The sequence below is a fragment of the Gambusia affinis genome, linkage group LG11, assembly GCF_019740435.1.
Source record: "Gambusia affinis linkage group LG11, SWU_Gaff_1.0, whole genome shotgun sequence".
Classification (NCBI taxonomy): domain Eukaryota; kingdom Metazoa; phylum Chordata; class Actinopteri; order Cyprinodontiformes; family Poeciliidae; genus Gambusia; species Gambusia affinis.
In genome coordinates this window covers 20,915,790-21,056,006 of record NC_057878.1, presented here as the reverse complement: position 1 = coordinate 21,056,006, position 140,217 = coordinate 20,915,790, and the positions used below count along the sequence as shown (strand labels likewise).

Genomic DNA, 140,217 nt, shown 5'->3' with positions numbered 1-140,217 from the left:
CTTTTCACTCTATCATTTTGAAAATTAAAATGGTCTCAGAACTGCAAATCAAGACTTACCTGTCCACCTAATCTGACAGGCTAGGCAAAAAAAAAGCATGTTTTAAGGATGCAGCAAAGAGAATTTGCAGAAATCCATAACTATGATGGGAAAGAGTGCCAACTTGACAACTACGAGTTTTCAATTCCACTAATCTGCCCTTTATGGAAAAGTGACAATAAGAAAGCTGCTTTAAAAAGTATTTGTGGTTTACCATTTGTAGCTTGCCAAAAATCATTTAAGGAACACAGCAAACATTTTGTTTAATTGTTTAAAGGGAAAAAACTGAACTATGTGTGAAGGAAAACTAAAACGCCACCATGGTGGTAAAAGCGTTTATGATCTGGGTGTGCTTTTCTTCAGCAATAACAGGGAATCTGGTCAGATATGATGAGAAGCTGAATGAAGTTAAATACAACCATTGAAGTAAACTTGTTCTAGGGCTGCAGAAGACATGAGACTGAGGGAAGTTTCATCTTCAAACAGGACAACAACTTGAAACATACAGTACAATCAGAGGTATAATGAATGGTTTAGATCAAAACAAAATGATAACTGACAATCTCTGCCAAGACTAGTAAATAGATGTTTCCAGAAAAAAATGAAGAGAAAAAACCTTTTCTATTTTTTGTGGTTGTAGTCTAAAACGTTAAAGGGATATGGATACTTTTGCAAGGATGTGTATTACTTTTTGAATGTTTCAAAGCAGTAGGATCAGGGGCTGTGTTTATGGGAACATCCATCCCCTTCTCTCTCTGTCGGATCAGTGAGTAAGGCATCCATCTAAAGCCTGAGACAGAGATAAAAAAAAGAGAAAATATATGTGTTATTCTTGGACTATGATGTCTCAGACAGAAAGGAAGTTTGGCTTTTCAGCACCGACTGTCCCCTCTTTAAAACTGTTACCAAACTTTCTCTCTTACACAGTCAAGCCTCCATCATTTACCACTTCATACCTGCTCAGAATGGATAGCTGGTAAAAAAAGGAGTACTCATCCTCACCTGTACTCTATGCATGTCTTAACTTTTTAATCACCAAATGAACTTGATTTCCTACACTGTTAACTGTGCACGTTCACACAACCACTAAAACACTAATTCCCAGATACACCTGAATATAAGCCACAACTGCTAACAAATAAACAATAAGATAAATTACATTTATAGGTTGAATTTGTCTCTGGGTTGCAGGTCTCTAAGTTTCCTTTGAGTTAAAAACAATTCTTCATTATAGCTATTTGACTTTGCCCTTAGTTATTAAAAAAATGTGGGAAAAAAAATATAAATGGTCATCTAAGTCAAAATATTCTGTACTCACATGTGTATCTGACTGTGAGGGTGGACCCACATACATCTGAAACAAAAATGTGTTTTAGTTAGTTTATTATTGTTTATTTGTCAGTCAACGCTTTTTTCATAAGCCAAATGCGACTATGTGGTAAGGCCAGCTAAAAGTGAGTAATCAGACTTTTAATAAATAGTTAATCTTGTCAAAATGTTTTCCCAAAAAGGCTAAACATTAAGAAGATGTTTTCCTGTTGTCCTGGATGTCACAGACACAAGACCTAACCTGCCGGAGGAAAGTTCACTTCAGACAGGTGGGTTTTGTTTTCCTTTTGGTTATTTACTGTAATTTGCAACAAATAGACTATGTAGGCATTTGTATGTGTCTGGTTGCATTGTTTTGTCCATGTTCTGTGGGTCAGAAGGACTGTTTTTGTGTGCATCACATTCATTTAGCACACTTATACATATGATGCATGTTGGGGATGTGGTTGTTTGTGTGAGTCAAATGCAGTGATGTTTTTTTTTGTGCCTGCCCTCCAATAATATCCTGCAGGCGTCCCTGGTCTCACACACAATTCCTCAGTCTGTCTTTTGTTGTCGCTCTCAATAACACTTTTGCCTTGGTCTTGAGCTTGAGCTGTCCTCTTCATCACGCAGCAGTCTAGTTGGTATAACTTGTTGGCAAAAAGCAATATATTAGCCACATTGCAGGGTTCAAAGCATGTAAAAGAAAAGAAATAGTAGCAGCTTATGGAATGGAAATTACGGTACATAACTCTTATTATGTGTGTACAAACTCTTTCTGATTATGTATAAATAAAATCTGGTCATCCTCAACCCCACAATAGCTGCAGGAGGAAAAGTGGAAGTAATTTCTTTTCACTTCCATGCTCCTTGCCAGATCTCATGCATTATGCCACCATGTCCCTTCCAAAAGCACAAAAAGCAGGCTAATTGGTGACCCTCTGTAGCACACTGAAGCCCACTGTGCTCAAAGTTTATCTGGCTTGTGTTTTTATAAGCTGTAGTGCTCCTCTGCATCCTGACTGTGCCTCATTTATTAATTTTCTGATATGTCTGCAGCATTACAACGAGCTGGGTAGCTGAGTGTAGCAAATGAATGCTGGAAACATCTCATTACCATTGGTGATGTTATTACAGGTTGGGCTTTTTTATTGGTTCAATTATGCAATATGAGATTGACTTCGTTCCAGTTTCCTGCCATTTTCCTTGACTATTTAATCTAAGTTCTCTTTGATATTAACAAAGTTGCAGACAAAAGTTAAAGGATCAAACAAAACGTGGCACCAAAATGTAAAAAAGACAAAAAATAATTCAAATAAACCGTGATCGTTATTGCATCCAGATTGTGGTCCTTATGACACATTACATTGTAAGAATCAGATGTTCCCCCAATTTATAATAATGGGCCATTAACTGTCTTTGGGACTTTATGGCCATCTGTAAATAATTCCTTCTAATTAGGTCTATTGAATCACAGCCTTGGCTAATTAAGGCATATAAGACACCACTTTTCAAAACACTGCAGAGGGGATCTTGGTTGGCCTCAAAGTTAGCTTTTGTTTCATTAGTTTCAGAAGACCTTCTGTCATGACACAAAAATGACTGCCTTCAGTCCTCCATAATAAATCAAAACTAGTATGTTGAAAAACAATTTTTTTGCATTTTCTTGGATTGTCTTTGTCTAATATAAGCATGTTCTAAAGGTAATTTCAGAGTGAAAAGAAGCGAAACCAGGAGAAATCTATATGGAGTTGAATACTTTTTCACTGTGCAGTATTCCAGCCTTTTTAAGCAATATTCTTCTAATATCACTTAAAAAAAGTTGATGTCCTTTACCTATCTCTATCCGAAATAAAACCGAATTAGATAACTCTAAAACATGATCAAAGCAAAGGATCCATAACCCTCAGTAATCAGATAAATGTGTCTGTTTTAGAAGAGCTTTGTTTCTAAGATGCCATGTTCCTTGTATGTACTACTTTTCTCAGATCCTGAAGTCTTTGAGGTTTTTTTTTAACATATTTTTGATAGATTTTTCAGATAGAATTACAGATTTATTTCAATTTTTGGCCAGTACCACACAATGAGATCTAGGAGCATGAAAACCTGGATAACTGTTTTTGACAGAGTTCAAAATATAACGAAGTGAAATTTCTGAGGAGATTTTTCTTTATATCATATATTTTTAGTAACTTATTAATTTTTTTTTTTAATTTGTATCAAAACCCAACCAGTCAACAGCATTTCAGTTAGTCAATATGTACTGTATATTCTAGACGCTGTAAAACACATATCCGTTTTTCTTTTTTATCTTGTTACTATTTTTTTTATTTACTTTTTACAAATTTAACAAGCTCCTCTACCCACCTCTGTTCTAATTGCTTGTAGTCTTTGGTCTGAAATAATTGTTATAATTGACACTTAACTGTTTTGAAAAAATGCCAAGAAGTACAGCTGGCAAGCCTCGCCCAAACCATAGTACCACAGCCTCCATGTTTTATAGCTGTTAGGTTGATGTTGGAATTCAGTGGTTTGCTTCCTCCAGGCATACGGTTACCTTAATCTCATCTCTTCCAAATAGCATCCATTCTGACAGCCGGTGTTCTGTGATTTCCAGTAGTCTGTAGGCAAACAGCAAGGTTCTGTTTTCAAGTGCAGAAACTATCTCCCTGCAGTCACACTATGAATGCAATTGCTGTCCAGTGTTTGTCTGATGGCTTACTCATTAACATTTCTCCTAAGGAAGGTAATAATAGTCTTGAATTTCCTCTAATTGTACACAATCAGTCTGACTCTGGATGGACTACTACCCTTTTAGAGAAAACATTGTAACTCCGAATGACTTGACAATAACAAGAAAGCAATGGTATGACAATAAGCTGTGTGAGTAATAACTTCCATTTGGAAATTTTAAATGTTTTACTAGTGGTTTCATATTTACCAATAATGTTATTCTTCCAAAGTTGAATTTCCTGTCATCTTTAATTCAATTCACTGTTTTTCTTTCTTGCAATACCTTTGCTCACCCTTCACCCTTTATCACCCACAGCCTTCAGTCATTATGCAGCCAGGATGTGCAGCCACTCTGGCCTCTGTGCTTTAAGTGGCACGGCTCTCCCAGACAAATGGTTCTGCTTACCCAGTCTGGTCATGTAGAGATAGATGAGGCAAACAGAATCACTTGGCCAGCTCTCCAGGTACTGTGCCGTGTCCCTGCTCTGATTCAAATGACAGATGCACAGCCACAGTCTGCTGAGACCAAGCTATTTCCAAATTTAACAGACCTGCTTCATGCCTGAACACAGCAACTTACACAGCTATGTGTACTAAATACATAAGAGATTTGTCCACGTGAGTCGTTGCATGTTGTTGCTTTTGATGTGTGCGCACTTAAAATATTCCCAGGTGTGAGTTTTGTTGTGATGTAAGTTGTGGGCTCACAGCTGCAAGGCACAGATAACCACTTAAACATGTTAGTATTTGTGCAATATATTTTAATATTCTTTGTACTCTGGGTGTACTCTTAAGCAGTTGAGCTGATTATAATGGAGCAAAGATCCCACTCGAGCTTGTGATGTTGCTATGTTTCCTTAGTGAATCTGACCAAATAGCCTCAAGCTGTTTGTTCTGCACGACATAATGAAACCTGACAGTGTTCACACCTTTGGCAGACCGAATACAGACCTCTAAAAGAAGGGATGGAAAACCAAGCAAATGTCAGGTCAGGTTTTAGTACAAACTGCATAAATCACATATTAATACTTAAGAAAGAAAATTCAAGAGCATGGAGCTTGTAACTTAATAACAAAAACTTAATTTTCCAAATGTGACTTAGAAAATGTAATGTTACAGTTAGAAGAAAACTTTCACTCAAGAATTCTTGTCAAATGATTGGACATACAAGAATTTGTTCAATGTAGCAAAGTGCATACCTTCGAAATGAAAGAAAAATTACGTAAAATTTAAAAAAATTATTGTAACAGTGAAAACTGGAAAAATTTGGGATGCTCTTGTATTCAGTCCACTTTTATCTGAGACACCTAGATAAAACCCAACGTCAGAAGGCGAAGGGCTTGACACAAATGCAACCTACCAGACCGTCAAACAAAAAGCCTGCAGGGACAGTATAACTCAGATAAACAGAGAAAGAAGAAAGAAGGTTACGGAAATTATGGAGCAGAGATCTATAGCTCAGGTGGGAAAATCAGTTGGATGGACTTTTAATCGTAAACTCCACAAATCTTGTGTTGCTGAAAGAGCGATAAGATGAAAGCCATTGTAAGAAAGCTATAACTGCTAAAGCCAGAGGGCCAACATGCAAAATCATTTATAATAATAATAATAATAATAATAATAATAATAATAATAATAATAATAATAATAATAATAATAATAATAATAATAATAATAATTGCAAAATTACAAACAGAACATTAAATACTTCAAACATAACTGCATAGCATGTAAAAAAGGGAAAAAAGTGTATAATTTATAATACATACTGTAAATGTATTAAATATATATGTTTTGTTGTAGAAGTGACAGGAAAGCTCAACAGAGTTTTACTCAACATGACTAGCAAAGTACAAAGAACTGTGGGATGTGTTTATTTATACAAAAATTTAAAAGCCGTGCCGCTGTTTCCTTCCACATCACAATATTCAGTTTTGAGTAGATTCATGAAATAAAGTACAATATGTTGTGTTGTTTTAAAAATGCTCAATGAGTAAATGGAGTAAATATTTTTGCAAGGCTCTGACTAAAGCAATTACAAGTCTGGATCTTTTGGTATTCCACGTTAGTAAGAAACCTGCATCCAAATCTGTCCATAATAGGCAAATTAACCAAACAAAGCAAACAAGCTTGTTAATAATGATAGTTTAAATCTGGAAGCTTTAAAAGACATTACATTGAAAAATAGGTAACCACTTCACCAAGCTGTTAACTCTAATATCTTCTTCTTAGTATCAGCAGAAAATGAGAAATTGCTTTTTTTTCTCTCCATCAGCTTCAGCTGTTAGTGCAACCGTGTTGACTCTAGTTGGAGAAATGTTGCTCTCTGCTGATCAGTTTTCATGGTAAAGCTGATGTGATTTGTAGTGGTGAGCAAATTCAGCACCAGAATGCTAACATGGAAAACCTTAAAGTAGTTTCCTGGTAAGTGGAAACATGCCCACGCATCTCTGATTTTGGGTGTGCTTCGGAGTGAAGGGATCTGTTAGTGGTACAAACTGAGATTAATAGGATAATGAATGTTAAACTGTCTTTTAAACTGGGATGTTTTATCTGGGAAACCAATCAAGGCTTCCTACTTTACTTAAGGGAACTCTAACTAAACCTCTACAATAAACCAGTACTTATCTCATCCTCATCTATTACACCACAAACATAAAAATAATAGACAAACAGAAAAATAACAAAATACTGAAATCCTGTTAAATATCTTCATTAAAAAGACAATGTGTTAAATGAACTATTTTCCTACTCTACAATTTCTGTAATTGTTGTTCGGTTTAGAAATATTTGCAGACCAGGAGTCTGTTAGCTGAAACATTCAGGTCCAACACATCTGAATCAAATGGATAAATTTCCTGCTCAATTTTCCGTCAGGTTTTCCAGAGTCATGCTAAGGACCTGATTATTTGACTCAGGTGTGTTGAAGCAGAGACACATCTATACGTTGCAGGACACCAGCTGTACACTCTCTGATTTTAAAAGGAATCTACTTTATTTTTAAAGGTTGTTTCACTCCTTCACCATTTTGTTATTTTGTACCCAGAGTACGAAAAGAACTATTTATCGCAGAACATTTGGTACAAACCATGCATCAATTTATAACCGGCTTGTAGATGTTTTGTTTATGCTTTGACAACCGCTGACTGAAAGCAATTTTTGATAATTTATTTGTAGTCTGCTTTAAGGAAACAATTATGACACTCCAATAAAGGTACCAGCAGGAGACCAGTAAGAATTATTTTTCAGAAGAACTGACTTAACCAAATAGAGATCTATACAATAGTCATTTGGAATATGGTGCTAATTTTGACAAAATTTGGCATTACTCTTAAAGTTCCGTAAAGGTATTTTTGGGCTTGAAAAATACATCCATAATAAAGGATCCCATAAACTCCTGCTAATTTTCAGAAATCCGGAAGTTTGTAAGAAATTAACCCACAATAACCTTCAGAGCAAGCAGCCTTTATATAAAAAAAAGTATTGGGGCTAATGTTCCATAGCAGACATATTTACAGAGAGAGGAGAAAGGCTTCTCCTTTCCAATATTTCTGTTTCTTATGCTAAGTCATGCAGTTGTATCCTTTGGACTGTTGGTCAGTAATCAAAACAGTTCATACCCAGAAGGAAAAATTAACATGCAACCTGAATCAACAAGCACTGAAGAAATGGTGCAGAAAATGATAAAAATGGTTTCATGTTTCAAACTGGATTTTTAAAAGGTCATACTTAAAAAAAATATCAAAAATATTAAATAGACCAATTCTAAATACACAATTAAGACCTTGTAGGTAAATATTATAAAGAATGTTTAATAGGATTTTCCTTCGATTAGAGAAACAACAACAACAAAAAGATGTATCCTTCATTGAATTTCATTATGGCCAGGGCTTAGATCTAAATCCCCTTCATGCATTTATTCATGCTTGCAGTTCAGTTTCTGCTATAAGGCAGAGCTTTCACTTTAAACAAAAATGTGCTTTGAGAGAAAAGTTGCAGAATCACACTTATGGATTGTCATGAGCAACAGATTTCTTTCAGCTTCCCAGTTTTGCCCTTTTGCCATGACAGTATAGCTTCTTAATTTACTGACCTATAGAACTGTCTTTGTGGTATCAGTAAATTATAGGTTAAACTCCCTTTTACTTTTAGTCACAGGGTTTCCCTTTCACTGTGAGTGTGAACAAGCCTTTGGAGAAAATTCTAAATTAAGGAAAATCATAATGTTAGTTCTGGTACTCCTCGTCTCTCAATTAAGGTTACATGTCTTGAAAAAAGGAGCTAAATGAAGGAACGTCTGACCATGCTGTAATTTTGCATAACAGAAAAGCTGTATGTATACTTCGGCACATTTATCATTAATTTGTGGCTTTTTCTTTTCAGTTGTTTCTAATTTGTTACTTATAATTGTTTCTATTTTTGTGTCTGAAATTGAAAAGGATAAGATGAGAGAAAAACAGAGGGCAAAGGAGCCAGAAGTTGCAGAAAAGTGATGCCATTACATTTGGACAGAAAATGCAGGTCTTCTGACCCAAGAAGGCAGAAGGAATGACATAGTCTCCAGCTTGGATTTCAGAAGGTGAATATATAGCTGGTGATTTAGCATTTGGAAGTCTGGAAAACTGCTGTCTGAAAAGGAGAATCTTGGACACTTAGCAAACGTTGTGGAGTGCCTCGTCGGTCTGTAATTCATCACAGTGATAATAAGTGCTTGTACAAAGCAGACAAACAAACAAAAAACACTATACAAAACAATCGGCTTCATATAACTGAAAGAAATGAATGAAAGAATAGGTTTACACTCATACAGCACACCATCTGGGGCAATGTGGAGTTCATTGCCTTGCCCAAGGACACTTCAAATATCCACAGGACCAGAAATAGGAGGGAAATCTCAATTGTACCAACATGCAGCTGGACTTATAAATCCCCTGTCTGTCTCAGCACAGGTCTGCTTTTCCTAAGATGAGCAGATTGTTTTATGATCGTACAGCAGAGTTAGCTTCCCCTTGGGGCAGCTGTTGCAAGAAGTGAAAAAATTATTTCATTCTGTATTTCCCAGTTTGTTACATAGTTTCTTCACCGTATTCATTTTTCAAAATCTTATTTATTTATTTATTTATTTATTTATTTATTTATTTGTTTGTTTTAACTTGCATGTACGCTCATTGACCAATACTGCCAAACTTTACAGATTTCCTCCCTAATTTCTGTCTGAACAGGAAGATATGGATGCAGGTCTGTAAAGACCAGCACAGGAAACACCTAAGATGACAAACAGGTGTATGCGTCTGACTGGGTGCCAGGGGGTGTGTTTGGAAGTGTGTGTATGCAGTTTTGTTTGTGTGCCTCACTTCAGGGGGGCAGATCTGACCAGAGGCTATGCTTTAGTCTTACCGCTAATGTTAGTGGCTCTGTAAGTGCAGCTCAAAGTACTCAAAGGACTGCATCTGTCCCGGAAAAAGCTTAAGTATGCCTCTTTATGTAGCTGCATGCATGTGACTCTTTGTGTAGACTTTTCTGTCTGTTTTAGCATGATTGGTATGCCCATATGCAACACTCTTTAGGTCACACGATAGAAAGCATATGTGGGTTTGCAATCACTTTGGCAATAAAGTAACATCCAGTCTGGGAATGCAGCTCTTTCCTCAGCCAAAGAACAAAATGTAGCTCTGGTATTTTACTTTTAAAGCAGAAACAGTTGTCTCCTCTTCAGTATGTTTCAGACTTATAGGTGGTTTGAGATCAAAGACTGGGAAAACACTTAGACAAACAAGCTCTTTCTGCAGGAAAAGCTTGTCTTCTATAATGAAATCTAGGATCTGCATAAAACATCCGTTTTTTTCAGACTCAGTGATCCAGAATTTAGAGCTGAGCTGGAATCTGTTTTGCCAAGTAAAATATAACTCCAATATTTTACCTTCCAAAGAGATAAATTGCTTCTAGAAACACACAAATAGGTCAGAATGACATCTTTCTTGTGTATCCCTGCATAGAGATATCTCATTGTTTTCCATAAGCTGCTTCATGCAAAACAAAGCATATATTTTAAGAGGTCTCCAAAATTTACAGCAATGTGTAAGCATGTAAACAACAGCTTACAGGAATTACTATCTAAAACTCTTTATAATGTAATCATTTCCAAACAGTTCATAATATTCACTATTTGTTTCCATTTTTCTAAAACTCAGACTCAGTTTTCACTTCACAACAAATTTCTGTAATTTATGGAAAGGTCATTTTATTCTTGGCACAGTTTACTGTAATCTACATCAGCTTCTCTCCACTCAGCTCCATTCTCTAGTGAAACCTCTTGTAGAATATCCACCAAGAAGAGACAATCTTCAGAGAAAGCAGATTTTAATTTTGATTAAATTTTAAATGGTGCAAAGCAAAAATAATCATGTAGTTTAAACCAACTTTGAATACAGCGATTAAAAAAAAAAAATCTCTCCCTCCCTATTTTGGCATCTAGGAAATACAAATTATAAACGTATGTCTAATTGACCAAAAAATAAAAAAAAAGTTTGCCACTGGCAGTGATGTGAATAAATGCATTGAACTGTACAATTCTTAACTAAGCAAAACTGTTTTTTCATGTCAAACTTGAAAGGGAACGTTATCCAGATGTCAAAAGACGGGCCTGTGTGTTTCTGAGGGGAAGGGAGTGTGTGGATGGAGGTTGGACAAAAGATGAACCCTGTGCTTTTCGGGTGCTGGCTTCAGCTATTTTATGCAAAAAAGAGCCACAATATTTTTTCATCCAAATTGAGAGCTTGGTGATTCATTTGGGTGTATGTACACAAGCACACAGGCGGCCAAGATATTCTGCAAGCACAGGCAGTCTCAATGAGGACCATACATTAATGATTTATTTCTATTTCCTCTATTTAAACCTATTTTTAATGCCTTCTGTTTTTGCTTTAAAATGTAAAAGTTGTATGCCCCAACTACTAAATTTAATAGATTAAACAGACTTTTTCTTTTGCACCATGATTGTGTTGTCACTTTACAGATTATAGCAGAGACATGCTGTCATTTATGGTTATGGTAGCAGTCAAAAACTGTCCAAGAACTGAAAAGTCTTTGACTTCTAATGTTGCTTTTCCCTACCTCTGTGTATGTGCTGTTTATTATGCACATAAATAAGTTTTTTCTCAGACAACTTCATTCAATTTTTTTTTGTTACGGTGAGCTAGTGATTAAGTTTTCTGCACTAGGTCACCCATATTTTAATACACTTTTCAGATAATTGAAAATATACTCTCCAGTGTGCTTTGGCTCTGAATTTGATTTGACAAGGAAGCGTGGATAAGATAAGATGTTGGCTTCAGACAGTAATCCCACATGAAAAGGTTTTCCCTTCATTAATTTTCCACAGACATCTCACTGGGACATAAACTGCATTAAACATTTAACCTCTTTCACAGCTTAAAAAGCAAGAGATGAAGAGATTGATTGGACATTTTCACTGAATTTCAATTTGGCATCTGTTCAGGGATCATCTCTGTGACTGATTGCTTATTTATCGATAGCGAAAGTATAGCTATCGCCAAACATCCAATTACAGGGCTATAGCATTTCTCTGGACAGCTTGTACTTGTTTTGCAAGAAATTGTACAACCAAACCCAACCATACAGGCCACATCAGAGGGAACTAAGTAGATGGGATTATGTGGAAAGGTCTGATTTGAGTGTTAAGCACTTTAAGTGTGGAACGATCGGAGTGTCTCACCCTCCAAAATCGCTTGCATGTGTATGTTTTACATGTATGCATCTAACAGTGTGGGTGTGACTGTGTGTGTGCACTGTAGTTGCCTCTTTAAGGCTCAAAGATTTTCCGTGTGTCGGTAATTATTAATCTGTAGGTGGTCACAGTAAGGCCAGAGGGAGAAGTTTAATATCCGTGCAGCCGTGTGTGACGGTGAGTTGATTAAGAGGTGAAGCGCAGTCAGTCAGTGACGGATGTGTACATTTGATAGTGTCTGTCATTTACTATGCTGTGGCCTACAATTTAGTTCATTTCTTGGTGTGGGAGCAATCTTGCTTGTGTGCTAGCTTATGTAACGCACTGGTATATGCATGCAGAATAGGGAGTAGTCTTATTGGTTCCAGGGGTTCAATGATGTTCAGTGTTATTGCTACCAGGAGGTTTGGACAAATAGCTAAACACTGGATCCATTCATTCTCAACAAAGGCTGGATACATAAGTGAGATGTGATTTCACATTCTAACAAATTAACTGCCCGAATGGGAAATACAAAGTAGGTTTTTATTAAACATTTCACTCACAGTTAATCTTGTTATTATTTGATCTTGCCTTCATTTCACAATTCTAATACTTATTTTTAAGAATTATGAAAATATATCAGAATGTAACTAATATCTTCTGTGTCAGTAAATATTCTTCTCGACATAGATCTTGACATGAAATTCAACAAGTTCAATCCAAATAATTTGTGCTTATGTAAGACATCGCAAAAATAAATAACACACATTTTCCCCTACATTATGTGCAATAAAATGAAATGAAAAGAGAATAAAATGTGAAGATTCTTGCTGAAATTTAAAAGTGAATAAATTTCTCTTTTGGCAACTAGTGGCATGCATGACTCGGGTGTGATTTTTTTTCTTTTTTTTTTTTTTGCATTCTCCCTCACAAAATGTATTGAGAATCTAGAAACCTTGTTTATGTAATGTATGGAGTGTTTTGCTTTTGTTATTTTTATTACTGGGGTTGCTACCGACATCTGGTGTAAAGTTTGTTAGCCCAATTAGAAGTATATTTACTGAGGAAAACATTGATGTTGACACATTTTTTGTGCTGTATTTCCTGTCATGCTCCATCATGTCTGCTGTAGGTCTTTCCTGACACTCATAGCATCTTTCAAGCCACATATTTAGATGACCAAAGGGATTTCAGTTTAAGAAAGCCTCAAAGATGATCTGATCTGTTTCTCGGCTTTGCTGTTGATCCTTTCAGGGTGCAAAATGAAAGCTGGGACAGAATTTAAGACTGGATGAGTTACATAACCCCAAACAGAAGCCAGAATTTTACACATCCTCTCCCTGGCGGTTGTCATAGCAGCAAGGATTTGGCGAAAGAGAGAGAGAAAGGGAAATACTTACATTTTCAACAGTACCAAGGTTTAAAACCCACATGGCAGGATGATCGATGTTCCTTCCGTTGTTTCTCAGACAACAGGTGGAAAGCAGTTTAATATTTCTCTACAGATGGAAGTCTGCCCAGTTCATGTTTTAAATAAAGGTTTCATGTGTATCGGATATTTGCAGAATTCAGAAGAGGCTGTTAATGTTTATTTTGATTTTCCTCTATTCAGATAGCTTTTCGAATACATTTACAAGTATTAACTGCTGATATTCATAGGTTTTATTGTTTGGAATTCAAATTCAGGTCACAAAATTCAGCACCAGTAGTTTAGAGGTAATACTCCCATGTCTGTGCTAGAAGTAATCCTGGGGATTACAGGTCCAAGGCTTGTTCATCAGCAGACATTTAGTAAGGGCTTTAGTGAATGCTGAATATGCTCTTGCTCCAGGGCGTTTTCTGCTACTTTCTCAAAGGTCACCCTTTGAGAACAGATTGAAGGGAAGTGTGCTCTTTATCCGAAGCGCAGGAGGCTCTGAGTCAGTGGATGCAGAGCTTGATGATCTCATAAAAAACGAGCCAAATTTCCCAGTTGCTCAGTTGTGTTTAGTTGAAATGTTCTATTTGGGTCATTTGCTTCCTGTGGGGTAAACTGTTTGGTGTGGTATTACTGGGGATTTGTGTCCAAACCCCAATAGTTACTCTTTGCGGATTGGTTAGATGTATGAAACATGTCCATTTCTAACTCTAAGACACATTTTGTCTCAATAAAATTCTGAAGAGTAATATTCAGATTTTTTATTTTGCTATTAAAATGATCCACTTTTCACAAAGAAATCTGTGCCTGTGTCCTTTACAAACTCTTGACATGATATTTACTTTATTTCAAACCTACTTCACTAGGTAGGTTTGACAGTAATATTGATGGTAATACCACTGATTATTACTGTCGATAGTGAGTGCCCGTTCTTCTTGAAATCATTTAAGGTTCTTTTTAAGTGTTCTACTAATGCCTTAAAACTTGTGTTTTATCTGGATCTATTTATCTTTTTAATGTTCAGAGTATTATCTTTCACTGTAGAACCTTCATTACGTTGGTTTTATAGAGAACTCAACGCAGTGCAATTTGCACAGCTGAGTCTTCTTTAATAATAACTAACAAGCCTTCAGCCGTAATGAAGAAATACAGGGTGTCAAGAGAGGAGGGGAAATGGGTCTAATGGGAGCCAGAGAAGGACAATGAAACCAGAGTTATTTGCATTAAGGAAAGAGTGGAAAATAACATTTGGTGCAGGTGAGAAAACCAGGTGATTGGGAAAAGCTAAGAGAAGGAATGAATGAATAAATTTGTTTTTGTCAAATTTATTATATTACACATTTAAAAACAATGTTGACCAAAGTGCTTCCCAACAGGTAAAAGCAACAACGTAAAAAACTACAATAAGATCAAAAAGAACAAAAAATAGAATAAGAAAAACCTTAACTACAAGACTCCAAAACCAAACAGATCTGATGGAACTCAAACTGAACTCAAATTAAAGGTCAGTTTGAAAAAATGACTTTTCAGGAGAGATTTTAAAGACTGTACATATTCTGAAGCACAAATATCAAGGCACAGCTTGTTCCAGAGTCATAGGACTGCAATGGTTATTGCACGAAACTGAAAGTGCAGAACTCAAAATGTATAGAACAAACAAGCAGGCTGGGGGAAAGTGAATGTTAAATACACAGAGAATGACCTAGGGCTTAAAGTAGTGACAAATAAATGTAGAAAAATAACACTGATCCAAAAGAATAGAGTCCAGAAGCACAGCAAACAAAAACTGAGAATAAGTGAAGAAACTAAATACAATGGAATGTATATATGTGGGAAGTTAATACTAAAAAGCTGGATTTAACTCAAATCTTAAGACTTGCTTTAGAAATTCTGCTATTTTATATCCTTGATCTAGCATTTGCCAAAAGCACTCGCATACAATGCTTCCGTGATTCCTCATCTAAGTAACAGTGACACAGCTCTCACAGTTCTTACAGTTCTTCCTTACTTTTTCTATCCTTTTACTCTAGAAAAAATGAACATACAAGATTATATCAGAGTAACTCTATGGTCTTTAAGCCGCTTCCTTAGTCAGACCGCCACGTACTCATCTGGGAAACTCAACTTTCTATTCTGAAGCTAACTACTAGTCCTGCACCACCTGTCCCCTCCCCTGCCAAAACTCAAGCAGCCCTTCATCAACACCAAAAGGAACCTTAGAGAAAATATAGATAATTTTCTTACCATCACTTACCTCCCCCACACAGTGATCAACAATAATTTTCCTGAGTTAATTTCAACCATGCAAAAAGTAAGTAGTTGATACATTTCTTCTCATCTTCACAATGCTCCCTAGACTACTGTATGAACCAACTTCTCTAAAGCATCTCATCATTCAGCCTCCGCAATAAAACTAGCTCTCGGCTTAAAACATATTTATGCAAACTACTCAACATGACAAGAACATTTAGTTTGAATGTGTGTATTATGTGTAGTTGTTTACAATTAATTTCTGTTGGAATGATTGTTTTGAAAGATTGAAAATGATCTTTACATTTGCTCTTCGCTTAAAAGGCTGACAGAATATATTTCTGGGAAATGTAACAGTAAATAATAGTTCTAGCTTTTTGAGTCTTTTTGGCATAAAAATCTGTGAGTGATTTATAGATGGTTGAAGTCCATATTACAAGTTGGACAAGTCCTGCAGAATTCAAACTGAAAATTAAGCTTTAGTTTTGAAAGCAAAGGGTTGCTAATCAACTTAACTCCATGTTCCAATATGGCTGCCTCATGCACAAAAAGTTTGAATGGCAGCAGTGATAAGCTGCTGTTTACTGGCATGCTTGCATTGCCAAGTTTACAACTTGCAACCCGAACTCAGCCAATATGGTCTGAATTTCAACTAGTAAGGAACAAGAAGTGCATACTTGTTAATTTCTATGTAAAAATAACATTAGACCCTGTAGTGGGGGGCAGGGGAAAGGGGTAAGGGATGTGGAATTATCCCATTGATGATTGAGTGTGGATATGGCAGAGCTCCACTATTTGTTGAGTTGGGAGAGAAAATATGTTAGAAAACTGAACAGAAGAGGAAAAACACCCCAGCAATCCTATGTGAAGTGGTTTGAAATTACTACCAAATTAAGTTTTCATTGTTTTGTGTTTAAAACAGGACTGTTTGAAGCCTTAACCAGTAGTTAGTGTTTTAATGCTGGTGGTTTGTGTGCTATCTTAGTTTTAGGAAACAAGCAGGACAAGCAAAACACACGGCACTTCAAACAGAGACAAAATGACAGGAACATTTTTACTATTTAAACTAGCTCATATTTGATCTAAAATTATTTGATTTGATGTAACATATCAACGACAATCTTACTTTCGTCTGTAGGGTGTAAATCAAAACAAGTCTGACATAGATCCCGTATTTGCCCAGTAAAACAGCTCGACTCTGTATTTACAACTTTGTGGCCAAAAGCAACCAGCTCTTCACCACATGAAGAGACAAATCTCTGGGAAACCTCACAGAATTTCCTGTTTGTGGCTTTTCATGTTGCACTACCAACCAGAAACAGCCTCTGTACATTCTTAGAGCCTAATATGGTGAATCTATATCCTATTTGTGTGCATAAATATGTGCTGCTTGTTTTTAATGGTTATTTCCAGTGTCCTGACTTTTAGTAAGCGTTTTTAGCCAATGTTAAAATACTTGAAATAAGTGGATACATATGTTAATGTGCCTCAGGGGAAGTGATTCCTAGCTTTGCTTCTTACAACTATTGATATCATTCTAAAAAAGGAAATTGGTAACAAGTGTTAAACGGGAATGGTCTTACCAAGTATCTGTGGGTAAGAAGTAATTGACCAGACAGAAAGAAAGAGACGGCAAACAAACTTGGCAGCCCAGAGCAAACTGACCTTGTCAGCTTAGCTAACAACACGAGGAACAGACCAGGTGACATTCTGCACTCTGCTGTATTGTGTATAACAAATCCAACAGATAACGTCAAGAATGCCAGCATTAATTGGAGAAAAATTAAATTAAAATTTGTTCTGTGGGTTTTCTGACTTTGCCAAAGAAATCAACAAAATGCCTCAGGTGATGTCAGTGGCTTAAGGAAAACTCACTGCAAAGCACATTAAATCCAGCAATGGTGATGTAAAGTCTTCCTTTATTACTTTTTGTCTATGAATTTTCCCATTCCCATTATTTTATAATTCAGAAAATCCCATTTGTCAATTTTCCAGCTGGAGAGGCTTACAGAAACAAACCGATTTTCGATATTAAATAGTACACAAAAAAAAAGTCATCTTGAGAACTAGTCCAGTGTAGAAAAATGTATTCTAGTTAAATCAATTAAATAGAAAGTATAGGAGAAAAAACAGGCACAGGCATCAGTCTAATAACAGCAACAATTTAGAATGTGTCTAGTTTTTACCCTGTGGATATAATTACATTTCATAAACCAAAGCTGTTGGGACAAAGCCAGGCATTATTAAGCATCTGACACCATTTAGGGTAAGATTCTGCATTTTCTCATTTCTTCTTTTAATGAGCAGCTTTTGATATATTCTTCTAATGATGAAACAAAACTACATCATATGTGGGAATTTATGTGCACAGTATGAAATAGTGTTCAAAGCCTTTATGTTTATTTTTATCTCCATTAGGCATTACGTGTACACTTTGTTAACCATTCTTCATTGCAGCTCATTGAGAGATGTCAGGATTTCTTTGTTCCTGATGCAGATGCAATTCATTCATTATTAGAAGTTTTCAGATGTAGAGTCTGATTTTGTTCCGTCATTAAAATCAAAGCCATTTGTATGCATGTAATGTCACATATTTTGCATACAAAGTGCACCTATTATTTCTTCCAAGAAAATGTCTTTTATGTTCTATCCTTAATTCTGATCCTACCATCTGATTGATGCAGATGAATTTCAAATTCAGAAGAGCAGGCAATGTTTATCCACTCTGTTCAGTTTTGTTGTGTCTGTTTGAACTGAAACTTCAGTTTTCTGTTCAAGGGGGATCCTCTGTGTGGCTATTGGCTATTTATTGGCTTTCAGGTATTGATGTTGTCCAAAACTTGGATATGTGAGCTTTTATCTTTCTGTCATCTCAAATCAGTGTGTACATTCTCTTCTGAAATCGGGCAAGAAGGAATTATCGCCCATATTACTGTTGCTCACTAGGTTTTCATGTATTTTGTTATCTTTTTACCATCCACTAAAAGTCCAATAAAGGATTGTTTAAAAATCCCAACATATCATAGTGGAATAAAAAAAACACTGTTTAAATGTTGATTTTAGATTGGCCAGCAAGGGAATTGAACCCATGACCCTGGCATTATTAGCACCACATTCTGACCAGCTGAGCTAACCAGCCATACAAAATCTTGAGTTTTCATCGATGTAAGAGAAACGTACATGATCTTGACAAAAGCAGTGAAAGTCTAATGATTTTCAAAATCAACATGCATCATGGGTTCAATTTAAAGCCACCTGCTATCTTGAAGTATTGATTTTCTGAAGAGTTTAGATTTCAATTGGCCAGTGAGGAGATTGAACCCATGACCTTGGCTTAATTTAAAGCCTCCTGCTGTTATGAATAGTTTATTTTCTGAAAGACTTTTTGTTTTAATGCCTGGGAACTTAACTCATGATCATGGCAGTTTTAGCACCACGTTCTGACCAGCTGAGCTAACCAGCCATACATAATGTTGAGTTTTCATAGAAAATAACCCCTACTACATGATCTTACCACAATGAAGATTTGAGAAAGGAGCTCATATTCCAATGTTTTTCAAAATCAACATGCATGACAGTTTAATTTAAAGTATTCTTTCAATTTTTAGTGGATAAACATAAAAGTTCTGCTTGGAAAAACAGCTGGGAATGAGATTATTTTGCCTGTACTCTTTATCTCTTCATCTCTTTATGTTTTAAATTTTTTCTGCATTTGCATCATTCCCTTTCTCTTCACTTATGAAGCATCAGATTTTTTTGATCTTTTGACGTTGCTCAAAGCATAGATTGTGAACAGACAACAAAGAGAAGATGTGTTGTTCTTTTAGGATGAGATGCATATGGACAGGCTGATAGACACACAAACAGTCAGTCTGTGTACATCCTGCCAGAAGTGATGAAGTGATGTCAGCCTCAGATGTGATGTGATTATGACAAGATCAGAATAAATCCATGTGAGTGTGCACATGCTCAGAGTGTAGGCCTATGTCTTCTATGGTGTGATTCGCTGAGCTGTGCGTTAATGACCAAAACTATGCGGTAGATAGCGCTAATCCCTATAAATAATTACACTGACCTTACATTGTTTCTTATGCTGACTTCATCCTTTCAGGTCTCTAGCACTTTTTCTGACTTAATGCATCCTTCAATGTCCTTCTGCTACAATTTGGCCTTTCAATTGCATGTCTTCCAAATCCACTTCCCTTTCAATGGGCTGTCACCATCAGATCACATGATTACTTTGAGCTATGTTTGCCAAATCCCCTGCCCAATCTCTGAACTCGAAACAGCATGTCACCCTGTTGGGGTTGACACAGACAAGTGGGAGTCATTTAGATGTTGTGTCAAGGCACTAGATCAAAAGTCTGACAATTGATCAATCAAGCAAAGACGAATAAAAATCAACAGAGTGACACATCATTTTGAAGTACAAAGAAAGAAAAGACCCCTTGTTTTTTTTTTTCCAAAATATATATATCAGAAAAGTGTGTTTTTGAAATCAGCTTCCACAAGTTAAGAGTGTTTTACTGCAAATTACTTTTTGTATTTGTCCACTAACTTTATACATATGGAGACACATTTTCAGCCATTCATTTTTACAGTCTGGTGTAAGCTCTGATTGGTTGAGTGGAGAGGTGTGCAGTCAGTTATGGTTTTACTGCAGAAACCACTCCATCTTAGATATACCATCTAAAGTGGCATAGCTATTTTAGCTGGCCATTCTTTTGTGCCAGCTTGTTCTGTGTTGTTGCCCTGGTGGAACTTTCACTCCAGACTGTTGCAGCTTCTTTCAGGTTTTATCCCAGGATTGTCCCATTGCTGGCTTCAAAATTGCTCTGGCAGCATGATGCCACCACCATGTTTCATAGTGTGGATGGTGTGTTGAAAGTGATGTGCAGAGTTAGTTTTAAGCCAAAGAGTTCCCATAGAGATCAATAAGCTAACTTTCTTCTATCTTACCAGAGCACATGTTCGTTGTTTCAATTACATGTTTTATGACAAAAAAATATGACAAAACACAGCAGTGGAAGTATTTCCAAATATTGCATAATTATTGTTCACTTGCTTGTTGTGGAAGCTCGAATGATGCTGACGTCAACAATATTTATTTGTTTTGAAATTGCTTTAGATTTCGATTTCTTACAACACATTTTCTCTAAATGTGTTAAATTAGCTAGTTTTTATTTAACTCAACATGACACATTTATCTAAGCTTTGTTCCACTGAATGTGCCTCTCGTGAGCACCATTGGTTCAGAGGGTTTGGTTTTATACAGGCTGAATTGCCATTTTTACACCTCAGCAGTTTCTGTATTTACTCTCTAGGTCTGTTTGTATCCAATTTTGGCAGTAGAGTCATTCAGAAACTGTGCACTGTGAAGGACTGCTGTGTGCATGAGCTCTGTGTATATGTGTGTTTGGGTGCTTGCATGTGGCACTAATCACCTCAGAGCAAACAATAAATTAGGTAAAAAATTGTCTTCACTCCAGATGGTCAAGGTTTACTGAGAGCATTTCCCCACGAGAACAACAAATACAGACATTGCACATATTGTGCCTATTTAACTATTTGGCTTTAAACGTGTCTTTCTTTAGTTAACTGTGGAAAGCTGGTATGCATGAGCAAAGTCAATGATGAACAGAAGCCATTCAACACCATTTAGTTAAGGCACGTGAAAACAGAAAATAAGCGTAATGCAAAAGAAGACAATTAATTGCAGTTGTGCCAATTACACCAACAAGATACAAGTTTATCACTGTTGAGGTGAATTTCGCTGGATTTTCTTTGTGTCCATAAACAATATCTGTTTGATTGACTTATGTAAGAGCTACTGTGGAATTTGTGTTGTGTGTTTGTGTTTTTTTTCTCTGAGTAAACCAGTTTAAAGCAGAGGTCCCCAACCCTGGACCTCAGGACCCACTTGCCTGAATGGTTTAGATCACAGGTGTCAAACTCCAGTCCTGAAGGGCGGGTGTCCTGCAGTTTTTAGATGTGCCACATGTACAAAACACTGGAATGAAATGGCTTAATTACCTTCTCCGTGTGTAGATACGTTCTCCAGAGCCTTGCTAATGACCTAATTTTTCTATTCAGGTGGTGCAGCAGAGGCACATTTAAAAGTTGTAGGACACCGACCCTTGAGGACTGGAGTTTGACACCCCTGCTTTAGGTATTCCCTGCTGCTGCACAACTTGCATAAATTTATGGGTGACTAACAGGCTTCTGCATCAATTGCAGGCATTCAAAATGGATAATGCACTTATTTGAGGCAGCTGTTCTTGAGTGGGGAAGCATCAAAAACATGCAGCATAGTGGGTATTGAAGACCAGGATTAATGTCCTCTAGCTTAAAGGATGCATCATTCCCTTGTCTAACAATCTTCATCTTTACCATTTGGCTTCGGAACACCGCTGCAATTCTATTTTTATTTAAAATAACGTTCACCTACTATTCTTCAATACATTCACTTATATTTGGACATCTTATATTTACTCAAAGCACACAAGTACAGGCAAGGAACACATTATCCTTCAATGGTCTTCTGGGCAAACATTCTGATTGGATGGATGGATGCATGGAAGAATAAACAAATGACGGAATGCATATATACTTAAATTACCTTGTAAGAGGAAAAGCATGTGTTGGCTTGTGAGTTTATGTGACTCAAGGAGGCAATTGTCTTGTGTTATTGGGTGTCTGATAAGCTAAATCACAGGTCAAATGCTTTTGCTGGGGTTTTACCATGCAGTTAAGGTGTCTGTGCACGTTTGCATGTACGTCTGCAGCCAACAAATGGTTCCCTGAGGCTGGCAATCTCTTCATTAACCTTCTTTTCATCTTTAAACTCCTAATTTCTTCTCCCTTTTCCTCTTTCTGCCCCATCTAGCATTCCTCACTCACTCCGCCTCTTCTTCCTCTGCAGGCGCCAACATCCACATCAAAGAATTCTCTGTGCAGGAATTGACTTATTAATGATGTATTGTAATATTTTTCTGGGCTTCAAGTCATAAAAGACATATCTCTTCAAAGACAGACCAGTTTTCTAGGACTTTTGCATTATTTCGCAATTTGTCAGCTAATTTGACTCAATTCTTGAATGAAAATATGTTTTAAATAGTTCAAAACAACATACTAAACAATAGAGCAAGAATTTGCATAGTGTGACCTCATCTTCAGGAACCATACATAGTCCTAACAGTTCGCATGCTACAGCATCAGTAGCACATATACTCATCTGATCTAAATGGATGTATGACAGGGAAGAGAAACATCTGGTTTGTTCAAATTAGTATCAAAGAACATTTAGAAAGACTTATAAAAGCCACCAATGGAATTGACACTTGGACTAGGTTGTGATGTGGCTATCTAGAGGTGAAATGACACATTTTGGTGACATTTAATGAGAAAATTATGAGTTTTCATGAGTGACTGAAATGTTTCAACAGTTTAAAGACATGTAATAGAGTTTGAATGGTGCACAAAACAGCTGTGACAGTTGTACTTCCAGTGAGGAGGATGGCAAGTCGGGTATAAAAAGCTAAAAAATAAAAAATAAAATAAATGCCACTCATAACACTGATAGATAGGTCTTCCCCTCAAGCAAATATATTGTGACAGGATAAGTCTTTTTCCTGTCTTTTTTTCTCTCTTCTTTATGTTATCTTTTTTTTCCCTTCTCTCCTTCTCTCTTTGCCTATCTCTTTCAGTCTTACTGTCCCTGTCACTGTCAGTGGGGAATGAAGAGCATCTGCAGCCCTTCTGCCCCCTGACATCTGGAGAGGGGTTCAGAGACCATAACATGCAGTCTCTTTACAGTAAACCATTAGAAAAGAAGGAAACAAGATGAGGAATGAGCTAGAGAATGGGACGAGTAGAAAAAATGGAGACCAAAGAGATGTTCATAGAAATGATATTATTGCTGTTCTTTTAGTCAGAAATGATTTAGCTCGCCATAAGTAAGCGACTGAGCTGGTTATGAAAACAAAGCAGAGGAACTACGGTACTTTACCGAGGACTCCATGGTCTGATTTTTAGGACATTTCTTGCAGCACCACCAAAGCCTCTTTTATTACTCATACATCTTTTTTTAGTTATGTCGTATATCTGTTGATTTTAGGGCATGATGGAAAAGAAAGGATGAGAGACGAGGCAAAATTAAAGCCATCAGCTAAAATATGTTAAAAGAAGGAAGAACAATAAAAAAGGTTCCGTTCTTTGTTTCTTTCTGTCTTTTTGTCTTTCTTACTTTGCATTCCTTAACACAAGTTGATAGCTCAGGAGTTTTGCAAAGAACCTTTCAAATAGCTATTTTCTAAATGATCATTTTCAGATTACAAGTGAATGGAAAGATGCCCATCACTGCATTCTTGCAAAAACAAAAAAAGATAAAAAAATATATTGTGTTCTTTCTTGTGATGTCATGTTTAATATACATAAACACTCCTTATTCACACATTGAAACCCTTCTGGACTGGAGAATTCATGTCCAGACATCAAGAGTTGCTCTGCTGACTCCCTTTATTCTAATATGTGATGTGTGTCATCAAATAAATATGTGTCCAGTTCTACATTAATTAAGCAGCAGCAACCATTCTGCTGAGCTTGAGTCTTGTTCCTTGCCTGCTTTAGGCTCAATCTTTCTAATTTGTTTTGATCAACATTAGTAGTTTTGTTTGTTTTAAGATTCTCAAGCAATTTAATAACCATTGCAGTATTAAAAATGAGTTTTAATATAGCAGTGGCCCTCTCCGCACTCCTGTTCCACAAGGATCATTCCTTAGCTATGTTTTACTGTCTTTGTACATGCTACAAGTAACCCATACATCTATTGTCTTCCATTTATCCAAAATCAGATACTGTGGGAAAATATAGAGATTCACCCTCTAAGATCCATCATCATGGATGTATAATCTCGCTGAGCGAAACCTGAGTCTGATGCTAACATTAAATTTAACATAACTCTTCTCCAGTAATAAATAAATAAATAGACAAATAAATAAATAAATAAATAAATCTGAAAGATCACCTATATTAAAAAAAAAAAAAAACATGTTCAGCAACTAAGCAGAAGAAAAACAACTTATCCACTAGTTGGTAATCGAAAAATAAAGAGAGGGAGGTCAAAAGAGTGTTTGACTTCACTCTCCATCTTGTCTGTCTGAAACTTTCTCTCCTCTAAGCTCCATCCACATCACATGACCAAAATGGACATATTAACAACCTCAAAGCAACAAAAGTCTACATAAAAAACAAACAGCTTCCATTATGCATACAAGCTTTACAAAATTTAGTTTATACTCGAACAATGGGAATCCCAAGGCTTTTCCAGACTGGAAGGAAACCATTTTCCCTCAAGGTTCTGCCTCTTATCATGAGTCTGAATGAAGTTGCTTGGTACAAGCATGTGATTTTAGGGTAGAATAAAATAAAATATGTTTTGCAACCACACAGATGGCACACAGCCCTGTTTTCTGCTACAACCTGGCATCCTGTGTGCACAGCAAAGCCTTTTTGAGAGTTATCAGTGAATAAAAGGCAGGGAAAGTGAAAACTTCTTGAATCTGAATGAAAAGAGGACAGGGATATTATTTGAATCTTCAAATGCTTTTGTTCATGTTGTTCTCCGTTGAGCAAGATTATTTTTCATTCATTTTGAGAACAAACAAATACAGCCATTAAATTTTCTTTTTATCACATTAGGGCGAAACCTATGGCCTGCATTTTATTTTAGAGATTTTCACAAGTTATTTTAGTTTCTTGAAACTTTTATTTATTGAATCACACCTAATGTCAGCTGCTGATCCGCTGACCAACAGTAGAAATCCTGTCACACCTAACCAAATTCAGCAACATCGAACAACTTGCTCAAAAAGGTCTATATTCCAAAAAATTTAGTTGTTTGGAATTGCATTTGCTGTTCATTATTACATAATTCACTTGACAACATCAAATTCTTTCTTTTGCCATACATTTCTCTTAATTTCCAAAACACTCATCCAATAATTTCTTAAACAGGTTTGATTCAAACCTGTCTGAAAATATTTTACAAGTTTGAGTGAAGAAGAAAGTAAAAAAGAGAATGACTAAGATTTATTTAATAAATGAGCGATTCATGGAGGTCTAAATCTTACCTTTTCTTTCTCTTTCTTTCTCTCATACTCATGCAGACTCTGTAAGCTTCTTCCCCAGGTGCTTCCGACTATCTCTATTACTGAACAACGAAGTAACCAATTTTATTATGGTTAGCTCATTAAAAGCAGTTGCTGGGAGCAAAGGAAGATAAAATGGAATTATGGGATTAAAGTTGGCACAGTCGTGACCAGTGCATCTTGCACAGAATTTCCAGATTGGTTCGGACTCAAGGCATTTATTAATGGACCCTTTTCTGTTCATACTTCGTGTCTTATGAGGTTCAATGGATGCAAACATTAAAAAAGCATTGACCCACACATAATTATTAGGTACTGAGTGGTGGTGACCTTGGGTTTGTATTTTTTATACTTCTGTTTTAAATAATTGACTTATTGTCTCTCTTGAAGGGAACAATTCTCAAAGTATTGCAGTGAAACACAGTTAATTTGAAATTAACCTTAACCTAGAAAACTGTCTTTTTGCAGGTGACCTCAAATGGCCTCATAGGACCACACATTTAATGAAAACAAACTGTCATCCATGCTGGTGGTGGCACAGCACTTTGAAGCACAAGGCAATTATGACCTTGCAAGGATGTTATTCTCCAGCTTGTTTATCTAAATCCTGGTAGAAACTGAATAAGAGTTTTATGAAGGCTAAAAAACCTCCAGAAAGTTTTTCTTAAATACCTTTTTATTCACAGTAAATTTACATATTGATTTTTAAAACTATCAGACTTTGAATATATTATATTTAATTAATTAAAATGATTATATTTTGGGTTAAAGGATGATAGTAGAAAATGGAAATATATATCCAGTAAAAAAAAATGGAAGTACTTTGGGAAGAAGACTGGATCGGCTCTTTAGAAGGATTGGTAATGCTACAAAAGAAAAATTTAAAAATCATAAAATCTCACAGGCAGAACCAAACTGACAGAGCAGGCATTAGAGTAAATCTTGATAGTAGTATCCACTGGTGGGAGAAGTATTAATTGCCTCTACAAATGAACGTACCAGAAAGAAATGGAAAACATTTAATAGCAAATCTTTCAGGAAAAATCTTACTTAAGTTACATAATGTATTTACTGTAAAATTACATACACAGTAGCTGAGCCATCTGGGCATGTAGTTTCTTAAGTTTTGGCTACTTGTGTATATTTTTATATTTGTACCTTTTCACTTCAAGTAGATCTACTTTTGGAAGACTTTAACCTTCTCTAAAGAAAAACATTGTAGGCATATTTATGTCAAATAATTAATACAACCTAAAAATACTTAAAATATACCACTGATTATTAGTTCAGAGCCAAGTTAAAGACAACAAGAAGAAAAATAACCACAGACTGGACAACTAATGATTTTATGTTAGTATAATGCTTCTCTTGATGAGCTTTAGATTCTAGAGTGTATTCTGAAACACTAAAACACTGAAGTAATGTACAGGTACTTCCAAGCTGAGTTTAAACCCAATGTTGTCTGTGTGTTTGGCTGCTTTGATTCCCAGGCTGAACTTGCAAAATTTTAAGGGTTTGTTGCTAACATGCTGGTGCCAGATACCATAGGAGGTCTTGCAAAGGTCATGACTTAGTCAGGGAGACCAAGAGAATATAGCTGAAATGAAATATTATCTAAATATGTTACCTATCTGAACTAAAAGACCTTTGCAAAATTGGGATATTTCTGTTGCAATAAATGTTTATAGGCAATAAATGTTTATTGCAACAAAAATATCCCAATCACAGTATAGGTCATTTTTTACTCTTTTGCTTACCTTAAGTGTTGCTCCTGCTTGAATGATAAATGGACAACCTTTAAGTCTGTAACTAGTTATGAACATAGGCACTTGAAGTAAATGAATGCTAGTATTTCCACCAAAGTGAGTTTAATCAGCTTGCTTCAACTCACTCATGCTAGACCTAATTCAAAGGAGAAACTCTTGTAAGAGATGAAGGGTCATATTTCTACTCAAACCTAAATATTCATCACCAGCAAAGGTAGAGTGACCCTATGAGAAGCATATAAAAGGAAAATATCATGACCTCTCAAAGATAGAAAAAAAATATTCAGGGAACACAGCAATACCTCATAGCAACAGTCTGGATGACGCCATCTGCTGCTGGTAAGCTTCTCACCTCACCTAAATTCCCTTCTGTCTGCACAGAGATGTTGGAGTTGGGGATATGTTCATTACCCATAATGATCAGTGGGAAAGATGATTTGAACTTCGTCCTTCTCTTTCTGCTTTTTGGTCCTACTCTGCATCTATAAAGTATTCCAAATTATCTGGGATTTGGGGTCTTATTTGAAGTATTGCTTAAGCTTCTTAGATGCTAATCACTTTACACGTTTATGAATCTTAAGTGTTCAAAAGAAAAAAATGTAAGAGCAAAAATCTTTCCAGCTGCACAGCATCCAAAACCATAGGAAATAATTGTCCAAACACACAGTGTCTTAACCAAATTATAAACAAAAATCTACAAAATAAGCAAAACAGAACAAATTTGCTTATTTTTCTGAACTACTCCAACATGCTGCCACCATGACTGAGGCAGTTCCAGAACATGACAACCTCAACTACAACCTCACTAAAACTTCTCTCGTTTTACAATTCTGGAAGCAGACTCACTCTCCTTATCATTTATTGTTATTCTGTATTTGGGTCAATTCTAGTTGTATAGTCAGAAAAAAATAAATGGATTTTAAAAGTTTTATGATTTTTAATGCAATTTCAAATGGTAGTGTTACGGGATTCCTTTCTCCTCCACATAGGAGCTAAATGTTCAGTTGTGCTAACAGTTACCTCCTTTATAACAGTGATTCAGCAAACCTTTTTATTTGCTTTCTTACTCTCTATAAAATGCACTTGTATTTACTGCTTGCTTGTGTTTTACTACTCATGTTCAAAAGTGCTCTTGTCCTTAAAAGTCAAAGAAATTAAAAAGTCTAACTAAACACTGTTGTAAAACTGACTACATAATTTTGCTAATCTAAAAATCATTTGGTACATGTTTACTCTAAGTACATTAAACTGTATTCTAGTAATTTACAGTGGGCTTTGTTTGTTCAACTTGTAACTTTAATTTTTTTCAACCCTTTTTTCTCCTGATTAAACAGAAAACCTTGCCTACTGGGAAAAGAAAGTTATGCTGAGTGTGCGAATACTTGCATTTGTTCCACCGTTTTGAAGATATGGGGTCTCTTAAGATTCCTTCTTAGTGAGCCAAAGATAGACACAATGAAATGCTCCCCATTTCAACAAATATCTATCCAGTGCTTATTATTCTGCACTGTACTCACCATTGGCAGTGCCAGAGGAATTGAGCAGCATAAATCAGTGTTTTTATTTAAGCATCAACAAAGTTCTAAATTTCTACTTCCAGAAACAATAAATGGGGCGAAAATAATTCTCTTTTGGACTGTAGACAAAAGGCTTTCAGCATAACCAATTGTTATTCTGTTTAACCAGATTTAGTCCCAGTTATGACACTGCTGGTTATCATAATCCCCACATGCCAGTTTTAATATTTTCTTAATAAAGTGCATTTAATGGTTTTGAGTTATACAAGAATGTTTTCACTTACTTTACTCAGAAATTTGACATTTGTTTTCTTTTTCCTCTGGTAATCACTAAAACAACACTAAGTGAGGAAGCTAAAAAGATTTCTAGAGACATGAAAATTGTAGTTTGCTCACATGAATGACTTCTAAAGACTAGTTGTAGGAATAAGTGACAACTAAAACACACCATCACACTGCATTAATGGAAAAATCTTACTTTTTTCCAAAAATTGGATCATTTGTGGAATCTGCTGTCAGGACTGGGATGAAGATGAACTGAAAGGTTCTGCTTTCCCTCTCTGAATGAGCATTTTTGAAGCAGAGAAAACAGACTACTGAGGAATTTGTAATCTTTAATGAAGAAACACTTCACAGTGATGCAAGTCCTGTGTTGCAGGGTTCATCTGAAAGGCTAGAGCAAACATATGTTCTCAGAATTAGCTTGGCACAAAGACTGAAACAGGAATTTAATTATTTGTTATTGTTTTCTGCTTTTGGACAGAGCCAAGCCAGATGTTTCTTCCTGTTTTCACTGCTTGAACTAATCTGACCATCCACTTGCTGTACCTCTGTATGTTATATGATATATGGAGCAATACAGCCCTTCCTATCACGCTCTGCAGTAAGGAAAATCCATTTAGTGCCTCTAAAAACAAAATTAACCCTTGAATGACAATAAAAATTTGATTTATGTCATTCTTGGGTTATTGGACAATTTCCAGCAAATCTATGAAAATGATAAAATGGTTATAAAACTCAGGGGAACTGATGACTTCAAAGCTAAGTAAGAACACACATTGTGAATTCTTAAAACATGTTGAAAATTCCTACTCATTTTATTTTACTATATTCCTCTCCTTTAGCAAAAAAGTAAAAAGTGAAAGGAGCCCCTCACAGCCTCTGACCTTTCATAAACAGAGATGTTAGCTTTTAATTCAGTGAAACCAGCAGCATGGAAGCACATGAGCAGCAGTGAAACTTAATACTGGTGACGTTGGGCATGGGCCTAGCAGAAGTTGTTCAGTTGTTTTAAATGATTTGTAATTTCCACCCAAACTGCTACAATCACACAATGTCAGCTGTTCTGTGACCAAGTTGCTTGAGGCAGAAAATATTTAAGCCAGATAAGAGTCTTTATGAATAAAAGTAAAAAATGTCGTCACATCACTAAATACAGCAAGGCAATAATGACTGAGGTAAAGAATATAACTACACATTGTACATGCTTACAAGAAGAACAAAGTCATTTTCTAAAATGATACTCTTAGCTGCTGAAACCTGGTCATTATGGTGTTAAAACTATCAATCAATCAATCAAATTTTATTTGTATAGCACATTTCAGCATCAAGGCAAGGCAAAGTGAAATTACAAACTACAATTTTTCACTATGGTAACATTGTGTTAAATTTTCAAGTAAATCCCATTGTACTGTAAAAGTAGTATTTTAATTCCAAGTTATGTCATGAAAATGTTGCATTGCTGCATGATTTGTTGATAGATAGAGCTGCATATAAATATTGTGTCAAACATTTCCTCTCAAGCACATAGTGGGCTATCTCTGGTAAGTAAAACAGAATAAAAATATTCTTCATTGTTCCACAGTGGGGGAATTCCAGTGCAACAGCAGCAAAGTGAAAGGGAATCAAAGCAAGTAGATTTCAAAATAATCTTCTTTGTGCACTTAGGAAGCAGCAGCTTGTGTTTTCACATATTGTGGGCAGCCAGTGAGGTAGTCCAGCATCCACTGAGACATGTGGTGATCCACTCCACAGCCAAGCTTGTCCCTCAGAAGTCCCAGTTGGATTGTACTGAAAGCAAAGAACATCATCCAGGCTTCAAAGCTCGGTACAAGAGGTAGGTAATGGTGTCATCTACTCCAATCCCAAGCAGGTAGGTGGACTGCAGTTGATTCAATAAAGACGTCAGCAGGAGGCGTAGATTGCTGAGGACCAACCCCTTCACGGTCTCTCAACTCCTCCTTGTTTTCTGCTCTAAAGGTTATCTTATTCTAATAACCACTCTGTAACTCCATGATGATCTGCCTTGTACTGGAATATTTTAGTACACATTGCAAACTTTGTGTCAGTGCTAAGAATAGTTATCAAAGTCAGAGTTTTTCCCTTGTTTCACTTATAGTTAGCTGGTCATACACACCATCTGTCATCTCTGCTCCATGTCCACTGGAAGCTAACCTGTTCATAAGCTGACCTTTAAAGAGCTGTCACTACATTGCTTGGAATGTCATAAGAGTAACAGTGACAAGTTTACTTCAACATGCCTTGCCACCTAACTTCCCTGTAAAACCTCACAGAAACACCCAGAAGGCATCTATGTTCTGGACTGAACTGTTGTGTTGGGCTGATGTATGATACTGCAACTGAGTTATCCTACTCGACAAGTGAGAGAAAAAAATAGAGTGGAGGAAGCAGACCTGATGTGTGAATGATAAGGAAATTCCCACGAGCTTCTTTATTTGCCATGTTTAGTGTGGCCATTTAGAACAAGCTTTCAGGCTGATTTAAAGGCCACTTATGAGGAAAATACAGAAACCGCAGGCTACCAGACTGTAAGCCTCCAGGAAGGTCAAACAGGAACCCCCACCCTACCTTTCTTGTGTCTGCAGTCCTTATCAGTTTTTTTTATTTTTCTCTTAACATCTATCAAAATTTAACCCTCACTCCAGCCCATGCCTTCAAGTTAGAGCTCTAAGGCCATTACCATCTTATAGTAAAATCTGATCCTTATGAGTAGATTAGTCAATAACACCAGTCATGCCTGTCCACTGAGCTCTCGATTCTCATGCTCTGGAAATGCCTTGACACCATGGGGTGCTGAAAGCCTCAAATCAATAACAGACCCCAGGATCCTGGACCCTGTGCCACAATTTGCCTTCAGGCAGTGCCTCAGCTTAGCTTCAAAGTTAGATTTCATCAAGGTAGACAGTTATGGAGGCTATGAATCTCATTGGCTGGCACAGAGGCAGGAAAAAAAAACATATGTTTGAATAAAATTTTTTTGGCAACATTAATCTGAAAAGCATTGTTTTATAGATAATAAGAGCACTATTTTAAACTTTGAATCATTTGTGCCATCTCCTTATTTAAATACTTCCAGGAGATGACAATTAAATGACCTTCCAACCAGTGAGTGTCCCCTGTGTGAAGCTGTCTGTCCAAACAGCACAAGTGTTAGACAACCTGTCTTGTCCTTCAACCAGTCCTTAATGATCCACAGTCCCAGAGCGCTGGAAGCCGTGAGGTCATCCAAAATGTAATTGAAGGTCTTGGTCTTTTTATGGATAGCCTGTGGCACTCTGCCCTTTCTGATACCTCTGTTCCTGTTTTCACTTTTTCTAAGTTACCTTGACAATGAGAGTAACTTTAAAACAAGCTCTTGTGAAACACATTTTTTTTTCACTCTATCACAGAGGGTTTCTTCTTGTCAATTGAGAACTTTAAATGTGATGCTTACATGTCATAATTCATAAAATCTCTCCTGGTTTCAGTCTGTATTGTTGATGCTCAATAAACATAATAAAAAAGGAATGATACTGAACTTTAAGTTATATTTGGAAGTCAAGGACCCATATTCTGGAGGAAAAGTAGTCAGGGACACAATTTCAGTTGCTGGATGTAATGTCATTTTCATAAAATATAAAAACAGAGCAGCTGTCTATCAGGAAATTTAAGCGCACTTCATTTCATTTCATTAATCCATCAGGATTTGGCACCTGCCAACACAGATTAAGGAATCAACACCTGATGTAATAACCATGACGTTACTGTGCCTGACTGGACAACAACCTGGCTAAACCTAAACCTCTGGGGTATTGTCGAGTGGAAGATGAGAGATCAGACCCAACCATGCACATGGAATAAAAGCTACTTATAAAGCAATCTGTGTTGTGCCACAAGCTGATCACTTCCACTCTATGCAAACTGATTCATGCAAAAGGAGCTTCAAATTAAGATTGAGTGTATTTACTCTATAGGACCTGAAAATACTGTGAAAATTGCTTATTAAATACCAGTATCTACAATAGAAATACCAACATTAAAATATTTCCAGTGGTGTTTTGCTGTATTCTAATTTTCCGGGAGAAAGAATTTGGAATTTTCATCAGTTATAAGTCATAATCTTCAAAATAAACTGTGCAAAAATGTTGGAAATTTATTCCTGAATCAAAACATTGTATCAGTTGCTCTATTTGAATTGAAATATTGAACCAAATTAATTATTTCATAACATTGCAGTTTATTGAGATTCACCTAAAGCAGTACGTAGAAGACCTGCCACAGTAGCTTCTATTATTAGTTTTTATTTTTTTTGTAACACCAACTGATAAAACATATGCTCTAATCTTGCTTCAAGAAAAGCATAAAGAAATAACACAATGTTGTAAGTTATTTCAGCATTCATTAAAGCAAAGTTTTTAGCAGATCAACACCAGATCAAACAGAATGTATGCATGATTTGAAATAATGTATCAGCAGGCTGGTCTCTTCTAGGCACAGAGTTGTTTACTTCCTGAATTCCTGAATCAGCGTTCTAGTCATTGACCTAGATTGCAACAAATCCTCAGAAGCAAAAAGGTGGAGTGCACTCATGACCAAGAGTGCTTTTTAAAATATCACAGGGATTATAGAGAAGAACTTTACACCCTTTACATTTTGTTGGTCAGCACACATCTGGCATGTTCTGACCTAACTTGTGTTTGTTTTTTTTCACCTAAAGTTCAGAGTGACAAACTGTGCACACATTATCTATATTAAAAATGATCATACATTTCTTTAATTAGTTGCAGAGTTGAATTGGCAGACTTGTAATGTAAAATTTGTTGGTCTATTTCACACATCACAGATGATTTAAGCTTAGATAACAACTGGACACCTTTATTATTTGGTGTATTGCAGGATCAACCTTTCAAAATGGGCCACCATAATACTCTGAAGCTTGATTGCAGCATCCTGATGAGCACTTCTTATATCTTATTTGACACAGTCCTTCAAATTCAGCCTACCAGTTCAGTTTTTGGCTCGTCAGATCAGAAAATCGTTTTCCTCAGGCACTGAGTTCTTCAAATCCATTTTGCCAAACGCCAAGTGGGCTGTCATTTGTCTTTTTACTCTGTGATTTCCACTGAACTGCTCTTCCATGAAAGGCTGACTGATGACTGCAGTGCTTTTGACAAGTCCTCCAGTCTCTGCTGAGTACTTTTAAAGATCTCTTAGAAAAACTTTCAGGGCACAGGGCATTTCCCTCAGTATAATCTACACTGACCCACTCTAATTACGGTCATGAAAAATCTTATTTATAATGCAACACAGTTGGAAGATACCAAAGATGTTTGAATTTTTATGATCAAGACAGGGCTCTAGTTCAATATTTAGTTTCCTGCTATAATAATATGATTGGTTACAGATGTTTCTCTCAGTAAGTGGTTCTGGTCTGCTCTGCATCCCCAGAACCAGAACCAAACGAGGAGAAGCAGCATTCAGCATCTATGCACCACAAATCTGGAACAAACTTCCCGAAAACTGTAAAACAGCTGAAACACTGACTTCCTTTAAATCTCAACTAAAAACCCACTTGTTTATAATTCTATTTGAAACGTAATCAATTGCAAATTTAATGACGGGACCTGACTTAATGTCATGTTTTGATTGTTGATTCTATGTTGCATTGTGTTTTTGTGTCTGATATGACATAAAGCACTTTGAAATGCTTTGCTGCTGAAATGTTCTATACAAATAAAATTTGATTGACTGATTGCTTGCTTGCTTGATTGATTAAGGATGCATTTCTCTAACACTTTGACTGTCAGCAGGTATGAAGAAATAGAATTATTATCCGGTGTTGTTTCAGTCATTTGGTTAACATACGGGCTCAGTATGAATTGCATGAGAGGTTGTTGCCACCAGGATCAAAATCACCAGACAGGCTAGAGGGGTGCATTGAACATCCATTTATCTCTCACTGAAGTCTGAGACTGCATCCAAACATGTAGCCTGTTAGAGAAAGCAATTTATCAGTTTTGAGCTGAAATGCCAGTGATTTCTCAGAGTACAGGTGGACTGAAAGACAAATCTCTTGAGTATCAGTTCATCCATTACTGTACAAAAAAAAGAAAAGAATGAATTTCTTTACACTAAAAAACAAGAATGGTAGTCAAGATTATTATCAGCAAAGAGTGCAAAAGCCACCTTTAAGACGTTATCATTATGGAAAAAATCCCTGTTTCAGGAACAAAACTCAGACATCAATTTTGCACACATACTATTGGGTGGCAGAAATAACAGGGATGATGGACAACAGAATTTTTCTTTCTCTGCAAAGTTGCGGGTCTGGCTTTGGTGAGCCTATTCAGAAGGCCCAATGTAGACCTTTCAAAGACCAGTTTTGATTTTGCTTTGGGTAATCTTTTGAAAAAATAAAATAAAATAAAATAAATAAATAAATGTTAGTGAGTGTTTATTTCTACAACAGAACCTGTATATAAAATTTTTATCTGTGTTGATAAGAGAAAATCTCAAATAAATTTCTACTTTTGCACCTAATTCTTATTTTATTCATTACTGAAATTGTGTCATTCCACCCTCAACACAGAAACATACAGATAAATACTGTACTTAAAAGTTTCAAAATCCACATTACATTCAAACCAGTAATGTGTGTAAATAAACTTCTGAACATCACTGTGTTCGTTTTTAGGTGTAACAGCGTCTCCAAATCTGTAGAACTAGTTTTAGCAAATTACAATTCAAAGTTTTGTTGCATGTTACAATTCCAGTTATTGCAGAATACAGATTTGCATTAATAAAAGAATTAAAAAGACAGTTCACAACTAAAAAAAACACAAATTAATTTGACAATAGATAAACAAGATGCATAAAAAACAAAGAAATTTGTTGAATTTTGTTGACTTATAAATGCTGAGAGTTATTCACTTCTGCACTGCACTAAATAATATGATTTGGAGTTTTTTTCATGCTAGATTTATGGTTTATTTTTATTAATTATATACTAAAAGTAACTTAAAATATTTGGCTTTAAATGTCTGTAAGCAAGAATGTAATTTATTCATTTATAGACTCTATAACATTTATATAAAGCTGTGTATTTTTCTTACAAGGGAAAGGTATCAATGTCAAAGTATGCCTTCTCATTTCATTCAGTCATTCATTCATCTTCCCCAATCAGCCATTGATACATGTCATCATTCCTTACTTGTTTCCAGTCAGACCAGCAGCAATTCATCTGTTACAGTCCACCATGTTTCGATAAAATTGAGCAGTGTAATGAAGTGAGCCCGAGCAGTAACACAGCTATAGGGGATGCGTTCAGCTCTGACAACTGTTCACAGAACAGTGCTGCCTGAAGAGACAAGGGTGATAAGGTGGCAAAGATTGGATCATGTACTGAAAAACATCAGAGAGAATGTTCCTGGTGACTGTAAAACGTCCAATCACATTTGCTAAGACGTCTGCAGATGTTCATTTGTCGATTGCCGAGCTGCAGGCTATTGACAGTCATACATGAATAATGTAGCCAATCATTACTGAGGCAACTGGTGAGAAAATTTTAATCTTTTCGTTTGGGTGACCTTATTCTCACGCCTAAGGCTGCAGTTCTTTGATGTAGCTGCTGCATAAGAATAGTTAAAGACCTTTGCTACTAAATATACAAAAGAAGAATGCTATGATCAGATGATGGAAATAAAGTGAACTGAAACATCTCACTATGGTGTCTTGAAAAGCTGCTCCTGTCTAGAATCAATCACACTCTGTCACAACCCTTCCAACACAGTGGGGGGGCCGAGGTGTAGGAGTGTCTGGGGTTGCTTACTGGAGACAACAGCTGAGGAGCATCTGTCTATTTCTGGTTTCCCCCCTAAGAAGTCCTGATTTGTATCTCTGAGAATGTTGCATCATTCTCAGACAGAGATGTTGGACCAGTTCTGTCCCAGATATTGTCAACAATATTGGCTCCTAATCCAGAAAATTCAGTTATCAAACATCAAAATTAAAAAAATAAATGTTAATTAGGCCAGCATATTTTTCAAGCCACCAAATTAATAGGCCGATGTACCCACATGGATCAAGTGTTCAAAGTAAATTAAAAAAAGGGGGGAAAAAAGGTCTGCACCACAGAACAGCTGGTAGCACTGCTGCCTTCCAGCTAGGATGTCCAGGATTTGAATCTAAGCTTAGTCTTTCTGCATCAAGTTTGCATGTTAAGCCCCATTTCATGTGGATTCTCTTCTGGCACTCCAGCTCCAACAGTCCATAAACCTGACTATGAGGTCATATTCAGAGAGACACATAGCCTCTCTTTTTCTCTCTGAAGGAGAAAATTGTGTGTTTCTGTGTTTCCTCATGAAAGGCTGGCAACTTGTCACCTCTAGAGGAACACCCTGGTGAACCCTGGTGGCTGCCCAAATTGCCTCTCTGCCACTATCTGCAGCAAAGAGGCAAGTGGGAGCTAAAACTTTCACTAAAATAAGAAATGATATCCCTTCTTTACTCAGAATAATAAGATATAATATTTGTATTTGATTATAAATTTTAAAAAGTTTATTTAAAAAATTTAATTTATGTACAGCAGAAGAAGCAGCTTGAAGCGCAGTGACTTATTACTTCATAGTTTCCGCCCCTCTTCGGATAGACCCCAGTGCCTGAGCGTCTTTCTCTTCCCTTGCTGTCCTGTCCCACTTTCCAAGATCAAATACCCACTCATTGTTCCCCACACAAACGCGTGCACGCAGGGACCAGACGCGATTGCTGTCCGCCTGCCGCGTGTGCAGCGCTCTTTTTCTCCTTCCGTGACTTACAAGAAGACCTGCTTGATTTTTAGGAGTGGTTTTGTGGGAATTTTCAAGTTTTAAAAACTGTTTATTTGCAGGACTTCCCCCGCATTCTTTGCGAAGACTGTGGTGACAAATGGATGAATGAAGGTGGAAAAGTGAGGAATAATTTGCCGAAGTACACAGATGGATTGAAATCATCATTTGATGTAGAAAATGAATAATTCCTTACAATAATTTATGCCTCCGGACCAGAAAAGTTTAAGGTATGTTTATTTTTTTTTATCACTTTGGATTCATAACATAGTCTAAAAAATGTGTTTGTACGATTTAAACAAGACGAAAAGTCTCAGTTATGTGTTCAGTTTACGTTGAAGTGGTGCACATTTCAGCGCTTGTGTGTGATTGGATAAGAAAGCGCAGCGAAGTTTCTGTGACTTCTTGTGTCTCATTCTCCGTCTGCAAGTAGCTGACATTCAAGTGAACTCTATCTAGCATCATGAATTAATTTGTCAAAGTCCGAAACTCCAACATATGATTAAAATAAAAATCTCAGATGACTTATTGCAGATTTATTACTGAGCTTGCTCGTGTACAGTTTGTGGCTTTAATCTGTCATTACTAATCCTAGACCTTATGAAGGGCCGTATTCAGGGGGATAAGCAGTTGTGGGCTGAAGCCAGTTTTAATGTCCCCCAGAAACACGTTTCTTTTCGGCATGCAAGATATATCTGAATTATTATTTATTTGCAGTATAAATAATAATTCAGCTAAGTAAACTTGAATTTCAATTTTCTTATTTTAAAAATATTCTCCCCATCCTCTAAGATAAACTGATATCAATAAAATCAAAAACAAACTTTTGATTTAATGAGACGTCTACAAATTATCTACATTTAAATCTGAGATATTGAAGCATTATCTCATTGGTCTTACAAGTTTCCTTTGTAAACTATGCTGTGAGTAAAATTCCATCCATCTATCTTTCTGTCCTTCCATCCGTCCGTCAGTCACGTCCCCTTTTCTGAGGTCAGGTCAGGTAGCTAAGCAGAATGGCCCAGACTATCCCCTCCGAGCCAATTAGGCCAAATCTTCCAGGGAAATCCCAAGCAACTGAGAAACATAGTCCCTCCAGATGTACTGAGTCTTCCTCTGGGGGTCCTCCTGGTGGGACGTGCCCAGAACATCTCACCAGTTAGACATCCAGGAGGCATCCTAACCAGATGCTCAGGCCACCTTAACTGGTTCCACTCGATGTGGTCTCATCCTGTCTCGAAAAGAGCACCCAGACACTCTTCAGACAAAACTCTTTTCAGTCACTTGTATCCGTGATCTTGTTTTATTTGGTCACCATTCAAAGCCCATGACCAGCATTAGGGCGTAAATGTATATTGACGGGTAAATTGAAATGATATGATATTTCATTTTTTAAAATAAATTTCATTATTACAAGTTTACCTTCCTGGTAACTTCCTACGTAAATTTCACCCAGACTCCAAATGTTAAAGGGGTACGGTGTAACAGGGGGAAGGTGAAAGATTAAAGGTTTTTTAGTACTCAAAAGTTTACATTTTTACTCATGGAATTTATTATGTTGTAAATGCACATCTGTAAATATTTTCCCAGTTATGTTTTAATTTTAATATAACAACCCCCATATTTTTGTGTTTGGAATTTTTCCACTTTTATTTTATCTTCATGATAATCGGTATAATGTATGATGCACAGGAATGAATATGTATTTGTTGTTGTAAAGTGTTGAACTTTTTAAATGTGCGTGTGTGTCTAGAGCACAATGATTCCCATCTGAACTGCAGGTTGTGGTGCAGTTGTCTGTCTACATTAAACTTGACATCCTATTTCATGTTGGCAGTGATAATCTCAGTTTAGCTTCTCTCCCTGTGGGTGAAGATGCATCAGACTGGGTCTGCACTACTGGCATTGCTGGCACTTCTGGTGCTCACACTTGAGATGTCCAGTGGCCAGTCCTGCCCCAGGAGCTGTAACTGTTACCAGGCAAATGAAGTTCACTGCACCTTCCGATCACTGCTCATCATCCCACCTGGCCTGCCTTCACATACAAGACGGATTAATTTAGGGTATGTGAATTCACAGTTTAGTTTTACATTATTAGAATCCATCGCCAACACAATGGTCTTATTCTGATGCAGTAAAATACAGTGTCGTTTTTTCCCAAGCTATAATGCAATATAAAATGTTTTAATAGTCGTAAGATATGCACAGCACATGCCAAGATAAGTAGTTTCTATTTAGGAGTGAATAGCAGTGAATGTTGCTAGTTAGTGACTCAATCTGCTGGGTTTCCTTAGATAAAAAACTTTTTGAACCAATTTGGATAATTGATTGAGTTCAGTTTACCATTTGATGTCTAAGATAAAGTGGCATGTATGTGTGATGGAACTTACTTTTTTGTAAAGTCTCTTGAGGTGACATTTGTTGCAAATTGGCACAATATACATGAACTGAACTGAACTGAATTTAGTTTGTACTGCAATAGAATTAGAAAAAGGTCTCATAATCAGAGGTAACTCATGAGACATTTCTTCACGTTGTGCTTGCAATGAGACTTTCCTGGACACAGGAATTCTTGAGCTAAAATTTTCTAATAATTTAAAAGGTATCTCAAAGGGCTTTTTTAGACTGAATAGCAGCAACATATTGTTGGCAAGCAGACTTTATGTGCCGGACGCAAGAAATAGTATAATTACAGGAAGATATTTTCACTTCAGCGTACCTTCAGTGTACTCTGGATCTGCCCTAAGGAATACTGACTCCTTTTAAAATGCAGAACCCTCCAGACAATTTCATTGTTAGAGGTTTGAATAACTCCACAAGCCTGCAGGCTATGCTGTTCAGTGATTTAGTTGTTTGTTGCATTTCCCTTGGCAAACTGACTTCAGGCGAGATGTAAGGATAAGAGTGATTCAAGACTTTCAAAAAAACAAGGGTACAGAAGCTGACTAAATTCAACTAGATTAGGGGGACCATGGCCGAGGGTTCGTTGCGATTGTTGAGAGTTGGATCAACTTGTTGCAAGGACGCAAGTTGCAAGGATCACAACTTGTTGATAGCAAGTTTGATATCATCTACTCAGATTGTGGGAATTTAAAGAATTTGTCTCAAGAAAGTTGTGGTGTGTCAATCAGGAATCTTGACTATGAAGTTGAGAGTCCATAGACAGTGTGAACAGAATCAGCAGACTACTCCTAAGGATGTGGGAGCATATATATATATATATATATATATATATATATATATATATATATATATATATATATAGTCAGTATTTCTATATATAGTCAGTATTTCAATGATGCATTTTTGTTTTTTTCAGATTTAATAGTATCAGCAGACTTCATGACAAATCTCTGGTTGGGTTAAAGAGAGTAGAGCTCCTGATGCTCCACAGCAATAACCTCCAACATCTTCCAGATGGAGTGTTTAAAGAGATGAAATCCCTCCAGGTAATGCAACAAGATACAGTACCAAATGGTACCCAAAGAAGCCGCTAATATAAAGTCCTTTCTGTTAATAGGATTTTTATTATTTTTTTTTTTTTACAATTTTTCAGTAAAATGGGCAGACAATTGGCAGCGTTGTAACCAATGTCTACAAAATAACTAACAGAATTAACATCTCAGCAGCTAGCACTGAAGATATTTCTTTCAGTAGCCATCTTAACAAGTTTCCTATTGCTTATTTTTATATCTGGTCAGTGGGGATTTGATACTCTTCTGTGCTGTATACTGTGTAGGTGCAATTTGGCTTTACACTGGCTGGATAATGACACTTAACTTAGGAGAAACAGAAGGAGGAGGTCAATCATTTATGAAAGAAGTCTGTTTTTATTTGCTGGAAGTTGAGGTCTCAAAACTCTATTTGCACTCTACTTTCAGGATAAAATCTTCATTGATCTCTGACTGTGACAGATGAACACAAACTCCTTGTCAGATAGGATTTTATCATTTTATAACTTGAGTTAGGAAGTGATTAACAATATTTGAGATATTTGTCAAAAGGCTGCAACAGTCCACAAGATTCCATTTTCCCATCTCCATTTATTTCTAATTTCCTTCAAACTAATGCATAATTTATGTATCATGATTCCTTGCCCTTTCAGTGACAAGAAACATGCTGGACACTTTAGCAGCACCCTTAGAGCAGCGTTTGGAGTCCTTGGGGGAACTGATATTACACAGGCAATTGTACCCTTCATCTTTGAGACAGATATATTTTCCTTACCGGGATAATAGGACCCATATTTCCATGTGCTGACAATGTCACGTGCTAAATCTGTCAGCAGCTGGAAGTGTTCCAGCTAAGTAGCTTCCCTGGAGGGCAGTGGAACAACAACAACAACAACAACAACAACAACAACAACAACAATAATAATAATAATAATAATAATAATAATAATAATAATAATAATAATAATAATAATAATAATAATAATAATAATAATAATAATGATAATAATGATAATAATAATAACTTTGTATGCATAAAGGTGGGGTAAATTCTTCGTATGTGTATTAAATCTTAATAGATTTCCTACAGTGTGATATTCTGGATCAAAAGCTTAACTGCAGTGGAGCAATGCACCCCACCAGAGCAAAAACTAATCCTTTTAGTTCTCCCTGCTTCTGTCCTATGTTCATAGCATATTGTGTGCTGTGGACTTCTTTTAAGATTTAAACTGGGAAATGGAGAGCTGTAAGGAATACCTTATGTTCTAAAATGTTCCTAAATTCCAAGAAGAGTCATTATTCAAATCCTTATGCTGTTTCCTAATTGTTCTAAATTCAGTTTCCAATTAAGTGGCGGCCACTGAAACACTTAGATCCCTCGTATAAGACTTGCTTTTTCAATCAGCCTTGATGTCTGTTTTTCTAATTTGTACTCCTCGCTTCAACCCTTTTTCCTTCCCCATTGCAGATACTCAAGTTGAGCTATAACAAGCTGAGAGAGATCTCTTCATCTCTGACCTTCTCTGGCCTGACATCACTGCTGCGGCTTTACTTGGATCACAACCTGCTCCAACACATCCACCCCCGGGCTCTGCTCCAGCTGCCTAGCCTCAGGCTGCTTCGTCTGCAAGGCAACAGGTTGCATCAGCTGCACCCTCACGCTCTGTGCACGCTGTCCATCCTGAATACATATTATTTTTCTACTTTGAGGTGAGATTTGACAACAAATATGTGTAACAGTTCACAGCCCTGGTGGTGCTTGAGACAATTCCTAGTCAATTATATGATAAAATGTGAACATTTGCATGCTTGGTTTTATTTGCACAAACAAATAAAAGAAGGAACAGAATTATGTATGCACAGAAAGTTAATGATTATGGAGACTTAACTAATTTGTTTTTTCACAATGTTTGAGCCAGTGTCTTTTGTTTTCAGACATCTAGACCTTTCCAACAACAGTCTAACTATCCTGCCTGAAAAGAGTGTGACAACGGCACCTCTGCTGGAGACTCTGGTCCTGCAGGCTAATCCTTGGAGCTGTGACTGTAGAATGAATTGGTTTCTCTCATGGAGTCTTGCTCACCCAGGTGACTGCTAAGTCTAGAAAAAAAATATTTTCTTTCTCTATGCTTATTTACAGTTTTATTGTATGCTATTTGTTGCTGTGTCTTTGAGAAGACAAGCTGTAGATTAGAAAATTGAATGGGGAAATCAAGAAGGCTTTTATAACTGGCTAGAAATTTGTGACCAATCCATTAAATGTTGGTAAACCTACTTTTTGACAGATCTAATTTACACAGATGCCCTTGATCATCGTTTTGTCACACATAACGATGGTATGGTCCTCGTTTGACTCTATCTTAGTTTTGTAGTCTGTCTTTTTGGCTTTATTAAAATGTGAAAGAAAGCTGAACCATAAAATGTGTGCCATTGATATGCCAGGCTTAACCTGCCATGACTAATACATGATGACAGTGCTGATGTGTCGCAGCTAATATATAGCGTAATGATTGTGCTGTGATTAAAAAGTGATGCATTGTGATTTGCGAGATGAAACAACCACAGTAAATTAGCAAGAAACAAAAAGGGGTAATGAATGCTTGAAATAAACTGGTGTGACTAATCAATGACTTAATTTTCAAACAAATATGTGCAAATTACTACAGCATCACATTTCATTATATTTAAATACAATGACAACAAAAAAATATATCTATTAATATAAGACATTTGCTTTGACAACATTCTCTCTCTCTCTCTTGCTCTCTTTCACTTTATCTCTCTGTCATTAGGCGTACTGAAATGTCCTGGTGGTCCTCAGTGTCCAGTTTGTGCCTCACCCTTGTCTCTCCAGGGTCAGAATTTGCTTGATCAGGCGACTCTACATTGCACGTCACCGATCATCAGCTTCCCTGGAAAAGAAACACCATTGGAATCAGACCATAGCAAAAACCAACCAAGTGAAAAGTTCAGAGAGCCTTTAGGCAATGTCACCCTGGGTCTTTCTGACCAACAAGGGTACAACGTTGATCTCAGTTGTGAAATTACTCACTCTACTGATTCCCCAGACATTACTCCTCCTCCAGATCTCTCCTGGAGTTCCTCTTCTCCTCTCCCACTCGCTTTGTCTCTCTCCCTTGATTGCCCTATTCTGGGACAAAGCTATGAGAAACTTTGGAGGATTTTGGCTTACTACAGTGAAACTGCAGCTCGTCTTGAGAGGGAGATTATGTTAAGTAAAGCTCCGACGTTGGCCTACCGCTACAGACAGGCACCAGAGACAGATGGATATTATCACACTGGGATCAAAGCCTCTGTCAAAGCCAGACCTGAATGGTTACTACAATCAGCAATTAGTATTCAGCTTGACAGAGCACAGTCTAACAGGCATAAAGTCCAACTTATCTACTCAACAAGAGTTTCTGCTCATCCTGATCCAGCTTTTAATCCCTCACTGTCTTCCCCTACTTCTCACCCATGGGTAATGATTTTAACTAATCACACTAACACAGCAGTTACAGCAGTAGGAGTAGCAGGCAGGAACATACAGCTATCTTGTCCCGTTCTTAGTTCTAGTAATCCCAGTGTGCAATGGATTCTTCCAGATGGATCTAAACTCGATACTCCTTTCAGCAGTTTAGATGGAAGGTTCCAGCTATCAGCCTCTGGCCTACTAATACAAAGAGTACAGCTCTCTGATGGAGGGCTTTACCATTGTGTTGCCAGAGCTGGAAGAGATTTCGATGTCCTTCAATTACATCTGGCAGTACAAGAGTCTGCCTTTCCATGTTCAGGTGAGCTAAGTGGACCCCCGGTCACTGGAACCATTAGAGATGCTGTCAATCTGCCCTGCAGGATATCTGGTTCACCAGAACCTTTGGCAAGTTGGATTTTGCCAGATGGAAATGTTGTGTGGCAAGGATTAGCTGTATCAGGTGGATTGAAAGTACATTCAAATGGAAGTTTGTCTTTACTTACATCAACTCTGAAGGATACAGGATATTACCGTTGCATTGCTGTCAATCAGTATGGTAGTGACACCATGCCAGTGCAGCTGATATTAAAAGCACAACATATTTCTGCCCTTGAGACTTCATTTCCCAGAGGGCCTCAATCAGCTGCTGGCAGGTCAACAAAGATACCAGTCACCATTTTTGGGCAGATTGATGAAGGATCAGGAGATGAAGGAAATGAAGAGGATGAGAAAACCTCCAGTGGTAAAAGGAGATATCCAACAACTCTCCAACAGCGCCTAAACAGACAATATCTAATTAAGAATCCACAAAGATATGGTCGTGTTAGAGAGGGACATCTAAAAAGGATTGGAGGACCTATTTCACCAACTAAGCAGAAGAAATACCGCTTTCAGAACAGACCCAGAGTTACCACAAAGAAACACAGGATAGACCCTCAGAAATGGGCAGATCTCTTGGCAAAGATTCGTCAAAAGACCACCAATAGCACCATTAGTCAAACAATTGCAGAAGAAAAAACCCCATCTCAACCTATATTTGAAAAAAAAGATGAAGAAATTAGACAAGGAGGAAAGGGTGACAATAAAGACAGAAGTATATCTTATGGTTCACAGGAGGAAACAGAATCTGAAGGTTCTTCAGTTGATGATGCTACTGTAAAAGAAGAACAACCACAACCCATTAAACCTCCTGATAAAGATGCACAGATAATACAAGCAACACAAACCATTCCAGAGATATGTAATGTGACTGAGAGGCCACATGTGAATCTAGAGATTGGCATAAAAACACAGACAGAGAAAGAAAGCAAACAAACAGTATCAACAGTAAACCCAGTGACAGAAACAGAGCGTTTCACACTTACTTCATTATCAGGGGCAAATGGAATAGCTCTACAATCAATTGTGTTGGATGAGAAAGTACCAAATCTAAGCCCTAATAGGACCAGGCCACAGAATCCTTTACAGGGACTTTTCCCAAATGCGATTCCAAACTCCCGACCTCGAAGACCCTGGGACACCCGCAGGAAGATTGGACAACGTAGGCGAATTAACAGGCCAAAGATTCAACCTGTATCCTCACAACATCCTCGCTCCGACCCGATAAACTCAATAAACCAAGCAATGACATTTAACTCAAGTCCAGATAAAATCACAAAGTTGTTGCCCTTATCAACTACCACATTTCCACCTATTATGCTGACACTGGGAAACAATGTTAGAACTATTATAAATGACGTGACTGTGACTCCTGTGTCGCCAACTGTTTCTAATTCTCATTTTATTACTATTTCAAATTTTGAATCACCTCCACTCAGTCCCTCCTCTACAACCCCACACACATACACAGACATGATGATTCATTCAGGCAAGAAACAAATAACTGAGGAGTCTACTTTTAACAGCACACCAGCCCCCACTCATGCTAACATTATCATTTCAGAGTCGCATGTGCCAGAACCCGATAATAGGGCATTTACACATGCTGCATGGGCTCATACAGCAACACAAACAACCTTAGGCAAACAGGCTGAGAGACCCCCGAGCAAACACAGCAAGGAGTTAGAGATGAATGTTTTGGGTGAGTCCCACTTTTCAGTCACTCATTTTCTCACTGCTTCCTCAGTCCCCAGTGCATCTTTAACCACCACCAGTGCAGCACAAATCATAACTACTTCTTCAGCTGCTCCCAAGAGAGCTAGTTATTTTAGCAGCACTAAAAGTACACCAGCCTCTGCAACTAATGAGGACACACTCCCCACAACAACCACGGCTGCTATAATAAGTCCCACCATGTTTCTTTCAACCCCCATTATCATTCCAATACCCAGCACTCCCAAACAGACTTCAGCTCTGTCCACCTCAATGACTTCTACAATCACTTTGCCAACTACTTCCTCTACTATCTCTTCAACTTTGACGTCCGACACTACGCTTAGGCCAATAATGACAAAGATAAGCACCACTTCTAATCCTTCTACCAGCAAAAGTAGTTCTCCAGTTTCAATAAATGCCATCCCTAAAGTGTCAGTTTCCTCTTTTTCTACCACATCTACTGATTCTAAAACCACACTTCCAGGTACAACAGAAAGTATTCTGACCACAACACCTTCATCTACCACAAAACAATCTACAGTTAAAACTCTTTTTTCCACTACCACCACAATGGAATTGACAAGTACCAAACCAATAACAAGAAACACTAAAGCAACTGGCCAGGTTGACGACGCTGCGAATGGTCAAAACAGGAGTCAATCACCTACTGACTGGAAGAACCATGGAGCTAACACTATTCCAGATTCACACAGAAGCAGTTTTCATCAGCCTTCCCCGTCACTTTCCGCTTCTCCAACGGTGAGTTTTCCTGCTTCCTTTGAAATGTCATGTTGCAACTATAAACTATTTTGCACTTGATCAGGATTTTATTTTATGGATAAAAAAAAATATGAATTGGAAGTAAATTATGCATTGAGAATACTGGTGAACATATGCCACTAGGAAGTAGAAAAACTAACCAGACAGTTCAGGGATAATGTGGAAACATTTAAAGCATTACAAACATATCACGGTCCCACTCTGACATGGGGAAAGTGTCACACACTTTCCATTGTCCAAAAATGGAAAGTGTGTGACAGATCTGCAAAGCTATCTAGCCAAGGCTATTCACCTATTCACAAAAGCCAAACAGTGAATAGATTTCAGAGAAGCAGCTCCAGAGTCTTTGTTATCCCCGTTGGAGCTGCATCATTCTGCAAGAATGGGCAAGAGTTTTTGAATTTAGATGTACAAACCAGTTAAAGATATTGACCGAGACTTGCCACTGGAATTTTGCTTAAAAATAGTCCCAGCACAGTCCCAGAGGGGCTGGAAATACAATTTATATCATTTTGTTTATATAAACAATTTGAAATACATTTATTCTTTTTTCCCCCACATTATTTTTCCTTGATCTGTTTCAGAAATTTTAACTAAATACACCAAAATGTATTATGTGTTACAAGACAAAATGTTAACTACGTTTGAGGCAAGTTCATGGTGCTTTTTCAAAATATTGTAATATCTTCCTTCTCCTTTTGTTTTATGGCTGTATCAGGCATGGCCATGAAGGATAAACACAAATTACATAATAGGACAAGAATACCATAAAATTTCCTAAACTCTATTTTTTTGTTCATTTGTGTAATTATTCCAAATCTTTCCACATTTCTTATTGCTGCATTATTGAGTTTGTCATTTGATTAGTAATTCTTTAAATGCATATTGTAATAAACTGTGCAGTCTGTAAAACGGGAACTAACAATCAGTTCTTTAAGAATGTTGACCCAGAAAAAAAAAACAAAAAACACATGCCCACACATGTGTTGCAAACACACGCATGCAAAATATCCAACTGTGAAAACCCCTGAGGGCAAAAACTTAGCTAGAGTGCACAACAAATCAAAAAAACAATCAAATTTGTCCCCACATGACCGTCTGATAAAATCCAAATGAGGTTCATCACTACTCACTTATTTGATGGATTTTTAAACCTCATACTGATGAAGAAAAAAAACAACACATGGCTAAAAAATCTGCAGTCAACAAACAATGTTTTTTAAAGCTCAGTCTTACGGGATTTCAGATAATAAATCCTTAATTAATAACCAGAAGTCTACTGTCTATCAAACTAAAACTAAATCTTTCAAAGACCACAAAGAAATTGAAATGAACTTACTAACTGTACAATTAGGTGTTTCCAGATATTGATTTTATATGTGATGTATTAAGGGAAGGTTTTGGAGTATATATTAATAATGTGTAATGTAAAATGTAAGACATTACTTGATAGTACTCATACAATTATGTTCATTAAATGCATGTGCTGTATAAAAGTTCAAAGCTGCAGCTCCTCTCTTCATCTTTGCTCCATCTTTGGCCCATAAATATTAACAAAAAGCAATCAGACAGTAAAAATATCCCTGTGTAACTCGATCACTTTAAAGGTTGTAGATTGAGCTTTCAATTAATATCCACCATAATCAAATTCAAAGCAAAGGTAAAAGCAAAGGCCTAAATTACCAACATAGGATTTTACAAAGCTGATCTACATCTCTACCACCTGTGCACACACTGACATTTAGCAGATACAAAGACACACCTTGAGAGGAAATGCTGCAGCTCTTTTTATTTTGGGGAAGTTGCCAATGTTTGCCTCTAAGTTTACCTACTTTTGCTTTTTGATTATGTAAAACCAGATGCTATCCTTTAATCTCTAACATCGACATGGCTTTTGATTTTTCCATTAGATGTGGTTATTTTTGTCATCTGTCTGTCTATAACAAATCCTTGTCTTTGTAACCCGTCAGTTGCATAGCAGCATTGTAACAGAACTGTATATTGTTTATTGACATACAAGACCCACAAAATTCTAATGAACTGATACTACATTTCCAGTGTTACAGTGTTATTTTGGTGCTTGAAAGTTTTATTTATTTGATTAACTTATCTTAATTATTCACTGCACAGGTTCCAGTTGTTAGATCTAGGCCAAGGATCGCAGACCCTCACATCCGCACCTTGTCAGTACCGGCAGGCAGCACTGTAAACCTGGTGTGTGAAGCTCAGGGAGAGCCAAAACCTTCAATCACATGGACTAAGGTTGCTACAGGTACACACCAAACAGAGGACATGTATTCAGACATCAATGTTCTCTGGAGAAGTTTTAAAACTAGAGACAAGGCTTATTATTTGATTCTGTTATACAGAAAGCCATAAAATATCACAATTCCACTCTTTTCTGATTGCTTAAGCCTGCAACAAGTTTTGGTATGGCAGAGCAAATAAGAACTTATTTTACTGTGATGTAAAAAAAATCCATTAACACCAAACATTATACACTAGCAAGCACATAATAGGCTTTTCTCTGGCTTGCCATGTGGGAAAAATACTGCAAGCAAGTAATGGAACATTTTCTGCACTGCATCACTGACTTCACTTCAAGCTGTGCCATTCATTGTGCCCATATTTCTCCTTTCTCGCTCTGGAACTTTTTCCCAAATTTGTCTCTGTTCTTCCCACCCCTGCCTTCTCATTACTGTTTTCTCTTTCTGCCTTGCTGCCTCACCCCTTTGCCTTTCTTTCAGGAGTGGTAATGTCAATCCACTACAGGGCTCAGCGTTTTGAGGTCTTGCCAAATGGCACCCTTGTTATCCAGAATGTACAGGTGCAGGACAGAGGGACATATATCTGCAGTGCGAGCAGCTTGCTGGGCCGTGACAGGTGGGAATGCTGATTTTAGAAATGAATACTGATGTGCTGGTCTGGATAGCATACCATTTAGAACACAACATACATTATAATCAGTTTTATTCACCAAGGCATATGGTAAGAGAAAAAAATTGCAACAGTCCCTCCAACACTGGTGAAGGGTTAACCCTTTTTTACATGTTGTCATGTTACAACTGCAGACATTTTATTGAGATTTTGCATAAAGAACAACAGAAAGTAGTAAATCATTTTGATGTGGAAGGGGAACTGCAGTTTTTAACATTCATTAAAAATAAAATCTAAAACCATGTTGTTTTGTACATTTATGTGTAATGTCCTTTACTGACACACCACAAAATAAACTCTACTGCTACCAATTACTTTCAGAAATCTCTTCATCAGTAAATAGAGCTAGACTATGCATTATTTATTCTTATTACAAATATATTTTTACTTTGTTACATGAATGAGCAAACAGTGTCATAAGGACTGAGGAATACACCAGAAATTCACACAAAAACAATGATTGTTCAAATTAATCCAAAAATAATTCATTATTCCAATTTACTTCGACCATATGCTAATAGAAAGCTCCACAGAAGCATATTCTGTTTGAGAATTTGTGGAATAACTTAAACATAGCTGTTCATGGAATTGTCTGTTGATCTTGAGCTATTTTGTGAAGAAGAATTGGGAAAATTTTTAAATGTGCAAAACCACATTTAACCCAGATGACTTGCAGTTGTGATTACAATGACTGGTCACTGTACAAAGTATTAACTCAGGTGGGCTGAAAACAAAAGCATGTCACACTTTTCAGACCATATTTTAAAATAGGTTTTGAAAACACGCAGCATTTCCCTTTGCTTCACAATTATACACTAATTTGTATTGGCATATTACACAAAAACCTAGTGCAATAAATCAAAATCTGTAGTGATAAGGTGGCAACGTATTTAGCAATTCACAGGAATGGGATGTTTTTGAAATAAACTATATTTATTATTTGTTACTGCGAACATGAGAAACTGATTTTTACTCATCCAGCAAACACAACTATATCTATGTGAGATCATGAATCAGCTTTTACTTTTTTCCTCACTGAGTCAAATAAACATTTATATCTTTAGATACTTACCAGAATCCAGTGCACATTTAGAGAGTGCAGAAGTGTAGAATGTGTATGTTAAAGTTTCTGTATTGTGTATGTGTTTCTTCTTCTTTCTTACAGGTTGCTCACCACACTGGAAATCTGGACTCGTCCACCTCATATGCAGCTGATGCCTTACAAGGAAGTTACCATTCATCAGGGTGGCCAGGTTCACCTGGAGTGCCAAGCAGATGGCGTTCCAGACCCTTTGCTTTCCTGGGTTCTGCCTAATCGTTCTACCTTAACCTCCTCTGGCACCTTTTCTAATCGAATCCATATGGACACAAATGGGACCCTTCACATCTCGATAATATTACCCACTGACCGAGGACTCTATCGCTGTGTGGCATCCAACTCAGCTGGTGCAGCCAGCGCCTCAGTGCGTCTCCATGTGTCCTTGTTGCCCCCGGTTATACAGCAACCCAGGAAGGAACACCTGTTTTTCTCTGTAGGCTGGCCTGTTTATGCTCACTGCTCTGCCCGAGGGTCCCCAACACCAATTCTGCATTGGCGAATTCCAGATGGGAAGCTTGTTCGACCATCCCAGTTTCTTAATGGAAATCTCTTTGTCCTGTCAAATGGGACACTCCATATTCGCAATGTGGGGTCAAAGGACACAGGAAATTATGAGTGTACTGCTAGTAATGCTGTAGGGATTACTAAGAGGACAGTGACAATAGCGCTTATAGATGGGGAAACAAAAGCCAAAAAACCATCCAATTCATCTTTTTTCAGTAAATTCAGAACATCGGTAATCCCAAGCCAAACCTCAGCTACATTCAGTCCAAGTAAATTCTCTCCTGTAAATCCCTTTGACAGATCTACAAATTTGTCGATCAGCTCAAGCTCTTTTAACTCTTCCTCTAGCTCATCTCTCAAAATCAATAAAACTGTAAAACCTTACCCTTCGCACTTTCCTGACATCAAAAAAGCAAATCCCTTCTCTGTTTTTTCACCTTCTACGGTGCCAACAAATAACACCAAAGTATCACCCAGAGGAAACAGCACAAGAGTTGCTTCGTCTTTCCATACTAGTGGAAAATTCTCGACTGTTTTGCAGCCTCAGCCTGTCTCCCCCTTCACTAAAGCCCACATTGTCTCTACATCACCCTCTGCTACTACTGTAAACTATGAGGGGACTTTGAATCTTTACTGCTCTGTAAGTGGAAACCCTACCCCAACCATTCTATGGAGGACCCCCACAAGAAAACTTGTGGACATGCACTACAGGTACATTTGTTAAGTGTGTGATAAAATCTTTGTCAATTCTGTCAATGTAGCTTGTATATAATACAACTTTCTGGCCTTTTGTTTGTGTTTGACTTCAAGTTTTGACCAACGTGTAAAGGTGCATCCTAATGGCACGCTGTCAGTGCGGGCAGTAACAGAGAAGGACAGTGGAGACTACCTGTGTATTGCACGCAACAAAGTTGCTGATGATTATCGAATTCTGCGTGTGTCTGTGGTCACTAAGTCTCCCAGGATTGACCCAAAACAGTCAATCAATCAGATGGTGTCACTTGGAAAACCTCTAAAGGTAAAACTAAAGCCATAGATCATTATATTTAATGTACAAAAAATAAGTATTATACTTTTATTTGTTTCAGTGGAACTTCTGTGTATTTTTTGGACTAAAGAACAAAAATGTGTCTCAGCATATTAGGTCATTGTGACAGATGACTGGTGATCATTTATAAAGTTCTAAAAAAATTATCTTATAGAGAACTGTACATCATGAGGTGAAAATAGGGCTGGATCTGAAGACTAAAGATTTTCTTATTTAAAGAAATGAAAACTGGACTTGTTATATAACTGGCTTCTGTGAATCACAAACAGCTGCCTTAAGGGAACAGTAATGCACACATAAACTTTCACAAGATTATTTTTCACTGTGGCCTTAAATATTTAACACAATAAATGAGATTTTATATAATTATGAAAATGTGGTGCCCTATATTTCAATGGAGGTAGTTATGAGCTCCTAGAAAGATCCTTTAAGATAAATTTAGTTGATAAGCGATTAGATAAACAGAAAACATCCAGTTATTTAACATACAGTGTTATTGCATCCAACAATGATGTGGAAAAATATACTTATGGATTCTATACAGGTAGACTGCCAGGCCTCTGGATTGCCTCATCCAGCTGTGCGTTGGAAGTTACCAAATGGAACCACTGTGAAGAGTGAGCTGTTTCAAGAGGACAATAGGGGTCAAAGAGGGCAACATGCTGTTTTTGACAATGGGACATTACTGATTCCAGCAGTTGGTGAAGGAGATGAAGGCGAGTATATCTGCTATGCAGAGAACCAGGCAGGCCGAGATACCATGAAGGTATGTAACACTATTTATTCTGCAGAAAAATGACTTCATCACCTGATTGTTATTACAAAGTTGTCTTTGTTGATATAAATGTGATTATAAGACCTAACTTTTTTCAGGTCATAGTAAAGGCCATGAAGACGACCCCACCAAAGTTCACTAATGGCAGAGCCCATGATTTCATCAAAGTGCAACAGGGAGAAACTGCTACAATTCCTTGCAGGACCATGGGAGATCCTGCCCCTACAGTTACCTGGTTTTCTCCATCATTCATTGTTATCCCACAGAACTTGGGATCAGGCGTCTCTTCTCAGCGAGTTGTGGTCATTTCCGATGGAACCCTGGAAGTGCGTTCCGCCCAAAAGATTGACTCAGGAAATTACACTTGTCGAGCAAGCAACTCGGCTGGGATAAGGAGCATGGTGGTGACCTTGGAAGTGGAGACTTCTAGCTCTGGAGTTATAGGACAGGTGGAAAAAGGTTGGAGTGAAAAGAAATCTGATGGCAATCACAGAGTCATTGCTGCAAGAAAAATCAGTCTTGGATCTAATGTCGTAACTGCAAGCAAAAACAGAAGCAATAACAACTATAGTAATAACCATAGTAGAAAAGTAAACATAGTTCCTAATACCAATCTCAACTCAGTATTCAGTGGCTCGAATCCTACTCTAAGAAGTTACAGCCAACATGAGTTTAAAAGTCCTGTTAGAGAATTTTCAACACGACGGGGTAATACTGGGATAATGGCTGGGGCAAATGAGGCACAGAGTACAGGCATTAAGATAGATAGTACTGGATTAAATAGAAACACACCTAGCATTCAGAGTAGAAGTGGTAATGTAGATCACAGCCAAAGCACAGGTAGAGGAGAAAGTACTGAAAGAAATCGTGAGATGAATAATAATGAAGTTATTGCAGGAAAGAAAAGTAATGATGCTAATACCAGCAGAGACAACAGCAGGTTAACTCGTATTTCAACAAATGGCCAAAGTATTAGTGGTAGTTTGTCAGGTAATGGAGCAGGTACAAGCACTCAAAGAGGACCTGTTTTCAACAGGAACAGTCATGCTGGGGGAGGTAATGATAACAGAAGAAATAGTGTTTCTTCAAGTAGTAATTCAGACACACATCGGGGTGGGGGAAAAATAACAAAGCACCAAGCAGTTAAAGGCCAGGCTGTCACTTTGCCATGCCCATACCAAGGTTATCCTCCGCTTCGTTTGGCCTGGCTTCTGCCTGGAAATGGCATGCTGCCAGCTCCTTACTATGGCAGTCGACTGACTGTGCATCGAAACGGCTCTTTGGAATTTCAAGATGTACGTGTGAGTGACGGTGGAAATTTGGTTTGTGTTGCAAAAACTGAAAGAGGTGACACTTTAATGCGGGTCCAGCTTGAAGTGTCAGAGCCAGTAGTGGATGTAAGATCCCAACAAGGCAGAGAAGTGGAAAATATACCGCAGAAGGAAAATTTAGATGCAACTCAGTCTTTACCCACAAAGACAGTATCACTTCCGCAGCCTTCACAGAGGGGCCTTGGTGTGCCAGACAGGTCTCACTCTGCAAACTCTTCAGCATCGTCTGGCTCAGTCTCCAAACCCACAATAAGCACCAGCACTGCCCCTCTAGTGAGCACCATTAATGGAGAGACTGTCCGACTGCATTGTCCGGCCTCTACAACCAGGGGCTCTGTTTCATGGACAATTCCTAGTGGCAAGATACTATCCAGAGGTGAAGGTGGTGATCTAGGACGTTATGTGGTGCAAGAAGATGGAACACTAATAATCAAACAGGTTTCTGTGTTTGATCGAGGCAGCTACATCTGCAGGTTTTCCAGTCATGACTCTTCCTCAGTCTCAGTCTCCACAGTTCCTGTCATTGTCATCGCCTACCCTCCACGCATCACAATCGGTCCCTCCTCTGTCACCTACACTAGAGGCGGTGTTGCTGTGGAGCTGCCCTGCATGGCCATAGCCACCCCGCGAGCAACAGTTAGTTGGGAAACACCAGACCTGACACAACTGAGTGTGATGGGTCAGCCTCGTATTTATGGCAACCTCTACCTGAGTCCTCAGGGTTCATTGGTGATACAAAACCCGACACACAGGGACACAGGATTTTACAGATGCAGCGCCAAAAATGTAATCGGAGTGGACAGCAAGGCAACCTACCTGCATGTTATGTAACAAGACAAAGCAACTATATAAACACTAACCCTTTCAAACTTGATGCAGAGAAACAGAGACTCAGCCTTTAATGAAATAAATATTTGTATTTCCCTGGTGCCCAAAGGAACTGCAAAGCACTGTCCCTGACATACTGCTGTAACTCAAAAACAGAAAATATCCATCATATTTACTTCAGGTGCATAGAGTTGGAAATCCCGGAATGTTTTATACTGGAACTTGACACATTTATTTCATGCAAAAAATAGTTAGAGTGAAATTCCAGTCATTAAAGGTAAACATTCTGTGTGTTTTTAATGTATCTCTACTCCAAAACATGGAACTCTAAAGGCTGAATCACCTCTTCAGTGAATCATCAAGTTCTACAAAGCTCTGGCACCAAACATTTCAGTCAATTTAGTTGTGTTAAACCAGAGAAACTTACTGAAGATCTGCCACCAATAATTAAAATTAAATATCAATGTAATTTTTAAAACTCAGTTTAATGTGGCAGTAATTTCAAAAATATCCAAAAATGTTTTATTGTTTTTGCGGGGTATGTCGGCCTTTATAAAAAGAGTTATTTCAATTAGAACATCAACTCCTGGTATTCCACTGAAGTAACACGTATGTGTTACTGTCAAATGTGTGTCTGTTAGAATGAATGGTGTAAAATTTAAAGTGTTCTACTGCATCAGGATAGGGTACATTGGTTCTTAAAAGTGATCACACCCTAATAGTGGGTTTTTGTTCTGTGAAAAACAAAAGCATAAAAAAAAAACACTTTTTAAAAATGTTTTACAATTGTAATGTGAGATGTCCAGATATTCTTTTGGGGAAAAATACAAGACAGGAAATATATAGGAAAAAACACTTGTCAGTGTCCATATCCTAAGTTTCACCTTTTGATTAAAAAACAATTTACTCTTATTTTGTTGGAGTTTGTCAGCATGCTATATGCTAAATAATATTTTTCCAATCTGTATTCAAACATTTCATAAATAATGAAGACATTTCTTATCCATGCCCCTCTTCAAAACATGATAAAATTCAGAAACATCTAAGAGTGTTCACATTTAGGAAATCTGAGTAATTGCAATTTTTTTATTTGTTGTTATTTCCCTCTAAAAATATTTGGTTTTTTTTTTATTGAACATGAATCATGTCACTTTCATAGATAGAAGTTTTGAAATGATTACTTTAACTTGGATTTCTATCAAAGTATGTGCACTTTTTCCATTCATTTTACTTCGCCTGTGAAGTCACTGATAATTTTTGTTTTCATACTTAGTGATTTTTAGATTAAAGGTGAAAGTCAGCTTTTGGTGTTTTCTCAATTATTTTCTTTAATGTTTCCATCATTACATTAAATTATTTGTTTTGTAAAGACTCACTTTATGTAACATATTTTTGTACTAAAAGGAGATAATGGTTTTATTATGTATGTTGGATGTCTTACTATCCAGCTATGAATTCTTGCTTTGTTTTTAACAGGATTCATTTTATTAAAAAAATAAAACAAAACAAGCTGTTTACCCTCTGTGGTTTTACAGTTTTGGTCACAGATATTGTGAAGTGTTTGTGTGACTGAGTGAGAAAAGAAAACACCTTGTATGAGGGCAAGTGGGAGGACTCAAACCTTTTGTGGAGAAATTATGAGAACATAAACTCCTGGTGCTTGGCTCAGCTGTCTGGCCAGGAAACAGGTTCTGTACAGTAGATGAGACACATGTTTATGACATCATGTTCTCCTCTTTAGGAAATGTAATAAAACTCTGCAGCCCTTGCTACACCCTTTCCACACTGTATGATTTCCCACCTGGTTTTTATCTTCCAATTACAGTAAATACCAACACTTTCAATTAATCATGCCTGATACAGTGTATGCTATATAAAGGAGCTGTATACAGAAATTGGATTTGTAGACCTTTCCATACTTTGTCACATTAGTGACTTTGTTAATAACCTGTTCTTGAACTTCTTTATATCAGACTACAGTGAGTTGCAGTTTTTAGATCCTTTAGCCTATTTCAAGATATCAAACAGGTTCTATTTAAGACTATCTCTATCTGAAATAGCTGTTAATTATTACAATCATTTACTTTTTGCAGTAATGACAGGTTTAACTCATCTAGGTTGTTTTTAAGGTTCAGCAATTTTTTTTATTGCATTTTTTTTTTAAACTCTGTTGGCAATTATGAAAGCAAACACACCATGCCTTGAGATTCTGTTGTCATTCATTCCAAAGGTGTTCCCTTGGATTCAGGCCAGTCAAGTATTTCCTCACTAAAGTGCTTATTCCACATTTTTATGGAAAATTTTTTTGTGTACTATCGCTCAATCATGTTGGGACAGAGAAAGGCCATACCCAAACTGTTCTCACAAAGTCAGAAAAATAAAATTGTCTTTGGATGCCGAAACAGTAAGAGTTATTTTCACTGGAAGTAAGGAGCAGAGCAAAACTTCTGATAAATACCATTCCCTTTACGTCAAACTTCACACTTGATGAAATGAAGTCAGAAGATTGCTGGTCTCCTTGCAAGAGCCTCACCCTGAATTGTACAACTGTGCATTGGACTCTAGAGTCACTCCAAGGCTCTAGAGTCCAGTTGCAGTGTGCTTCACATCACTGCTGCATTCAGTGGTTTGATCATTTATATATATATATTAAACCAAGTTTTACTGAATGTAAACAAATAAAGACTGCTTTGTGAAACATAAAACCTTGCTCCCCATAAGATGAACAAGTAGTGTACATAAGCACCAAGTTACTTTTGGTCTGATGTTATTTGTATCTTTCAATTGGTTTTCCAATTTCATCATCATAAGATAATTTGAGGATAAATGTTCCCATATGTCTGTGTTGGAGTAAAATAAACAATAGCTGAATTGGCCAAACTGTTCTCCTGGCAACTAACCAAATATTAGGTAACCTTAATATATCCGAGCATTGTTGAAAAGCCACAGTCTTCCTAAGTATTGTTGCCAACCATCTCAAATGTACCCATCTTCCAATGGATACTTTAAGCAGAATAATGGATCATATTTTGTTAATATGACAGTGTTTTTGCTTTACTCCACTGAGCTTAATAGTCATCATATCTCAATCCAATAGCAAACTTTTGGGATATGGTACTATGGAGGATTCACATTATGAGTGGAATGTGGGTGAGATGTGGCCATTAATGTCTAAATATCCTTAAAAATTTTCAGTATTGATGGACTAACCAGTTCTGATTTTTGATGCCCTTTTTATCACTAAATTTGACAGAATGTAAGGGCTAAAAATCCATTCATCCATAGACTCATAGCCCTAAAGGAAACAAGCACTGGCCCACCTCAGGAAGACTCAACAAGATTTCCTCAAAAAGCCCTGCCTTTTTCTATTACATTTAGTTGTGCTCTACAATCCAGCCTGATTGTTTCACATTGTCCTCCATCCCCCTCTAACAGCTAGATAAACATTCATGTTAGTTCAGCTATCAGCTCCAAATTGCCCCATGGTGCGAGTAGGTGTGTGTGGTTTGTGTCTCTCACTGTTAGCCTTGTGATGGACAGGCGACCTGTGCACAGTGTATGCTACCTCTTAAACATTTATGTCTGCACCAGGTCACACCAAACGACTGTCCTCCATGTCCCTGAATATGATTAAGGAGGAGGGGGTTGGAAGTGGCTGGGGGTGGGGGAGGGGTGGATTGATGCCAGCTGTCATTGAGTGATAGGCAGCACACAACCTGACAGGTCACTACCTATCACAGGGCAACAAAGAGATCCACAGGATGATCAACAATTCATCTACAAACTCACACCTAAAGTCAATTTAGAGCAATCAGTTAACACAGAAGCCATGTTTTTGAAGTATAAAAAGAAAAGAGAGCATGCAGATGACATGGTGCAATATGAAATGAAGAAACAAAGTCAGGTTATATTAAATTTTTTTGAGCTTCTAAAAGGGGGACTGGAATATTGTAGAGCTGATTTGGACTCATGAAGACTCACATCTTAGTAAATTATTAGGATGCATTTTACTAACAATCTTAAACTGATAATGGGTTTAAAGAGCAGCATAACCTGCTGTGTGAGATGATCTCACTGCATCAAATAAGTGAGATTTGTTTTTACTACTTATGACATTAAAATGCTTTACACTGACATTTCCTTGTTAGGCCTTCAAGTAGAAGAGGTAGTAGTGTGCTATTATTGTGATCTCTGTATGTTTCTGAGTACTAGTTGTGTGTGCTTACAATGTATCTCAGCTAAAACCTCATGATTTCATTTGCCATCTGTGTTCCCATCAAGGCACGGTTGAGAAATTCTTTTGACAACAGCTGACTAAAGTCAGAGCTACAAACTAAAGTCTTGCTCCAAACACATTCTCCTCCCACACATTCAAGCTTAATTTTCTGTCATCGTGTTGACTCATTATTTCAGAGGTGAATATCTAATACCATAAAGCCAAGAAAAATATTTTTTTGCTATCTGCAAAAAAGTGCAGGAAGAAACAAATCATACCCATGGGTAAAAGAATATATGACCGTAAAATGATGTGCAATGTACGCACGCAAAATTCTGGATAATAAGTGTGGTTACAGATGAGTGTTGCTGCAATGCTCTTTTGGCAATAAAGTGTTCAGAGCTTGTTTGCCTGAGATGATTTAAAACATTCTGGTAATGCATAAATTATGGATCTAAAGCCATGGGCTGAAGATATTTACAAAGCCTGTGAAAAAGTATCCACCTCCTAAATGAATCAATGACAATTACACAAGATGTAAAATAAGTGATCTATATGCACCCCTTATAAAGTATTTAATAGATGTTCAGGCAGTCGGGGTTGGTAGTCTCACAGTCAGTGGAATGGTGATCCCCTAAATGCAGTTAGACTAAACTCTTTAAACAGATAAAGGAACATTGACAAGGCTGATTTTGGAAATTACACAAATTTGAATAAGTCACTAAAGCAGGAGGTGCAGGAGGTGCAGGAGGTGCAGGAGGTCTCTCTTTCATTGTGATTGCCATTGGAAAGGGTACAAAACATTTCGCTTGTTAGGAAATATGTGAATAAATTTAGTAGACAAAAATGTGTAAATCCTACACTAAAATTATGCACAAGTTTTATGGCTAATTCTGTGTGTAGCAGATAAAATTGCAGCCATTACAACATCCTAAGGGATTTTCAGTTGAGTTTAATCATAAACTAGGGTGACCAGATTTGGGTTTCTGAAAAGGAGGACACTTCTTTTTTTGTTGGTGGGGGTGGGGGGAGGGGGGGATGGAGTAGTGGAACGGAGTGGCAATGTAATCACAATGCACTGTAAGCTATGTAATGTGTTTTGAGGCAGTTGACCAAAATCCCGGACGATTTTTAAATTCCCCCCGGACATTTTTTTAGGTCTGAAAAGTAGGACATGTCCGGGAAAAAGAGGACGTCTGGTCACCCTATCATAAACTCTATTAGTGATCATCTCAAACAAATTGATCTGAACTCTAAATCAATGCTTGGAATCCACTTAAAAGGTACTCAATTCTGAGGTACACAAGTTGATTTACAACTTGTGTACCTCTTTGTGTACCTTTTTCAGTGTATGTTGTTATAAATATGATAGAGCAGGAAAAGTCCAAGGAAAAATAAAGATGGAATAGGCATGTCTTTTGCTTTAAAAAAAAACAAACAAACATTAAAACTAATGATTTTGTTTAAAGGGACTGAGTGGGTGTTCAGATATCTTCTGAAGATAAATTACATCTCTGACAGTCAGTAATGCAACAGTTTCTTTAGTAATTAAACTTTATTTATGGATTATCACTCTTAAAAAGTACTGAAAGAAAATACTTTATCGTGAAGTGCTGATGGATGACTAGATTCTATCTTTTCTCTGTGACTCATTCATGAAAGTTGGGTGGACAGTGACATATGTCCTGTTGGTGTGCCAGACTTAGCAGACGCAAATAATGTCTGGCTGATGATGTGAAACAGATTAATCTGAGCAGATATAGCAGCAATGTCTGTTTTGTGCAAACTGCTATGTGTACTTTTACATTTTATTGACAGATACACTGACAATATAGTTTTGTAACATTAGTTGTTTTTTCAAGCTCTACATTAAAGGAGAGTACAGTAATGTTCTGAAGAGCTGAGCCTGGCTTTAAATTTACAAAATTGATGTCTCGTTACAGGGTGGTAGATCAAAAGAATAAATTAAAATCAAATAAATTCACTTACTTGCCCAGATTTGGAAGGTAGTTAGCGAACATTTGCAGATACTTCTAGTAATGCTGAAAGTGCTTTTACTGACAGATGGTTTGCTGCTGATGTGGAGTCAACATGACACATGTGACAGGAACTCAGAGCTTCTTGTGGCTGAAGTCATCCCTATTGGCACACATTTGCAGGCAAGTTGGTTCAGCCAGGATTGTACTCATTCCTTATCCTGTCATGTCAGAGGCTGAGGGGGAAGCAAATTGGATGCAAAAGCAAGAACTTTAACATTTGCAAAATGGAAAGAGCCATTATTGCACAACCAAACTGAATAAAAGACTGGATCAAAGAAATCAGCAATAAAGTCAGTTTACAAAATGAATTAGAACATTATGAGGAGATAATTAAAATCACATTGTCTCACTCAAACTAGGCCACAAAACAAGATTCTTGTGTTGCCTCCCTGATCTGCATCCCCTTCAACACCTCCTACATACACAATTCATATAAACTGTCTAATTTACTGGGTGGTGTGTTGCAATGATTCTAATTAGCGGTGTATTTTATCCGCATGTGAAAAACTTGACATCAATGAGCTTCATCTCGGGAGAGCGTATAATTGTTTTGCTTTTCAGCATTTCAGTTAATCAACAACACTCATTGTCTTGGCATCAGCAGGTTCAATGAAAGTACTTTAATTTGAGCTGATTGCAAGACACTTTGTCCAGAGATAGGGAGATGTGGAACTTATTAGAAACTTTGCATAAAGCACTTCTAGGTAGAGTTGCAAACGGACTGCCACTTATTCCCCTCAGTGCAATTAGAAAAGGAGCGGCAGAAGTACCTCACAACAACAAAACTCAGAAGGAACTTTCTCAGTTCACAGTTCAAATAATATCACAGCGTAATTATGTTTGGTGTTTGCAAAGTTATGCAAATTTGTGGAAATAATGAAAGCTCCACCTTCCTACACATCTGATTCTGTGAATCCAGCTTGGAAACACTAACAAAGAACTTTTAGACATATTAAAGCTCTGTAACATAAGCATTCCAGCTTAAAAATACAACATATTCTGCACATACCATATGCGCCACTTCTACAGAATTTACATCAATACTACTAAAAGGTGGCAGCAATGAAATACTAATAATGCTACCAAATGTTACACTACGCAGACGTTAGATCTGCACTGATGAAGTTTCACTTACTTTGGGCAGGGCAATGTGAATGATTTTTGTGGTTTTTACTTTTCAGTCACTTGTTCCTGCTTTTATACAGAAGGTAATGTTGCTATTTTTCTTTTCATCATAAACCTTGTCTCAAGAGGTTGACCTAGTCTTCATGTTTTGGTGTTTTTTACATGTTTTAGTAAAATTTTAATAAACTGTATTTAATCTGGATCATTTACCAAAATAAAGTGATAGATGATGATGATAAAAATTGCCCAGTCATTGAACAAAGACTTCATTTTAAATGTGATAAATATGTAAACCATGTAATGCTGAATGCATAGATTTAAAAAACACCAAAAAACACCCAATAATGCATTCATAGAGAGAACTAAGGAAGTATCACTGAGTTCAGCACAGTTCATGTCAGTTTCATTAAAACAATCTGAAATCAGTGACCTCACCGTCAGACAGGAAGATTACCAATACTGAGTTACAGTATCTGCATCACAACTGTGGATTAATTTCAGTCCTAAAGAAGAACGACTTTGGGTGTGTGCAGCATATACTGCAATGTGTCCATTTGAATGGTTTCATTATGTTTGTGTGATACTCAGTTTGATGTAAGGCTCGAGAGGGGCAGTGTGTGGATCAGCTGTTGATGATGCTGTCACATCAGGGAGTCTCCTTTCTCAAGGGACAGGCCTGACTCATGTACTAACTGGCTGACCTACTTTTACTGGAACTGGAAACTGGTTCACAACTCTCACAAACACATACAGTGCACACTCATATAGCATCCAAAGACCCTGTAGATTTGCAGAGCAATTATTTGCAGAACTATCTATCTAGGCAGGTCCCAGCGTTTATCTATCTGTAAATGATTACAAGTTACAATGTTTTGTCAGTTGCTTTGACTGAAATATATTGCCACATTTGAACATTTCCCTTTTGCTTCACATATAGCAATGTTTGAGTCTCTCCAATCACTCTTTTATTACAGCCCAGAACTGAAAATTCAAACTTAGTTCAGTGCGTCACATATTCTTTCAAACACTCATTGGTAATGCGGTTTCAACCAGACTCCCATCAGACAGATGGAAGATTACAATACTGAGTAAACAAAAATTCTGCATAATACAACTGTGGATTAATAACTATTTCAGTCCTAAAGAATAACTTTTATATAATCGTGAATTGAGGATTTCAGTAGCTGTGAAAATTAAATATATAGGATTAAATCTTGTTTTGTATTTTGCACATAATTACTGCTACATAAAGTGGTGTAGTAATTAGCTCTGTTGCCTCACAGAAAGAAAGTCATGGGTTCAAATTCTGTCTTTATGTATGTATGTAAAAGGTTTGTTGTAAGGCTGAGGTTTCCACCTACAGTCTGGAAACATTAGAACAATGGAAGATGAAAAAAATCTTTACTATGAGTTTGCCTAAAGAGTTGCTTGTCTCCTTTGTCATAAATGTTCTGTCCTCATACCCATTGTCTAAAAAATATAACAGGTCCAGATAGCAATACATTGTTGAACCAACACACTCAAGACACAGTCCTGAAGCCTAAGGAGTTTTTAATCTAGTACTTGCATAGTGAAACTGATAAAGTGGCATGTGGATGTATGATAAGTCTCATTTTATGTACATCTACATTATTATTACTAAACAGCTGCAAAAATAAAGTTTTATTCTGCCAACAGACTTCAGTTCTGGAACTATCCTACTTTGTCCCTTGACCAGATTTGCAAATATGCAAAACCCAATCAAGTTTGTATTACCAATGTTTCTAGTGGTTGTCAGCTGCAAAGCACACTCTAGTATCTATGCTCAAAATTGCCTGTTTACTGATTTTTGCATGTCTTTTTTCTTGAGTGGGTGTGTGTGTGTGTGTGAGTGAATCTAAAAGAGAAATAGTTGGATATGAAACTAGCATTCTCCTGTGCAGCAGGTGGGCTTGCCTCAGGTGATAAAGGATAAAGAGGATTCACCCTCCTACTTCAACTATAATGTGGAAAAAGGAGTCTAGTCAAACCTGTTTATCAAAATTATGAAGACAGATGTCAGTAAATTGGCGTGAATCAAACATCTATTGAACAATTAGACATGACAATGTGGATCTGGCAATTCCCAGTTGTAAGAAAGGCCTCAAGGAAATGTATTTGCAATAACCAATAAACTAGCTGAGGTGGACAGCAACTCCTGGATTTATAAATGCCTTATAAACTCACTGAAAAAGAGACACATAGACAGCATTGATTTATCTGTGTTTGTTAATGCAAGATGCCTCTCTGACAAAGAGAGTCAAGTAATATTTATCTCATGACTAAGTCCTCTGCAAATCATTATGTTATGCTTTGTAACGCCGAATTGCAAATGTAGTGTGAGACACAAACAAAATGAGACATTAGGCTACAAAACAAAAAGAAAAAACAGAAAAATAGGGGAGTTAAGAAAAATATAGTGTTAACCAGAGAAGAGGTGGTTCAAATTAGGCGCAAGAATGGAGAGGCAGAAGGGCAGGAAGAGATAGAGAAATTAAAGGAGGGAATGTAGAAACATCTGTTTTGTGTCAGAGGCAGGTTACAGGCTGATGGTGAGTCTCAGGAAAAGAAAAGGGAGCAAGAGGGGCTGAAGGAGACAATTAGAGAGGTGAAAACAGGACAGGGTGGCAAATATTACAGGGGAAGAAGTATCTAATTGGAAGAAGCAGACATTATCATAAAACTGCAGAACTCAGATGGTTCGTCCTCATTTGGCTTCTCTTTCTGGGAATGTGAGAATGTGTGCGTCTTTCTTAGGGTGTGTCAGTCCATCTGATGGAGTAGTGCTCAATACAACTTTTGAAAATGGAAACAGTATAGAACAACAACAAACCTACCAATACTTTGGCTGTCTATCTATTCTGACATGCAAGAGACATTAATCTGAGAACAGCTAAGAGGTTACTGTATGTCTGAAGGAGCAGAAGATATCTGCAGATCAGGTGAAAATCAGCAGGATGACTATTGGTTGAGGCTTCTATAAATCTAAACTTTATGAAAGAAAGAGAGGTGAGAAGAAAGCCATTGTTTAAAGAAAATTTAAGAAACCTTGTTTAAATTTCTCCATAAATATAGGAGGAACATAAAAAGGTATTCTGGTCAGAGGAAGCCCAAATGTAACTTTCTAGACAACATTTTGTGTGGCAGAAAAATATCAGTTTGCATCACCCTAATATATCATTTTCACTATAAAACACAGTGATGGCAGCATCATGCAGTGGGGATGGATGGAGCTAAGTACGGTACACGTAAATCATTGAGACGATGCAAAAGACTTGAGACTAGGAAAATGTTTAACTTAGAACAAGATCACAGCGATTCCAACAAATACAAAGTCAGCCATAAATACAAGCAAATGGTTCAAAACAACACATGTTCATTTGTTAGAATAAACAAGTTCAAGTTTAGTTTAGATTTCTTGTAAGACTTAGAAACTGACGTTCACATATTCTGTGTCCAAACTGACTAAACGTGGCCTATTTTATTAAAATGAAAACAACTCACATCTCACAATGTGAATTATAAAAAAAAACCTTCATGACAGAAAAGTGGTTAGTATCCAGTGATGTCAGTAACGCGTTAATTCAATTAGTAATATAACGCGTTGCTATTTCAAATCGAGTAGTCAGACTACAGTTACTTATCAAAATCACGGTGCGTTACTATCTTCTTTGTTATTTACCATAATCGATTTCCTCTACTGTCCTTGTCGAGTGACCGACGTCTCTATGCGACAGAAATGCAAACAATGGAGGAAGATTTTGTTGGTGGAAAAACTGGAACTATTTTCAGTTTCTGTCGCCAAGTCCGATTATTACAAGTGGCTTTGGGCTTCATTTTTTTTAAGTCGCTTGCAAATTTAATGAGCGGCGGGTTGCGCCTTTTTGGGCTCGTTTTTTAACGTGAAGTTGCTCATTTGGGCTTGGAAATAAGCAGAGACTCATAATAAATCCCAGAATTTGTTCGTCATTAAGGTAGTTTTACTCTGGCTCTCCCTGTCCATAATTTCCCCGATGATCCGTCCCGCTGTGTCTTTGTTAATGTCAAGTTAAAGTATTACCTCTGAATGACGTCGAGCTTCGCGTTGCGCTCCAGAAAACGGCAAACAACGAGACCAATTTGAACAGCGTAATAAACGTGAAAACAGCCAGGAATAAACGTGTCCGTAGTTGCCAATAATTATAATGGAAACTTAACGCCATTATAATTATTAATATTACGATAAGTGTCACAAATCTGTGCAGCCATCTGAGTTGTGGAGCTGCAGGAGGAGATCTGGGCGCTGAGCTTTGAGACCAAACGCACCGTAACGCAGAACCTGGAGGCTGGGGGGATTTAGGGGGGGGCTTTAAAATCCTTAGAGTTTTCCAGACAACAGTGGACCACACAAATTACTCACGTTTTTTATTTTTTTGTACAATCTCCTCTTCAGTTCAACCTTATCAGTGGAGACACATTGTTGATGTTACCATTATAAAATAACTTACAATTAAGTTTTGGCAAAGCTCAATGTGATTTTCACAAGAGGCAGAGCGTTGTTGTTTGCAGCTGCTGAAAGTAACTAAAAAGTTACTTTTAGTGTAACTTAGTTACTTTCCAAATCAAGTAGTCAGTAATATAACTAAGTTACTTTTTCAAGGAGTAATCAGTAGTCCGATTAAAGTTACTTTTTCAAAGTAACTATGCCAACACTGTTAGTATCAGAAAAACCATAAAAACTCTAAGTCTTAGGAAAGCAGAAGGGATGCATAAAACTGATTTTATTCCCCTATATCCCTAAAGCCTTGTTGAAAATTTTCATGTCTAGTACTGATTTATTTTACATTTTCCATGCATTGAAGGGACAAAAACCATCATTATGTGACGTTCCACTTTCAAATGTCAAGATCTAGAGGGTTAAAAGGTTAAAAAAATCAATTCTAAGCTTACCAAGCTTAGAATTTAAGCTTAGAAGATATCAAGTATCTTCATATCACAGTTAAATGTGTGAGATTTGTGTTCTACAATGTCATGTGAAAACTTTACTGTACCATTTTAATAATTTTTGCTCAATTTCATTGACTCAGCTGTGAAAATTAAGTGTCTTAAAACACATAGAGCACTGAGGAAGTCTGGCAGAGGCCTAGGCACAGTAATTATGCTGCTTTGCTCTGAGAAAAAAATTAAAGCAGCCCTTGCTAATGTAATCGCTTCTTCTGGGATGTGATTCAGGCTGAGAGACAGAATAAAGCGGAGCAATAAGGAAGAGAGAGTGTCAACTGGGGGAAACGAGAAGACAGGGAGCACCAAGTCACACTCTGAATAAAGACCGGATAATATCAATCCCCAGCCATGGTTATGTCCTTTTATTCCCTGTCACAGCCTACATATATCGAGATTCTCCCATAGTATAGTGACTTACAGAAAGAGCTTGAGATATACCTCTTTATCCTCTGTGTCTGTTTTAGCTTAAATGTGGTGATCCATCTATATCAGAGCCACTGAGTTGACAGATTCCTCTGAACTGACCTGCAGGAAAGTAGTTACTTATGTACCTTATGACATATACAGTACAACATTAAAGGGAGCTTGTAAATATTTCCAGATGAAGCTGTAGTACTTGGCTGGTGTGTTAACTTGAGCATGAGCACTGCAAGATTTGAGTAACAAGAACCTCAAGTAATCATATCCATTAATCTTTCTTTTGCTTTGACATTATTTTGTGTAATTTGCCAAATGTGTTGTGTGTGGATGTGATCCTTTACTGGTTTGGTTGCAGAGAAATCAGATACAAGAAATATGATTTATTAATCAAAGAAAACGTCTCAATTTGCGTTTACAAACTATATAAAGCCTCAGTTTTCTGCTCCTCTGACGAGATGGTTTCTTCAGAGATTTGTTCACAAATTCCGAAAAAGCTCTTGGCCTCTTCTGTTAATTAACAGACTGGTTCATAGACAAGGTTTTACAATGATTTGGCAGACGTACTATGTGTAAATATTTTTTACAATTTTTTATCATTGTTTTTATCTTCCTTTATATCATAACTTAGGGTTTTTTGTCCTTTAAAGCCTCTTTGTGAGATCTCCTATTAAGGATTTGAGTTTTTGTGGTGTATTCCCATCCAGCCATCGCTTTGAAAGCTCATGAAGCTTTTATGGACCATAGTTGTTGTGGATTTTTGCTGTAAACTTATTGAAAAAATAAAGCTTCCATAATTTACAAATGTGTTTGATTAACTGATTTTTAGAAGGTGTGACCACCTTTTATGTAAATTCATAATTACTAAAAGACGTGTATGAGCTGTATTTTCTTATTTATACTAGATATATTTTTTAGTACTTACTGCAGCACACTTTTTCCAACTGGATCATATTTGTATGGAGGAGGGCTGTTTGCTATAGCTAACTATTTTTTAAATATAAAAAATGATGATCTATCACCAAAGCAAAATATCTCAGAGAGAACTTTCAGTGGTGGATAATGTTTATCAGTAGGATGTGATCAAAACTGAAATTGTACAAAACGGTAGAGGGGAAAAGACAAGTACCAAGTGTTTTCAACAACAGCGAGTAGTCACAAGTCTGCTTCCCACGTCACTTCTTTTGTTTTCACTGTTTTTGCAGATGCTCACAGAAGCTCCATCTTTGCTGAGTAAGAGAACAGGCACAAGAGGAGGAGAGCAGTTTTCATGGCAAAACTCACATGACTGAGCAAAAGAAAATGTGGTAGCATAATGGATGTTATTTTCTGCTTTTCAATGCATTTGTGGTTAAAATAATATTCTGAGTGGCGTGTATACCACTCATGATCCTAATTTTCTGTAAATATTTTGAAGTGAAAACTTTTTATTGTATGTGCATGTTACCATATTATGTAACCTAGAATTATTTTTTTTTTTATTTTTATTTTTTTGGTGCCTGTGTGTAGTCATGTGCAAGGTAGGCAGTACAAATAGAAAGCAGGCAAAACCATCGGAGAAGTAAGAGGAGACGTTTCTGAGTCACAAAAACCGGAGGTGGTCTGACTCAACTCACGACCGGTGCATTGTGATCAGTCGCGTGTGTACAATCAGAGTGAGTGCATTTGAAAGTAAGCCATGTTTGTTTTTCACATAAAAAACTGTGAAAAAGCACAAAATGAGACTGGTGATTACAGAATGCAACTATGTCCTTCAAAATTAGGTGAGTTAACTCATTTTTTCTATTCAATCTGGAAAGGTTTAAATAAAAATTCAATTCCAGATCACAATGAACTTAAAGAATTGAGAACACTGCTGTTTTGACTCTGAAGAGGTTTGGATTTAGTACTTGGGAAGTTTACAAATCCTGTGAACTAGATTCAGACATGCCATTTTTCCTATGTGGTGATATATTTTTTTCTTTCTGCAAAAGTAAGACAAGCCAAGAGCCCTTTGCAGATCTTCATGAGATCATAAAAGGATGCTTTTTCTCAAAGTAAACTGTCTCTGGTGAAACAACACCCCCATAGTCCCGGGAGTAATTGAGGATTTATACGAAAAGCAGAAAACTGATAAATTATAGGACAAAGAGGAGACTAAAGAACAAATTGAGTAAAGAAACAGAAGAGAGAAAATGAGACTGTCAGTTAAACAGAGAAAGAGAGGTGGGCGACTCAGAAGTGAGACCCAAAATGTGAAAGTAAGAGGACTGGAGAGGAGAGAAAATATCCCCTTAAGCGCTCACCTTATATTTAGACCCAAACTCAGGAGTCATCCTGTCAGCTGAATTTAACCAGACTGACAGAGATTCTCTGGCTGCTGTTGCCTCAAATATGCAGCGTACGTTCAGTATTCCTGAGCATTTATAGCTAAAACATTCAAATGCTGCCTCTACCATCTGCTTTGATTATAGTCATGTTATGTGAGTCACAAGCAAAACACTTTGACCTTTGATTATTGAGTCGTAATAGCAGAAATATTTTTTATTAAAGACAGCACTGGCAAGTGACAGTTTTATTTTTTATTTGAAGCAGATCATTGTAATGCATATGTTGATGCAACTCTTGCAACACACAAATTCAGTCAGTAAGATGCAGGAGAAGCAGGGTGTCTTATTTCTACAATATGTTGCACCTCTTGGTCGCAACACAAGAACAAAGAGCTCTATTGTTCAAAATATTCCCTGGGCAATTTGTGCAATCTATTGCAATAGCTAAACAATATATAAGAAAGTGATCTTGTCCTGGTGGGAGCCATATAGGATATGTGCTTTCCAGGTAAAAATAAAAGATATTCTACCTAATAAGAAATGCATAAAGAGATGCTTACAGATGTGGACAATTTTATTGGCACCTGTAAAAGATGTGTTAAAAAACACTACATGAATTAATCTTTGGTTGTAACTGCATAATGTTCATGTTCATGAAATAATCTTGTAAATTATTGGTACTTTTTATTATACTGTTGGTAAAAGAACTATAACTGAGTTATGTGAAGTTTCTGAACTCATCGTTTTTCCAGCATTGTTCTTTAATCAGGTATGCCATAGTACTCTGCACTGCTGGAGGCTTTAACTTTACTTCTGCAAATAAATTTTGCTTATGATGCTTAGAGTGAGGTTATTCCATCTTCTGACAGGAAAAAAAGAAATGATGTCATTTGGCAAGTTTTCATAAATAAGACCGTGTCAAAAATGTCAGTCAGCGGGTAAGATGAAGTGGGAGTGGGTAAAATGGAAGAGGAGAAAAAATGATGTTTTTAAGATGGTTTTACTTCATAAAGTACTCAGCAGTCTGAACTGTTCACCTACTGTCATCACTGTCAAGCTCCAATCCTAAAAAAGAGATTTCTAAATAGGTTGTCTTGTGACATTTCAACAAATTCAGTTAAAGTGCAGCTTTGTTTCGGCTGCTGTCTTCATCGCTCTATTTATATTTTTTCTTATTTATGCCTCTTATCTTTTAGGTTTTTTTCTGTCTTGTCTTTGTCTTTCTAAATTTTATATTGTATTTTTCATCTACTCCCACTCGCTGCTTCCTGCTTCCTCATTATAACCATTTTCTTTCCCCATCAGGCTGACTCAGTGGTTTCTCCATGTTTATCTTGCTCACTCATCTCTTTCTCACACAGACTTCTCATCAGAGTAAACTCAAAATTTGACAGTTTTTTTTCCCTTACCTCCAAACTTTGACTTACAGTGTAGAGTTGTGCTATATGACCTACTTCAATATGTCCTGTAAATCCAGAAATGTGTTTTTATAGACTAAAATCTACAGTAGAAAGCAAATAATGAATAAGCATTATTATGATGAAACTGTAAAACTATAATGAAACTATGATGAAACTGTTAAATGATTTTAGGTACAGGAAAATGAGTCAAGATGAGATTTTAGATTTTAAACGAGGGCTGATCAAATGTGCTCCAGAAACACAAACAAATGTGCAAAACATTCATTTATTTCAGTTTTAACTTCAGGGTTTTTACCTTAACTTATCAGTTAGTCGCAGTTATTTTTTTTTATTTACGAACTACCCAAAATGCTGCAACACAAGGACAAGCTGTAGTGGTTTCTTCATTGGTTTCACTCATTCACCTTACAGACCTGACTGTACCATCATCAGAAGTTATATACAAATACTGAATGAAGTGCAAACACACACCATATGTACTTTTTCATTTTTTTTCACAAAAGCTGACTTTAATAGTGTTGCTCAGGTCCCCAATTTGAAGTAAAACAACCTCTTGTATTTTTTCTAAATCACTGCATTTATTAAACAGACAGTTGAAGATAAAACAGTGTACATTTCTTTAATTTCCCAAAGGAATTACAGAAAGTCGGGTAATGATTCTTTCAGTCAAATAGGATTTAAGTTCACAGGGCTTCCTTTTTCCAAAGTAGCGACCTTTTGGAAATCGAGAATTAGTAAGCAGTCTGTGATTAGCACTGGCTGGATTATTGAGCTGTAAATTTTTCTCTCATTTTGTTTATCTCAACACATTAGGCTCTAATGACAAAATAATCACCCCACTCTTGTATGCTGTCCTGAGCTGTGATAAACACTAAAGCATCTGAATGTAGCTCAAATTTGGACTGATTTTTTTTCTGACAACTGTTAAAAAAGTTTATTAAATATCTTTTTTTTTATCCAAGTCAAGTTCTAATGACTTGTGAAACTTGACAAATTGTAATCAGTGTTTATCTGTGCAGGAAATAAATGAACCCTAGGCTGTAAGCAATTTGCACCTTCTGATAATTAGCAAATGACGCACTATCTGCAACTGCCAGTGCATTTAGATGTTTTTTGGTTTTTTTTTTGCTAAAATAAGCTGGTTTGTCTGTTTATGGATACAATCTGCAGGTGTTTTGGACTGCAGCCTGTGTCATTTGCCTTCCTCAGGAGAGCTGTACAGCAATTTTCAAATTGTGAGCACATGTGATCAGCTTTTCATCACAGGCAAGCTATAGCTTACTTCCAACACTCTTTGGAGTAAAAAGATCTTTTGCACCTACATGTTGAATGTGGTGACTTTGTTGATTATAGGCACTTCATTTTTGACCCTAACAGTTCCAGGATTGCATGTAGAGACACTTCTTGGACAAGTCTTGATTTTCCTTCAAAGTAAAATTGCAGAAGCATGATGTAACAGACAATGTACCAGTCAGTTTGATTGAACAGTACTTAAAAAGGCTTGTTCTCATGAGCCGACGTGTTCTTTATTTCTGGCTGATTACCAACTTGAACACAGTGTCATGCAAAACAATTCCTTTCACATTGTCTTAGCACAACTACAAACTCTGATGTTTGATGATTGCATAGATATTTTACGTGACATAAAATGGATATAATTGTGTAATGTAAAGAAACTGGTGGTTCCCTTTTCTGAAATCTGAAGAGTGAGTCATGTATTTAGCCGTACAGACAAAATTCTTTGACTACCATTAAAGCTGCAAGTCTTGCAGAATGTCTCTCCCAGTTTTGCACATACAGAAACTGAAATTTTTCATTTTTGCAAAATAGCTCATTGTCAGTCAGATTGGGAAAAGATATAACAATGTTCACAGAATTTTAGTTGATTTAAACTGTACTTTTATAGCTATGGTTTGCAAGGGCTGTTGTCATTTTTAAAGGTGTACAATACTTCAGGTGAAGGACTTTTGCAGCCTAATACGTTTTCTTTCTGGATTGGCCTTTTACACCTCCATCCAACTTTAAAGATGATGTAACTGTCTCTTTGCTCAAGATTAAAATTGAACCTTTTCAAACAATTCTAGTTGCTTTCTTCACTGCTTCTTCCTTCTGAATCCCCCCACCCACCAAAAACAGTTAAGTTTAAACTCTGGACCCTTTGAGTATGGACCCTTAGATGTCCATACTCAAACAGGAAGATGACCCACATCAATCTGAACCATCAAAGAAGCGCTCTTTTGCAGTGGACTTTTCATTCTGATTAGATCTGATTCCACTTTGTTTTTTTCTTTTGTTGTTGTTTTTGTTTTTTGTTTTTTCAATTATTTTCATGTATATCTTTTCCCTCTGAGATTTAATTCACCCCTTTTGGCTTTCATCATTTCTCAGCTTCATCAGCTGCTTCTCCTTTCAGGGCCAGAAGCCCTCTTTCCATCCTGCACTGTCTTTCTTCATCTCTCTTTTTCCTCCCCACATCGATGTCCCTCAATCTCTCCTCTCCCCGTAAACAGTAACCCTTCAGCCTGCTGTCACCGTCCAGCCTGCAGAGTCTCTCAGCCTCCCTCTCCTGTGGGTAAACATGACCCATGCTTCGATCATCCTCTTGTCATTTTGTCATTATTATGCCCTCTGCAACCCTCTCCATCTTTCTCGCCCAACTCCATCTCTCTTTCACTCAACCCTTGGTTCATTTTGCTCCCCTCTCGCCATCCCCCGAGCCATGACAAATAATTCTATCACTCTTCACTCATCATTCAAGACAGCTGCCTCTTTTTCCCCCTCCATTCAACATGTTAAGGCTTATCTGTATTTCTTCACATGCAGCCATATCCTCTATCTGCCCTTTTTTTGCTCCAACTCAAACAACTGAACTTACAGGTGAACAATGCCATAACAAGTCTGCATGGTCCCAAACGATTTTATTCTAGTGATATAAGAACTGCAGCCATCTGAGAAGGTTTAGCAAATGAGTCAAAATTCAGAACAAATATCTGATCAGGCCAATTAACAATAAATACTCCCTTTGGAACTTGGTAGAAGTGATCCCCTGTAATGACATGAAAGTAGTGTCTTCCACTCTGCCAAAAACGTCTTCTGATTTACTCAATGTAAAAGTTATTGAAAGTCCATTGGAATCTAAAATAAAATAAATGAAGGAAGTAATACAAATTAAAATCACAGGTAGTCTAGTTGAGTTTTATTCTGTCCAACCCTCCATTTAGATTATTAAGTTAATAAACAACATTACTGAATTTAGAACTTTAGGTTTATTAATGTATTTATGAATGAAAGCATTGAGATTGCATTGGGAAAACAAGTACATTGCTTTTCTGAAGAGGAGCTTGAAGCTTAAAGAAAACTGAGATGTAAATGTAGACAAACTCGAGGTCTACTAAATTCGTGCTGATGCACAAACACTTCTTCACTTTTGTGTCTCCACATGACCTCATGACTTTAGTGCCCATGTCCATAATATCAGTCACTGGATGAGTCAGAATTATCTCTAGCTTCATGCAGAAAAGACAGAATTTATTACTTTTGGTCTCAGAACAGAAAGTTAAGAGATTACCATTCAACTAATTTGATTTAAGCAAAAATCAAAGTGAATGCCAGAAATGTAAGTAGAATAGTGCACTTATATTCACATCCAAAACATTAAATGAGCTAGATTTAAATTGTTAGAGTTTGATATTATGACAGTGGGTTTTATAAAACCATAGTCCATGGTGTAAGCTGGAAAAATCTTACTAAATAAACTAACAACTAAAGTACTAAAACAAACTGTCCAGCTGCAATATCTTCTTCTAATAGTCTGCAAAAGGACATTCAACAGAACACTTCAGACTGTGTAAAATAATCTGTCTGTAACTTTTTTTCTTTTTTACCATTTCTATTTCATGCTCTCTCTTTGTGCTTCTTTCACACATTGAGCAATTTTTTTTTTAAAGAGCACATCTATATTTCCAGAGAAATACAACATCAACTCCTCATTTGTGCCACATTAATTATTCCAGGTTTTTATCATTCACCCTTGAAGTGAGTCCTGAGGAGGTGGGTATGAGTGGGCAAGGGGGTGGGGAAGTGCTGTAAAGATTTGGAAATTGTCTCTCTCCCATCCCTATTTTAGCTTCTTTCTCTGCAGATTTTCTTTACTGCTAATCATTGCAGTCTGTCTCTTCCATAACATGTTCCATTTTTGTCAGTCTCTGACAAAATACAACATAATACAACAGCTGTTGTCAATCTTTAATTTATAATTATCTTTTATTTTATATTCCATATCTTTTTGACTACTATGACAAAAAACTAGGCAGTCTGTATCTTTTTGGTCACATCTACTAGAGCTATTTCTACACTTTCTGTAAAACTGTCACATGTCTCCCATCCCTCTTTCACTATCAGCTCTTTTTTTCCATTATTCATTCTTATGCCCCCTGTTACTTCCCTTATTCACCAGCTTAGACCCTGCCATGGTGAGTTATAAAATGGATATCTAGACACTGTTCAGTTTTTTGATATTTCAATACCATTTTGTTTGCATTTGCATATTGTTTTAAAGCCTTCTTATGATTGTTGAAATCAATTTGCGAGTTTACTTAGGAAGATATAGTATATGTGATAAAATAAACTAATCAAATTCATTCAAATATTTCATTAATATTTTTATGATTTTTCCCCTCATTTATTTTTTTTTCTATTATTTATTTTTACCTAGAAGCTACAACTTAGTCTTGATAGCTTACAGTTTTACTTGCTCAAATCTTCAGATCTTTTATAAAATTTATAGTTTATTATTAGGACATATCCAGAATGTACACCATAATATTGTTTACTTCCCACAAAGTTCCATTAAATTTCACATAGTTTACAGGTTACTCTACAAAACGTTATTTTCCTGAACTTACATGGACAGAAAGGTTACTTTCCAGAACTTATTTCAAACCTACTTTTTTTCCCCCACAAACTTCCAGTTTAATCTTTAGAATTTAAATTAGCAAAACCTGCATGTGATGTAGTAGAACTGACCCTCAACTGGGTGAGCACTTCATAATTTACCCAAAACTGACAGATTACCTTCCAGAACTTAATCAGAACCTGCAGGCAAGTTTTAAAATTCTCAAAAAATTAACAGTCTACCCAGACTTTACAGGGTTCTTACCATAACTTACTCTGTGCTTCCAGTTTATTTGTAGAGACCATATAGTAGACTTACTTCACCCTCAAATTGCAGGTTACTTTTGTAGAACTTGCAGTTTACTCTTTAAAACTTAAACAGAATCTGCATGTTATTTTCAGAATTTACAATTAAAATGGACTTTCTAGCATACAAATATTACTACAGAACTTACACAAGACCTACTCTGAGGACCAGCCTATATATTTAAATGACTGTGAGAGCCAGTATTCAAAATGTTTTGAATTAGTTCCACAAATGCACCTGTAAGTTGCAGAGTTACCTCTAAATACTTGAAAATAACACATAATCTCCAGGAGGGTTACATAATACATTTTGTGAAAGTAAACTACAAGTTTTGTGAATGCAACTTGTAGGTTTTACGAAAGCCACACTTCAGTTCATTTACCATACAAACTGTATTAAGTATTGCTACGAACAGTGATGTCAGTAACGCGTTAATTTGTAACGCGTTACTGACGTCGGACCACTTTTTTCAGTAACGAGTAATATAACGCGTTGCTATTTCAAATCGAGTAGTCAGACTACAGTTACTTATCAAAATCACGGTGCGTTACTATCTTCTTTTGTTATTTACCATAATCGTATTTCCTCTACTCGTCTTGTCGAGTGACCGACGTCTCTATGCGACAGAAATGCAAACAATGGAGGAAGATTTTGTTGGTGGAAAAACTGGAACTATTTTCAGTTTCTGTCGCCAAGTCCGATTATTACAAGTGGCTTTGGGCTTCATTTTTTTTAAGTCGCTTGCAAATTTAATGAGCGGCGGGTTGCGCCTTTTGGGCTCGTTTTTAACGTGAAGTTGCTCATTTGGGCTTGGAAATAAGCAGAGACTCATAATAAATCCCAGAATTTGTTCGTCATTAAGGTAGTTTTACTCTGGCTCTCCCTGTCCATAATTTCCCCGATGATCCGTCCCGCTGTGTCTTTGTTAATGTCAAGTTAAAGTATTACCTCTGAATGACGTCGAGCTTCGCGTTGCGCTCCAGAAAACGGCAAACAACGAGACCAATTTGAACAGCGTAATAAACGTGAAAACAGCCACGAATAAACGTGTCCGTAGTTGCCAATAATTATAATGGAAACTTAACGCCATTATAATTATTAATATTACGATAAGTGTCACAAATCTGTGCAGCCATCTGAGTTGTGGAGCTGCAGGAGGAGATCTGGGCGCTGAGCTTTGAGACCAAACGCACCGTAACGCAGAACCTGGAGGCTGGGGGGATTTAGGGGGGGGCTTTAAAATCCTTAGAGTTTTCCAGACAACAGTGGACCACACAAATTACTCACGTTTTTTATTTTTTTGTACAATCTCCTCTTCAGTTCAACCTTATCAGTGGAGACACATTGTTGATGTTACCATTATAAAATAACTTACAATTAAGTTTTGGCAAAGCTCAATGTGATTTTCACAAGAGGCAGAGCGTTGTTGTTTGCAGCTGCTGAAAGTAACTAAAAAGTTACTTTTAGTGTAACTTAGTTACTTTCCAAATCAAGTAGTCAGTAATATAACTAAGTTACTTTTTCAAGGAGTAATCAGTAGTCCGATTAAAGTTACTTTTTCAAAGTAACTATGCCAACACTGGCTACGAACTATCTTTCCAACTAAATTTGCTTTAACCAAAGGTCATTTAAATTTCAAAACAAATAGAATTCAACACATGAATTTGGAGACTCTAACTGTTACCGCAAACAAATGCAGGTCAAATTTTATTATCTCCTACAGCCTATACTCACATTTCTGTCATATCTCTATCTTGAAATAAACCACACAGATGCCGCCTGGATGTGATTTAGTGTGAGTCTGCAGTTTAAAGTGTGATGTGGGAGAAGGTAGCTCTTTGAAAACCTATAATTGGTTTAAATTATACACACCACCCTAAGACGTCCAAGAAACTGGAAGTAGTTTAGCTCATTGCTGCAATTTTTTGCTTTGCCTCAAAGTCAAATTGCGTCTCTGCAACAAGAAACCTCAGAGTAGTTACTTCTGAGGGCTAAGCAAAAAATATATGATAGCTTAGGAGCCAATTTTTGTCAGTTTTTGAGGCCTAAGGACAGGAAGAGAGGGTTTGCTGCGTGTGCATCTCTAAGTGTAGTGAATTATAATTGTTGTATGTGTGTAGTATCTTCCTTACCAGGTTTCAATCAAACTTCACCTTCTCAAAAACGTTCTCTCACTAAAGGAGAACCAAAAATTACATCTTGGCCAGGTTTATGTCTGTTTGATTGACTTCACAGCTGCATGTTGCTTATATGACTGGGCTAATCTCTGAAAGTGTTTGACAGCATAATTACATTGGAGAGATAATAGATGTATATATATATGGGTGTGCTTGCTTGTGAATGCCACTTTGTTTCCTGCCTGGTGCCTTGAGAGGTAATTTAAACTGTGCGGTACACAACACGAACCCATGTAAACCACAGACATGACATCTTTACACACACGCACAGAAAGCAGCAGCTGCTTTAGACTAAAGCAGCTGCACTCCCCACTCCTAAGGTTTTTTAAGATTAGCCTTTGAATTGCATTTTAAAGACAACAAAAATTAAATGTTTGAGAAATAGTTTGTGTATCTGTACAGAGAAAGTTCCTGCACAAAATGATCATTTGAACTCCTGGAGCTTACTTCACACATTCACAAGGAATGTCAGGGAATATAATGGATTTACAGTACATTAATATGCCTGTGCTGTATTTTTTTAAGTGACATCTTTGTAATTACCACACTTATAGCTAGACTTATAGCTAGACTTATAGCTAGACTTTGCATTTCTGTTATAGATTGTTTGGACTCTGTTTCTTTTTTTTTTTTTTGTATTGATTATTTAATTTGTTTTACTTCATTCCTGTTTATTCCTTCTATTACTTCAGATTCATTTAGGTGATGGGTATATTTTGCTAGATTTAGTATTTATTTCTGTTATTGTTTACTGCAGCCTCCACAGTAAGTGCTCACCCATTAAATCAATAAAAGCATTTACACTGAGTCCGCTCATGCGCTGTACATCTACAGAGCCATCCGCCAAAATTAGAACCAATTGCACAAAATAATTCACCCTACAGTTGCTTAAAATGCCAGCTATATCAGTGAAAATATGGCTATATTTATACATATGCTGTCAGCATCAGCTGTGGCTATACATACACACAAAACATGTGGTTTTAATTCTGAAACCTTGTGTGTCAAGTTTCTTCTCAGGTCACAGCAGGAGTGCCAGTCAGGGCAGGGGAAATGGGAGAGGAATTAATGGAAAATATATATTTGGGAAGTTAAGAACTATAGCATTTTATAACACCACTCATGCTTATTTTTCACTGTTTATTGCTACATGGATCTTGTAGGAGCTCTGTAGTTCACAGAGAAGTAGAACTGAGATCGAGCGCTAGCAGTGCAAATGGGTGCTCCGAAATGACTGCCTGCGAAGTGTGCAGTGGAGCTGGATGCAGTGTAAATTAAGCTTTAATAATTTGCCATTTGCTTCTCTTTCTCAGCTGCCTGGCATTTCCTCATCTAGTTTCACTAGCTCCCTTCCCCAGCTGCAGCCAGTTACCTCTAATCAGTTCATTTGCGCTCCTTCTCAGTATGTTAAGCTGCCAGGTCTCTTTGTTCTTCACTAGCTCCTTCTGTTGGATTCTGTCTATCTCCCATGATCAACTCCATGCTCCTGCACCACCTCAACCACCCTGGGATATTAGCCAAGCTTCTCTTTGTGGACTTGAGCTCAGCTTTCAACACCATCAACCCAGTTACCCTCCACCTGAGCCTCCCCCATGTAACAGTGTTGACCTACAGCAGCAGGTGAGGCTGGAGAGCATCCTCTTCCAGCACAAGAATCATCAGCACCCTGATGGTGAGGAGAGCATACTCTCCTCACTCTGCTTTTGTCTGTATACAAATGGCTGCACCTCAGAAAACCTATCTGCAAAACTTATGAAGGTCACACATGACACTTCTGCAATTGATCTGAACCAGGACAATGACTGATCTGGATTCAGATGGGAAGTGGACCATCTGGTCCACTGGTTCTATCAGAACCACCCCGAACTTAACTCACTGAAGACAGTGGAGAATACCACACACACTGCGTCGCCTCACCATCTTCAACAACACACTGTCTACTGTGGATCACTTCCAGTTCCTAATACTCACCCTTTTTCAGGACCTGAGATAGTCCTCACACATAGACACTGCTCAGAAGAAGGTCCAGCAGAGTCTGCATCTAATACAGCAACACAAGGCGTACAGAAGATATGTGTGTGTATGTATATATATATATATTAATTGAAAGCAAAGTGGAACTAAAGTCAAATTCCTTGTTTGTGAAAAAAGCTAATTCTGATTCTAACAGAATTGGTCTTCTTATTAAGCTAATTGACTGATTCAATTTCTGTAAAATACTTTGTATTTTAAAACCTTGTTAACTTCTTTTATATTTGTGCACTTTCTTTATAACGTATTTCAGAAAATCTGAACGCTTAAAAATAATCTGTGATTAGTTGTAACTTTGTATGTTGAATATTGATAGCGTCAATTTGACTATTACTCAAAAACACCCAGCTTGTTCAGAGAGCTGTACTGAAATTAACACCATGCCTCATCTGACCTTTGGGTTTATTTTAACAGTCATTTATGCCCAGATTTCCCCTTCAGCCAAGAAGAGAAGCAGCAGAGCCAGAACAATGCACCTGGAGAGATCCAGGCACTTCAGCTAATTTGGTATTTCTTGTTCTCTTGTAGCAGCTCTAACATTGAAAGCTGATCAGTTGCGATTGTCTCTAAATCTTGGTCATATTTAACGTTTCCTCTAATAATAAACCTAGACCATACAAATGAAACCTATTTATTTTGATGAGAACTTCATAAGTTCCTGGTGATTCTCTGACTTTTATAAAGTCCAGGTAATACAATTTTGAGCCATAATTTCCAATTTATAAAGTTTCCTTGTAATCTGGAGGATTACAATCCTCCAGATTACAAGGATGATCTTGGAGTAGACTTTTGTGTTTCTCATGTCTAATTGGAGAGAAAATTTCACCTGCATGAATCTCTGCTTGATTGGCAAAAAATTTAGCTTTTGGTTTCATAAGTGATTAGGAAAATTGATTTTAATGTGGATTCTAAATATATATATATATATATATATATATATATTTTTTTTTTTCCTCCCCTCCAGTTTTTCTGGGCTCTAGTGTCCCTTATATGACAGTAGGCTGACAGGAAAGGGGGATGTAGAGGGGGGAAGACCTGTGGCAAATGTTGCCGGGTCCAGGAATCGAACCCGCGACGGCCGCATCAAGGACTCAAGGCATGCAAATATGGGTCGCGCTATCCCCTACGCCACCACAGCACGCCCCATCTAAATCTATCCTAATCTTGGGAAATGCACAGAAATCTACTCATGCTCTAATGTATTTGACATGGCACCTCAGTGAGTTAAAGAACTCACTGTTTAGGCTTATTACTGATAAGCGGTGAGACTATTTGGGTTAAATCTCAAGTTAAAAGTAGCTTAATGTTGCTTAATATCTTGCTACACTTCCTTGTACTCGACTACCTTACTGGCTTACATTTTAAGCTGTTTGCACACTGTTCTTTTGATCATAAAACATGAAAGTGCAACCAGTTCAAGCTGTGAAAAATAAATGATTGCTAATTAACTTGTGTAGTGTTGTTTCATGAATTATTTTCTTCAATTTGTGTGGTTCCCAGATCGTAAAAACACACAGTAATGAGGCACCATCAGACTGAATATACTTCACAGAAGGTTGAAAGTTGAGGTGTTCATTTGTAAGATCTCAAAAGAATATGTAATCTGATTGATGGCATTGCTGTCACATTATATTTGTGTGCGTTTATTTGCCGTAACAACATTATCAAGCCTTGACTTTTCCATTTAACTTCAATGGCAAAGAAATCCAGCTACAAACATGAGAAACGCAACCATTTTAAAAAGAAGGCATCTTTGGTCTATAATTACTTCATCTTCTTGTATTTTTCATACATGGGCCACAGCCACATGAATATCAAAAGAAAAACCAACATGAAAACAATGCATCACCAGCCTCCCTGTTATCTTTATTTGTGGTCCAGGAAAGAAATCTCCAGCATGTTTACGTCCTCATGCCTCAGTCTTCCATTTCCAAGGTGGTGTGTGTTTACGTATGACAAACACTGGGTTCTAAAAATGCTTTATGGCACCCTATGAAACACTGACCTTTGCAGAAAACCACCAAACTGCTCAGAATGATATACTGTGCACATGCTAGTTCATGAATGTGCGCTTGTCTGGGCCCCATGCTTTACATGTGGGTGTGTATGCACACAGTAGCCCTCCTGTGTGACATGATGTATGGCCAGAAACATTCTACCCCACCAGCCATCATTAACTCTGATGTACAGCCAAATGTCGTTATGTATGCTTGACTGCATGATTTACCGTTAGGGACATAATGGAGTGGCTACTGTAATGAACTCGCAGAGTGTTTGATGTACGGGACACTGCTGAGGGGAGGCAGGTGTGGGGCGGGAATAAACACTACATCTGTGATGGCAGCAATTATGGGGGTGATGATGATGATGATGAAATTTGTCTACTCGCTTACGACATGAGCACTGTCTTCAGGTGAAGGACAAAAATTAGGAGAAGCAAAAATGAGTCTGAAGAACAGTAAAAAGAGGAGGAAGGGAAATTATCAGATGCTGCTTTTGCTAACTTTGATGTTGGGACTGCCTGCCTTAGCTGGAGGGGAAACAATGATGATGACGATAAGGGTGATAACAAATGGTGATGACACCTATGATGAAGGAGTTCACACTGTATTTCATAGTGTTCTATTATTAAAGCATGTCAAAGTAGGTCAGTCGCCCCTCAACCCTCCTGCCTGGCACTGGTTTATTCAGTGAAGCAGACTTTGTGCACTTGATCTTAATGACGGGTTGCGAGTGAAAAGAAGAGATAAAAGTATTATGGTGTCTGCTGCAGAAAAGAGGAGAAGGTTATGAAGTCAGAGGTCAAAAGAGACGATGAGGAAGGAGCATAAAGAAAATGGTGCAGAACAAAGAATAGAAAACACCAAATATAAAACTTAGAATGCTGGAAAATGCAGCATTGTTCTGCAGTGGCTGAATGTGAATGACTTTTCTTGCAAAAAAGATGCAAACTTATTTTGTTATCATATTCATCATCAGACAGAATTCCAACCTCATTTTGACATTTTCTTTTCCTACCTCAAGACACTGTAGAACCATTCATCGTTTTAAACACAGTCTGACTTTGCCCCCTAATGGTGCAAAGAGTTAACTACTTTCATTTTACAAAATGCTTGGCAGGACCTGCGCTTTTTTGTAAAATGGCTTAGCACAAACAATCTGGCATTAAAAATAATGTTGGAATAAAACAACACTTTAAAATATTTAAGTGCTAAAGAAACTTCAGAAACCTCCAGTTCTCATGTTCGTGATATATCAGGGTCTAAAATGACCTGCTCTCCAGTAAAGATCTGAGCCCATGAAAAAGAACCAGATTTCAAGTTTTAAGCAGAACTTCAAGCAGCATGCCTTAGAGAAATCAAATCACCCAGTAATCCTTCATTATAAATGTTCCCAGTTCTCATAGCAATGACAGAGTTATCATAGCAATGACTTATCTTTAGTATTTTACATTATAGAAATAACACTTCTGGAGAGAAAAGAACATACAAATCACAAAGATATCACTGGTATTCTGGACCCTCTAAACCAGAATGTTTTTAACTGGTCAAATATGTTATCAGCACAACACAGGTTTGACTTTTGGAAAAAAAAAAAGACGTCCATATTCTTACAGATGTCAGTTCAATAGACCATCTGTCGGAAGAGTTGATAGCTATTCTTATTCAGCCTGGTTTATGCTTGACAGCTTCAGCAGAGGATAAAAAATGAAGAGTTGTCTTAGCTTGAGAAATGTTAGGGTTAGCTAAAACTAGGTAATAAACACAAAAGTACATTGCACTGTTATTTATTTATTCTTTCATAAATTTACAAACAAGTATAAAATGCAGCTTTTATTTCATGAGCATTAAAAAAAACATTCTGTACAACGAGGATGAGCCTGACTTGCAACAAAATGTGGGAAAATATCCTCTTAGGTAAGGTAGTTTTATTTATACAGCACCTTTTCAGCAACATTTTAGTTCAATGAACTTTATATGAATTAGAAGAAATACAAACAAACAAAAAACAGAAGAAAAGCAAAAGAAATTGATAGGGAAACAATATGGAACAAGGTTTCAAATTTACCAAGCTTCCATACAGAATAATTGCACACCTTGAAATTCTCAAATTCCAAATACATGGTATTTATTATTATTATTATTATTATTATTATTATTATTATTATTATTATTATTATTATTATTATTATTATTATTATTATTATTATTATTATTATTATTATTATTATTATTATTATTTTATTTTCATTCTTTGTTAAACCATCACACAGTAAACCTGCAGACATATGTCAACAAGTAAAAACTTTATTAACCTGAAACCTATTTATAAATGTTTTTGTCTTCCTTGCACCCACAAAATGGGAAGGTCCCACAGCACGGCTGCAGCCAGGGTCTCCACAAAATCTTTTCCCAGCTCATTTGGTTTTGAATTGTGTTGGGCTGAACTTGAATTTCATCAGATCCCTCTTTACTTGGAAAGGTGCTCTTATGTTTCTCTACAGCTTTGGCAATCTGCTGGAGGATTTCAGCGTATCGAGGCTCAGTCTCAGGGGTCAGTTGTCGGACCTCTGAAGGGTCATGGAAAAGGTCATACAGCAGCGGTGGGTTATGTTGGGTCACATGTTGGCCATGACACAGGCAAACCTTAGTGTCATAGCACCCCCCAGCGCCCGGAGGAAAGAAGTTTGGCGTGAAAAAATGCACCTTGAAGATGGAGTTGCCTAACAGAGACACACAACAAAAGCCAGAAACACTTAGTGACTTCTTCACCATATTGTTTCGCCAAGAACGTCAGACATCACCAGTGGAAACAGGCCTGTCCAATGTTTTGTTTGATGCCATTGCTTTTATTTAGAAACATCAATGAAAAACAGTGGCACTAAAACCAGGAAGCAGGAAAGAGAAGAAACTTGACAAGTGGGAACTTGTTGTAACTGGCAGTGTGGGCACTGACAATGTTGAAAACAAATCCCTGGTAAATGTTTGGAGCAGTTCACCAAAAGAACCAGAGAGCCAAATCTGACAACAAAACCTGATTCAAATCTTTAAAAAAACAAAACAAAACAAACAAAAAAAAAACTTGGTTGGAGATGGATTTCTGTTGCTAGAGAATCAAAAGGTGATATTGCATTCACAATGGCAGAAGAGTCTAATTTAGGCTGATACAAGCAGCAATACATTATTGGCATTATTTGAGATAGACTAGAAAATATTAGTACAAAATCAATAAGTGCACAGAAAATGAATTCCTATTTTTAACAGGTGCATATTTGAAATATGTGCCTTTCATGTGTATTCAGCACCTCTTACATTTATACCCCTAAATAAATTTAATCCCGCAAACGACCTTCGGAACATGGCGTCTATATTCATTTGTAATTTAATCTCAAGAGAATAAGAACAACAGCTTGTTAGAGAACAACACAAACAGCATCATGATGTATGCTGTATGGATGTAGTCAAGTGAAGAAAACTCATTCTTAGATATTTTCTGTTTCAGCAAGATATCGCAAACCAGGTGAGAGAAAGAAAAGAGAAATGCAAATCTACCTACATGTGGAATCTATTTTCTTTCACATGTTGAAAGGTGTCTATTGTGTATTGGGGCTGCATGAAAGTAAGAGAGAACAAAACTTTCAGCAGAAAACAGGAAGGCTAAATGGAGTTCAGCAAAGTTGTTCTGGTTTATTCTGTCAACCTCTTCCTGTTATGAAACAGGAAATGATGGAACCTTTTAGGAAAGCTCAGATTCTCAATGGAGTATACTGGGACACTTCTCTTATTTCCAAAGGTCACCAAAGTAATCGCGAATTCAGGATGTACAAGACATGTCAGCTTACATTTTTTTCTGTTTTCAAGTAATAGTAAAACTCTTGTAGATTCATTTTTCTCACACAGTTGATGTCACTGCTGTCCCAGCTGTAAATAATTAATAAAGACACAGGGCAGAATTTCTTTTTTTACATAAATGTTGTTATAACTCTCATTACAGGTGCACAAAAAAAATGTATTGACAGGGAAAATCCTGACCAGAGAATATAATTTAACTTCTACAAATCAGAATTACCTTCAAAAGTCAGACATATACATCTCTATTTACCATTTAACATAATATTATCATATGTTATGTTAAAAATGTGGATTCTACGACAATGAAATGTTTCAACTTTGTTGTGTTCTTTTCTGTCATTTTCTGTTTTGTTTTTTTTTTTCTGTCATCCTTTAGTAAAAATCACACATCATAAGCCAGTCATGATGAGATCTGTTTCAATTCTGTCTCATGGAAATATATCATACCTCATTAAATCTGAAAATATACATCTGCTGAATAGCTGAAAACATTTCTGTTTCTGCATGTGTGAACTTACTATCAGGTGGGTGCCACCGTGCTGCATTCAGGTACCCACCGCAGTAGTGGAACATGAATTCATGCTTTGATCGTGCAGCTTTCCCCTCCAGCAGTGGCATGAGGTTATAGCCATCTAAATATCTGAGAAAGAGTCAGAGCAGAGTAAGAGTGAGTAAAAGTAAGAGTAAGAGAAGTGAGGACTATGAGAAATGCACGAGGAACAACACAGATTTGATGTATGTGAAGATTCTGTGACAACATTTTTGATGACCTCCCATGTACAGTGTGTGCACCTGTGTTTTACGATAAAGGAATTAAAGTGAGATTTAGTTCACACCCAGACATTTTTCTCTCTTTTTTTTGTTGTTTTGACTATACGAGCTGTTGAAGATTACAAACGTTTCATATTATAAAGTATTGGTCAGTACCTATCTGGCTGGGTGTCCTTGGCTAAGTATTTCAGGGTGGGGTAGAGATCCATGAGGCTTGTAGGCTCATCAACTACTTTTCCTGCTGCCAGCCTGCCGGGCCAGCGAAAAATACCAGGCACCCTGATTCCCCCTTCCCAGCCCCCCATCGCCTTCCCACCTGGAGATGAGACAAAAGGCAGAAATTACACAAATATGTCTGGGAGTGTCATCAATCAAAATCACCCTGACGTATGACTGACCTTTATATATACTGTTCCAGCCTCCTTTCTGGCCAATAAGAGAATCAGAATCTTCTAAATGCCCACCATGGTCTGAAGTAAAATGCATGAAGGTATTGTTGGCTAGGCCAAGTGAATCCACAGTTTCTGTTATTTTACCTGAAAACAGTATAGGTTGGTGAGATACAATGATCACTCTTTAAAACTTTACATTTATTGAAATTTTATGCTTTTAGTCAGTTACGAACGCTTCAAGTAAAATAAAACATTCCTGCCTTCTGAGGTCTAACACAAGATTTGCACTTATTAACATATTAGATTTACGCCTTTATCTTACCAATGATCCAGTCCAATTCTTCTAGGTTGTCACCATAGCGACCATGGCGGCTCTTCCCAGCAAAGGCAGGTGTTGTGAACAGAGGCGTGTGGATATGAGCCAAAGAGAAGAAGAGGAGGAACGGACGATCCGCATTCCTAACGAAGAAGTGAGTCAGCGATGTTCTCAGGCATAACATCTCTTTAACCATTACTCATACTGTTGACATGTCACAAATTATCTGTGTCTTTTACTAAGTCAGCCGTAAACATCAATAAACTAATGCCAATAATAGGTGGTGCTTGTGGAGTCTTCCTCCTGTTCTTCAACATTCATTTTTTTTGAGATCCAGCCCTTATTTACCGTGATTGATGTACTGACAAACAATTTAGATGGACATAGATAATAATGTGGACAAGATCAGCAAAATAACAAGTTACAACTATGCCAGATTCTCAAATCAATTAAAATAATTTACTAAATGGAGTGATAACTTCCTGTTGCTTCATTCCAGCAATCTGTTTCCAAAGTTTCCCCCAGAAAACTTGCTAAGCCCAATGGTTGGCACGAGGGCAGTCATTCATCCAGCGGCCCGTCGTGTTTTTGATTTAAAAAATGTTTAAATTTGACAGGAAATTTGAAAATATCACTTGATAAATATGTGTTATTGAAAGGTTGTAAGATTAATACCTGAACACCAACTACAAAGTCTTAAATAATGCAAACATTTTTAAAAGACTTTAAAAAATAAGCAATGCTTAGCCTGGTAGGGGCAAAAGTAAAGCCTGGTGGCCCGTCAGGCTTATATTGCACTGAAGGAAACTCTGTGTTTCACAAAACTAACTTAAAGACAAATTTGGCGTATCTGTGAGTTTTTAAAAAAAGGACAGAGCCGCTCATTATTTTCCACCGACATGCTTACCTTACCTCTTTATAAAACTTTGTGCTTCTGCCAGCAGTCTCTGGGGCAGTGTCTCCACTGTCATAGGCTGTTCTATCACATCTTGGTTCCTCATAATGATGCAGTTCCAGGTTTGAAGAAGCCCAAAGGGGACATACCACACAGCTGCTGCTACTATACTGACAAAGAAAAGTAGCACCAGGAGCCAAAGACGAACTTCAAGGAGCCCACAGAGACGGACACACACCTGAAAAGACATATGGATCGAACACACACAAATGTACTGACTCTTTTATTTACAGTTTTTATGTTGCAGTTTGATTTTAGAATATTGAGACATATTGACACATATCATGTTACACAGTTGTGACTTTGAGATTCATGCCATTAGACATTAATAGTTTAAATGTTCTTACTAAACCTGTTTCCTTTTTTGAACAATCAATAGAAAATACTCTGGCTGTCACTCTTAAAGACTTCTATCAATATGCTTTCTTTTCATTTACAATTTTTGCTTCAAGTGCTGCTCCCTTTGCTCTACCTGTGGAACAGCTGGTTTCTATCTGTCCCACAGGCAACGTTCCTTGCCAGTTCCTCTGAATTTCAGTTTCAACATTGAGTTTTTCCTTAATGCGAGTCTCTGACTCATGCAACTGAGTTTCACAACCGAAGTTTCTGTTTTCAATCTGCTTCTCAAACCCTTTGGCACTTGTCTGAATGATTATATGAGTTGCTAAGCTTTTGACTTAATAACACAACAACTGTTTTTTTTTTTTTTTGAATGTGTTCCTTTTTGTCGAGCAAAAAAAACCAACAAAAAAAACATATGTTTCTTATAAATGTGGTGAAAGAAAAATAAAACCAAGACAAAGTCACACCCACCATTGTAAGTAGTCCCAGTCCAAGCAGTAGGGTTAGATGTTGGAGTGCAAGCTGAATATCTACCAGCACATCGCTGCCCTCTCCAGGAACGCAGTCATTAAAAAGTGTGAATGGCAGGCCATAGAAATAGCTGAAACCATGCTGGTTTGGGTGATGACAGTGATCGCCTCTGGATTCACAGTTCACACCCAGGTGCCATTTACCTGCACAAGCACAAGATTTTGAAAACAGAACTCTATTAATGTAAAGACAAAAAGAGCACAGAGTCCACATCACTACATAATTCTTCAGACCTTTCATCTTGCATAATTTGGACTGGTTTGATTGCAAAATTCAGCAGATCCTTCTACATTCTTTAAAATATCTTTCCTTATGTGTCATCACTCAAGGGCATAAGACTGAATGAAAATGAAAAAATACAGATACACACTCCTGGGCAAATTCATCAAGGGTAGTATTCTAAAAGGCCGCTGCTATTTTCTCTATGAAGACTGGAGAGAAAAATACTGTCTACTGAAAGTTGGTGGTTTGATGCAGGAAACTAACTAGACTTCAGCACCTGTTTCACAGTGGGTTCATTAAAAGTGACAAAATAAATTAACTCTGTGATGAAGATCTGTGAGAGTGTGGATTTTAGAACTCATAGATTCTTGTAAATAGTCTGGCGTTGTGTTATTGAGCACATATACAAACAAAGTTTGTATAATTTTAAAACTATCCTACTTAATTGCACATTTCATGGAACTTGAGTGTGCTATTTTTAACAAATGTACTATATTTTTTTCTTTTGTTATAAATGTTCCCTTATTTTTTATAATATTTTATCTCTGCTTGAATTTGCATGTTTCCATATTTCACTGATGGGACACCCAAAATTTTATTTCGGAGGGACAATAAAGGATTTTATTCTATTCTGTTCTATTAAATAAAAATAACTCTCCATCTCTTTCTTATTTTTTATTTTTTTTACCTCTGCTAAGTACAACTTTGAGCTTCTGCAATAGCAAGTTCAAATTGCTCTCATTTGCTTTTCTTAAGAGAGGCTTTGAATCGCCATGAATTTAGTGCAGGTTTCTTTGTGAATCTAATCCACATATAAAGAAAATAGCGGAAGCGAATTTTCTACAAAGGATGGAGGTAATGTCACTGATTTGTGAATTGTCAATTCAATTTTTAATAAAAGTATGTTGGAAGAGTTCTGAGTCAAACCTGACCGCCTCTTACCAACCAGGCCGGTGGTGTATCCATGTTGCTGCAGCCTCTTAGCAAAGGTAGTCTCATTAGGTGGAAGTCCCCCTGAACCTCCGAGAAACAACAGTACCTGGACACGGCCTGTGCTGGCCATCCCTGGTCAACACATATGAACGCAAAAACAAATTAAATAAAAACTGATGGAACCTTGCATGTGGCAGATTTAACTACACATTGTAAATGTTTGGCCCTAAGTAGGAGATCATTTACCTGAGCGAAGTGGATAACGGCCTGTCATCACAGCGGCCCGGCTTGGAGTGCAGAGAGGAGCTGCTGCAATGTACTGGGTCAGTTTAACTCCCTCTGAAGCCAGTCTGTCTATGTTGGGAGTTCTACAGGAAGAGTAAAAAAATACAAATAAAGAGTAATATAGAAAGTAGTATAATACAAATATTATTTTGCACTATACGATTGTTTTAGAAAACTTGGTACTAAGACCAGATCTAATTACACACAGCTAACCCATCTGTTATTGGCAGCCTTGGCAATTTGTTATTTTTCTGAAGCAGCAAACTCTTTAATTGAAAAATGTGCAGGAGATTTTCTTTTTCATTTTTTATCATTCTACTCACTTTGAAGGATGACAGCATAAACTTTCCTCTTCATCTATCCTTGTTTATTACAGTTTCAGGTTTTCCAGATTCCATATTTTTTCATATTTTTCATATGGGAAGTGCAGGTGAGTGGTTTTGTACTTTTTTAGTCATTTCCTGATTTAGGAAGCTCAGTGAACTCTTACCTAAATCTCATGTTTTTCTCTCTGTCCCATTTTGAAGAGTAGCTTTGTCACAGTTTTAGTTGTTTTAAACATTTTCTGTAAATATGGACAAATTTAGATGAAAATCTGTTTTATCTAAGTTATATTTTTTCTTGTCTTTCCAATTTTGAAAAACAGCTACATCAAAGCTACTCTGATCAATTTAAATATGTATATTATATCAAAATAAAATCAACTTCAGTTAGCTCAAGTAAGTGATAAGAACATCACTTACTTGTGATGTTCTTATCATGAATACATTTTATTCTTTAAAAGATTTTTCTAACATTTTTCAATTTCACATATCAAAAATATGGATTGTGTATGGTTTACCTGATGGTATCATTGCCATAGCAACCTACGTCCCCAATCCCGAGGTCGTCCACCATCATGAGGACAAAGTTGGGCTTCTTGTCCTCAACTTCCCCTATGACATCACTTCCTGATGCCAGGAGCAGGAAAAGTAGTGCCAGCATAGCAGAGCTGAGCAGAAGATAGTTATGTATTACTCCTATTTCTACGGCGTAACTATTTACCAAAAGTTGCGCCGTGTTAGTTTGATTGACATAAACTTTTATATTTTGCAAGAAAAGTTAGTTTAATTTTATTTTTATGTTGTCAAAACACATTGCGTTAACTAACCATTCTGCCAGTGATTTTATTTTGCCTCTAAAGTGCAAATTATTACGGGAATCTTTTAAAGACTGCATGTTATTGCGTAATCCCAACATATGAAGTGAATCTGAACACTTCTCATGTAAGGAAGGAGTGCCCAGATTCAGATACACTGTTATAAAACACCATTTGAAATGTGAGCTCTTGCAGAGTCCGCACGGCTCTTAGAGCAAATGTGCCGCAATGAAATGCAAGCCATAACGTGAGTGAATAAAACTGATTGTCTCCTGATTAATAGCAACGTTAAAATGTATTTAAACTCCTCGCAATTTAAACTCACCTCAACAAACCTACTCTACGCTTAAAGCTGTTCCTGCTTTTCTCAGGTCCTGCCTCCACGAGTTTACAGTAATAAATATCACTAACGCACAACACATTTCAGGCTCCCGTAAAACATGTAGCTCATGCGCCACGTCGATACACACTTATGCACTGCGTCAAGATGTCGTCAGAGTTTTAAAATACAGCAAATAAAAGGTTAAAACAATGAAAAGATTACAGAAGCGTTTAATTTAAATGTGCTCACATTTAAATTAAATGTGAAAAAGCAGTTGTGCTGCTAATAGACAAAATAATAATCAGAACCTACAAAAATTTGGTAAGTCCTAGTTTTGAGGAATATTATTGTTATTAGAAAGGAAATGGCAGTAGTGCAAGAAAGTACATTACATTTGTGGTCATAGGGAGGAGATGCGCAGTATTTTCATTGGACAAAAAGTTTGTTCTTGATATAAAATAATAAGACTTCCTTTGGAAAAATTACATCATGATAGTTTAAGATGCAGCAATCAAACCCTTCTTATAATTAGTGACTGTCTTTTGGCATATTTCCACCGGTGTGTTGATTATTTTTCTCTGGTTGAAAAAATTTTTAAGTTACAATGCCTCCTTGCCATCTCTTTAATCGTCCTTAAAACATTATATAACATATATATTTAACATATAATGTCTTTATAGATCAATGTAAACCTGAATTTAAATAATTTGCACCCCAGTAATTAGAATATTATTGAAAAGTTACATTTATTTCAATTATTCAATAGAACAATGCAATTATATTCCTTTAAAAAATCTTAGACATAGAATGATATTTTTTATAATCAATCTCAGGTAATTTCAATAATTATGGCCTATAAGTAAAAACAACTGACAATTAAAATATAAAAGATCAATAAAACATAATTTAAATAATAAAAATGGTTTGTTTTGGGTTTCACAATCAACTGTCACTGATATGTAATTTTATAAATATAGGAAGCTCACTGTTCACAACGTACCAAATCCATTCATATCAGAAGAAAGTAGAGTGGAAGGAAAAAGGTTGTTCAAAACAGAGCAGAGGTAGAACAGAATATTCAGGATCTTGTAGTACTGCCAAGAGGAATATGTACAATGCCAAACCAAATAAACCAGACAAAAAGCCACTAATAAAACAGCCTGGCCTTTCTTAGCAACTTACAGTTTGATCACTTCCACGTCAAGGTGTCGAACAAGTTTAACAGCCTGATGATCAAGCTTTTGTTAGTACTTTAAAGACAGAGAACACCAAACTGTTTCTGAGAGATTCAAACATAACAGAAATGTCTTGTCAACAGTATCCCAACATATGATCCATTCTCTGAGACAAAGACAGAAAATATGAGTTTGATCATTGTAAGAGAGATTTATCTGTATTTATATGAGTCAGTTATTTAATAGACATAGATAATCAAACCCTTCTTTAGATCAGTATGAGTCATGTGAAAGAAATTTCAGCCTCAATTATTTGTAATCAAAGCAAATCTATTAGTCATCGCCATGTTTCTGCTTGCACTCCTAGTACTTGGTTAGAAAGGATGGTTTTGTATGGGTGGAGCTGCTTCAAGCTACGAAATTAATATGTGGACATGTAAAGGCATCAACAGTGCTTGTGTTGTGCAAGGTGAACCTCAAGCAAGTTCCCACACTTCGTTTCTAAGGCTCTAATCAGGTGAATCTTTATAGACCTGTCACCATAAATCATTCACAGAACCTGCACTTGCTATGTGCGAGTTTCCATCTAGAAAATAGCTGACATTCCAACTTTTATTCAGTTGTTTTGTTGTGGTTCAGTTATTTTTTTTAAATTCCTTATGAGGTCTATAAACTTTTTAACATCTTGAAGGCACTGTAAAAGATGAAAAACAAGAAGAAACATTCATTCACAAGTACAAACTTTACATCAATAAATTTTTACTCAAGAATTATATTGGCTTTGCGAAGCCTTAGTCATAAACCCTTTGTATGCACTGATCAATTTTTACCATTATTGTCCTTGGGGTGCATGTCTTAGCAACATTATGACAGACTTCCAAGAAGTGTGTAAGGTGTGTTCCAAAGAAGGTCCACATTGTCATGCTATAATTTTCTAATAAACATTAAGCAAAAGTCCAGCTGAGACCTGTAAAAATAAAATAATTAAGTTAAGGGACAGCCAAGAACTGACAGACAGTTCAAGGGTTTGTCCTTATCAACTCATAGTAAAATAATCTTGTCCTTAAAATTAGCTTGTTTAACCATGTTTAGAGTCTGCAGAGTCTTGGATAGAGCTTTCCACTTCTGTGTAACTTTTCTGAACCCGACAGATATATCAGGTTCAGTTATTACAAAAAGTTGCACACAGTGGTGTGAGGTCACAGTAACAAACTGGATTTTTGCATGCCTTGATATTATCAGATGTAGCTTTTTCTCACTTTTGACACATTTAAATGTTTTAGATCACCAAAAGCAATTTTATATCAGACATTGATAACCTGAGTAAATAAAACATGCAGTTGAAAAGTTATTCAAATTACTTAACAAAAATAAAAACAATAGTGATATAACAATAAAATCCTAGAAAGGAAAGGAGTACTTTCTTATGCCCATTACATAACCCATGTATATTCAACCAGTGACAGATTTTTTTTGGTTTGTTTTGCTTATTTTTCTAACAGCTTAACAAAATTTCTTCAAGTTAATTTTCTAACATATATGGGATGCAAACCAGGTTCTTCATAATTTGTAACTCCTTTACCTTTAACCTTTTTTCAGGGACAAATTTTAAGTGGAGAGATGAACTCAAATGACATTTTATGGACACATATGGATTACTCCTTTATTATTCCTTTATCGGTGCAACAGGTCAAAAGTCTAGCGGTGATTCAAAGGGCTTTATCATCGTCTCATGCCTGTTGCCTGTGAAAGTCTGATGTGCAGTGAGGGGAGAAGTTAATTCAAAAGAATTGGACCATCATCGAGATTCTCCCACTGATGTGCAAAATACCCAAACATCACTTGATCGTTTTTTTCTTATCATTTATCTTTGCTGGTATTCTGTTGGGGAGGAAAACATAAAAAAACAAAAACCAAAACAAAAAAAAAACACACAAAACAACCAGAAGCTCCCACGAAAAGCATTTAATCGACTTGTCAAACATTATTTACACAACTCCAGTTGAGCACAAGTGCTAGAATGACATTGAAGAAGACAGTTCATACATGAAATATCAACATGGAATATTAAATTAACAGGAAAAGCTTTACACTTGTCTAAATGCATTTAATAAGTCAATGTGTATACAGAATAGGAAAGTGCTTCTCCAATTGAGAATGTTCTTAGAAAACAAAACAACAAAATCTCTGCTCATCTTTCTGTTGATGTTGACACTGTTCTTTTGGTTCCCTCTCAGAAATATTCAAGAGGATATAAATGATAAGGCAGCACTGGTTAGCATCATGTTTGATGCCCTTTTGTTTGATCTAGAAAGTGCACTTTAGGACCCAAAGGTTTACATTCTGGTTTGGATGCTGCAGTCCAATACATTGTGTCTTTTGGGACTTTTAGGGGAAAAGTATAAAGCAGATTAGCACTGAGGAATTCTCTTGCCTATTAAATGAGTCTGAATTTACACTGCAGGACATCAGAGTGCTTTTGCTGAATCATCAAGCACCCTGTGGAATGTGCACAGAAAGGGGAGAGTGCTGCACTTAAAGGAAGATAATCTGTTTTGAAGGCATCAATGGCTATCTAAGAAACCTTGTACTGTTATACAATGGGAAGTTTGTGCATTTTAACTCTACGCCAGACATATTATTTGCTTGCTTTAACATCTCAAGATAAAACTGTCTATTGTCTATCCAAGGTTACAGAATAAGATGGCAGTTAGCAGAGCATCAAACTTGTGTTCAGCCCACAGTTTGTAAAAACAATTAATGTGACATCACACACTATTTCTCAGCTCAAGGCTAGGCTGTTAGCAACAGTCTCTGTCCTGTATTGCAGCAATATAGTGTTTTACAGCTAACATCTCAGGAACTGCGACACTATACAACCAGTATAACCACATTTTGTTTAAAAGAAGTACAGAAAGTACAAAACTTCAAGGCAAAAGAAAAGACATTCAGAAGTTAATTTGTGCTACAGGAGACAGAAAAAAAGGTTGTAGTGCGGCGTCTTCTGAGGCATTTTCACAAAAAAATCACAAAATACCACAGGAATCTAGCTGACTCAAAAAACCATCAGTGTCGGCTCAGAGGCACCACTGCTAAGATGGTAGAAATTCATATAAAGGTCACAGGTGAATGTTGTCTGTGTATGAATGATACAAAAACACTGACAGCACTAACTGGCTTGTTTCAATGAAGAGACACACACCGAGGAGAACTTTGCACATAAAATCAGATCAAGTTGGTAAAATTGTTTGTTGATAAAACAAAGCTGGCCTGCTTTCAGCATACTGTTAGTTGCCGTTATCACCCTGTGTGTACCATACCTTCAAATTCATTTTGTTTAAATTTTGAGCAGCATGCAACACATTCCTTTTATGGTTTCATGTGATTTGCTTGTTTTGATATTACTAGTCCATATGTCTTCTCTGTGTGCCTTTAGATTTATCAAGCCAGGCTGACAGTGAAAGGCACTATAACAAAGAAATCACTGCCTCTCAACTACACATACTACAGAAAAAATAAACAAAACTTACAAAAAAATGCATATACATAATTACATTAAGTTTTTTTATACTTTTTCATTGTTAGGTGTTCCATTGTCTTTTGGATTAAACTTAGGTGAATTTAAAATATTGAGGAAAAAAAAACCAACAGTAATGATTACTGTGTCATAATACTTCTTGAGCCTTTTCATATTTTGTCACATAACAACCAATATTTTATCGTCCCCAAAGAAACATTGGAGTCAAAATAGTGTGACTTGCAATTAATCTGATTCCATAAAATACAATCCAGAAAACTAATGAACTTCTGAAATTCCCTTAAAACCCTACTGCATATACTTTAACACAATAATAAAGTTGCAGAGATGTTGATAGCAGGTTTTGATTAAAAATAAAACAATAGCCAAAGCTCTGAACTTCTCACTAAGTATTCAATCCATCATCCATAGAAGCGTTTTGACTTAATTTAAAAGTTTACGAGATGTCATGTAGAGGACAAAGCAAACATGCTGTTCTGGTCAGATGAGAAGACAGCTGAACATTTTGACCAAAATGCAAATAACTATATTTTTTACAGATTACAGAATGGCCTAGACAATAATCTAGTGAAGACTAAAAAATGGATGTGAATCTGAAAGTTTTAACTATTTTGGAAGAAAAAATTGAGCAAAAGATTTGCCACTATATGTGCTTCCCTTTCACAATTCTGCTTTGCTTTGAACCAGTCTGTCACATAAAATCTTGACAAAACACATTGAATACCGTGGTTGCTATGTGACAAAAAAAATCAAAGGGTATGAACTGTCTGTATCTGATTATTATCTATTTCAAAGGTCAGTAAGAAATGTCAACGACTAATCTATTCAGCTGACGGAAAAACAGTCACTGAACAAGATTTAAGTCTGAGTCCCTTCACCAGAGAGAAACAAAACAAAACCGGACAAGCTAAAGAAAACACGGTACTACAGTGATGCCGTCGGTATTCCAAGCACATGATAACCTAAATTAGGGCATTCCCCTAAAACTAGGACTAAAATCCTCTAACACTTCTCCTATGTCAAAATACACAAAGTACAGTGATAGTAATTCATGCCACTTTTTGTCCTCTTATTCTACACTTTTACAAGAGATAACTTATGCTATATATATTTTTTGTCTTTCTTTAGGACATTTGTATACTTTCATTATAATATGTTTGGCTCAATAAATGCAAAAATGTAGTTCAATACATACAATATCACTCTCCGTTACTGGTTTTGAATTATATCAAATTACCAGAACAATGGAGTAACCATCTCAAATAAAAGAAAAATGTTGAAGAGTTGGGATATTTTATGGTTACAGTTAATATGAGATTTAATCTCTTTTATGGCAATTTGACAAAAAAAAAACAAAGTTGGATTTTGATTGATCATTTTAATAAATTGCCTTGTTGGAATGACCAGAAACCACTAGATCTTTATCTAACTCCTTTCCCCCACACAAGAACGAAGACATACACACACGCATACACCCGCACAAGCTCACCCCGACCAACACACACTTACACAATCAGGAACACACAGGCCTGCTCTGGGGCCTCACAGTAATTTAGCTCTTCGGGGCAGAGCCTAACAGTGAGATTGCCTCTGCTTGAATGAAGTTGGCCCAGGCTAGTCAGATGGTTGTTGATTGGAGTTTTCTAGCAGGGTGTTTTGTTCTGCATAAAATAAAACAATTGAATGTTTGAATGTTCTGAATGTTTGTATCTACTTATATTTGGTGAGTGTTAATCAGTGTTTCAGTCATACCGTGGGGTTCCGATTTAGCCTCTGCTGCAGCTGGTTTGTCTGCTCCACCCTCAAGATCTGGTTCTAATTGAAAAAGAGTGATAAAGTCAGTTAAAAGAAAACAAACAAGTAAAAGAAAAGGAAACGCTGCATCATAATACTTCATGTTGCTTACTAATCACTTTCCTGCCCATTAAAAAAGTTGTACGATATTTTGTGAATCATGAGTTTCAAGTCCAGTCCTCGACTGCTGCCACCATGTGCATGCATCCCTGCTCCAACACGCCAGAGTCAAAAGGCTGACTTCCCTCACCAGCAATAACTCAGCTCTGCAGAAGCCTGAAAATGTGTCATTCATTTGATCCAGGTGTGTTGGAAAAGGAATGCATCAAAAGTACAACCCTGTTGTTAATTGGGCAAAATTTGTATAACCTGTCCCTTGTAATTAAATTTTTTTTAAAGGGCTTTAGAGTCACAATCACATTCATTCACTGATATGCAGATTGGCAAACAATTTGAGGTTATGTGCCTCGTCCAAGGGACGCGGGAGAGGAGGAAACTGGAATCACACCCACAACTTTAAGATTGCAAGATAACTGCTTCACCCACTGTACCACAGTGCACACAGGAGAATATGACAAGTAAAATGATATTAGTATTCCTTAAACAGTAAACTATAAAACTACTGGATTTTATCTGCAGGCATTTTATGGAAGGATTGGGTTGAATTATGCAGAACTTCTTATAAACTTCACCCTTTTGTCTTGTTCCTAATTGGAAGGATTACAAATTTATTTAAAAAACCCAAACAAACAAACAAAAAAAAGATTTTAAAAAAAACCTGAATATCAATAATGTATGAATCTGTAAAGAGTAAGTTTTCTGGGGGACTTTCCAGGATAATGCTTTTAAATGTGCTTGCTATAGAAACCACTAACACTAACTGCCAATTAAAATAAACATTCAACCAATACCAAACACAGTCCAAATCTGCCTCTTACTATGTGTTGCTAAAGCAGAACAGTTTGTGTTGACTGTAAATTTAAATTTTGCTGAAGAGGCAATACTGGGACGCAGGATGTATGTGAGCTAATTGTAACTGTCAACATTCACTGAGACGTGAAGCTGAGTCTGCTGTCTTTGCAGACAGCTGACCTTTGGAAGGTCAGCTTTTTTGTTTAAAAGACAAACCGTGAGACACTTTCTTCTCGACCAGAAAAGAGCTTGAAGGAGATCAATTTCGGTCAGTTCTGATCTAACTCAAAGATGCTCAATCGACTGTGGCATCCTACCACTAACTGGTACTACTGTAAATATACAATTTCTTGCAAAAATACTTTTAACCAAGTATTGTTTTTACATTTGTTATGTAAAAACCACAAACTTAAATGTATCTTACTGGAATTTTATGTGAGTGATCAACACAAAGGACTGAAAAATAGTAAAGAGGAAGGAAAATAAAACTCATATCATTGTGACATGCACAATGAATTAAACTTACTGATTAGATAGTTTGAAAACCACTTTTCCCTGCATTTACATCATGGCATGCATCGGATTCTGGGCTACATTTTCAATCATTTAAGACAGCAACATTATGAGACAATTTTTTTCTCCTTTTCTTATTAAAGCAGAGCTCAAGCTCAGTCAAATTGCACAGAGCTAAAGTCAGTAAGAATTATGTAAGAAATTTTTAAAGCGTTCATAGTATGGATACTTATGCAAGGCTCTGTAAATTCGACAGATCTGAAAATTGAAGAAGACATTTGTGTTGTATTTCATCAAATATCTCAAAATGTCTGGTTTTAGAAACGCTTAACTCATTATATTTGGTAGTAGAAATTATTAACAACTGGAATTTCTGTACTTGCTGTATTAAAAAAGAAGCATGTATGTTAAACCTACCTTGATTTTTTTTGAAACACAATTTCTTCTTCTGATAGGTAAAGTACCCAGTGACTGCTCCCACTGCAGACACAATGATTCCAGACAGGATTGCTGCTAAATTTTTAGAGCCTGTACACAGAAACAAAATAAAACAAATTATTAAAGAAATAATAATAGAAGAAGATGAGAACACCTTAAATAGCAATAACACGTGCACATTCATTTGGAATTAAGAATGGTACTCTTTAAAATATGATATAGAGGCTTAAAAGCATTCAGAGAATCTTCTCTAGCATGTAAATAAAACCAACCTGGGTAGTTTTTTGCCCTTAGTGCTAGCATATAGCTATGTACAAACACTGTTCCAAATGATATACAGTAAATGGCTCAAATAAGTAAAGATGACTGTCTGCTTAGAACTGCAGTACCCAATAATTTACTCAGCAACAACTTTGCTTAAATTACCTGTTTTCAGTCAGTTATTAACATAACTTAATGCATATAACATCAAATTACCACATCATATGAATGGAATGTATCTGCATTGCTGCTTGGCATACCACACAGATTTTTATGCCGATGTATTTCAAATATGAAAACAAGGGTTTTTTTGTACTAGGGGTTGCTTTTCATTCAACAGACAGTAATAATGGCAAGATACACTGAGATGACACGACATGTGACATGAGGAATTGATTGATGGAATATAAAAGTGGAGTCAACGACATATGCACACCTGAATAAACTGTAAACTGCACTAACAGGAAAAGGTGAGAAAAACAGGTGAGAGGAATGAGTCAGGGAACTTCAATAAACATTGAATGAGTCAACATAATTAGGGGGAGGGGATGAAACGGGAGCCTGTAGTGAGTCAGTAGAAGGAAGTGAATGCCAGACATGAATGAACATGTATGTGAGAAAGAGCAGAACACCAAGGGTAAAGAAACACAGTGAAAGGAAATAATTTTGAAAAGAAGACAGCAGCAAATCTATGCTTTGAGTTTAATCCACTATTAGTCTTCCAGAAAATTAAGTAATAATAACAATAAGAAAAAATAACTATAACACTCCTTAATCTTTTTTTTTCCACTTCTGTGACTGTTGCGTCGGGTCATTTTTTACAATGATGCAAACATACTTAATCTTCACAGTTTAAAGAGGAGGTCTTGAAAATGTGATGCAGGAAGAACAAACCAGCTAAAGCCAACACATAACACAAATAAGCAGGGCAAATCCTATGCTGCAGGTATGTTTGGGGGAAGGGCCTGCGAGGGTGAGAGAATGTAGTGTAACCAGAACACAGAGGAGAGATAACTCACTTTTAGGTTTGGAATCGTCTGTATCTGGAAGCAAAATAAGCAAAATTAGCACTTAACATACATACATTTGAAAATAATATAGATTTTGCACTATCAACACTTAATTTGCATCATATATGATTTATTTGAGTTGTAGACACAACATAAGGCAGTGTACAAAGATCCTTTTTAAATCTTCTCATCTTACATCTTTAGTTTATGCTATAGTCATTTTCGTTACCATTACCTCTAACCCCCCAAAACAAAGACAAAATAGACAAAGAATGCAGCCAATGGAGTGATGATGGCCATTGAAACTTGGACATTAAAGCATAACACAGTGGCCACACAATAAAAGAGTAGCAAAAACAAAGTCTCCAGATTGAGTCTGAGTTCAAGTGAAGGCATATAAAATAATGTATTGGGAAAAAAAAACTACAAGACTCATTATGATTTCATTTTTGTACTACACTTTCAATATTCAAGATTGTAATTCTTTAACAGATTATGACATTGTGTTCCTGAACAAAGGTTACTGCTAAGATGTATCATCAGACACAAACTGATGATACATCAGTTTGTGTCTGATGTATCAGACACAAACTGATACAAAAATTGGATTCTTGCAATCCAATTCTTGCATGGATTGCAAGAATCCATGCAATCCATTCTTGCATGGATTTTTCTATTCTGTTTGTCTTGTAAAAGGTATGCTAGCAATATCCTGTTTCACCAAGTTTCAGATCTACATAAGCCCCACTGTTTTTTTCTTCTGAATTAAAGAATTTGAGCAGGACCTAGTGCAATACAATAACATTTTTGCAGTCATAAATATTTTGATGATGAACAGAAAAAAACAAACAAACTTACCTTCTGTACTGGCACCAATCTCTGCACCTACTAAGAAAAAAAGACAGGAGAATATGTAATTTGAAAAAGCAGGGGGAAAAAGCATTAGTGAAGTGGCTTGGCAGTATATGTAAGAGAAAAAAAACAAACAAGAAGAAGGTTTAGGAGAATTAAGCACTTACGTTTCTGCCTTAACTGTTTAGGGAACAGATCTTTAAAGCAATACTTTTAACATGGAAGATATAACAGCCATCAACTAAGTTAATCATTACACATATACACTAAAAGTCCAAAACTGAGAAGAACTATGCTAAAAGATCCTCAAACAGATTACAACATGCACAATCATGTCTACAAAAAGGTTAAATTTTGTGTCACTTGAGAACACTTACACATGTGTTAATCTCATCACAGAGATATCAGAAGCACACTCCTTTTGGTAATCTTTGATCTAAATAATCTGTGTACCAACAAGTCCATTATCACCATCTGCTCTGCTTGTCCGAATGTGTCTGTTACGACTGCCAGCCTGCTTCAACTTGACAAAGCTACTGAAGAAGAACTCTTTCACAACAAAATCCATGACTGTAGTGATAAAAGAGAGTCTGCTTTCATGTGGGCAGTAAGGAGTAAATGCTGAGAAAATCTCTACTTATCACACTACAGTCAAACTGCCAAGTATGACAAGTGATTCAACTTATTCAAATTAGATACATGTCATGATGACCAGAATTCAGGAAATTTAAACATTTGTGTTCTAAAAGCATTTTAAATGCATCTCGGGCTTAGAGACTTGCAAAAGTATGTAGGTAGACCCTACATACCATTTTCATGTTGACCACATTTCAGCCTAACACTCTCTTTGGATTTCTGAACTTATTCATTTAACTTAAATGACTTCCAGTTCGACTAGGCTACAACATAAATATCTTTGGAAAAGAAGAAAAAAAAAATTGTTTTTCAGTGTGGATAACTAATGTCTCGGGACAAACATTGCACTAATATCCTGGTGAGCGATCACTATAATCTGTCTCTGAAGTTCTCTGTTTGGCACTCTATAAAAATAGCTTAGTTATGGGAGCATGCTTGTCTGAAAGAACCAAGTGGATATCATTCACAGTATCTTGTATTTGCTTGTGAAGCCTCTGTGATAAAAAAAATAAATAAATGCATTACCAAGCCTTATAACAACATGGGAACCAATATAAACAATTGTAGCAATAAGATAAGATTCTACCTAGATAAAAAACTAAACAAGATAATATGTCTTTACCATCATTTTATTTTTTTATTGGTTTCAGTATTTTCGCAACAACAGAGTAATGTAATGGAATTACTTTTAGTTAGCAGTTTGATATACCTGATGAAAACAGTGATCTAAGGATCATTAGGGCTAACTAAAGTATTTTTATTGTGGTCCATATCTTTCCTTGACCAGGTGGGATATCTGTTATACATTTCTATGTATATGTTCTATGCAATGTTTGAAATTAAATAAATACATAGTAACTGCAAGTGAAGCAAATTTCATGTAAGTGATAATCAAAATATGGAGAACATCAAACACATTTTAATTTCAATGTTTCCTTGTTGAATCATATATTAATATAATATAAATTGGAAAATATTTGAGTTTAGCACCCCTGGAAACCCAACACATTTCTGTAGAACAAGTCTGAAACTTCAGCAGAAAGGGTGTGAACGGTGATCCTGTGAACCAGTATAAGGTTTTTAAAAAGGGATATAATTTGTCACGAACAATGGTTTATTTGACTCTATCTTAGGGGAAATCCCATGGTTGTTCTAATTCATGGATATGGGTGTGGCTCAACCAACATAACAGATAAGGATGAGCAGGGAGAACTATGATTATAACTACACTGTTGATAAAGCCTTTTTATTGCTTAACAGTTTTTACTTTTATATGACTGATAAATGTAATAAAGTGTTTTCTGGACAACAGAATTGGACCGCCATGGTCTCGTGCCTTTTGTAAATCAACACTTCAGTTTGAAAAAGAACAAAGAATAACACCACAGTGAAATGTAGAAAGTAAAGAGTGGTCCCTCAGCTGTAAAGTCAGTGTAAATCATTCGGGAGGTGTCTTCAAAAACCATATGGCAACACCCAAATGTAGGAGGCAAAAGTGTGTGAGTAAAATTCCCACCTTAAATGCAATCCCTGGGAAGTGTATATTTAAGCAAAACAGCACATCTGTTCCTCATAATTTTTCAGAAATTAGTGAGATGCAATAATTCTATACACAACCATTTAACAAAAGACATGAGCTCTTTTAAAACAACCAAAAGAGAACAAAAAAAAAGATCTGACATGTCTTTAAATATTTTATGATAAACTTAAAAGGGATTTGTTGTTGCACACAAAGTGAATCAAACTTTGGAACTCAAATTAATTTAAGTTTCGGACTTACTCCTTCTAAGTAAGGAAGGAGTAAGAGTAACATAATATAGTTACTCTTCCACTTTAAACACACCAAATAAAAAAAAGTTCTGTTCTTTTAGACTATCCAATTATTTTTCCCTGATGTCTGCAGCTTTGGTGAGACTTTAAAGGGCCAACCTCCACAAATATATCCACATTGAGCTATTAATATCAAAAGGACTGTTAAAATAAAATAGAAATCAAATCAGAATGAACAAAGTTTTAAAAAAAAAATTACCTTCGTTAAAAATCTTTCGGCCTTCAACTGTAGGAAAAGACAAAAGAAATGAATAGATCAGGTAAATAAATAAAAAAAATCAGCAAAATATAACAAATAGTTTTTCTGTATGAGATCATTTATAAATGATATGAAAAACAATATTTGGATAGTACTTTATAGATTAATTTATCAATCCAGGTAAATATCAAAGTATAGGTGTATAGCTACATAAGTATCAAAGTATAAATGGAAAAGATTAGTGCAAGGAAATGAAACCTAACATATTAAAACATGCATAACAGCTGGACCAAAAAACTTGATGGAAGAAAATATTTATTATGATTTATTTTTCTATTTTCACTCAAATATTGTTCAAGACAGAATTGTATAGTGGCAAACACAACAAACATATTTTATTCATGAATCACATTTCTTGTTGGTTGTTGTGTCACTTTCCCTTGTGGATAAAAAAAGCACTTTTCAAATTAATTTAAATTAAGCTTAAATTAAGTTTGTAGTAAAAGCAAAGGTGTCTTATAGAGATGGGCATACCTTTGCTTGTATCTGCAAGAAGCATACAGGCACTACTTCAATTAAGAAAAAAAAAAAAAAAAAAAAAAAAAAAGGTCCTCAACACCAGTATACACTGGAACTTAACCGACTTGTTTAATTTGCTATGGAATTTCTAATGTGAGCCTAACAATTACCAGGGAACTCCTTTGTACAAATTTTCCCTCCCTCCCAGAACAACAGATTTACAAGATCTGCCAATGCTGTGTCACACACGGACCAAACAGCAGCAAACAGTCTGCATCAAACAGGATGCTGACTGACAATTATCTGGAAAGGTGAGTGTCTTGTAAGACATGGAAAAAGTAAGCAATGGAAACTGCAACATTTTGCCAGAAGAAAATTGCTGTGGGAAACAACAGACTTCTTTTCCACTGACCTCAGTTGTTGCTAAATTGGTGATACATGTGTGAAACAAAGTGAAATTTGAAAAGCCATATGTATATGGTGGCATGAAATGGATGGAGGCATTATGGAGACATTATTCTATAGAGATCAAAGTTGCCTGCTGTCCTAAACAAATAACATTGGTTTTCGGAATGTTTTAACGTTGTTTCTTTTTTTGTTTGCCTGTTTTATCCGCTTCCATGAAATGCTCAAATAATGTTGTTTTTTTTTTAGGTATTATGCTGTTTTTACAAAGACAATAACACGTGAATATCATTGGCCCAGACTTGGGAATATGCACTGCACAATTTAAGTGTGCAACTTCTCAAAGCAGACTAAGACGAGGAGTGTGTTGTTTTCATTTTGTGTGATTATATGGCACATTAACTGAATAGGTTCTTTTCCTGTTCAACTGTCATAAAATGAGAGATGGCAGCTGTATAAACAAGTCTGGACAGTTTCACAGCATCAAGAGAACACAAACAAAGATCTCAGAATCATCTGTGTTTACATCTTTCTGAAGCTAGTCCTTTTAAGCTAGATAAAAGAGTCAATATAGCGAGGTTCATTACCAGATTGATGGTGCCAACATTAAGATTTTTACTCCATTAGCATTCTATTGTGCACACTCCATGAGCGAAGCCACTTTTCCACTACAAATGTGATTGTTTTCTAAAGACTACATGGTTTGCTGTATAAAATTTGTCTTAAATGGATTTTGAATTAAATCACCAATGTCTCTGTGTCTTTTAAAAGGGTCTGTTCTCCTTCTGAATTAATAAAAAGAAAGCATTAAGCTGATCCTGCCAGTTAGTTCATTTGCTTGTTGTCAGAATATACTTGCATGATACAAAGAGCTAGTCATATAGCATATCATATACCATTTTCACATCTTTGGCACATTTCAGCCACAAACATAATCGTTTAGTTGGATTTTATGCAATAAGCATAAACACAAAGTAGCACATAAGAGTGAAGTAAAAGGAAAAACATCTTGTTTGTAGTTTGCCATAAACCATAGAGGAAACATTAGGAAAAAAATGGGCTTCAGTCAGATGACACCAGAATTTTGCCAACTTTTAAAACCCTGTACAGTGGAAAAGCTCAGCGGGCATGAATGCTTTTGCAACAGTTATTGCAAGCAGGATTTAAAAGTTGTATTTTAATTAATTTTCTGTTTCAAAACAATGCAATCACATAAGTTCTTACTTATTTTCTCTGTCTGCAGAGTAAGGGTTCCTTCCTTTTTGAGCTCTTCTTCTACTTCAGGCTATTAAAAACAAACCATAACACATTAACCAGCAGAAACAAGATGTGTCAAAGCAAACGTTTACTAAATGGTTTTTAAAGTCTTAACATAACAAGCACTGACCATAGAGGGTTCAGCAGTTGTGTCAGTATCCTCAGGTACAGGAGTTGTTTGTTCAGACTCTTCCACGTCAGCATCTGAGAAAACTGCCAATAAACAGAGAGGCAGGACATGAAATAGCTTTCCTAAATCTACATTATTACGGTGTACAGAAAATAATTGTCAGTGCAGACTCGCAGTAAAGATATTATATCATAAAAATAATATTAGCATCACAAAAGTTCATTATCACTATAGCTCTGCTTCAGGAAATTAGATTTTTAAAAATATTTGACAGTGCTAATATTCAGAAAGGATTAGTGTAGTGTAATATTAATGTAATGTAACATACACTAGTTGAACAGATTCCCCAGTTCAATTTCTTTTTTATCCAAATAGTGAATCAGTCAACAAAATGGCACCACTCAACTCAAAGCATTTAGACATCTAGTTAAAAAAGCTATGCAGAATAATATTTTCAGATAATCAAACCCCTAAGCCAGGGGTGCCCAAAGTTGGTCCTCGAGGGCCAGCATCCTACACGTTTTAGTTCTCTCCCTGGTGGTTGTAGCAACCTTTTCAGCAAGTTGATGATCTTCTTAGGCCTCTAATGATCCATCATTTGATCCAGGTGCGTTAAATCAGGGAGAGAACTAAAACATGCAGGATGCCGGCTTTGGGCACCCCTGCTCTAAGCATATTTAGAGGAAGCAGAAGAACATCACACCAGATGCCACTTCTGTCACCTAAGCACAGAATGCATTCTGTCTTGTCTTTACAATTCATGTTGTTGGTGGTGGTACAGTGGTTGGGGGAATATTTAGTTCCAGACTGTGTGTCCCTAGTTACGACTTGAGCATCACTTAAACACCTTAGCCTACCTTTGTATTTTTACAGGTTTTTGGACCATCACACTGACTGAGTTTGCTCCTGTGACCAGATCTCAGTCCAGTAGAGCGTTGTGGGTGTACAGCAGGTAAATCTGCAGTAACTGTGTGATGCTATTATCTTAACACTGACTGAAATCTTTGAGGAATGTTTTCATTTTATTAGCACACTTAATAAAGTGGACTATGAGAGTATAGGTAAACATTAAATTGACGAGATTAATCTAAAATAAGCACAAATAAATTATTATTTTCTAAATTACCTTGTGGTGTGTCAGATGGTTTAGTTTCAGCAGCCACTGAGGAAGGTCCAGGTTCTGTGCCAGCAGCAATTGTAACTGCTCCAGAGCCATCTTCTGTAAGTGCTGCTGGGGTCGTCACACCTGCAGACGGTGCTGTAGATGTCTCTGACACTTCTTCCAAATTTGCATTCTCAGTTGTAGCCACTGGCTCAGGGTCAGCTGTTGGTTCTGGAACTGCTGTTGGCTCAGGCTCAGGGTCAGCTGCTGGTTCTTTAACTGCTGTTGGCTCAGGCTCAGGGTCAGCTGCTGGTTCTGGAACTGCTGTTGGTTCAGGGTCAGCTGCTGGTTCTGGAACTGCTGTTGGTTCAGGGTCAGCTGCTGGTTCTGGAACTGCTGTTGGTTCAGGGTCAGCTGCTGGTTCAGGGTCCGCTGCTGGTTCAGGGTCCGCTGCCGGTTCAGGGTCAGCTTCTGGTTCAGGGTCAGCTGCTGGTTCAGGGTCAGCTGCTGGTTCAGGCTCTGACGTTGGCTCAAGGTCATCCTGTGGTTGAAGGTCAATTACTGTGAATAATTCACCTTCTGTTTCTGTTGCTTTCTGTATTTAACAAAATTTTTTAGCACAATTGAAGCTTGAGAGTGCTTATAGCTATAAGGCAGAATAAGGGTGTGCTAAACTTTATAGTGAGACACAAAGACTAATAAAAAATCAATTGGCACATAATTAATTTTACAAAACTTAACAAAAATCAGCTTCTGCTTATGTTATCACCTCTCACTCTCAGCTTTCAAATTTTCACTTAGTTATCAGAAGGTTACATTTTTAGTCTTTGATTTTAAGGAGGCATCTTGTACACATTAGAAACAAGCAAATCCAACTGAAAGGAAGTATTTTGTTTTCCTCACTGTCTTTGCTGCGCCATCATCTTCTCCATCAACTCCTGAATCTGCTGGTTCTGTTACAGTTTCTTCCGACTCTGGAGCAACCGCTACGTCATGTGACAAATGAAAGCAACAGAATAGCATTAGATTTTTACATTATATACTGACATGTGTTTGAGCTTCAGGTCCAAGTCTTCTGCTTTAAAAGAAAAACAAGTAGAAAATAGAGATCTGGCCGCCCAAGTCTCAAAAAGCTTGAATTGCCTCTGGATTCTTTCATTGGGTAAATCCCTGAAAAGGTTTCCAACATTGATCAATATTTAGTGTACTCTATTGTTATTGAATGAGAAAACCTGTGTTCAGTTTAAAGCAGTGCTAATAAAACTTCATAGTGATGACTGTGGAAACTGGCACAATTCCTCCAGATCTGTGAGAATACATGCAGATCCAGGGCCACACCCTGTCCTGACTGATCCACGATGTTAACACTCAGCTCTGAAGTGGATGACTTGCACTTCGATCACATCTGACCCCAGACAGCACTGAACGAAAGACTCAACCTCAGGACAGCTGTTGCAGCTTTGCACTAATGAGAACCCTTCTTTGTTGTGTGACTGTGTGTGTGCTGGAGTCAGATTTGTGACATTCCCCTGGGAGTAGCTAAAGCAACAAACACTGTTTAGTTTTTATTTGTCTTTACTCAGCTGATTTTACATGTAACCTGATGCTGAATTACCCCAGCAGTACTTTTCCGCTTCACAATAAGAGAAGTGATTACTAATGATATTTATGCTAAAATTCCACAAATCAAATTGTCAAATAAAAACAGCACCAGTTGCCGCTAATAAGCAAGTCTTAATAAGTATGAGCGTCTATTTTGAGGCATGGAGATGAAGATGCTTAAAACTTGATTTGCGTTTCTGGAAATGTCATGCTACTTTTAAAACCACAAAATAGAAGGACATTTGGAGCACCTAAGTACTAGGCCTCAGGTTCAAAACAAATACAACAATTGTGGCATATGTTTGTTTTGCTGTGTTTATGCTTTCCTCTCAGTCATTCCACTGTCAGCTTGCATTTGAAGAAACAGAGTTGGACTAAGCTAACTGGATTGGAGAAACTCACAAAGGATCTGGTTCACCACAAATTTCACCAAATCTGTTCTGAATCACTGTTAGAGGCAGTTTTAACAGGAAAAGAGACAATAAAACAAATTCTGCTGCATACAACCGTGGCCTGGCCAGGTTAGCTCCTTTAACACACTGAATGTGCTGATTTCGAAGACACATTTCTGGCCCGTAAAGTACTAACTCCATTGGTGTGGACCGTTAAAAATAATAGGGCTGCAATTTTGATGTTTAATTTTTGTAAAATATACAGCTATAATCTTGTCTTATCATCACAATATCATGTATTTCATAATTACATATCCAGGTAATAATATTAATCTCCAAGCTAAACTATACATGGGAAACACTATGATAGAAGGAAACAACAAAAGAAAATAGGAGCTCTCTACCCTAAAACCTTTCTATAGGGTGATATAAAAATCTTCTCTTCCTGTATTTACTGTGTTTGTTCCTAAGTTAATTTTCAAAAGATTCCTAAACCTGCCAAGATTGCATAAGAGTTAGTGAAGCCTTGAGGAAGACCAGCATGAACAATATCTGGAGTATTTCTATCACACCGTAAATCACCTGGAGGCGAGATGCACTGATGACACCCTGGCTCTTGTCATTCTAGCATGAATTCGGTGGGAACAACTCAAAATTCGTAGAAATTCAGTTTATTTAAACAAGTACATACAAGCTATAAACAAACTTGCATACATTCATTACACTCATTTATAAAAGAGTTTCTGATGCCTCCGTTTTACTTTGTGAGCTTAAAGCCACGCTATCAGCTCTGTATCCAAGTCAAACATTAATCACAGCCTCTAATGAATCACACTCTATGCACATGTGTGTATGGGTGTGGTACTGTGGTTGTTTCAGTTTCCTCATTATTTCTTTGGAAATCGCTGTCTTAATCAAAGATGAATTGCAGCATACGTGGTCGAATTTGATGAGCCTCAGTATTTCAAAGGCTAGTGAAAAAGCACTGAAAACATAACCTATGCATTATACAAAAAATTGCTTAATCTTTATCCAGTAGTGACAACCCTTGTTTCTAATTTCTCAAACAGTACATGTTGAAATGAGTCTCATTTTTATCTCACAGGTTAGAGCTTGCATGCAGATGAGTGGGAGGTTAGGTGAATTTCACGGAACTGCTCTAATTCTTTAGTAAGTGTAAGCCTGTACATGCACAGGAAGGGAAGCTACTCCTGGATGTAAACTTTTTCTATTGCTCCACTGAACATTCTGTTCTCACTTATCAGTTTACCACTACCTCATTCAGCCACCATTACCAATACAACTCGTGCATGAATATAAATTGGTCAGGCTTCTTCTTGTCTGTTCCCCCCGGTAATAGAACAAACAATCCCATTTGCACACAAAGGAAGCTCATGTTGACATCTACTCACACTTTTAATAAAGGGTGTCCTGTTTTCTATTACCCCAGCAGTTAAACTTCCTCTCTCTCCTTTTTCTTCTGCTTCTTCTTAAAGTCTCTTACTCTACTTTCTTCCTTCTCTTTCTTACTCACAAAGTCCTAACTCTCTCTTTTTCATTGCCACAACTTTCCCCTAAGGCTGGTGAGTCATCTCAGTCTCCAACATGACTGCATGCTATTGTACGTAACTGGGAACGGCAAAAAGGTCCCTGAGGGAATAACTCCTAACTGAAACCATGTGATTCGAACATACTGATAGTGTATTTGACCATGTGATCCTCACACATGGTCAAGTACACTGTGAGTTCTTTACAACTGGCTAATGCTTTGTTCAAATAAACACATATCCGTCTTTCTTGCACATTTTTGAAACATTTGACAGAGACAACTACAACCAGAAAGCTCTAATTTGAGACAATGAGTGGATATATTATATAGTACAACATCTTGTTAATTAACATCTCTTGCTGTCCTTTTGGCTACAAAAAGCATAGAAAACATTGGGTTCCATGCTATGACTATGCATTCAGTCATAAGGAACTTGTGGGGAGACAACTATGCACTGGTAACAGCAATTTAAAGTGTTCAATGTACATTAAAAATAAAGGAAACAGTACCTTGAAAGATCCCATATATACACACATGCACACTCAACAGCTCCAGCTGAGATTTGAATTTTTGCTGCAAGTCAACTGTACTGACAACTGCATAACAATGCAGCCTGCTATTAAAAGTTTGACAGTGAGTGCCATTCATTCCTTTTTACTTTTCTTTGTCAGGGTTGAAAATGGTTGGTAAATATTTCAAAACTGAACAGGTGAGGAATGCAGTTTGTGACCACAATCTGTTATAGGGTGTCACAGATTTACCTAACATGAATAAAAACTGAACAGTAATTCCTCAAGGAAAAGGTCTCTAGCAGCATTTGTAATATTGATTAAAAAAAACTTTATTGACCAACCAAAGGGTTTCACCTTGGTCTTTATCAAGGTCATCCTCCTGATAATGATCTTCCGCAAAGAAACAGGAATGCTGTTGTCCTCAATGGCTCAGAGTTTCTATATGCGGTTTGGAAGTAGGTGAAATTTAGCAGGAAATGTCTGGACATTAGGAATGTTGACATGAAAATCAGTATGGTGTAAAATAGTAAATGAAAACTTAGGCACATCTAATGGTCACATGATGGCATTGTATCAGTTTGAGTGAATATTTTAAAGATTTCTGTTGCTGCTAATCTAATGGTCTAATGGTCACATGATGGCATTGTATCAGTTTGAGTGAATATTTTAAAGATTTCTGTTGCTGCTAATCTAATGGTCTAATGGTCACATGATGGCATTGTATCAGTTTGAGTGAATATTTTAAAGATTTCTGTTGCTGCTAAATTTCCATGTTGCTGGTTGCATTGTTTACAAAATATTAGACACATTTAGGAGATTTGGAACCCTTTACGATTAAAATGGGGTGAAGGTTAAAAAAGTGGAGTTGCATATTATACAAAATCAGTGACATCAAACCCAATTTAATTGCATTTCTCTTATATGTAGTTTTATATACAAAGCCTCCATATAAGATTTTGAGCTTGGCGTTGATGTAGAACTCCATCCATCCATCCATTTTCTGTTCACCCCTGTCCCTAATGGGGTCGGGAGGGTTGCTGGTGTCTATCTCCAGTTACGTTCAGGGCGAGAGGTGGGGCTCACCCTGGACAGGTCACCAGTCTGTCACAGGGCGATGTAGAACTCAGTTTGGGTAATAATTATTTTCAAGGTAAATACGAAGAAATTTACTGAGATTTAGTGAATGACAGTAAACTGAGAACAATCCCTGGTGGCTACATGTGCTGTGTTCTTCTTATTGGTGAGGTCAGAACTTTGTTTGAAGGAATAACATCAAAGCTAACTGACCAATTTTACTGGTCACTAAATTAAGTTTTATAATTCTGTGTGATATACAAGATACAAATCATCAGGATTCCAAATAATCTGTCGTCATAATTTTTTTATATTGGTGAAAAATTTCACTTTTAATTACAACTTATAATTACATTTTTGTTATAACCTATTGACTTTTTCTTTTTTTATTTGAAGCTCACGTGATTAACTTAGCAGTCCAGACTGTTTGTGTTCGTTTTAAAACTTCTGACAAAATGGCGGACTCTAGCTGGCCTGGTATTTACTGACATGGTGCTAGTTATATAAAGCTTGGGAACCCATCATCTAGCACCATTAGTTAGGCTGTGTGCCAACAGAACTATTGGAGCAATGAAAGGAATTTTATCTTTTGACTCTTCTGGTTTCCGCAATGATTGTGTGAGATCACCTGAGTGGAGGTGAATAATCTCACACATTGTGTCCTACCTGCACAACATTTTGTGCACATGTGTCCGATGATATGAGAGCTTCTTCAAACCATTGTTCTCTCAGGTAAACTTTCTATTGTGTGTTTTGTGAACAGTGTTCTGTTTACTCCAATCATAGCACCTTAATGCACCCATAAGGGAGAGAAGGCCTGTGTGCATGTGTGTAAGCACTTAAACCACAAAGGGATGATTTATGCGTTGGCAGTTGAAGGTGTAAACACAGACAAGTTGGCGCACTCACAGTACACACATTTCAACACACACCTGGCACACCTCACACCCTTTTCATTTGCCTTTCAGAAACAAATGTTTAATGGCTGACTTATTCACACACAAAATGCATGGAGCTCTCCCATACTCTCACATGTTCTGTACATAAAAGTTGAAGTGCACCCCACCCTCTCTTAGTTACACTCACAGACGTAGAAACACCGAGGCCCTGAGGGAATGGACGGCACTGGAGCTAGTTGTGTGTGTTTGGGTGTTGTCTACAGCTGGAGCTGGATCTGGTTACCGAACACTCCCTATTCCTCCCTTCTATAGCTTAACACACACCGTAAATGATGGCCACATGCGCAACTGACCCCACACTTCATCTTGTAAACTGATAAAATGATTTGTCTTGCACACGTGCATGTCAGTGAAACACGCCTGGGGAGACTTTCAGGGTCCCAGTGCATCAAAGTCCACTGAGTTCACAGTGAGCTTACACTATCTCAAAGCAGTTTACAGAGAGAGAAAAAAAATTGTGTGTGTGCGTGCGTAAGAGAGAAGGGGGGGAATGTGGGTTTGTGTCTTTGGGAGAGACAATACATGCAAAGGTGCTTTCTCCCTGGCGGTTTGTCTAGTATCAAAAAAATTAACCGGTAGAGTGAGATTACCACCTCACCTCCAAACACCAAACGTTCAACTGAATTTGTTTGCATAATGATAGCGTGGTCCTTACTTCTCCTTCATTGTGTCTCTCTCTATTTTCCCTCTCAATCAGCTCAAGCATTTATCCTTCATCTTCTTCCAACACCTCCCCTTGCTTTTCCCTCAGTTTATGTGTTTTTTCTCAACCATTCCCCTTCTCTCCATGTGAGTTTTATTGCGCATTTGAGCAATCCAATCTGAAATCATTGCATGCACTGCAGGCAAAAAAGGGGAAGCTTACAAACCAGCTGAAGGGGAAGGAAGAGGGGAGACAGACAAAAAAGACAAATAAAAGACACCTGGAACAAAAGCAACAGAAAAAAAACAGGACATGAGGAGGAAGTAGTCAGCTAAGCACAGAGAAATGAGAAGTAAGAAACAGGAAAATGAGGAGACGGTTACTTTGGGTCCACCACACCCCTCAGGTTTGAAATCTCTAAGAGAAAGATCTGGACACATTTTAGAAAGGGTGGGACATCTTTCCTCACTGATGATGGCCCAGCTAAACAGATAGGAGATGAAAATCTGTTTGGTCATCCAATTACACATTAATTAAACCAAGCAGAATGTAGGGAGCGATTATAGACGAAATGAGATTAATGAAGCATGCATACAGACAGAAGATGAGAAGATAGATAGATAGATAGATAGATAGATAGATAGATAGATAGATAGATAGATAGATAGATAGATAGATAGATAGATAGATAGATAGATAGATAGATAGATAGATAGATAGATAGATAGATAGATAGATAGATAGATAGATAGATAGATAGATAGATAGATAGATAGATAGATAGATAGATAGATAGATAGATAGATAGATAGATAGATAGATAGATAGATAGATGGAAGAAGCAACATCTGCACAAAATTAGAGCCCGAGAACATTAACTAATTGAACCTGAATCATTACCTTGCGCGTTGGCGTGTGAGGCCAGCAGGCTCCCTAATAGCAGAATCCACAGGTATGACATCATGGGAACGCGTTGTTCTGCCTTTACGGATAAATGAGGGCTCACTTTCCCTGCCTGTGTCCTTTACCAAGGTCAATTTGCCGGCTCGGAGGTTTTCAGGTGGATTTGGAGGGCGTGTCCGTCCTGTCGGCGTGCTTAATGTGCGTTCCTGCGTGTTCGAATGAGTCCCGCCGTGCTCCCCTTGAAGGTGCTCCAGATGCTCTGGCTCAGTGCGCCCCGCCGCGGATCTGCCGCCGTCTTTTGTCTGGATTGGAGGAGAGAGGGTTAGGTCTTTATTGAAGTGGGCGGGTCTCCCAAATACCGGCGGGCAAGGCTGTTGCTGTGGTAACACGAATTGATCCGTGGTTTAATTTGTTTCGGCACCATAAATGCCAATAGAGTGACTGATCAACAAGTATTTGTTTTTATTCCGGTTTTCCCCTCTGGAATCTGTTTTGTGAATCATCTTCTTGTCATTATAACCATGGGAACTAAGGACATACATAAATATTTCTTGTATAACCTTTACTTTCTTGTCCATGTCGTACTCTCGCATTTCCTAGCCTGGAAACTTAAAGACACTCAACGAGAAGCAGGCTATAGCCTACTTAACACGCTTAAATAGCCAATATTTTATATATTGTGTAAATCACAAGGTATAGCCTCCCCAGACTCCTGTTAGTCCCACAGACATGGGCTGGATAGCACCAAGTGGCACATCAGTCTCAGCAAATAGAAAATAACATTAGACCAATGAAGCTTGTATTAAAAATAAGTCTCACTTTAATATAAACTCGCGGTGTGTCTGTGCCTTAATTTTTTTGTTTAAGTTTGATCCTCTCCCAGTAAAGTTACTTGCAGTGGAGTAGCCAGACAATTTGCTCAAATAAGAGTAGTGGTACTTATTTACGTAAGTAAAAGTAAATAGAACAGTGCAGTAAAACTACTCCTACGATACAAAAATACAAGAAACCCCCCAAAAACTCCAAAACGTTACATTTGGATTGAGATATCTTTGTAATGTTCACAAATCAAATATATTTAAAAGTAGGACTCTTACTACATGGGTTTAAAATACAGCAATTGAATGTGGATCTGTGTTCAGTTGGTTTTGTTGTTTTAATAAAATATATATATATATATATATCAAAAAAAGTGTGCGTTTCTCAATTTCACTGCTCAAACATTTGGTCTTCTATTGTAATATAATTGAAAAGTGAATTTAAGTTCATTAAAAAAAAAAGAAACACACATAGTGACAAATGCAAGTGTTTATTACAGTTAAATTTGTCCAAATATCTTCAGAATCTTGGAATATCACATACAATCAAATTTAAAAAAAAGATTTGTAATACATAATGTTACAAGTCCTGAAGGATTTAGGAGAAGACTGCTGACAAGGCATAAAAGGTCACTGGTTTTGGCACGCTGTTTTCAGTATTTTTAATCTAAACATATTAACTTGGCATGAATCATCTTCCCCACCCAGAGTGGGAAAAAAATGTGGTAGAAAAAGGTTTACAAGCGATGTTCACTCAAGAGCTTGGCAGAGATTCACAAGGCGTGGATTCAACTTCAAGAGCCTCCAAACACAGAAATGTTTTCAGGACACAGGCTACATCCAGGGATGTCAGGAGTGTCTTACCTTGGCTGTGGAGAAAATGAGAAGATGGATTCTCATGGACTTAAGTTCTTTTTTAAGAATCAAACTTTTAAACTTTCTGGGAGGCAACAAAATCAATTGCTGGAGTATAAAGATTCCGCAGACAGGAATGATCTGGGAAGCAGTCTCATCTTCTGTTGGCCCACTGTGTGTAATGTGTAATTGGAGCCATTTATGCTTCCTTACAATAGCGAGCTTAATGGAGATGGAGATTTTACTTTCCATCAGGATTGCTTTTAATCCTACAAAGCTCTCAATGTTTTCCACTCATCCGGCTATTTCTTAATATTTCTTTAAACAATAGGTATAATAGTATAATAGCATATTTTAAGACCTTAGTAATGATATACAGAAAAGAAATTGTAACACATTCAAATCCAAATAGTAAAATTGCAATGGCCTTCATTATTATTTTGATTCAATTATTTGAGTATTGCTTGCAACCCAAAGAGAGAAAATAATAATAAAAAAAAACATGTATGCAGGAATAGCCAAAAAAATATATGAATGTGAGACTTCTGGTGTATTTCAACATAATGCCTCTATTTTCACAGTCAGAACAAGTAGAACATCAAACATTTCACTCCACCTTTTATGAGACGCTTTCTGATCTACTTTTCAAACGGAAGGTGGCGCCATTTAGCTGTTTTCTGTAGATTCCAACCTACTACAGTTTCTCTCCATGGCAATACAGAACCAATTGCAATCATTTAGCACATTTTAAAAGTTTTTAACTCGCCCTAAAACATAATTGTGCAGTACGCAAAAAGGAAAACAAAGACTTGTTACAATTTATTACAAAAAATTGTTTTTGTAAACAAGATTTTTATTTTTGGAATAGAGCGGATACTTAAACTTTTGGTCAAATTATGTGGAAAATAACTAGTATACAAAGAAAACTATCGATACACCATCAGATATTCTGAATGTAAGCAGGAACACACCCAGGTGATTTTCCTATTACCAGCAGGTGTGGAGGCAAAAGGCCAGCATCAGGGAATGCCTGTTTGTGGTTAACCAAATGACATTCAAAAGACAGACCTTTCATATGTTGTCCAGTTAAAGTCAGACTTTAAACACAACAGGTCAAATAATAGATATTAAAATATATAAAACTAGCAGTTTTATGTTACAAATGTTGAATATTGGGTAAAAAAATTAAACAAGGTTTTTAATTAGTTATTATTAGTACAATAATTACATTTGACTCATTTACTATAAAATAAACGTAATGCCTTAGCGTCAGAACATATCAGTAAATGGTACATCCTGAAAAAACAACAACAAAGATTTGCAGCAATTCTCAGCACAACATTCAGATGTCAGATCCATTTGGCACCAAATTTCACCTCTCAACTGTTGTGATGAAACGATTACTTGTGTATTTAATTGGTTAATAAAATATCAAACAGTGAAGATGAAATTAATGAGTTGCCTTTCTTTTGGTCACATCAGAGGAAAAAAATTGGTGAGGCACATTGACGGTTGCTATAAAAAGTTGACAGTTTTTTCTTGGCCGTTTCTTTTAAAACACCACTTGATTTGTTAAGGCGATAAAGCTCAACAGTACAGAAAAGGCAGAGTTTTGAACTCGCACATGAGCTGCTTTTCACACAGGCTAGCAAGGTATGCAAGGTAGTGCACACTCAGTATTGACTTTTAGGTTGTACCTTTGGCTGAATATAGTCTTAGCTCATTTCTTTTAGAAAAACAAAGTCAATCAGTCTTATATTATCCACCAGCCAGCTATACCATAAAAGCACTTGGTCATCACAATATTGGTCAGCTTTCAGTTAACAGTACCAGATATACAGAGTCTAATATGACATGAAAAACCAGACTAAAATGAATTTGGCGATAAGTGGTTTTCTGAGTCTGTAGTGTGAGGCAGAAAGTGCTTCAAAAAATATATATATATATGTCTTTGGCAAGTCACCAAACTCCTGGATATTACAGAAAACTGTTGTTGAAATTGAAAGTTTAACAACAGCTTTAAATTGTTTTTGAAGGTTCCATGTAAAGCAAAAAACAAAAAACAAAAAAAAAAAAAAAAACAAAGCTTGAGACTGTTGGTGGTGCAAGTTCATGCACTTACAGTCAGTTTTGTTAAATATCTTAGAGTTCTCCATAGAAGGCAACACTAACTTGAGTTACATATAATAGGAACCTTCTCATGATTAGACTTGAAGAAATCTGCTGTGAAATCCATTTATTTAGAAAGAAAAAAATTACAAAAAGCACACTGGTTTTAAGAGTTTTGAACTGTTTGTACCAAACTATCTTCTTGGTCATAACGAGGATGGGAGAATAAAGTCTTGATTGCCTGCTGACGTACAATTAAGATACAGGCATTCATAACAGATGATTCGATTCAATACATGTCTTTTAGCTCCATAGGCTGTTTTCAAGCAAATAAACGAACAAGACAGGAGGAGTTGGGAAAAATAGTATCAGTAACATTGAAAGCAAAAAGGAGGCAGTGTTTGCGGTCTCAGCCTGTCTCAGTGAGATGAAATGATGACAGGCCAAAAGGTGATTTTTTTTGGTGCAGTGGTTGATTGGCCATTGAGAAGGCTCACATTTTATTGAAGCACTCTTTGGCATTAGACCACACTTGTATTCCCTAAAAAAAAAGCAAAAAAGTGGCAGAAAATGAGAACGTTTGAATTATGAAGAATGTAATACATAATTTTTTTTTTTTTTTAAACTGGAATGAGAATGCCAAATTATCCAAACTACTAAATAATTTATTTGGAGAAATGTGAGAAGTGTACCTTTTTACACATGCTGATCTGCATGATGGCGTAGCTGATCAACGCTTCACGCAAGTCTTTTTCCTTCTGCTCCTTGAAGCGCTCAATGTCATTCCATGCTTTTTCTACAAACTCTCTGATGACACAAACACAACCTATTATCAGTCTGTCTGTCAGGAAGAAAAATAATTGAGGATAAGTAAGAGGAAGAGGAAACTAACAAAGAATGATTTTGTATGCTCTTCGGTTATTCATATGCTACTTCCTCTTTTTTTGTATTCACACAGGTGGCTTTTGTATATGAAACCACAGACTAGACAGACAGCTGTGCAACATCACTGAAATGCATTATCGACTACAGGGCTGAAAGCAACACTCAGCAGGGTTTGCTTGGCAGGGACAAGCTTCTAAGCAGACACAGCATGGTAAGTAATTGTGTCAACTGTCGAAAAGAAAAGGCAGGAATTGTGGACTCAGTCCTGCACTAAAAAGAAACTCAAATAATGACTCACAAGAGCTTAAAAGGTAGCAAAGTCTTTGTTTTTGTATCACGCTGACTGCATGTTATCAAAAAGTTTTTCCATTAAACATTGGCCACCTAACTGACTAAAAGATATGCGCAATGAAAACCTTTAAAATGCAAAAAAAGCAAATCTAGATGTCTGCACGACATAAGAATAACTTGCAGTACTCAAAGTCATGATGACTATTTTCTCAGCGATATACAGAAATGTACACTGTCTTTCTGTACTGGATTCAGAGTTAACATGTACCCTAAAAAGTGAGCTGCCTATGCACAAAAATAAGAGCATTAATTCAATTCCAAGAGTATGTTTTCATCCCAGTCAATAAAATTAAGCACAAGTTCTATCGCCCCCCAAACTGACACTGTGCAGAGGGACAGTGTTTTCCAGCTCGCCATGAAACTGAACGGAAATACCAGCGGTCCGAGTTATGTGATCTCCCAATTAGCACATGCGCTACTGTGATTGCTTAATAAGCCCCAGGGTTTTTGGGTGATTCTTGAATTTCTTTATTTAGAAATATCATGTGTTACTTTATGAGCTCTTTCACCTTATCATTTAGTAAGATAGGTTCCATTTAATCAGATGGCTGTTTTTAATCCTACATGTCAGGCAATCAAGACAGGAATGAAAATCAACCTGAGAATGATTGCCTGTTGGTATGAATAATTTAAATTAGACAAAAATGGTAAAAAAAAATATAATTCCAAAAGAGATAAATACTCCTAAAGCCTTGGTATTACTCAATTATTCACCATGCTTAACTTAAAAGGTTGTTTAATATTATGAACTGCAACTTTAGAAAGTTTAAGTCTGAAGGAAGGCCTTACTGGGACTCTGCGTTCTTCTCCTTCAGAGCTCCTTCTCCCTCTTGGATACTCTGTTCCAGGGCTGCCACCTTGCTCTCCCTCTGCTCCGGAGTCTCTTGGCCAAATAATTTACTGGTCATTCCCTTCAAAGAAAAGATTCGCACCGTCTGCATGCACACGCAAGAAAAGAAAGTACCGTGTAAAGTGAAAGCAGAGTTAACACATCGCTCATTGCACAACTATTCCAAACTTTAGTTACAAAAAATAAATAAATTAAATACATCACTAGTTAAAGTTTATATGGACCACACCACACAAAAGCCTTATTAGTGTATTTTGAATTGGACACATGTTTTCATTTGGTACAAATGAGTGAGAAAGAAGTTGTTGTTACCCCAGTCTCCAGCTCTTCTTTCTGTTGCTTCTTGTAGGAGAGGTCCTGTGCTGCCATCTCCAGCTCGTACTGGATCAACTCATGTTTTTTACAGACTGACCTAAAACATACACATAAAATACATAATGTAAGCGTAAGGATTGGGATAAAGGACATACATTTTTAATGCAGCTACATTAACAGACAGATGTTCTTACAGAATGGCAGAGTTGCAGATGTTCCAAACAGGAACATAGAAAAAGGCTCTTAGAAGACATGCATTATTGCTTACAGTTTGTTATGGCTTGGTAACTGTGCAACAGCAGCACCAGCTGCTCAACTGTGCCATAAGCTGCTACCCACATGCTTTTAATTCATCCTTGAAAATAAAATAAAGGCAAACAAAAATCTGCTGATATTTGAGAGCTATGTAAACCAAACAGCCAACTGGTAGATGAGGGTAAACCGTCAAGCCGACTGAAAGGCAGAATACCCACCGGTGCACAGTGTTTACATTATGTCAAGCCTTAAAAGTGGTACGGTAAGTGGAGTTTGATTTTCTATTATGTCTTACATAATCAACACAGCCTTGATGCATGTCCAAAAATAACTGTAGCACTGCTGATAATCATTAATTTTTAAGGATACTTTGAGTTAAAAGAGACCTTGCCGGAATGTTGGCGATCTGTTACACAGCTAAACAGAGTTATGGACTGTTTGTATATTTTAATACAAATATTTTAAAATATGAAGTAAGCATTTCAAATAGGAGCATGTTTGATTTTTTTTTTCCATTAGAAAAATTAAAACTCAAACTATGTGTGACAAATGCCAACTAATATTTGTTGTTCTGCTTTTTCCTGTACTATGATTTATACTTTTCACATTCAAGTAGTTCTATCTGGAAAACAAACATTTCAAGAAAAAATCCGAACCATTTATTTGAAAGGAGTAACAATAAAAAAAATATAGTACTGATTTATAAGGCATAATCACTTAAAAAAAACAAACAGGTAGGGGATTCTGGTTGAGGCAAAATGGAGGATCATATTTTGACATTTTATGGGTGTTGATTATAGGAGTTTCAATCTTTTACAGTAATTTACCTGACAGCTTCTGTGTAGAAGAGGTATTCTTTCAGTTGGTCTGCATAGTGCTCTTCTTCTTCAAGAATGTCATCTATTGATGCAGCATACCTAGGTACAAACACAAAAAGGTATTTATGTAGAGATAAGCTAAAACTAGATATGTTGTATCACTGTTTGCACACAGTGGTAATCTGTAACTTAGATAAAATAATCAAGTTTTACCAGAAAGGTAAGAGTTAGAAAGTTCCAGTCTGCTACTTACGTATCCATGTGGTGGCCAGCACTCTGCAATCCATCTCCCATTTCCTTTTCTATAGCACTCCACTCACTGAAAAACAAAGTTTTGAGCACTGATTTACCCCAACAGTTCTCTTTATTTTGTTGAAGCAATATGAGTTTTAAATTATTATTTTTTTCTCTATATCCTTATATATTGTTCTACAGCTACATGCTTGAATTAGTAACTATGTTTTAAAGGATTAAAATTGCACTTAAAGCATAACATTTCTGACAAAGGTAAATTTAAATAAGAATCTAAAACAGGGGTCCCCAAAGTCGGTCCTGGAGGGCCAGCCTCCTGCATGTTTTAGTTCTCTCCCTGGTTTAACACACTTGGATCCAATGATGGCTTGTTAGAAGGCCCAAGAAGAACATTGACAGGCTGAAAAGGTTGTTGGTGCCACCAGGGAGAGAACGAAAACATGCAGGATGCCGGCCCTCGAGGACCAACTTTGGGGACCCCTGATCTAAAATATTTACATCAAAACCATTTTATGCAATTGTTCAATTTAGAAAACAAGCCATAGACAATAGTTTCTTACCTGAAAACCCTGCCATAGTTGCCATGAACTTTATAAACCCCATAGAGTCTGTCTGCAACTCGCTGGAATAACAAACAGCAACATGTTTTTTTATTTTATTTACCTTAGGTACCAGTAATTTCAAGATTTAAAGTTGCATTCCAATTAATGTCAGAATATTCACTAAAAATGTTACATGGTGGCTAATTACATGCGAGTATTGCTCTGAGTATTGCTCTAAAAGGTAGAAGGCTAATAGCAGATTATGTACAGATTTTAAAAGACTGAATGCCAGCTTATGTTCAAAAATATTCACAAACATCATATTACAAACAAAGATCTATAAAAACTAAATACAAGCTAAATATGTGTATTTGATTATCTGCAGTATGTCCAAACTTACCGCTCTTATCCTGAGTAACTGAGAGATGACGGTACTCAAATCCTCACTGTAGTGTTTCAGAGATGTGAATCTCCTAAAAACATGACAAGTCCTTTATTTGTTTTTCAGTTTATGCTAAATTTTAGTTTAATGATGCAAATATCTTTCTAAATATCAAGTAAATGTGTGATGAATTATTTTTTAAAACCACTTTTTATCTTGCAACCTATTTTGCTTACAGTTGTTATGGATTTTGCTTAAAATAAAAGTGTAAGCATCAGCTCCAGAAAACTCACTGTGATTTGCTGGAGTTAAAATTATTTTATTTAAAAAAAACAATCTTTAGACTAATAGGTGTCACTTTCTTTTCTGTTCTTGAATTTCTTTAGACAGAGGTGTGATGTGTTGCTTTGTGATCTGGTTTAGACTATTTTGTGTTTATAAGACAGTTTCTATTTCAGTTAATTAAAAAACTGTTTTCCACCTACTTGTCAGGATTCTTGACTCTGAACATGGCACTTAATGACTTTAATCTGGAATCCGCCTTTTGGAAAAGAAGAAATACTTTCTCTGTTTATACATGACAAGCAGAAAATCTAAAGATTTGATGATATTTAATATTATAAGACAAAACTAATATTACAACTACTAACACTAAGCAAATACATTCAACCACATTAACTTGATCCAACCTTGTCTTGGAAACCTGTCTCCAGGACTGCTTCCCTCCATCCCTTCTCCTAAGGACATTCAAGAACACAAGGTAGACAGAGATAGAGTCAAAGGTCAACTGTATCAGTTCAAAACATAAAAGATGAAAGTGATTGAGAAAAACAAAAGGCCAAAAACTGTGACCTTTTAGACAGAGTATACTTACTACTGTACCTGTGTATCATTTATCCTTTCAAATAATACAACATAAAATTAGCAGAATAGTTACATGAAAACTGCTAAATAGAAACCTTATACTGAGTCTGACACACCTCAGTGGCAAATTATCTTCAGCTAAAATTCTGTTTTATAGCTGAATTTTAGCTAAAAAAAAATTCAGCTTACATTTTTTTAGCTGAATCTTTTTTTTAGACCTTTGTAACTCAGGTCAAAGAGTCAGGTCTTTGTAACTCAAAGATTTGAGTTACAAAGAAATGTTTCTACCCAAGGTTTTAGATCTCCTACAAATATTCAAGACGTTAAGCAACAGTGGAGTAAAAAAGGGTAATTATGAGTTGTATATTTGGTTACAAACCTCTGTGAGAAAGAGGAAGAAAATGTTATCGTTTGACAGGACAGGATGTGATGCAAGACGCAGCAGGAAGTTTTCCAGACCAACCCTTCGCCGTTCTACAAAATCTGGGTCGAGGTTATCTGCTGAAAGCTTGTGCCACACAAACTCTGCCTGCAAGAGTCAAATTGGTCAAATCAACACATCAAAATTAGTAAAGGTAAAAACACAGATCCAACAATTTCCATACTATGAAACTGGTTTAATTAGTAGTACATAATTCTACCATCACTTCAATCTCACTCACCCTTTTCTCTGGCAGTGGAGGGACGATGATATAGGGATAAGTGACCAGGAGATAGGTTCTGAGAAGCTCAAACTCACTGTAGCGTCTCCACAAAGTATCAGGTGCAACTGGTGTACCTCCTTCTGAGACTGATTCAGCCGGCCTTCAGGCAGGAAACAAATGGGATTAAGAAGCAGAAAAAGAAAAAAAAAAAAAAAAGATATTTCACCCTAATGTTTTAAGTGCATGTATAATATGTATGAAAAATGCTTTATTGATACTTCTAATGGTCATTTATTAGAAGAAACAGAGCACTTCTAATGTTTTTCTAGTAACTGGATCAACCCAGCTTAAGACAAGAGTCCACTGTACAACAGATCTTCCCACTTTAATTATACTTTATATGTTTATAAGTTACTCATCCTGATGAGGTCATGAGTTCATTCTCAAAGATCAATAAACTTTAAATTCTAATGAACATTTAATACTGGAACTGGATGACATTTAAATAAATATCCAAAATAAATAAACAAAACAGAACAGAAACAGCAAGTAAAATGAACTATGAAGTCTCTCTATACTTTGAGACCAAAGCACTAGACAAGAAAGAGAGAAAAGAGAAAAGCGGTAAGACATGAATTTGCTGGTTCATCATAAAACACTGCAGGCCTCATTAGTCAGCAGCAGTGTTCACTACTGCACACCTAGGCAGAGGCTGGTCAAGAAATGGTATTGATGGGATACTTAAAGGATAAAATTACTTATAAGGTTGGCATGTCTCAGTTCTGCCAAATTCATTTTAATCTTCAGGACTTCAAATTACGGGAGAAAAGTGGAACTTCTTGAATGTGTGAATCCTGTTTTACCTAGAAAGTGTGGTGTAAAAACTGAATAAATGATCTTTACCAGAAAATCCTGAGGGAAAATGTCCATCAGTTGTTTGACTGTCAGCTCATGGACACTTGGCTTATGCACAAGGACAATGATCCAAATCACACCAACAAGTTCACAATTGACTAGATTGTAGAAATTAATGTTTTGAAGTCTAGACAAAGTCTAAACTTAAATCTGATTGAAGTGATCTTAAATAGGCTACCCATGCTGAAAAACTATCCTGCAAGACAAGTGGGCCAAAATTCCTTCACATAACATAATACTTTTTGCCAGTTATCAAAAATGCTTGATGGCAGTTGTTGCTGCCAATCAAGTTCGATTGATGATTTTTATGCAAGTGTGATAAAAAGGTAAAAGCAGAAGAAATCTGTAGTGGGTTAATGGTACTGCATTGCAAAAGCTTGTTATTGTGAGTGCACTACAAAAAATGTGGTTTATCCACATCCCAGTGAAGCTGTTTGAATAACATGCTTCTGGTACATTGGTTAACTGCAGAAAGCATGAGCAGATATGATAAGATATCCATCAGTTCATAACCTACCGTGTTTCTATGAGGTAGACAGTGTAAGTTTCTTGCATGTTAACCGTGTTCTTTCCTGTCCTTTTATCTGCCTCTGCCACGCTTATCTCCATTTTCTTCAGCAGAGCCGTGCCTCTCTCCACCATCTAAAATCGGAAATATGAACCAGAAACATGAGCAAGAGCAGCAGAGGCACAGCAATGCCAGTCCTGATGAGAAAAAAAAGCTACGACATTGTTAAGTCTTTTGACCAAAACACAGTACAAATATATACAACAGTCAAATGAGTAGGAAAAAAAATCTAGAACTTATCATTTAGTTGATGATATGCAAATAAATCGCGCAGCATATGAGTTACCTGGATGAATATAAAGCTCATTCAAAGTAAACAAAACTTCCTGTTTCGGCTGCTAACTAGCAAGCTAACACCGAGAGCAAAGTTTAAGAAGTTATTGAACTCAGAGCACACGCACTTACAGCGTATTTTTCTAACATTAACCAGCAGATACAAAGGTTGAAAGTACCGCTGAAGTAAACCTTCCATAAAACCGAAAATTCTTCTTTCAAAACCCAATGGAAAAGTATCCGCTGCTAAGCGTAATTCCGCTAGTTTAGGCCATAATGGGAGTGTTTTCTCTCGGGATAACTTGAGGTCGCTTTAAAAAAAAAAGAAGAAAGAAATCTCTGCTAATTTAAAAAGAATAAAACAAAATACAACCGTGTTTATTATGTTGTTCTCCGACTCCGTTGAAGTGATGTCGGTGTTGCAAATCACAGCTACCTCGTCACTACTTCCAGAGTCTGCCATGATCATCTGACTATTATTGCTGCTGCTGTCAGCTGAGCTAGCAATGCGCATGCGCATTACAGAAAAGAACCGTAGAAGTTCAAATTGGGCTTAAAATAATAAGTAAAAACATGAGAAATACAGAGCACATTAATAAAGAACTCACTCATAATTTAGAATTATATCAAAAAGAAAATGGTTCAGGTATAAGGTATTCATTTACTCGAGCAATGTAAAGAACGCCATTTTCTAAAAACAAATCAAATAATAATTATGTAAATTGTAAGAATGTGAAATACCACATAGTCCGTATCAGGACAATAATAGCACAACAAATTAAGAATACAATTTCTTTTCCATTTTTCAGTTGACAAAGTTTTTATGTGATTTTTAGATGAATATAACACCACAACAGAGAATAATATTATTGGCAATAACAAAATAATTCTACACTCCTACAATACTGATTTTATCATAAGTTTATATGACGTCCTTAATGTTTTAATTGTTCTGCATGATTAATGTTTTCATCCTGAAGACTTTTCTTTGGCAAGACTGACATCTACTGGTATTACATTAATGTAGTGATTTGTTTTTCCCTTGGTTTAGTTATGCACCGTTTGGATTCTCATTTTGTCCACATAAACATACTAACTTTTGAAAATAAATAAATAAATAAATAAATAAATAAATAAATAAAGAAAGAAAGAAAGAAAGAAAGAAAGAAAGAAAGAGAGAAAGAAAAAAGGAGAGAAAGAAAGATAGAAAGAAAGAAAGGAAGAAAGAAAGAAAATAAAACCATTTGATCTTTGATATTTTGTCAAATCAAAACCACAAACCTAGATGTATTTTCATTGGTAGTGTGTGAGATACATGAAAACAAATTTGCTGATAATTTTAAAGCGGAAGTAAATCAATACACAGTTTAACACATAATGCCTTCTGTGTTAAAAGACATATGGCATTCTTTCAGCCTCCTGAGTTAATACTTAGTGGATCCAAGTTTCACTGCAGTTGCAGCTGCAAGACTTTGGGTTAAGTATTTACCAGTTTTGTCCATCTTGACAAATTGACTGAAAATGCTTTTACATTTTTGAGAATAGCTTATACCCAGTCAAATCAGATGAAGTGTATCAGAAAACATCAAATTAAAATTTGATTTTCACATTGCGTGAGTGGGAGTCTGTGACTGGGCCACTCTAACATTAATAGCATTTTTCTATCACCCCAGTAACTCCAGTTGCATGTGGCTGGATATTGTCATGCTGGTAGATCTTATAAATCAATCAGGTCTTAAATTACTCTGCACTCTATTTATCTTTCCATTAATTTTGACTAGCTCTCAAATGCCTGCTAGAAAAAAATCATTTCATCTGCATGACACAATTACCACCATGTTTCGTTGTGGGGATGCAGGGTGAGGATCTGTGTTAGTTTTTCTCCAAACATGTAAGTTTGCTTATAGTCTAGAAAGTTAGATTTTGATTCAGTCTGATTAGAGCATCTTCTCACCATGTATTTGCTGTATTCCCTGCATCACTTGTGGAAAACTTTAAACAAGATTTTACATGGCTGACTTTACATAATGGCTTTTATTAGAACATAAAGGTTATGAATATAAAGCACACAACAATAGAGGTGCAGACATCTCCTCCAGAGTTACCATAGGTTTCATTGTCAGTCCAGTCAGCTCAGATGGCTGACATGTCTTGATAGATTTGTAGCTTATTCTTTCTAGTTTCAGATGGTGGGTGGAACAGTGCACTGTGAAATGTGGAAAGCTAAAGAAACAATTCTATTTGCCCAACATTAAGTTCAGATTAATTATTTCTAGCTTGTCCCATGTGTTCAATGGACTTTCTGATGCTGCTTATTCAGTAATTTTGTCTAATAAACCTCAGAGGCCTTCACAAATGTCAGTATTGATCCTGACATCAAGCTACACACAGGGGTTTATGAGAATAAAGGTTAATGAACAGAAATCTGAAGTGAGCACCACATTTTTAGATTCTTAATTTTAAATAAAATTTAACACAAAATTAAAATTAAATGTCTTTAACAAGGTGGTTGTAATATTACAAAACATAAAAAAATAATTTGTTGCAAAACTTTTCATCAAATTTGTGTTGACTTTTTTGTAAAGCTCACCTTTTATTTTAGATTGTTAGAGAAAACAGCATAAAACTTTCCGTTGGCTCAAGCAATTAAGGCCCAAAATAGTTTTAGAAGTACCATGGCTCAGGTCAGGTTGCATTTAGTGCAACATTGTAAGACTTCTGCAAAAAGAAAATACAAAAAGAAATATTTTGAGGATTTTTAGTGAATCTTTATAGACCCACATCTTTTTGAGTGGAATGTGGGATAACTCAGGCTAGCAAATAGAACCGGGATACGACACTTGAGTTCCTGTGGTCACAATGTTGTGCAGTGTTTAATGTTTAAAGAGAAGGGTGGGGCAGCATTTAGTGAGGAAACATTTTGTATAATTCCACTGAAAGAAGCTAAGTGTTGGGATGTGACACGGATGAAAAGGAGAACGAGGTGAAGTGAAACTGCACAAAAAGGGGAGAAAAGTGCCACACTGAATTGCTGTAAAAGGATCAGTAGTGCACACTCACCAGGTACGGAGGGGTTGAGGGGGTAATGGTGGGATGTGGTTTGGGGCTGCAGCGTGTCCGGAAACCCAAAGCTTGTGCTGTGACCAGCCGTTGTCTCAGCAGCAGCATAGTTCCCATTCTTTCCTACCACTGACCTCAAACCAGTCACCACAACTTCCTGTCCGGACACATGGGCATTCACACATATTGACACACACACATCTAGTCCAATTTGACTTACTATAATTGGCTACTTGACAACTTTTTACAACTGTCTGACCAACAGAAGCAATAATAGCAATTTATATTGCACTGTGTGTGCATGTGTGTATGAGACAGAGAAAGGACGGAAGGGAGAGCGAAAGCAGGAGAGAGTTAGACAGAGAGAGAGACAGAGTTAAAGAAAGAGAGTTTATACATTATATTTCTGTGTATTTCCTTGATTATTGCATATTTATTTAAAAATACACTATGTTTTCACTGTGATTTAAAAACCAAGTGTTTCACAGCACTGAAAAATGGAACTATTAAAATAAAATAATATGAACTTGTTTAATTTCAAGATTATCTGCCAGTTGGTTGGACCAGTTCAACAGCAGAGGGAAGCACAAAACCACATGAAGCAACCTGTTGCACATTAGTGAAAAATATAAGTGAACAGTAAAATGAGTAAGAATTTCTTTGTGTCCTTCATTCATTCATTTGTCATATTTGCCCAGTCCTTTGGACGGGCTATCTTCAAAAATCAGTGTGTAATGGACAAGAACCAGGCTGGTGATCAATAATGACAGTGTCATTATTGAAAAATTAAAGTTTCAAAAACCACCAAAATACTCATATAAAATAATATTAGTTGATCATTTTAATTATATTCCATGAGAAGAAGTCAGTAAAGGAGTCTTCTTCTTCTGCCCTCTACATTGAACTGCACATGGCTGGTAGCTGGCTGAAAGAAGACTCCTCAACTTTTCCCTATCTTACAAAGAAAACAAATTCAGTTGTTTGGGAATATTTCTGGTTGTAAAATACATGGAGAATCTTGATGTAGAAGCTAAAACACATCTGTACTATCTTTCTATGTATCAGAATCTAAATAAATACAATTAAATAACTTTAATATGTTTTCAGTAAACAATATGTATAGCATTATTAGGAGCTCTGTCTGTGAATGTATTAATTTGATCATGTCATACATTATAATAAATACCCAGTTGTTGATATGGACATTTTTGGATCAGATAACTGTTGGTCATGTTTCAACCGATATTAGTTGCATTCTTTTTAACCTCAGTCCAGTGGAGAGAAATCTGGATTTAGAAATGTTGGCAGCCTATTGGAACACATTGATCCAAGAAAGAAACATTTACAGTCTACAAAATATATGAAGGGAAGCTTTTTACAGTTTGATGGTAATTGCTAATCAACAAGATGTGCTTTTCTTTTAATCAATCTAAAAATGTTAAAACCAATATTTTATTGTGCTTTTCTGGGTGTTCTTTGCTCATTAACATTGTCTCTACTTATAAATGGTTAATTTCAATTTGCAGTAAAAATGCTTGATAAGTTGTAAATGCCACAGCAAGTTTTCAGACCATTTCCACAGCACTTTATATCCAAGGAAAGATAAAGAACAAATGCCAAGCATGTTAAAAGAACCTCCTGAGGCTTATTAGATTGGTGTATACAAATATTACAGAACATAAATGCACAAAGTGCAACACTACAGATGATTTATTTATACTTCCTAGTACAATAAAATCAACACCAAGTTCTTCATTTAAATTCTGAGAATATAAACCAGGAAGCATATCACTCTTAACAAATATTTTTCATTTGTTAAAAAGATCTTTTTGGAGGAAAAAAATCTTGGAACAAAGCATCTCTGAAGTCATTGAGGTCATAGCCTTGATCCGTTACTTCATCTTCTTCAGGCCGTTGTGCAGGACTTAAAAAAAATCTCATGATACAAATTACATAAAATTTGGAATGTAAAAACCAGTCTGAATTTACTTCAGTAATTTTCTTTGTAAAACCTTGATAAACTAAATAGTTTTATTCACTTTTTGGGTCATTTTTATTGTAGTGTTAGACAAATTGAGTATATTCCAATCTACATAAATCACAAAGATAAATTGCTAAATTTCTGAGCACATTTCAAATGTCTAATTTGAAGTCTGTCATATTTCAGCCATGTAACAACATCATTAAATTAGGATTTGAAAGCCTTATGCTTGTTTAACTTTGTATACAGCTTGCGGTCAGTCAACACTGCTATGAAAAATTACTTAAAGAGCTATTTAATTTCAGATTTGAATTTGCTGTCCGTCATCAGCTTGTTGACAAACTCAGAGGTGCAATTTTCATTGAATCCTTCTCTGCCACAGTCAAGCTTACACACACACGTGTGTGCACGCCTTTACTGTAAATAGACATACACACATAGGCACACATATGCAAGCACACATGCAGAGTGTGAGCAATGCAGTATAATAAGTAGCATGGCAGAAATGTGGTCAACTTTGCCCCATGTCCAATCATTGAGAAGCCACATGAAGGCTTCTTGGTATTAAAGGACAAGCCTTGGTTGGCTGGGAGGGAATCTGTCATGCAACAAGAGAACTGTTTTTTTCACCCTTTTCACTTCTTTCATGTCCTCTCAGCCCTGCTTTTTTACTCCTACGAGTTCTGTCGCTTTTCCAGTTTTTATCCTTTCCTCTCCCTATTTTTTTTTTTTTTTTTTACTTCTTCTCGTTACTTCATTCATTTTGTGGCACATTAGCCTCAGTTGTAATATTCTCAGGCTTAAAAAGCCTAGACCACTGGAATGTTCCGTCAAAAAGGTGGGCGGACCTGGGGGGGCGGGACAGACCAACATAACCAATTAAGGAGGAGATTGAGGTAAGATGGACAACTTCTAAATGGTGTAATAACAACCTACTAAAATGTAATTACAATGCAATAGCAATAGACACTTCTAATGACAGGATGTGTATGCCAACGTGATTTCCTAAGTACGGCCTTGGCATAATGGGTGACTGTTAACATGGCGTGGAGATTATAGAGAGGTGTCTGAATGCAACAATCCAACCACACAGACTTGTAACAGCGCTGAAGGGCATCATGGTCACGCAAAACATCTGCAGTTGATGTGAACGCCAGACAAGCAAATTGATAATGTTAGCTAGAATACAACACTTTATTAGCAGACATTGTACTTGTAATCAGGTATTATTATTTTATTAAGACCAGTGACCTGTAATATGACTTTTTCACCACAAATGTCCCATAGAAATTTGTGCATATGTGATCTGTCAAACCATTTGTCCATCCGTCCAATCTTCCTCCATCTGTCTGTCCATCCATCCATCCGTCTGTCCGTCTGTCCGTCCATTCATTTATTAGTAATCCATCCATCCATCCATCCATCCATCCATCCATCCATCCATCCATCCATCCATCCATCCATCCATCCATCCATCCATCCATCCATCCATCCATCCATCCATCCATCCATCCATCCATCCATCCATCCATCCCTAACAAGAGCAGTGGATGGTGGCGTCCATTATTACAGAGCATCCCAGAATAGAGCCTCGTTTTATTACAAGTCCCTCTGGTCGACGTGGCTACCCAAATTACAGGCCAGCCTTCTCACACATAAAAAAGGTTGCGCTGCCGAAAACCAGCCACCTCAATAAAGGATGGATTAGAAAATCCTTTGCTTTTTTCCCTTCCTTCCCTTTTTGAAAGGTTTTCAGTACATTTTTTTTTTTTTTCGTCTTCTGGTGTTTTGTTTTATGTTGGGGTGCAGCGGTCTTCTTCAGTGGTTCTGCTCCCCGACCCTGCGGCGGGAAAATACGCTCACTTGTGGGTTTCTGGGAAGGCGGTGGTGAATGAAACATCTGCTGGGAGCAAAAGATATATGTACATGTGTTTTATTGTGCATGCGTGTGTATGCCTGTATGGGTGAGCATGTGCATGTGGAACCCCTGCTGTGGGATTTCAGTTTGAGTTTTCAAAGCCTTTTGAGTAATAGCAGCACAGCAAAAGATAGCAGGAAAACATCCTACACGATTTGGTTAATGCTACAAAATATACCATTAAAGGTTAAATATTATAAATAAGACCATGACCCTATTTAAAGACATATTTACATTGTGTTTTCCCTCTTAGATCCATAAGCTCACTCACAAAACTAGGAGAAATATGAAAGGTCAACAGTGAACCAGATCTGTCATGCACCAAAAGGCAACGCAACTATTAATTTCTTTATCGCGCAGTTAGCCAATTAGAAAAGGTAGTATTTTGTTCTGCAGCCTGTTAAATAGTATTTGCCCAATGGAGAAATCTTTTGAAATGAGACTAAACCTCATGCTGAAACTTTTGGTGCTTTGGAATATGTCTTTTAGAAAGAAAAAAAAAAGAAAAGGTTAACGTTTCAAATATATATATCATATAAACCCAGAAACCTTAGATAAACAAACAGACAACTAAATAAATAAATATAGTTGGATTTAAAAACATCACTTAAAACAAAGCATATTTTCTTGTGCTAATTTTTATCCCTCAATATCTTTCAGTAATCTCAAGAAATGTTTACTCCATTAAGAAATTTCCACATATTTATATTTATGGAGTTTTTTTTTTTTTATCTCTGGAAAAGAAACAAATTTCAATGTATGGTACTTAAAAAAACCCAACATTTTCCATCCATCCATCCATCCATCCATTTTCTGTTCACCCTTTTCCCTAATGGGGTCAGGAGGGTTGCTGGTGCCCATCTCCAGCTACGCTCCAGGCGAGAGGCGGGGTTCACCCTGGACAGGTCGCCAGTCTGTCGCAGGGCAACACAGAGACATACAGGACACACAACCATGCACACACACTCACACCTAGGGAGAATTTAGAGAAACCAATTAACCTGTCAGTCATGTTTTTGGACTGTGGGGGAAAGCCAGAGAACCCAGAGAGAACCCATGCATTCACAGGGAGAGAACATGCAAACTCCATGCAGAAATATTATTATATCCTAGCCTTAAAAGTTGCCATTTTCCCCCTTTATGGAAATAAGATCTGTCAGGAAGCTATTGTTGCCATCTACCTGACTCCTACATCCGTAGGAGAAAAATTTGCCCCACTATGACAGGTGTCTTTTATGCAAACCCATTTGAAGTTATCTCACAGCATCTCAAACAGATCAAGAAAAACATTTAACTCTTTGTCTCTGCCCAGGTCTTTACACTTCTTAGTTTTCAGTCAGTCTCTTGGGGATTTTATCATATGGTTTGGATGATTGTCATGTAGCTAGGAGCAGTTCTGCTTTTTATTATACCATGTATATATTTTCATGTTGTTGTTTTTTTTTCTCACACTGTCCTCAAGCACCCACTGATGTTCATTCAGTTCATGCTGGACTTTATGATGGTATGCAGACTGGAACAGCAGGACATCCTTTAACCATAACACCTCCACCTCTGTGCTTCTCAGTTACCATAGGGTACTGCCAAACATCTCATCTGTAGTGGTGTCAGTTTTAAACAAACTTGTCCAAAGAACTTTATTCCAGAATTGCTAATCCTTGTCTATGTCCGCTCTGGTAAACTTTAGTCTGGTGGTGAGGCTTTATTGACGAATCAAATGTTTCCTTCTGTACACCTTCCAATTAAAATGAAACTTTTTTTCGTAATCTGCTGTTTATTTCTATTTTATTTCTATTAGTCCCATGCCATTTTAGGAATTTTTGAGTCTTCTTCTAGCATCTTGCAATCAGCTTTCAAGATGATTATTCTTGGACAGGGAGACACAGACATCTTAGCGGTTATTTTGAAAGTATTCTACTTGTAGACTGTTTTCTGGACAGTGGCAGTCTGACTTCTAATTCTTTTGAGAAGCCTTTAAATGGCTTACCAGACTTGTGAGCTCTTTGGATCACATTATATATGTTTCCTCTCTTTTTGCTAATCAGGAGAATACTAAACTCCAAATGCTCAAGAAGGATGTTCCCACAACATGTAATACACCCATGTGGGATTTTACCCAGTTTGAGAGTAAATGTAGCGCTGTGTGGTTATAATCACCAGAAGATGTGATTTTTATATTTATCAAGACAAGGCTTTTTGTTTAGAAAGCCTTTTTTTTCTGTTTTTCTTGTTTGACCATAATACTTGAGTTTTATAAGCATTTTTTATTTTTATTTTGTAATAACCACAACTTCAAATCTGAGAGAAAATTTTAATGGAATGTTTTTTTTTTTATTTTTTTTTTTACATTTGTACACTGAGTCTGATAGCAGGGAGTTCTGACCGTTTTAAGGATGGAGGATTGCGATGATAAGAACAAACACTAAACCAGACTCAACCTTTTCATGTAAAGAAAAAGGGAAGATCTCTTAGTAACAGAACAGAGTGCTTTGAGCAGATTCTCTTATCTACTGCTTTTCAGACTGAAGCGGAAATACAGCACGAGATGCAAGTTCAATAAACAATATGTGGAGTCTTTATCATGTGGTGACCCACCGGAAACAGGGTTGAGAAAGATCTCGGGGTCCGACCCATCGTTAAGAAGCCAGCGTTTTACTGGAAGTGTGAATGTGGTGTGTGAGATGAAAGGATGGTATGAGGTGTGCGCTTTGGTCTCTTGGCGTGTGCATCTGCAGTGTATGCTGTTATTATGTTGCTGCGGTTGTAATGATGTGAGATGCACTCAAGGGAGTAAACAAGAACAGCACGCTATCTAGAAAGATGAGAACATTATGTTTTTCTTAATTTAGGAAGACAGGAAAATCTTAACAACTGAGTGTACTGTGTAGCTTTTTGGTACATGTTTTTCCTAGCTGGATGAGAGTAAATTCACTGTGAATTAACTGAGGGTTTCAAATACTGTTCAATTTTATACTTGTCAGACGCATTTGAAAGTAACAATATAACAATATTACAACTGTGCAAGCCC

At 36.8% G+C, this 140,217-nt stretch overlaps 4 protein-coding genes across 8 annotated transcripts; 1 reads left to right on the top strand and 3 right to left on the bottom strand.

Annotated features, from left to right (window-relative positions):
* The first annotated feature begins 38,057 nt into the window (after window positions 1-38,057).
* Window positions 38,058-58,061, top strand: LOC122840213 (matrix-remodeling-associated protein 5-like). The gene is made up of 12 exons (XM_044132453.1): window positions 38,058-38,241; window positions 39,849-40,074; window positions 41,331-41,460; window positions 42,932-43,173; window positions 43,399-43,550; window positions 44,256-47,791; window positions 49,943-50,084; window positions 50,560-50,695; window positions 51,915-53,063; window positions 53,163-53,370; window positions 53,945-54,166; window positions 54,274-58,061. Exons 2-12 carry the CDS (start codon window positions 39,887-39,889, stop codon window positions 56,335-56,337), a joined length of 8,169 nt encoding a protein of 2,722 aa, XP_043988388.1. The 5' UTR covers window positions 38,058-38,241; window positions 39,849-39,886; the 3' UTR covers window positions 56,338-58,061.
* A 28,496-nt stretch (window positions 58,062-86,557) lies between these two features.
* Window positions 86,558-94,396, bottom strand: arsh (arylsulfatase H). 3 transcript variants are annotated; one of them, XM_044132921.1, is made up of 11 exons: window positions 94,333-94,396; window positions 93,711-93,860; window positions 92,831-92,952; window positions 92,579-92,716; window positions 91,370-91,572; window positions 90,514-90,734; window positions 89,608-89,744; window positions 89,292-89,429; window positions 89,050-89,209; window positions 88,641-88,762; window positions 86,558-86,993 (listed from the first exon to the last, which is right to left on the bottom strand). In XM_044132921.1, the coding sequence occupies exons 2-11, from the start codon at window positions 93,851-93,853 to the stop codon at window positions 86,593-86,595; spliced, it is 1,785 nt and encodes a 594-aa protein (XP_043988856.1). In that variant the 5' UTR covers window positions 93,854-93,860; window positions 94,333-94,396; the 3' UTR covers window positions 86,558-86,592. The 3 variants fall into 3 exon arrangements, with proteins under 3 accessions (XP_043988856.1, XP_043988857.1, XP_043988858.1); XM_044132922.1 differs by having other exon boundaries at window positions 92,594-92,716; window positions 94,333-94,380; XM_044132923.1 differs by lacking the exons at window positions 93,711-93,860; window positions 94,333-94,396 and adding an exon at window positions 93,193-93,383.
* A 3,058-nt stretch (window positions 94,397-97,454) lies between these two features.
* si:ch211-39i22.1 (protein TsetseEP) lies at window positions 97,455-118,849 on the bottom strand. 2 transcript variants are annotated; one of them, XM_044132920.1, is made up of 12 exons: window positions 118,532-118,849; window positions 111,804-111,886; window positions 111,300-111,441; window positions 110,925-111,209; window positions 109,799-109,881; window positions 109,636-109,696; window positions 107,488-107,514; window positions 104,829-104,858; window positions 103,980-104,003; window positions 102,679-102,789; window positions 100,795-100,857; window positions 97,455-100,703 (listed from the first exon to the last, which is right to left on the bottom strand). In XM_044132920.1, exons 1-12 carry the CDS (start codon window positions 118,593-118,595, stop codon window positions 100,657-100,659), a joined length of 1,020 nt encoding a protein of 339 aa, XP_043988855.1. In that variant the 5' UTR covers window positions 118,596-118,849; the 3' UTR covers window positions 97,455-100,656. The 2 variants fall into 2 exon arrangements, with proteins under 2 accessions (XP_043988855.1, XP_043988854.1); XM_044132919.1 differs by having other exon boundaries at window positions 110,925-111,441.
* Window positions 118,850-121,042: 2,193 nt separating this feature from the next.
* On the bottom strand, window positions 121,043-130,744 carry LOC122840469 (sorting nexin-4-like). 2 transcript variants are annotated; one of them, XM_044132917.1, is made up of 14 exons: window positions 130,604-130,744; window positions 129,907-130,031; window positions 128,493-128,634; window positions 128,210-128,359; window positions 127,656-127,703; window positions 127,452-127,507; window positions 126,985-127,057; window positions 126,603-126,664; window positions 126,044-126,109; window positions 125,800-125,889; window positions 124,715-124,814; window positions 124,342-124,487; window positions 123,009-123,123; window positions 121,043-122,857 (listed from the first exon to the last, which is right to left on the bottom strand). In XM_044132917.1, exons 1-14 carry the CDS (start codon window positions 130,742-130,744, stop codon window positions 122,810-122,812), a joined length of 1,362 nt encoding a protein of 453 aa, XP_043988852.1. In that variant the 3' UTR covers window positions 121,043-122,809. The 2 variants fall into 2 exon arrangements, with proteins under 2 accessions (XP_043988852.1, XP_043988853.1); XM_044132918.1 differs by lacking the exon at window positions 130,604-130,744 and adding an exon at window positions 130,363-130,466.
* Window positions 130,745-140,217: the final 9,473 nt, after the last annotated feature.

Bases quoted from the DNA above. Each gene is read 5' to 3' on its own strand.
- LOC122840469 (XM_044132917.1), bottom strand. From the start codon at position 130,744: ATGCGCATTGCTAGCTCAGCTGACAGCAGCAGCAATAATAGTCAGATG. The intron at 127,508-127,655 runs GTTGGATCAAGT...CTTTTCCAAAAG, and splicing joins AGACAGGTTTCCAAGACAAG to GCGGATTCCAGATTAAAGTC. The intron at 126,110-126,602 runs GTAAGAAACTAT...TTTGTTTTTCAG, and splicing joins AACTATGGCAGGGTTTTCAG to TGAGTGGAGTGCTATAGAAA.
- si:ch211-39i22.1 (XM_044132919.1), bottom strand. From the start codon at position 118,595: ATGATGTCATACCTGTGGATTCTGCTATTAGGGAGCCTGCTGGCCTCA. The intron at 104,004-104,828 runs GTAAGTTTGTTT...TTTTGCTTCCAG, and splicing joins GATTGGTGCCAGTACAGAAG to ATACAGACGATTCCAAACCT. The intron at 100,858-102,678 runs GTAGGTTTAACA...TTTTTCAATTAG, and splicing joins GTGTTTCAAAAAAAATCAAG to AACCAGATCTTGAGGGTGGA.
- arsh (XM_044132921.1), bottom strand. From the start codon at position 93,853: ATGCTGGCACTACTTTTCCTGCTCCTGGCATCAGGAAGTGATGTCATA. The intron at 92,953-93,710 runs GTAAACCATACA...CTCTTCCTGTAG, and splicing joins TATGGCAATGATACCATCAG to AACTCCCAACATAGACAGAC. The intron at 91,573-92,578 runs GTTTGACTCAGA...GTGCTTGTGCAG, and splicing joins GGTTGGTAAGAGGCGGTCAG to GTAAATGGCACCTGGGTGTG.
- LOC122840213 (XM_044132453.1), top strand. From the start codon at position 39,887: ATGCATCAGACTGGGTCTGCACTACTGGCATTGCTGGCACTTCTGGTG. The intron at 40,075-41,330 runs GTATGTGAATTC...TGTTTTTTTCAG, and splicing joins ACAAGACGGATTAATTTAGG to ATTTAATAGTATCAGCAGAC. The intron at 50,085-50,559 runs GTACACACCAAA...CCTTTCTTTCAG, and splicing joins ATGGACTAAGGTTGCTACAG to GAGTGGTAATGTCAATCCAC.